The 137,715-nt window shown below is 42.5% G+C and overlaps 4 protein-coding genes across 8 annotated transcripts in view; all 4 read right to left on the bottom strand.

Annotated features, from left to right (window-relative positions):
* Positions 1–27,094: 27,094 nt before the first annotated feature.
* Positions 27,095–32,562, bottom strand: tnnc1b (troponin C type 1b (slow)). Its single transcript, XM_022222183.2, has 6 exons — positions 32,398–32,562; positions 31,038–31,068; positions 28,415–28,561; positions 28,147–28,261; positions 27,686–27,822; positions 27,095–27,147 (listed from the first exon to the last, which is right to left on the bottom strand). The coding sequence occupies exons 1-6, from the start codon at positions 32,419–32,421 to the stop codon at positions 27,116–27,118; spliced, it is 486 nt and encodes a 161-aa protein (XP_022077875.1). The 5' UTR covers positions 32,422–32,562; the 3' UTR covers positions 27,095–27,115.
* Positions 32,563–37,293: 4,731 nt separating this feature from the next.
* LOC110971782 (sodium-coupled neutral amino acid transporter 3-like) lies at positions 37,294–99,629 on the bottom strand. 2 transcript variants are annotated; one of them, XM_051949385.1, is made up of 17 exons: positions 99,448–99,629; positions 94,149–94,290; positions 93,954–94,023; positions 92,294–92,409; positions 52,651–52,724; positions 52,424–52,516; positions 50,503–50,584; positions 46,547–46,629; positions 46,267–46,325; positions 45,521–45,637; positions 45,222–45,301; positions 44,470–44,508; positions 43,718–43,818; positions 40,678–40,802; positions 40,138–40,282; positions 38,288–38,391; positions 37,294–38,135 (listed from the first exon to the last, which is right to left on the bottom strand). In XM_051949385.1, the coding sequence occupies exons 2-17, from the start codon at positions 94,208–94,210 to the stop codon at positions 38,031–38,033; spliced, it is 1,455 nt and encodes a 484-aa protein (XP_051805345.1). In that variant the 5' UTR covers positions 94,211–94,290; positions 99,448–99,629; the 3' UTR covers positions 37,294–38,030. The 2 variants fall into 2 exon arrangements, with proteins under 2 accessions (XP_051805345.1, XP_051805346.1); XM_051949386.1 differs by lacking the exon at positions 44,470–44,508 and having other exon boundaries at positions 99,448–99,628.
* On the bottom strand, positions 71,198–75,307 carry LOC127534372 (ADP-ribose glycohydrolase OARD1-like). The gene is given in 5 exon segments (XM_051949437.1): positions 71,198–71,408; positions 71,498–71,563; positions 71,565–71,608; positions 71,707–71,765; positions 71,852–75,307. Coding segments are annotated over 5 exon segments (480 nt in total). The 5' UTR covers positions 72,036–75,307; the 3' UTR covers positions 71,198–71,281.
* A 23,524-nt stretch (positions 99,630–123,153) lies between the features above and the next one.
* The window catches only part of LOC127534369 (uncharacterized), an 18,532-nt gene continuing 3,970 nt past the window's right edge, over positions 123,154–137,715 (bottom strand). Inside the window, exons 2-6 of one of the 4 annotated variants that reach the window (XM_051949398.1) lie at positions 135,092–135,194; positions 128,435–132,568; positions 126,799–127,083; positions 126,512–126,639; positions 123,154–126,122 (exon numbers count right to left, since the gene is read on the bottom strand). In XM_051949398.1, the coding sequence (XP_051805358.1) occupies positions 124,698–125,822 (1,125 nt within the window). In that variant the 5' untranslated portion in view covers positions 125,823–126,122; positions 126,512–126,639; positions 126,799–127,083; positions 128,435–132,568; positions 135,092–135,194 and the 3' untranslated portion in view covers positions 123,154–124,697. Of the gene's footprint in view, positions 126,123–126,511; positions 126,640–126,798; positions 127,084–128,434; positions 133,214–135,091; positions 135,195–137,715 lie in introns of those variants that run through there. The other 3 variants (XM_051949397.1, XM_051949399.1, XM_051949396.1) reach the window with 3 other exon arrangements.

Raw genomic sequence — 137,715 nt, 5'->3', positions numbered from 1 at the left:
AACATCGTGTTGTATATCCTGGCAAAATTTCAGGTCTCTAGTTAACCCCGAGGAGGAGTTCGCTCTCAAAAATTAAAAAAATAGAAAATTTATCCACTTAATTCAAATGGCGGGACTTCCTGTTGAGTTTTAGGGCATGGCTCCAAGAGGCTTTTTGTTGTGTTCCTGGTGTGCTCTATAAGCCTCCCAAATTTGTGGATGTAGGTGAACATGCTGCCGGGGCTGTTTATTAAACATTACTGTAGGGGCGCTATAGCACATGCCCTGCAGAGATGCATCACAGTGTTATTCCTTGAGGGGACAGTGATGTGTGTGTAAATTTTAGTGAGCTGTTGAGCATTCTAAGCCTGTCAAAAATACTTTGTTTGTCACAAAAACAACGCGTTGGCACGGCAACAGCATTTCATCAAATATCAAAATCTTCACACTGTGGTATTGTCTGGGGGTGAAGAATCAGTGACCAATTTTCAGAATGATATGAAAAAGTTTGGAGCAATGTGCACGCAAATGTAATTTCTAAACTGCTTGTTACCAATAGGTGGCGCTATGACTTTTTCTAAATTTTTCAGTGTGGATGTCCTCAAACTGGTTCTTGGTGTCCAGCACATGAAGTTTGGGGCAGATAGGATCCTTTGCAGCTGAGATATGAACACTTCAATTTTCATGGCGAAACATCAAACTTTGCCGTCCCGCCACAGACACGCCTTTTCATGACACGTCACCATTTTTCTGTGCTTCATCATCAATGTGTTCAGGCTTATGTCACCACATCTGAGGTGAATCTGAGCAACAGGCTAAGAATAGTACATGAAAGTGTAAAAAATGTCAAATTCTTGATACCACAAGGTGGCGCTGTGACTGTGAATGAATCTTGCTGTATGGATGTCATCGAGGCAGGTCTGTGATCATACATGTAAAGTTTCATTCAGATCGGAGCATGTTCAGGAGAGTTAGACAGCATTTCCTGTTTCATGGCGAAGGATCAAAATTTCGACAGGCCGCCACGACCACACCCTTTAACTATGGAGGAAGATTTTGATAACTTTTTCTCAGGAAGGTCTGCTGTATGTACTGGCAAAATTTCAGATCGCTCAGACTTTCCCCTAGGAGGAGTTCATCATAGATTTTGTACAGTTAACGCATGATGGCGCACTTCCTGTTGGGTGTAGAGCATGGCTGTGATTGACTTTTTTGTGTTTCCTGACGTGCTGCATATGCCTCCCAAATTTTTTAGCTCTCGGTCAAATTCCCTCCGAGTTGGCCAAATACCACTTTTTAAAATTTTGTAGGGGGCGCTATGGAGCCATTTTGCCACACACCTCCACATGCCCTAAAAAATATGAAATTTTTCGCCAGTTCTGATGTGTGTGCAAATTTTCATGACTTTTGAGCATGTTCAGGCCCTCAAAAATGCAGTTGTTTTGGCAGAATAATAATAATAATAATAATAAAAACCTAAGGTTCCAATAGGGTCCTTCGGCACCGTTGGTGCTCGGACCCTAATAAACCGTAGGGTTTCAATAGGGTCCTACGGCACCGTTGGTGCCTTGGACAGCCGGTGCCCTTGCACCGCCTGTCCTCGGCACCTCGGTGCTCGGACCCTAATAAACCGTAGGGTTTCAATAGGGTCCTACGGCACCGTTGGTGCCTTGGACAGCCGGTGCCCTTGCACCGCCTGTCCTCGGCACCTCGGTGCTCGGACCCTAATTAAAGCTGCGAGCAGCATTGAACGGGTCCTCGCATCCTTCCTGGTCGGCGACCCCAAGCATCTCCACCAGGCAAAGCTACGACTGAGAGTGTATTTAGGCCCATGAATGTCACAAAGGCTGGATTCTGAGCACACAGGTCAAATTTCAGGCAGATTGGAGCATGTACAGGCTATTTATGCAGCACTTTGTGTCCATCCACCAGGTGGTGCTATCTCTGTGACTGTATGTTGGTCTATGAAACTCATCAGGACTGGACTCTGATCAAACATGTAAAGTTTGAGGCGGATTGCAGCATGTACAGGGGATTTACATAAGACGTCCTGCTTCATGGCGTAACATTAAAGTTCAGTTGGCCGCCATGGCCACGCCCTTTGAGTTTTGTGAACAATTTTCACAAATATTCAACCTGAAGGCGTGTGTATATATTGTATCCCAATTCAGGTGTTTTGGAGCTATTGCCTGTGAGAAATCAATTTTGAAAATGACCAAAAACACCAAAAATCTGACATTTAATTCAAAATGGCCGACTTCCTGTTGGGTTTAGAGAATGACTCCAAGAGACTTTTTTGTTTGCACTGATGTGCTACATATGCATGCCAAATTTCATAGTCCTAGGTGAAAGTCTCTGTGGAGGCTATTTTTAAATGCTTTAGGGGGCGCTATGGCACATGCTGTGAATGTATTTTGGCCTATAAATGTGATCAGGACAGGACTGTGTTTAATCATGTGAGGTCTGAGGTAGATTGGAGCATGCAGAGGATAGTAAGATACCACTTGATGTTTCATGGCGAACCATCAAAATTCTGGAGGTCGCCATGTCCACACCCTTTGACTCTGGAAGAATCTTTTAATAACTTTTGATCATAACATCGTGTTGTATACCCTGGTAAAATTTGAGGTCTGTGGGAGTTAACCCCTAGGAGGAGTTCGCTCTCAAAAATTAAAAAAATAGAGAAAATTTATCCACATAATTCAAAATGGCGGACTTCCTGTTGAGTTTAGGGGATGGCTCCAAGAGGCTTTTTTGTGCATCGTGATGTGCTCTATCGGCCTCCCAAATTTTGTGGATGTAGGTGAAACATGCTGCCGGGGCTGTTTATTAAACATACTGTAGGGGGCGCTATAGCACATGCCCTGCAGAGATGCATACAGTGTTATTCCTTGAGGGGACAGTGATGTGTGTGTAAATTTTAGTGAGCTGTTGAGCATTCTAAGCCTGTCAAAAAGTACTTTTTGTCACAAAAACAACGCGTTGGCACGGCAACAGCATTTCATCAAATATCAAAATCTTCACACTGTGGTATTGTCTGGGGGTGAAGAATCAGCTGACCAATTTTCAGAATGATATGAAAAAGTTTGGAGCAATGGTGTGTGCAAATGTAATTTCTAAACTTCTTGTTACCAATAGGTGGCGCTATGACTTTTTCCAAAATTTTCACCGTGGATGACCTCACACTGGGAATGGTGTCCAGCACATGAAGTTTGGGGCAGATACGATTAGGATTTGCTGAGATATAAACATTTTAGTCGTCATGGCGAGACATCTAAATTCGCCGCGCCGCCACAGACACACCTTTTTATGACACGTCACCATTTTCACTGTGAATAATCATCAACATGTTAAGGTTTATTTCACCACATTTGAGGTGAATCTGAGCAAGAGACAAAGAATAATACATCAAAGTGTAAAAAATGACATTTTCTGTTGCCAGCAGGTGGCGCTCTGACTGTGAATGGATTTCATCATATGGATGTGATCAGGGCAGGAATCTGATCATACATATAAAGTTTCAGGCAGATTGGAGCATGTTCAGGGCATTTACACACAACTTGAAATTTCATGGCGAAGGATCAAAATTCCACAGACCGCCACGGACACGCCCTTTGACTTTTGAAAAAGATTTTAATAACTTTTGCTCATTAAGGCCTCCTGTATGTACTGGTTGAATTTGAGGCGAATTGGAGTTTCCCCCTGGGAGGAGTTCGCTCTGGAAAAAAATGAAAAATGGGCAAAATCTCACATTCAACTTAAAATAGCTCACTTCCTGTTGGGTTTGGAATATGGCTGTCACTGACTTTTTTGTTCAGTCTGATGTGCTGCATATGTGTACCAAATTTGGTAGCTGTAGGTGAAACATGATGGCCGTGGGAAAGTGTAGGGGGCGCTATGGAGCCATTTTGCCACACACCTCACAATTCCTTTAAAATATGAAATTTTTCACCAGTCCTGATGTGTGTACAAATTTTCATGAGTTTTTGAGCATGTTTAGGCCCTCAAAAATGCAATTGTTCTGAGAGACAAATAATAATAATAATTAAAGCTGCGAGCAGCGTTGAACGGGTCCTCGCATCCTTGCTGGTCGGCGACCCCAAGCATGTCCACCAGGCAATGCTGCGACAAAGTGTATTTAGGCTCATGGATGTAACGAGGACTGGATTCTGAGCACTCAGGTCAAATTTCAGACAGATTGGAGCATGTACAGACTATTTTGCAGCACTTTGTGTCCATCCACCAGGTGGCACTATGTCTGTGACTGTATAGTGGTCTATGAAACTCATCAGGACTGGACTCTGATCAAACATGTAAAGTTTGAGGTAGATTACAGCATGTACAGGGGATTTACACAAGACGTCCTGCTTCATGGCGTAACATTAAAGTTCAGTTGGCCGCCATGGCCATGCCCTTTGAGTTTTGTGAACAATTTTCGCAAATATGCAACCTGAAGGCGTTTCTTATATATTTTCCCAAATTCAGGTGTTTTGGAGTTATTGCCAGTGACAAATGAATTGTTGAAAATGACCAAAAACACCAAAAATCTGACATTTAATTCAAAATGGCCGACTTTCTGTTGGGTTTAGAGAATGACTCCAAGAGACTTTTTTGCTTGCACTGATGTGCTACATATGCATGCCAAATTTCATAGTCATAGGTGAAAGTCTGTGTGGAGGCTATTTTTTAAATTCTTTAGGGGGCGCTATGGTACATGCTGTGAATGTATTTTGGCCTATAAATGTGATCAGGACAGGACTGTGTTTAATCATGTGAGGTCTGAGGTAGATTGGAGCATGCAGAGGATAGTTAGGTAGCACTTGATGTTTCATGGCGAACCATCAAAATTCTGGAGGTCGCCATGTCCACACCCTTTGACTCTGGAAGAATCTTTTAATAACTTTTGATCATAACATCGTGTTGTATATCCTGGCAAAATTTCAGGTCTCTAGAGTTAACCCCGAGGAGGAGTTCGCTCTCAAAAATGAAAAAAATAGAGAAAATTTATCCACTTAATTCAAAATGGCGGACTTCCTGTGAGTTTTAGGGATGGCTCCAAGAGCTTTTTTTGTGCATCGTGATGTGCTCTATAGGCCTCCCAAATTTTGTGGATGTAGGTGAAACATGCTGCCGGGGCTGTTTATTAAACATACTGTAGGGGGCGCTATAGCACATGCCCTGCAGAGATGCATACAGTGTTATTCCTTGAGACGACAGTGATGTGTGTGTAAATTTTGGTGAGCTGTTGAGCATTCTAAGCCTGTCAAAAAGTACTTTGTTTGTCACAAAAACAACGCGTTGCCACGGCAACAGCATTTCATCAAATATCAAAATCTTCACACTGTGGTATTGTCTGGGGGTGAAGAATCAGCTGACCAATTTTCAGAATGATATGACAAAGTTTGGAGCAATGATGTGTGCAAATGTAATTTCTAAACTGCTTGTTACCAAGAGGTGGCGCTATGACTTTTTCTAAATTTTCAGTGTGGATGTCCTCAACTGGTCTGGTGTCCAGCACATGAAGTTTGGGGCAGATAGGATAGGATTTGCTGAGATATAAACATTTTAGTCGTCATGGCGAGACATCTAAATTCGCTGCGCCGCCACAGACACACCTTTTTGATGACACGTCACCATTTTCACTGTGAATAATCATCAACATGTCAGGTTTATTTCACCACATTTGAGGTGAATCTGAGCAAGAGACAAGAATAATACATCAAAGTGTAAAAAATGACATTTTCTGTTGCCAGCAAGGTGGCCGCTCTGACTGTGAATGGATTTCATCATATGGATGTGATCAGGGCAGGAATCTGATCATACATATAAAGTTTCAGGCAGATTGGAGCATGTCAGGGCATTTACACAGCACTTGAAATTTCATGGCGAAGGATCAAAATTCCACAGACCGCCACGGACACGCGCCTTTGACTTTGAAAAAAGATTTTAATAACTTTTGCTCATTAAGGCCTCCTGTATGTACTGGTCGAATTTTGAGGCGAATTGGAGTTTCCCCCTGGGAGGAGTTCATCATAGATTTTGTACAGTTAACGCATGATGGCGCACTTCCTGTTGGGTGTAGAGCATGGCTGTGATTGACTTTTTTGTGTTTCCTGACGTGCTGCATATGCCTCCCAAATTTTTTAGCTCTCGGTCAAATTCCCTCCGAGTTGGCCAAATACCACTTTTTAAAATTTTGTAGGGGGCGCTATGGAGCCATTTTGCCACACACCTCCACATGCCCTAAAAAATATGAAATTTTTCGCCAGTTCTGATGTGTGTGCAAATTTTCATGACTTTTCGAGCATGTTCAGGCCCTCAAAAATGCAGTTGTTTGGCAGAATAATAATAATAATAATAAAAAACCCTAAGGTTCCAATAGGGTCCTTCGGCACCGTTGGTGCTCGGACCCTAATAAACCGTAGGGTTTCAATAGGGTCCTACGGCACCGTTGGTGCCTTGGACAGCCGGTGCCCTTGCACCGCCTGTCCTCGGCACCTCGGTGCTCGGACCCTAATAAATTAAAGCCTGCGAGCTAGCGTTGACGGGTCCTCGCATCCTTGCTGGTCGGCGACCCAAGCATCTCCACCAGGCAAAGCTACGACTGAGAGTGTATTTAGGCCCATGAATGTCACAAAGGCTGGATTCTGAGCACTCAGGTCAAATTTCAGACAGATGGAGCATGTACAGACTATTTGCAGCACTTTGTGTCCATCCACCAGGTGGCACTATGTCTGTGACTGTATAGTGGTCTTTGAAACTCATCAGGCCTGGACTCTGAACAAACATGTAAAGTTTGAGGTAGATTACAGCATGTACACGGGATTTACACAAGACGTCCTGCTTCATGGCGTAACATTAAAGTTCAGTTGGCCGCCATGGCCATGCCCTTGAGTTTTGTGAACAATTTTCGCAAATATGCAACCTGAAGGCGTTTCTTATATATTTCCCAAATTCAGGTGTTTTGGAGTTATTGCCAGTGACAAATGAATTGTTGAAAATGACCAAAAAACACCAAAAATCTGACATTTAATTCAAAATGGCTGACTTTCTTTTGTGTTTAGAGAATGACTCCAAGAGACTTTTTGCTTGCACTGATGTGCTACATATGCATGCCAAATTTCATAGTCATAGGTGAAAGTCTGTGTGGAGGCTATTTTTTAAATTCTTTTAGGGGGCGCTATGGTAGATGCTGTGAATGTATTTTGGCCAATAAATGTGATCAGGACAGGACTGTGTTTAATCATGTGAGGTCTGAGGTAGATTGGAGCATGCAGAGGATAGTTAGGTAGCACTAGATGTTTCATGGCGAACCATCAAAATTCTGGAGGTCGCCATGTCCACACCCTTTGACTCTGGAAGAATCTTTGAATAACTTTTGATCATAACATCGTGTTGTCTTTCCTGGCAAAATTTCAGCTCTCAGACCTTAACCCCGAGGAGGAGTTCACTCTCAAAAATGAAAAAAATACAGAAATTTTACCACTTAATTCAAAATGGCGGACTTCCTGTTGAGTTTAGGGATGGCTCCAAGAGGCTTTTTGTGTGTCCTTGGTGTGCTCTATAGGCCTCCCAAATTTTGTGGATGTAGGTGAAACATGCTGCCGGGCTGTTTCTTAAACATACTGCAGGGGGCGCTATAGCACATGCCCTGCAGAGATGCATACAGTGTTATTCCTTGAGACGACTGTGATGTGTGTGTAAATTTTGGTGAGCTGTTGAACATTCTAAGCCTGTCAAAAAGTACTTTGTTTGTCACAAAAACAACGCGTTGCCACGGGCAACAGCATTTCATCAAATATCAAAATCTTCACACTGTGGTATGTCTGGGGGTGAAGAATTAGCTGACCAATTTTCAGAATGATATGACAAAGTTTGGAGCAATGATGTGTGCAAATGTAATTTCTAAACTGCTTGTTACCAATAGGTGGCGCTATGACTTTTTCTAAATTTTTCAGTGTGGATGTCCTCAAACTGGTTCTGGTGTCCAGCACATGAAGTTTGGGGCAGATAGGATCCTTTGCAGCTGAGATATGAACACTTCAATTTTCATGGCGAGACATCAAACTTGCCGTCCCGCCACAGACACGCCTTTTCATCACACGTCACCATTTTTTCTGTGCTTCATCATCAATGTGTTCAGGCTTATGTCACAACATCTGAGGTGAATCTGAGCAACAGGCTAAGAATAGTACATGAAAGTCTAAAAAATGTCAAATTCTTGATACCACAAGGTGGCGCTGTGACTGTGAATGAATCTTGCTGTATGGATGTCATCGAGGCAGGTCTGTGATCATACATGTAAAGTTTCATTCAGATCGGAGCATGTTCAGGAGAGTTAGACAGCATTTCCTGTTTCATGGCGAAGGATCAAATTTCGACAGGCCGCCACGACCACATCCTTTAACTATGGAGGAAGATTTTGATAACTTTTTCTCAGGAAGGTCTGCTGTATGTACTGGCAAAATTTCAGATCGCTCAGACTTTCCCCCTAGGAGGAGTTCATCATAGATTTTGTACAGTTAACGCATGATGGCGCACTTCCTGTTGGGTGTAGAGCATGGCTGTGATTGACTTTTTTGTGTTTCCTGACGTGCTGCATATGCCTCCCAAATTTTTTAGCTCTCGGTCAAATTCCCTCCGAGTTGGCCAAATACCACTTTTTAAAATTTTGTAGGGGGCGCTATGGAGCCATTTTGCCACACACCTCCACATGCCCTAAAAAATATGAAATTTTTCGCCAGTTCTGATGTGTGTGCAAATTTTCATGACTTTTCGAGCATGTTCAGGCCCTCAAAAATGCAGTTGTTTTGGCAGAATAATAATAATAATAATAATAAAAAACCCTAAGGTTCCAATAGGGTCCTTCGGCACCGTTGGTGCTCGGACCCTAATAAACCGTAGGGTTTCAATAGGGTCCTACGGCACCGTTGGTGCCTTGGACAGCCGGTGCCCTTGCACCGCCTGTCCTCGGCACCTCGGTGCTCGGACCCTAATAAACCGTAGGGTTTCAATAGGGTCCTACGGCACCGTTGGTGCCTTGGACAGCCGGTGCCCTTGCACCGCCTGTCCTCGGCACCTCGGTGCTCGGACCCTAATTAAAGCTGCGAGCAGCATTGAACGGGTCCTCGCATCCTTCCTGGTCGGCGACCCCAAGCATCTCCACCAGGCAAAGCTACGACTGAGAGTGTATTTAGGCCCATGAATGTCACAAAGGCTGGATTCTGAGCACACAGGTCAAATTTCAGGCAGATTGGAGCATGTACAGGCTATTTATGCAGCACTTTGTGTCCATCCACCAGGTGGTGCTATCTCTGTGACTGTATGTTGGTCTATGAAACTCATCAGGACTGGACTCTGATCAAACATGTAAAGTTTGAGGCGGATTGCAGCGTGTACAGGGGATTTACACAAGACGTCCTGCTTCATGGCGTAACATTAAACTTCAGCTGCCCGCCATGGCCACGCCCTTTGAGTTTTATGAACAATTTTCGCAAATATGCAACCTGAAGATGTGTCTTATATATTTTCCGAAATTCAGATGTTTTGGAGTTATTGCCTGTGAGAAATGAATTTTTGAAAATGACCAAAAACACCAAAAATCTGACATTTAATTCAAAATGGCCGACTTTCTGTTGGGTTTAGAGAATGACTCCAAGAGACTTTTTTGTTTGCACTGACATGCTACATTTGCATGCCAAATTTCATAGTCCTCGCTTAAAGTCTCTGTGGAGGCTATTTTTTAAATGCTGTAGGGGGCACGATGGTACATGCTGTGAATGTATTTTAGTCTATAAATGTGATCAGGACAGGACTGTGTTTAATCATGTGAGGTCTGAGGTAGATTGGAGCATGCAGAGGATAGTAAGATACCACTTGATGTTTCATGGCGAACCATCAAAATTCTGGAGGTCGCCATGTCCACACCCTTTGACTCTGGAAGAATCTTTTAATAACTTTTGATCATAACATCGTGTTGTATACCCTGGTAAAATTTGAGGTCTCTGGGAGTTAACCCCGAGGAGGAGTTCGCTCTCAAAAATTAAAAAAATAGAGAAAATTTATCCACATAATTCAAAATGGCGGACTTCCTGTTGAGTTTAGGGGATGGCTCCAAGAGGCTTTTTTGTGCATCGTGATGTGCTCTATCGGCCTCCCAAATTTTGTGGATGGAGGTGAAACATGCTGCCGGGGCTGTTTATTAAACATACTGCAGGGGGCGCTATAGCACATGCCCTGCAGAGATGCATACAGTGTTATTCCTTGAGACGACTGTGATGTGTGTGTAAATTTTGGTGAGCTGTTGAACATTCTAAGCCTGTCAAAAAGTACTTTGTTTGTCACAAAAACAACGCGTTGCCACGGCAACAGCATTTCATCAAATATCAAAATCTTCACACTGTGGTATTGTCTGGGGGTGAAGAATTAGCTGACCAATTTTCAGAATGATATGACAAAGTTTGGAGCAATGATGTGTGCAAATGTAATTTCTAAACTGCTTGTTACCAATAGGTGGCGCTATGACTTTTTCTAAATTTTTCAGTGTGGATGTCCTCAAACTGGTTCTGGTGTCCAGCACATGAAGTTTGGGGCAGATAGGATCCTTTGCAGCTGAGATATGAACACTTCAATTTTCATGGCGAAACATCAAACTTTGCCGTCCCGCCACAGACACGCCTTTTCATCACACGTCACCATTTTTTCTGTGCTTCATCATCAATGTGTTCAGGCTTATGTCACAACATCTGAGGTGAATCTGAGCAACAGGCTAAGAATAGTACATGAAAGTCTAAAAAATGTCAAATTCTTGATACCACAAGGTGGCGCTGTGACTGTGAATGAATCTTGCTGTATGGATGTCATCGAGGCAGGTCTGTGATCATACATGTAAAGTTTCATTCAGATCGGAGCATGTTCAGGAGAGTTACACAGCATTTCCTGTTTCATGGCGAAGGATCAAATTTCGACAGGCCGCCACGACCACACCCTTTAACTATGGAGGAAGATTTTGATAACTTTTTCTCAGGAAGGTCTGCTGTATGTACTGGCAAAATTTCAGATCGCTCAGACTTTTCCCCTAGGAGGAGTTCATCATAGATTTTGTACAGTTAACGCATGATGGCGCACTTCCTGTTGGGTGTATAGCATGGCTGTGATTGACTTTTTTGTGTTTCCTGATGTGCTGCATATGCCTCCCAAATTTTTTAGCTCTCAGCCAAATTCCCTCCGAGTTGGCCTAATACCACTTTTTAAAATTTTGTAGGGGGCGCTATGGAGCCATTTTGCCACACACCTCCACATGCCCTACAAAATATGAAATTTTTCGCCAGTTCTGATGTGTGTGCCATGGACAGCTGGTGCACTTGCACTGCCTGTCCTCGGCACCTCGGTGCTCGGACCCTAATAATAAAGAAAAAAATTAAAAACCCGAAGCTTCCAATAGGATCCTTCGGCACCGTTGGTGCCTTGGACAGTCTGCCCTTGCACCGTCTATCCTCGGCACCCTCGGTGCTCGGACCCTAAAAAACCCTAAAGTTTCAATAGGGTCCTAGGCCCCGCTGGTGCCTTGGACAGTTGGTGCCCTTGCACCGCCTGTCCTCGGCACCCTCGGTGCTCGGACCCTAATAAGATCTCGAAAGTATAGATGCTTAAGATAAACAGTCTCTCTGCCTTTATGGCTGTGGTCTGTGACAGAGAGAATATGGGTGTTTGTATGGGGAGTGCCAGTGTTTACACATAGTGACGTCACAAAGTCACGTGATTCCCGCGCCGGTTGGCAAGAGGAACCAGAGGAACAATGGCTGACAATAACAATGCAAACTATCCTTCCGTGAAATTGTCCGATTATGCTCAATCCTTATCACCTGAGGCCCGACAAAGATACATGAGTACGCTGAGATATCAGGGAAACAGTAAAACCCTGCCAGATCCCTACAATTTGAAGACTGGGTGGGTTGACGATCCTTCATTGTGGCCAGACATTTCCTTCACCGACATTTATTTTTACTTGATTGACACTCTTGGGCAGTTCACCCACTCAAAAGTATATAATTATGAATTCAAAATAATATAACTTCTGTTAATCTTCAACAAGATGTCAAAGAAATGTCAGGAAGTTGCTGTATTTTTTGTCTGCAGTATGGCTTCTGTCTAACAGTCATAGACCCACAGCATTGGTGATCGAAAATAGGATAATTCTAAAAACGATCGCTAGATGCATACAGAAACAAATATGGTTCCAAATATGAGGCTGCTGGCTTAAGGAGATGTTACTGAATATGCTTCATTTGACTTTAGTATACTTTCATCGCCTAAAAAGCGATCGGTAACACATGACAACACTGAACCAAACCAAAATTGTAGAGATCGCTTCACGCTAAGGATGCGACACTAAATCAATATCTTTTGGTAAATAAGCTCAAAGTTGGACATACTAAACATGCTAAACTGTTGAATAGTTTACCTGAAGTGGGAGCCACAAACATGATCTCTGCAGCTTACTGGGGTCCAATTTTTCCCGTTGATGGCCCTATGAATTCCCAATCTTCTGTGTTCCAATTGTTCCAATTTCCCTCCTGGCCCCCGGTCCTCCTCTTCCTGCTTGTGCCGAATGCTGCGGTCGCACGGCCAATCACGTCGCTTGCTTGTTCCGAATTCTTCTGTTGAGTTTTTGGCAACCAATGGGAGCGCCCTGATTGTTCTAATTAGGTCACATGACTCGGGATTTCCCTAACACCACCGCGGCAGTTCAAATCGGCCCACTGACACTACTTTACCCATTTAAACTCATTTATTTCTCTCTTTTAAAGGAAATAACCGTGCAGAATCAAAGTTTATGACAGACAACAGTCAGAATGACTTTCCTGCAGTGTGTTTTTAACCGGCTGTGGTGAATTAATGGAGTAAAGATGCAAAAATAGTGTTAAAAATTGCAGTGGAGTTCATAAATTAATATTAATTAGTTTTATTAATGTGCCAACGTACAATAATATACATAGATACTGTATTGTTTAAACCAGATGGATTAAAGCTGTTAAACACTTGAATTCAGCATCTGATTACATCTTAATGCACCACATGACATTAATATTATTATTATTATTAATACTTATATACTTTCTGATCAGGATCAGTTCATGTTTGTTGTTTGGTTCCTCTGTCTGACATGATCATGAATGAAAGAAAACTCTGCATCTTTAGCAACTCAGTAAAACACGTTAACACAGAGGTCAACCTGATCATCAGGATCTATCAGCTGGATCCTGAGGTCTGAAGGTCAGCGTAGAACATGTTGGACAGGTCCCAGTTCTGGTTCCAGCAGGAATAAATCAAAAACACAGCATGAAATAGAAGAAAGAAGAAATAGAACAATAGTAGAAAGAAATGAATGAAATCAGAATCAACTCCACAGGCCCAGTTTTACACAAAAATGACAAATGTGACTCTGGTGAGTCTCAGCTCTGAGTGCAGTAATCAGAGAAATAAACTAAGAACTGCAAGTAAAGGAGAAAAGAAAGAAAGTACAACAATATAAACACATAAACAGCAGCATTTACGGTGTCTGTGTAAAGTGGGTTACTGAGAGAGGAGTGGTACATTTAAAGTAGTATTAATAGTACTGGTAGCAGTAGTAGTGAAAGTTAAAAATAAATATTATAACTGAGGAGAAGGTGAGGACATCATAGCCTAGCTTAGCAAGACTTTGTATTCCCGTTATAAGGGATATACGGGAATATGGTCGAGCCCTCCTCCATTGACACATTTTGACAGGTTGTCAAGCTCCGAGCAGATCAGACCGAACTAATCAGAGCACCAGAGGCGGGAGTTAACGATGCGTCATCTTCAGGGCCGAGATTACCTATCTAACACCTGTGCACCTCCCGCATACAAACGAAATGGCGACCGCAACAGAGCGAGGTTTCTCTCGTGCGCTTTCCTCTGTTTTGCACGGGCTGAATTTGTCCTTAAAACTGGTCGCCATAACTGTTTGGACTACTTCTTCTTCTTCTTCTTCTTCTTTTAATTCCGGCAGGCTGTACGATGGAATGCGTAATGCTGCCCTCCACTGTTGAAAGGGAGAGCTTAGATTTTCCTCAGGACCCCTGTACGGCAAAGGAAGCTGTTAAAACTACAAAATATCATGGTGGAAAGGCAGTTGTTAGGTCGCTTAGTGATTGCGTCACACATGCGTTACGCTGATTGGCTCTCTCCAATTCAAGCTGTGATCGGTAGTCCCGCCTCTGGGCTAGATTTGGTTCAATGGAGCAGTTCCAGACTGACTTTATGTGTATTTGTAATACACAATATAAAGGCTGTCTGGTCCCCAGGCAAAGGACATCAGACTGTATAAATGTAAAAGTTAGATTCCTGACATGGAATAAGAGTTCTAGTAAAAGCTGATGTTCACTGAGAGGCAGATGGAGTCTAAAGGTTCTGGTTCTGCACAGTCTCCTGGAGGGAAACAGTCAGTTAATAGAGTAATAAATCAGAATACATGTACATTACTGCACACACAGAGAGTACATGCACATTGCTGCACACACACAGAATACATGCACATTGCTGCACACACAGATCACATGCACATTGCTACACACACACAGATCACATGCACATTGCTGTACACACACAGATCACATGCACATTGCTGTACACACACAGAGTACATGCACATTGCTGCACACACAGAGTACATGCACATTGCTGCACACACAGAGTACATGCACATTGCTGCACACACACAGATCACATGCACATTGCTACACACACACAGATCACATGCACATTGCTACACACAGATCACATGCACATTGCTACACACACACACAGATAACATGCACATTGCTACACACACACAGACCACATGCACATTGCTACACACACAGATCACATGCACATTGCTGCACACAAAAAGAATACATGTACATTGTTGCACACACAGAGTACATGCACATTGCCGCACACACACAGAGTACATGTACATTGCTGCACACACAGAGTACATGTACATTGCTGCACACACAGAGTACATGCACATTGCTGCACACACAGGGTACATGCACGTTGCTGCACACACACAGAGTACATGCACATTGCTGCACACACACAGAGTAGCACACACACAGAGTACATGCACATTGCTGCACACACAGAGTACATGCACATTGCTGCACACACAGCACATGTACATTGCTGCACACACAGCACATGTACATTGCTGCACACACAGAGCACATGTACATTGCTGCACAGTACATGTATATCAGTATATACAGAGTACATGTATGATTTTATGTATGATTTTAATTTAGTTTTAACAGTTTGTGCACAAAGCATAACATCATGTACAGTGTAACAGCAGAGTGTTTTGAACGCGGTGCCGCCGCACGCACGTAACCGTACTGTTGCGCGCGTGTGATGGTACCGTACGCGTCCCCGCTTCACTTCGTCGGTCCCAAACCGGCCGCGCGGAATTCGGCTGTCGCCTGGGATCGATCGGGCGACCGCCCGCTCCGCGTGCCGCTTTTCCCCCTTCCCCCCACCCAGTGGCGTATCCAGGACGTTTTTACCGGGGTGGCCTTGATGGGACACAAAGCTAGTGTGGGGTGGCTATGGCATAGCGGAGTTTAATGCCATGTACGTAGCCGACCACAGTTCAAACCCCAGTACTTTGCTGCATGTGACATCCCCTCTTTCTCCCATGATTTCCTGTCTCATAAGTGTTGAATAAAGGTGTCTATTCTGGTTTATTTTTAAATTCCATTTCCCATTATTACAGTCCTCAATTATATCTGGTTATTTTAACTACTCTAAAATCAGTAAAATATGTTCAGGATAGGGTACAAATTTTCTAAGAGCCATTTCCTTGGATTAAAGTCCTCATCTCTTCACAAATTAGATTAGATTAGCAAAATTTAACTGCTCTCAACTCATCCTGTAGAATAACATCAGTCATCAGCTCATCAACTGTGTCACCTGTATTGTTGCTTTACTAACTGAAGCGCCATCTTGTACCAATTACTGCAGTAAGTTGCTAGGAACGCTAGATTCATAACACCGAATTTTAAACAAAAAATTGTCTCAGATTAGTTATTTTACCGATAATCAGCTGTGTAATACACAGGATGATGCAGAGGGCTGTTAGATCATGGGTAGAAGCCAGACACGGAGCTGAGGGGTTCTATCCGTCTTCTCGGCGTTTATTTCACTCCAGCTATGACAACCTGCTAACAATTCCTTACATACATCTTACATGTGAAAAGTAATCCCACGAGCTCTTGTTTCCTTACAGCGCTCATTAGAGCATCCATAGGCTGAACAGAAGTCCGGCATCTAAGTGTTGCGTGGCAAAACCAGCATTGTAAAAAAATATCCGAGCACTTTGTATAGTAGCTACACGTGTGATGTTTCTAAAAATCAAACAGTTTGGCAATCGGTTCAAAATTCGGCGAATAATTCCACTTTTAGATTCAGCAGTACCTCTCTCCTCCATAGATGTCTATGCACCGCTGCCTCGGCTGGCCCCGAAGCAAGATGGCGGCGCTGCAGGCACATCGCTCGAGTGGGCAGCCGCAGTCAATGAGGCGTCTACGTATATGTCTATGGTTTCTGCTACATGTAGTCTACTTGATGGCGGCACCGACACGGCAAAATAAAAGCATCAATAAGGAAGCAGGATATTATAGCACGCACATTTAACACCACATGTCCATTTCTGTCACATGGACTGCACAGATTCAGATACTTTTTTAGCAGCAGTCAAAAGACTTGATTTTTCCACTGTTAAAAAACGTGTACAAATGCAATGAGCAACGAAGGACATTTATTTCCTCAATTTAAAAACAACAACACAAGGTAAAAACAATCTCTAAAAAAATAGACTAAAATCCTACTAAAAATCTATAAAAAAAACAGTCCCGTTGGGGCATCAGATCAATAAGACAGAGCACACTGGTCTTTTTGAGGCTATGCTTATCTTGGCCGGTGTAATAGTCCTTCAAAGGGAATATTCTCTGGGGAACAGGCGACGCAGGGCGATGAGTGACGAGCCGCACACTTCCTCCTTGGCCTCCGTACCTCCGAGTCCTCCTCACGGCTGGTCCGACGTGATGCAGCGCTGTGGAAGAGGGAGCGTCACTCAGTTTTCGGCACACCATAAAAACAACCAACCACACACACACTGCTGGGTAGGATGGTTCGCGTCCCTTCACTTATCTGGGAATCTGCGTTGTATCAATCCTCCTCGGCATCCGTCGCTCACTTCAGCCCTCCGTTCCTGCCTCCGTGCAGCCACGACCCGACTCAGTCGGCCTCCGTCCTCTCCCCTCGAACCAGCGCTGCTTACTGCATGTAGCGTGGAGTTTCTTTGGCTCGGTCCACTCTTGTGTCGCTCCACTTTGTTCCCCGTCTGTCCCCAGTTCTACTCACCGCTGCCCTGTTACTCCTCTGCTTGGTTTCCCCCTTGTGCGCTCTGTTAGTCCTTTCCTTGTTGCACATGTGTCCCTCTTTTCTTCATCAGCTCAGGTAGCTCTGTCCAATCAATCGCAGTCTCCGCTAAATCAGTGCCAGCTGTCTTCACTAATTACAACTCACAAAAAGAAAAAAAAGATCACTCCACCCAGTAAATATGCACACCCAAAATAAACCCATGCAACTACAAAATAGAAACATAACAAAATAACCACCACAAACAAAACCATGCAACTATAAAATAAAAACTAAACAATTAAAATAACCACTCCAAACCATGCAACTAAAATACAAACTCTAACAAAAATACAACTGGTACTGTGACAGATTCCCCCCCTCTTTAACAATAGTCGTCCCGACTATTCATTCATAACCATACCTAACTGGTGCAAGTCCAAAAGTGGCTCGTTGTGAGCGACGAGGCTCACCACTGGGGGCTGCTGGTGCTCTGAGAAGATCAGGTGGGTCGGCCTGAGCTAGCTCTGGAATAGGCACCATCTGCTCTTGTGGGGCATTAATAAACAGACCAGGAAGCCACCATGTGGGAGGGGGTAGCTCAGGGGGCTGGTCTCCTGATGGCTGCCTCGACTCCTGTTCTGGTTCCTGGTCATCCTGTAACATATCCAAGGGGCACGTCCTGAGATTATTACGGTGTACAGTTCGAACTGGCCCTTCTTTCCCCTCCGGTCGAACCACATAGACTGGGTGGTTTTCTCTCAGCTGTCTAACAACCACCAAAGGCTCTGGGGTCCATCTTGGGCCCAGCTTACCTTTTGCTCTCCTGCGGAAGTTGCGCACCAACACACGTTCACCTGGAAGCAGTGCCACTCGTCTTACTCTTCGGTTATATCGTGCTTGATCTCTGTTTTGCCTTTTCTGGGTGTGCTCTTTTGCTACTTGGTAAGCCTTATGTAGGGCCTGCTGATGTCTTTTTACCCAGTCTTGTAAACTGTGGGGCTCTATGGGAGGACTCAAGCCTGTCGCCCAATCCAGTGGGAGACGAGCATGTCTCCCAAAAACAACAAAGTGTGGAGTCAATCCGGTGGTACTATGGGTGGTGTTATTATAAGCCTGGAGAAGGGCTGGTAGCTGATCTGGCCAGTGAGCCTGGGCTTCTTCAGACAAAGAATTTAGCAACTTTAAAAGAGTCTGATTAAACCGCTCACAGGCTCCATTTCCCTGAGGATGGTATGCAGTGGTTCGGCTCTTTTGGCACCCATAGAGCTGACAGAGATTACTCACCAAAGCCGATTCAAAAGCAGCCCCCCTGTCTGAGAGAATCCGTTCAGGACAACCAAAAGTCTGGATCAGGCGGGAGTAGAGAGCTTTGGCAGTAGTATTGGCAGATTGATCCTTAGTTGGCACTGCAATGGCATACTTGGAGAATAGATCAATCATTACCAAGATGTAGGGGTACTGATCACCTGAGCGCCCCAGAGACAGGTAGTCCACCCCCACAACTTCAAATGGATATGAAGTAGTGATTGACAGTAATGGTGCCCTCACCTCTGGTCCAGCCTTTGCGCACACACACTGAGGGCATGTTTCAGTCCACTCCTTTACATCCCTTGTCATTCTCGGCCAATAACAGCGTTGCCTTAAGGCTGTTAGGGTCCGTTCACTGTTGGGGTGTCCCATCTCATTGTGGTAGTCTCTCCACACTCCTTTTGTTCCGTGTTGGGGAATAATCACCTGGAAAAGCTGGAGGTCAGAACCTCTTTCCATGTGAGACCGTTTCAGTACACCATCCTGTAGTACAATTTTACCCCATTCTTTCAGCAGCTGCTTCAAATACAGAGATGAAGAGTCACATACCTGGGGGTGAGGCACCTGCTGGTCCTTCCACTGCCGAATCTGGAGGAGGTCAGGGTCACTGGCCTGACGCTCACTCCAGGTGTGATCCGCACCAGCCAGAACCTGGTTTGTCCGTACCAGACTGGCTGGTTCACTCTGCTCCGGCAACCGGGATAGGGCGTCTGCATTTCTGTTTTGGGTACCTGGCCGATATTTGATGGTGTACCTGAAATTTGCCAGTTGAGCAGCCCAACGCTGTTCCACAGCCCCAAGCCGTGCAGTCTCCAAATGCACCAAGGGGTTGTTATCAGTGAAGACTGTGAATTCTACACCATACAAGAAATCTTTAAACTTCTCGGTGACAGCCCATTTAAGAGCTAACAGCTCCAGTTTAAAAGAGCTGTAGTTCTGGTCATTCCTCTCTGGGGGGTGGAGACTGCGGCTAGCATAGGCAATGACTCTCTCCTTTCCATCCTGCACCTGAGCAAGTACTGCCCCTAAACCCTCAAAACTAGCATCTGTATAAAGCCTGAAGGGGAGAGAGAAATCAGCATAGGCAAGGACAGGTGCATTTAACAAAGCCTCTTTCAACCTGTCAAAAGCTTGCTGGCACTCTGGAGACCAGATGACAGAAGCCGTCTTCTTTGCTGTCGAGGCAGTACCACGGGTCAGAGCATTTAAGGGCATAGCAATCTTGGAAAATGCAGGTATAAAACGTCTGTAATAGCCAGCAAAACCAAGAAAAGATTTTACCTGTCTGACGGTCTGAGGTGTTGGCCAGTCTCTCACAGCTGCAGTCTTTTCTGGATCAGTAGCTACTCCATGCTCACTGATCACATGGCCCAGGTAAGTCACTTTTCTTTGGAACAGGTGGCATTTTTTTTGGGTTGCAGTTTCAGCCCATGTTGGTGAAGCCTTTCAAACACTTCTTCGAGGTGCCTGATATGGCTGTCAAAATCAGGGGAAAACACCACTACATCATCCAAATAAATCAGTAAACAGTCATTTACCAGGTTACCCAGGCAACGCTGCATCAGTCTCTGAAAGGTTGCTGGGGCATTGCACAGGCCAAATGGCATCCTCTCAAACTCGTACAGGCCAAAGGGGGTGGTGAAAGCAGTCTTCTCCCGATCAGCCGTGTCCATTTCCACTTGCCAATATCCACTGGCCAAGTCCAGGGTGGAGTACCACTTGGCTGCTTTCAGTCCAGTCAGTGACTCCTCAATACGAGGTAGTGGGTAGGCATCTTTGTGGGTAACTGCGTTTAACCTCCTGTAGTCGACACAGAACCTCCAACTCCCATCTTTCTTTCTCACCAGCACAATAGGGGCTGCCCAGGGGCTCGAGCTCTCTCTCACTACACCAGTGTCCAACATATTCTGCAACAAGGCTCGTAGTTCAGTGTACAAACTTGGGGGGACAGGGCGGTATCTCTCACGGCTTGGGGGAGCTAAACCTGTTGGTATCTGGTGTTTGACCACACCGGTCCGGCCGAAATCTTCGTCATGGCTAGAAAACACCTTTGACCATTTCCTTAACAGGTTTATCATCACCCCCTGCTGCTCACAACTAAGTCCATCTCCCTGTAAAGACAAGACTGGATGAGGCTCCTGCGGGTCTGTACCGTTTTCCACTCCTACTCGCCTTACTGACACTTCTACCACATCTGGTGCCACTGTGTTAATAACTAGTTCGTGCTCCCTTGGATGTCTGTATCTGCAATCTCTGTTACCTGAGCCAATGGCTGGCGTTGGGGGACCTCAACTGGATACGGGTTGGGGTTACAAACTCTACAAGGCACTCTGCCGTCCTTCAGATCAGCCAGGGTGCGGCCCACACACCACTCTGTGTCACCATTAAGAAAAGGTTCCACCATAACAGGACATACTTTCTTAGGAGCACTTTCAGATAGCTGTAGCCACAAGACCATCTCTGACTGCGGTGGGATAATGACTGGCTGCTGTCGTGTTAGCTTGGCAACTCCTTGGTAGGGGGGAGGAGGGCACTCTGCGGCAGCTCGCTGACACTCCACAAAGGCACGAGACCAGAGGCATCCAACAGTCGGAGGCACGGTTCTTTTGAATGCTGAAAGCCCTGGGTGATTACCCTGGGTGAGAGCATGCCAGACAGGTTTAATAATGTTCATTCCAAGTATGCCCTTCTCTGAACCAAGGCATTTATCGTCAACAACAATCACACCCTTTTCAAAAACCTGAACACTTTCTACCACACAGTCCACCAAAGCATAGCCAATATAGGGGATTTCAAGGTTGTTTGCAGCACGAAGGGTCAGCCAAGGGGTGGCATCAACACTCGTCAAACAGGTGCCTTGGAGGTGCTTTTTATACAGACTTTGGCTCAACAATGTAACCTGCGATCCAGTATCAAGCACAAATGGTATCTCACAACCATTCATTCTCACAGTCACATCATGACACTCACCCACCAGGACGGACCTCGGCTGTGATCTGGGCGCCTTATCTGTGCTGACTGCCCCCACTGCTTGGCCCTCAGCTGCAGGGGGAACTAAAAATCCTGAGGCCTAGATGAACGTTGGGGGCAGTGACGCTGAACGTGTCCAGCCGTACCACAGCGCAGGCAGACAGGCCTGCCTTGTGCATCCCATTGGTAGGTAGGGGTTACTGGGCGCCTTCGTCTCATTTCCGGGACCTGGGAGGTAGCTGTGTGACTACTGGAAGGGAAAGTATTAGAGGTTAGAGGCACTTCTTTAGATGCTAGATGTGCTTTTACCTCTCCCATTAAGTTGGTTGAAAGGGCCTTGATCTGCTCCACCATCTCCTTCCTCATCTCTCCCAACAACTCCTGCTGTAATTCAGCTCGTATCTGTCCTTTTAATTGCTCTATGTTCATGGTGGCATTTCTAGGAACATCAACCCTCTGTGCCAAAACGGCCTCCTCCCCCTCTTGAGATTCCAGTTCGAGGGCCCGGGCTTCTTTGCACAAGTCATCAAAGGTCACACGTTGGTTCCGCCTCAACTGCCTGCTTAGCTCTTGTTTGATTGATCCAGGTTGGAGACCGACCATCAACTGGTCCAACAACAGATCATCACTTTCTTCTGTTCCTTCTTCATCTCGTTCCTGCCATCTGCTAAAAGACTCCCTCAGTCTGAGTATAAAAGCATTTACATTTTCAGTGGGTTGTTGTCTACAATTAAAAAACTAACCCGCAGCTGAGCTTTAGAGGCAGGTCTAGCATAAAGTCTCTGCAGCACATCTAGCACCTTCTGTCCAGTATTTTTGTCTCCAAGGCTAATGAGCTGCAGTTCTCGTTTAGCCTCTCCTTCTAAGGCACCTAGAATAAAATCAGCCTGCTGTTGCTGGTTCAGTCCTTGCGCCCTCAGCATGGCCTCCACCTGACTCTTCCATTCTATAAATTTTGCTTTGTCACCAGAAAATTTAGGAATCCAAGCAGCCCCCAGAAACCATGGCATCACAAACTGAGCAACCGTTGGAGAACCACTATTACTCTGAGCTGTGTCCATTTTTGTATATATATATATATTTTTTTTTTAACAGTGGAGCTGGTATCCTGCTGACAACGCCAGAAAAACCGTACTGTCACATGGACTGCACAGATTCAGATACTTTTTTAGCAGCAGTCAAAAGACTTGATTTTCCACTGTTAAAAAACGTGCACAAATGCAATGAGCAACGAAGGACATTTATTTCCTCAATTTAAAACCAACAACACAAGGTAAAAACAATCTCTAAAAAAATAGACTAAAATCCTACTAAAAATCTATAAAAAAAAAAAAAAAACAGTCCCGTTGGGGCATCAGATCAATAAGACAGAGCACACTGGTCTTTTTGAGGCTATGCTTATCTTGGCCGGTGTAATAGTCCTTCAAAGGGAATATTCTCTGGGGAACAGGCGACGCAGGGCGATGAGTGACGAGCCGCACACTTCCTCCTTGGCCTCCGTACCTCCGAGTCCTCCTCACGGCTGGTCCGACGTGATGCAGCGCTGTAGAAGAGGGAGCGTCACTCAGTTTTCGGCACACCATAAAAACAACCAACCACACACACACTGCTGGGTAGGATGGTTCGCGTCCCTTCACTTATCTGGGAATCTGCGTTGTATCAATCCTCCTCGGCATCCGTCGCTCACTTCAGCCCTCCGTTCCTGCCTCCGTGCAGCCACGACCCGACTCAGTCCGCCTCCGTCCTCTCCCCTCGAACCAGCGCTGCTTACTGCATGTAGCGTGGAGTTTCTTTGGCTCGGTCCACTCTTGTGTCGCTCCACTTTGTTCCCCGTCTGTCCCCAGTTCTACTCACCGCTGCCCTGTTACTCCTCTGCTTGGTTTCCCCCTTGTGCGCTCTGTTAGTCCTTTCCTTGTTGCACATGTGTCCCTCTTTTCTTCATCAGCTCAGGTAGCTCTGTCCAATCAATCGCAGTCTCCGCTAAATCAGTGCCAGCTGTCTTCACTAATTACAACTCACAAAAAGAAAAAAAAGATCACTCCACCCAGTAAATATGCACACTCAAAATAAACCCATGCAACTACAAAATAGAAACATAACAAAATAACCACCACAAACAAAACCATGCAACTATAAAATAAAAACTAAACAATTAAAATAACCACTCCAAACCATGCAACTAAAATACAAACTCTAACAAAAATACAACTGGTACTGTGACATTAACACCAGACTGTAACCTCTGATATAAATGTATGATGTCATTATGAAACCAAGCATCAGGCCTACGCATCCTACACTGGTGCTGAGCGAGAGCAGAAAGTAAAGCAAATGGTAGCTATCCGGCAGGGTCAGCATCAGTATTTTTTTCGTGCTCCAAAAGTCCAGGAAAAGACTGCAATAGCCAGCTACGATGTCGCCCAACTCATTGCAAGACATGGCAAGCCTTTTTCAGATGGAGACCTCATAAAACACTGCCTCGTTAAAGTCGCTGAAATAATTAGCTCGGAGAAAGTGCAGGACTTCAACAACGTCAGCATGTCCAGAAATACAGTTGCGCAACACATTGAAGACTTGTCAGCCAACATTAAACTGTCTGATGAAGCTTGTGCTTTTGATTTTTACTCCATCGCATGCGATGAGAGCACTGATGTCACAGACACCGCACAGCTGCTAATTTTTTTGCGGAGAGTGGACGAGAACTTTGGAGTTACACAGGAGCTGCTCGATCTTAAGAGTCTAAAAGGCACAACAACGGGTATGGATACAGTGCCTTGGGAAAGTATTTGGCCCCCTTGAACTTTTCAACCTTTCGCCACATTTCAGGCTTCAAACATAAAGATATAAAATTTTAATTTTTTGTCAAGAATCAACAACAATTGGGACACAATCGTGAAGTGGAATGAAATTTATTGGATATTTTATACTTTTTTAACAAATAAAAACCTGAAAAGTGGGGCGTGCAATATTATTCGGCCCCCTTGCATTAATACTTTGTAGCGCCACTTTTTGCTGCAATTACAACTGCAAGTCGCTTGGGGTATGTCTCTATCAGTTTTGCTCATTGAGAGACTGAAATTCTTGCCCATTCTTCCTTGCAAAACAGCTCGAGCTCAGTGAGGTTGGATGGAGAGCATTTGTGAATAGCAGTCTTTCAGCTCTGCCCACAGATTCTCAATTGGATTCACGTCTGGACTTTGACTTGGCCATTCTAACACCCGGATACGTTTATATGTGAACCATTCCATTGTAGATTTGGCTTTATGTTTTGGATCAATGTCCTGTTGGAAGATAAATCTCTGTCCCAGTCTCAAGTCTTTTGCAGACTCCAACAGGTTTTCTTCCAGAATGGTCCTGTATTTGTCTCCATTCATCTTCCCATCAATTTTAACCATCTTCCCTGTCCCTGCTGAAGAAAAGCAGGCCCAAACCATGAGGCTGCCACCACCATGTTTGACAGTGGGGATGGTGTGTTCAGGGTGATGAGCTGTGTTGCTTTTACACCAAACATATCGTTTTGCATTGTGGCCAAAAGGTTCGATTTTGGTTTCATCTGACCAGAGCACCTTCTTCCACATGTTTGGTGTGTCTCCCAGGTGGCTTGTGGCAAACTTTAAATGAGACTTTTTATGGATATCTTTGAGAAATGGCTTTCTTCTTGCCACTCTTCCATAAAGGCCAGATTTGTGCAGTGTACCACTGATTGTTGTCCTATGGACAGACTCTCCCACCTCAGCTGTAGATCTCTGCAGTTCATCTAGAGTGAAGTATAAAATATCCAATAAATTTCATTCCACTTCACGATTGTGTCCCAATTGTTGTTGATTCTTGACAAAAAATTTAAATTTTATATCTTTATGTTTGAAGCCTGAAATGTGGCGAAAGGTTGAAAAGTTCAAGGGGGCCAAATACTTTCGCAAGGCACTGTATTTTTGAAGCTGTGTCAGACTCAATTGACAAAATGGGACTTAAATGGGACAAGCTGTGTGGAGTTAAAACAGACGGAATAAGCATGCATGTGCAGGTACACATGCGACAAAGCATCAATTCTGTCACTACCCTGCTTTTACGCACCACTTTCTTATGTGCGTTTTTCTTGTTAACACACAGAGTACACACCGCTGTGCACAGCGCACACACTGCACACGCAAAGTCAGCTGATCTCATCTGATGCAGATTTGCTCCTTGATCAAGTGACATTTGTCCGGATTTTTTGGCACGAGTGGCGTCGGATCAGCACCGCAGCTGGATGGCCCGATTTACATACCCAGCGCAGCTGATACTCACAAGAATAATTTACTAAAATTATATACACTCCTGTTAAGTCCAGTTCAATCTGTTAATGTTGATAACCGTTTCAAACGAACGTTAATGGGTGTGTTGCTAAGCCTAGTAACTTAAATAAGCTTGAAATTTACCTGTCCTATTTTCCCCTTTATTATTTTTTCTCTGTACTGTAAATCTTCTGTCTAACAATAAATCTGATGCTGATGTTCTGAGAATGAGCCACTAAAGCTTTTTCTGAATAAATCAATTAAGATCCATTTATGGAAAGTTATGATGAAGGCAGTTTTGTCTTTAATTATATTCAACAATATAACATATTTGACCACTTTTAATTGATTTTTCTAACTTTTCTAACTTTTCTAACTCAGTTTGGACACGACTGCCATAAACCATGGTTTCAACTGGTATGGAAAAACTGTCCTTATATACCACCCATACGTGTGACCTTTAATTAATAGCAATTGCAAGATGGGTTTCACTGATATGCACACATGCTCTATGCAGAAATATATACCATCTCATTGAATACAGGAAGTGGCAGCATCATGCAACTGAAGGATGCATTAAAATTATTTTTTTCTTGCAGAGCCTGCTTTTTGAGTGTATGTCCTGAGTGGTCCTTAATTGTTGGTTAGCAATTAATAGATGGTCCCAAAACAGACAATCTTCAGTGGATAACAAGTGAACCATGACCAAAGGGAAACCATGATCACTTAAAATGCCACTAAAACAACAACACTGAGTTGGCTATGATAGCTTTCATGTTTCTACACTTTAAAAATTCCCTTTTTACAAATTTGATGAAGAAAAAGTTTTTTCCTGAAACTGTAAAACATGGTTTCATGAACACATTCTGTGACGTATCATGACAGACAAAATACACAATTTTGAATTTTTTTTTTGAAAATAGTCTCTTTATTTGACACTGATTTTTCATCTCTATCAGAAAAAACATATTTGTACTCAATGGCAAATCCTGGCAAACTTGTCAAGACCTTCAGTGGGATTTAAGAAAAATTGACAGTGTCTTGTACTGCTTGAATCAGACAAAAGGTGGAGACATAGCTTCAGGAATGGCCTTAGATGATAACATCAATGCCTAGTGAAGAAAAATGCTGTAATGTGGGGCTGCTAGCAGAATCCTTTATTCAACACCTTTCATGAACTCCAGGAATTCTGTCAGAGACAACAAACAAGTCAATATGTAAACATCAATAAAGCAAATGTGAAGCTGAACTAGCGTAAGGAAAATCAATGGGCCATGTTTAACTTTAAGACACTGAAGTTCTTTTATTCAGTAAAACCCAGATCATACTTCACATAGAACTACAAAAAAACTACAAGTTATTTTCTATATAGAAGTAATAAAATTAAGATATTTAGTACAATGAAACAACACATTTATGGTCTTGTATGTTGAACAACATATTCTGGTAAAGGACTTTGCAGTGTCCCATTGTTACAACTAGTTTTGGAATGAACCGTATAGTACTCCTATGCTTAAATTACTGTAGGAAAAGGAGCCACAGAGAATGAGTGATAAGCTATTCAGTCTGCTGATAAATATTATGCACTGATATACAAACCTGTAACATTAAGCTTTCGGCAAATTTAAGTTACAAATCCAAAATATTTGCATATGGAAATAGTTTGTGTGGCACAAAGTTGTTGTATCTTATTTCCTGTTTGGCTATAAACTGACTGGCTTACGTACCGTCATAATCAATTTTGCCATCGTTGTTTTTGTCTCCATCCTTCATCAACTCTTCAATGTCATCTTCAGTGATGGCCTCGCCAGTGGACTCCAGCATACTCTTGAGTTCTTCTAAGTCTATGTAACCATCTCCATTCCTCAATAGAAGATAATAATAATAATAAAAAAAAAATCAGTCTTTTACTCATGTGGGACACCTTTTGAGTTGAACTGTGCTAACACTAAGCTGATCTATATGTAGTCTGGTAGACCACAAAATCTGTGTCTAACATGGTATGCTGCATGGTTAAGTTGAATGACTTGATGGATGTCACAAGGAGAGTTCTATTTGACATTTCTGATATATCAAACATAATCTGTCAGTCTACAAGTGGGACAGCAGGACAGTAATTTCTTATATTAACATGGTGGTGTTTCCTTTGAAATATTTAGTAAGTGAGCAAAAACAAAGAAAAACCTACTTATCAAACATGCGGAAAAGTTCGGCCAACTCCTCCTCTGATTTTCCTTTGCTCTCCTCCTTCATACAGCGAACCATCATAACCAAGAACTCATCAAAGTCTACTGTGCCACTGCCTGTGAACATACAGCATGACAATATAAAGACATTTTACACCTTGATATTACATCTTCATCTTCTCTAATGATCTAATTTTTCCCTTTTATTATGCCATGAAACAAACATGCTTTTCATGGCTACAGAGAACAGTCTGAATGATGCTGACATACCATCCTCATCTACCTCATCAATCATCTCCTGTAACTCTTCAGGTGTGGGATTCTGCCCCAGCATTCTCATCACCTTCCCCAACTCTTTAGTGCTGATACAGCCATCCTCAGCATCCTGAATGAAGATGTCAAATGCAGCCTTGAACTCTGGAAGAGATACAGCAACTGTTAGTGAGATAGATGTTAAAGTCACAAAAACAAACATAACATACCACAGACATCATAATGCATTGGTAGTGCACTGTTATGGTAATTCCTCAGAAAGAAAGAACTGTAGTTTTATTCTAATCCCCCCCCCCCCCTCCCCAAAAAAAATAGAATTTAGTTGAAAGCACAGCCTAATTACATAATTAAAAAAAAAATCTTAATCTATTTTTGGATATTTTATTCTGCATTTAGCCCTTAGGATATGGCAAGTTATCCTCTCACAGGAGTCAAAGCCAGTGGTTATAGATAAAATACAATATTTATCAGTGTTGCACAATATGTGACTTGCTCAGTAACCTGCTCACTTCAGTAGAAATAGATTCTATAAATACCTATAAATAGACACAGTAGCATCTGCACTTGTTGAACGTTTTGTATAAAAGTAGAGAACAACCTATATTGTCTTGTGTTACATGTAATTGATAGTTATTGTATCAAGTTATAATGTTTGTAACCTGAAAAGCTGTGGTGCAGGAGATGGACAAGAGAGGTTGTTGAACAAAAAAGGGCAGTGAATGGCTAGAACAGTGATGCTTAAGGGCAAGGAGAAATATGAAGGCTAAGTCTGCTGAGATTTTACAATGTGAATAGGGCAGCTGTGGATCAGGTGGTAGAGCAGGTCGTCCAATGATCAGAGGGTCAGCGGTTCGATTCCCACTCTGACCTAGTCATGTGCTGTTGTGTCCCTTGGGCAAGACACTTCACCCACCTCTCACACATATGTATGAATATGAATGTAGGTGTGGATTGGCAGCCAGTCTTCCCCAGGGCAGCTGTGGCTACAAATGTAGCTTACCACTACCAGAGTGAGAATGTCTGAGTGAATGAATAATGGATCCATTGGGAAGTGCTTTTAGTGCCTTGAAAAGCGCTATATGAATCTCATCCATTATTATAGGTTTGCAAGTTTTAACATTGTACAATACAAAAGCACCATATTCAGAACTTTAAAAAAATCTATTCCCAAACATGATCCATTGTCAGGTCACACTGGCAGCAGACTAAGTACGGCATTCTACATGTCCCTCTCACACCAACATTTTCCAGTTTTTCCGGGCCTCTCCCAAGGCTTTCCCTGGCCAAATGAAACATGTAATCCCCTCAGCCAGTCCAGTTGGATATTTCTAGAAAACTTCTGAAGGCATCCAGAACAGATTTAAAACACCTTAGCCATTTCCTGAAGGAGCAGCAGTTGCTACTCATTTCAACCGCTTTTATCTGCACTCTTATTTTTTGGTCACTACCCAGAGCTCATCACCATAAGGGAAGGTAAATGGCGAGTCACACTCCATTTTACTGCCACTTGATAACAAGGTGCCAGGATACTTAAAATTCGTTGCTTGGAGAAGCAGCTCCATCCAAATACAGAGGGAGGAATCCACCGTATTCTGGCATACTACCACAACCTCAGACTTGAGGTGCTGACTCTCATCCCAGGTGTTTTATACTGGTCCACTGCCTTATAACAAAGACCGTGGTCCCCTCCTGCAGTACCCTCCAATTGGTTCTGTTTGAGACATAATCAGGGTCTTCTCCAAGTCAACAAAACACATATGGCCTGGATGGTTGAGGATTAAGTGGTATTAAGATAACTGATGGATGAATAGTACTTAATACTGCAGAGCAGAGACATTTTATGGCTTTCAGTTGAAACCAAGTATAGTTGTTGAGGGCTGCACAGTGAATTGGTGGTTAGCACTTTCGCTTTGCAGCCAGAAGATCCCCATTTTGTGTCCCTGCCTGCATGGAGATTGAATGTTCTCCCTGTGGACCATGGGTTTTCTCCGGGTACTCCAGCTTCCTCCCACAGTCCAAAAATATGCTGAAAGTAATTGGTAACTCTAAATTGTCCGTAGGTGTAAATGTGAGTGTGATTGTTTGTCACTATGTGTGGCCTGTGATAGATCCTCTCCCTTCACTCTAAGTCAGCTGGGATAGACTCCAGCCCCCCCGTGACCCTAATGAGGATTAAGCGGTGTATGGATAATAGATGGATGGATTGTTGTTGAGCTCCTATAAGATTCATGGAAAAGTTTCAGTTTTTTGGAAATGTTTCTGCATTCTTATGGCAAGGCAATAAAAATATTCAGTAGTATTGTCTCTCTTGGGGGGACTCCATGCCTTTAAAGGCCTTCATGGATTTAAAAGTCCCTCACTGATCTTACCTTTAAAAGCAACACTGTTTCCCTTCATTGCCTTCATCCATTTGGTCTATTTGTATGCAGTCAGTAATACATTATGGTGAGTTTATGTGCATATTTCATTTTATTATTTTTGTTTTTCAGAGCTTTAAAAAATCTGTAAAGCATATTTTTTTTGCTTTTACAGTATTATTCATACTTGTATATCAGTGTTAAGAGTTTTGTCAAGTACATAAATACAAAAGTGGCGGTATTACCAATAGCTGTTTCCTCACCATTTTTTTGCTCCTCTGTCAAGTTTTCAACCTGAAGGGAAACAAAAACAAAAAGCAATATGAATGCTACATATTGTGTCTGTCACAGTGGTTCACTTATTTTTTGCGACTCAAGCTCCAGTGCTCCAGTCTGTGCTACACTCAGTAGCAAATTTGGACTGCAATGTGACACTGCTTTTGTCACTTACTATTCTCGTTTGTTGGGGGTGGGGAACTGGCTGTCCTCTCTCTTCTTCCCCCTGAGCTGTCCAGCTGTTCTTTGTTCTATTGTCAGGCATATGACCTAATCAAAGCAGCCTCTTTGTGATCTGTCTCGGCTAAACATACCTATTTTTTTCAGTTAAATGCCTGTATTTATACTGTCAAATATGATTTTTTTAAAAAGATTTTTACAGAGAAATAAATTGGAATGATTTACAGATGCAGAACTCCTGACAGAAGCAGTATTTTAATTTTTGATATCTTATTAATTTAGTTAACGGTTTCAATGTATATTTTCATGCTGTTTCAAAGATGTCTTCACACTAATGAAATACAACTGTACTACAGAAATAATTAAAATGTCTCGGCATTTTAAAAGCAGTTTCCTTTGTTTTATTCTAAAAGTGGTAGAAATGTTCTATGAAACAGTCCATGAATATATTTATTTTTTTCAAAAAATGCCAATGACATGACCTCTTTGTCCTCAGTGGTAGTAATGACCCTGACAGCAAGCAAAAATTGAAATTATTTTCTGTTTTAGAAGTTGATTAAGTTTCTCTTAAAGTGTTGTATTTCAATACAATCTGAATCTGCTCAATACAATCATTATGACCGATACTACAAAATATACTGTATTTACATCATCTAAGTCCAAAGGTTAGTAACATCAAAATGTGACAAACTCTATTCTGCTTATGATATCTCTGGTTTTAGTTTATCATACATGAAATGATTGCTGTCTTGGCCAGTGGAACAAAATAGGAGAAAGTCCCAATTCCATCGTCGAAAGCAATGCAGCAAATTTTTAAAGAATCACCAAGTTGAATTAAAAAGTTTCTGAAATAGTCTCAACAATTTGTATTGTAGCTTCACAAAGATGATTGCTTTCAGGGTTGTTGTATTGGAATTTTACTGTAACTGTATTTAGTTGTTTTCTGTTCCAGTTGTTGAAACTGACTTTAGAATTAAAAGCGCAGAGTTCCTATTAACAGCTGTCACAGTGACCTCTAATTGTTATCACATACTGTACTTCTGCGTGAAACTGATTATGTTTGTTCTTTTATTTTCTAATATTTAAATGTTTTGGAAGGACACGCCTCAAAATGAATTTTCATAAGATGGAAAACAGCATATTATACTTGGTCTTATCAGTACTCACCGCTGCTTTATATACGTCATCCATGGCTGCTGCTCTGTTCCTGCCTCTGACACACCACTGCACTGAAATACAAGACGGCTTCTGTCTTTATTGTAGGATAAGTGTGGCACTGTAAAACTTCATGACCCATCCCACAAAATCCAAGGCTAATAGGGGGCGGAGTGACTGAAAGAGAGAGAGATTAAGAGAGACATCTATAAATAGGAAACAATAGAGGAACACTGAAAACAGCACCTGGGCAGAGATGCTGTCTCTGGACTTATAAACTGACTCTGTATTCTTAGATTTGACTTCATACTGATTGTAATGCTACCCCAGCTGTCATTTTTCTTTTTTTTCTTTTTTTTTTTTTATTCTTGTTTCAAAATTAGACCAGAATGTTATTTAATGACACTCTGTTTTATCTTGAAGGGCAGCACAGTAGTCCAGTGGCTAACACTGTCACTTCACTTCATCTTGTACCTTTCAGTGTGCCAAAGGGTTATTAACATTACCCTTACTGCACCTCGAAGCTCTGCCAGAACTGTCTTTTCTTCTTTCCTTGCTCTGAATATCTTCAGCTCTTTCCTGAGTTGAGTGACCTTGTCCTGCCGTTGGTTCAAGTGAGATCTGCTGGTACTCTCGGGAGACTGTTGATCCCTGATGCCAAACCACTCAAAAGTGATGCTCATTGCCAGAACTCTCTTGTCCAGAATAATGTTGCTTTAGGGGCTGCATCCCTCTGCTATTCAAACTGGTACCACACTGACTTTTTGTTGGCAGCAGGCCACGAAACCCAATAATGTTCATACCGTCTACTAGGAGCTGCAGCTTGTGATGCTTGAAGGTTCTGGCCACTGTGGAGTGTCTCTGGGTACTGTGCTCAGTAGCGATGCATCACATGCTCCTTCCTCAAGAAATGCATTGAGGTTCAGCAGTTAAAATTGACAAAATGAAAGTACTCGGTGGTTGTGATAGTGAGTTGTATGCCATATCTACATTTTTAGGTCTCATCAAAATATCAGTAACAGCAGGCTAAACATACTAGCGAAAATTTTCATAAGTCTTCTATCTTCTATATTTCCCTGAGTAGGGACTGGAGCCAGGTGTCTCCATGATAAAAGTTACACAGACGAGCTATTTTGAGTGTGTGTCCTTGACTAGAAATAGTAGTCCTCTATCAGTGCAGCGCTCGATTTAGACGGTCGCCAAGTCACCGCGAGTGCCGGGAATCATGGGAGGTTGATGACATCATACAAAGTCGGTCGCCTGGTCGCCATTTGCGACTAAAAACGTCGCAAATGACGACCTGGTGACCGTCGAAATTGAGCGCTCGATCGAGCTGAACCGCCTATCATGTTTTCTTCATGGAGGCAGCCACTTTGTATGATGTCATCAACCTCCCATGATTCCCTGCGCTCGCGGCGACCTGGCGACCATCTAAATCGAGCACTGTCAGTGGGGAGGGGGAGAGGGGCACTGTGGTGATACATTTCTGTTGTAAGGCTAGCACTATGCAGGATAAACTTGGCACTTGACTTAACTTGAATTAACAAAGATCCCCAAACTTACTCGTATTTCTTTTGTTTGTTTTTCAGTATATACAGTGTCATGGAAAAGTGTCTGCCCTCCTACAGAAATCTTTTTTTTTTTGCATGTTTGTCATACTTAAATATTCCACATCATCAAACCAAATGATGTGGAACAAATTTTGAAAAAAAAAAGGTTAATTATGGTTTATTGAATAATTAATCACCTTGCACTGCATCTCCCTGTACTTCTGTCACTCTCTTCAATCCTCTCAGTGTCCCACTTCTTCTTAGCTAACCTCTTTTTCTGTGTACAGTATATGTCTGCACTTCCTTATTCCACCATCAAGTCTCCTTATCGACTTTCCTTCCAGATGACACATTTATTGCTTCCCTACTTGTCTTCCTGATCACATTAACTGTAGTTATCCAGTCATCTGGATGAACCTTCTGACCACCTACAGACTGTCTCAACTCCTCCCTGAAAACCACACAACACTCTTCCTTTATCACCTTCTACCATTTCATCCTCTGCTCTGCCTTTGCCTCATCTTCCTCACCACCAGAGTCATCCTACAAGCCACCATATTATGCTATTTAGCTACACTCTCCTACTTTCCAGTCACCAATTTCCTTCAGGTTACACCGTCTAGACAAGATGTATTCTGCCTGTGTGCTCCTACCTCTCTCTTGTAAGCCACCTTATGTTCCTGCCTCTTCTGGAAGAAAGTATTCACTACAGCCATTTCCATCCTTTTTGCAAGGTCTACCACCATCTGTCCTTCTGCGTTCCTATCCTGGATACCAAATCTGCTCATCACTTCCTCGTCACATTTGTTGTATGCACCAACATGTCTGTTGAAATATGAACAAATCACCATGATCTCACTCCTGGGGATACTCTGCATTCCTACATCAAACTCCCTCCAGAATTTCTCTTTCTCTTCTTGCTCACATCCTACCTGTGGAACATTTCAGGTTATTTATGGCGGTGCTGGAAATGCTGTGCTTCTCTTTGATTTTATAACAATGACAATAAATAGGCTTTGTTAAACACAACTTAAATTTTGAGCTTCAGACTCATCACTCTAACACTCTTAATCTCCAGAACGTTTCTATCAAACTCTTCCTTCAAGATAACTCCTACTCCATTTCTCTTTCTACTCATGCCATGATAACACAGCTTGAACCCTGCTCCTAAACTTCTAGTCTTGCTACCTTTCCACCTGGTCTCCTGAACACAGTATATCTACCTTCCTCCTCTGCATCATGTCAACCAACACACTAGATTTTCCTGTCATATTCCCAACATTCAACGTCCCTACTCTCAGTCCCAGACTCTTAACTTTTCTCTTCTCTCTCTGCCTGCTTCTTCCTCCTTTCCTTCTTCGACCAGCAGTAACCCAATTTCCAGTGACACCCTGTGGGTCAACAGCGCCAATGGCGGCTGTTGTTTATCTGGTCCTTGACCGATCCAGTATGGAAGATGTAGGATTTTTGATTTGATCTTTATTTTTCTCAAACAAGCACATGCATAAAAACAAACATTATATGTAATGGAAAAAAAATGGCACACTATGAGGATTGATTTGCATATTTGATTTGACATAGATTTTTACATCAGATGCTCTTCCTGACACAACCCTCTGCATTTATCCAGGCTTGGGACCAGCACATGGAGGACACTGGCTTGTGCCTACTTGAGGTACAGGCAGCTTCTGCTAACTCTAAAATGTCTCTTAGCCATGAGCAAGCCTCACCAAATATTATGCTGTTGGCTGCAAGGGTAAACACAAGTATCTGAGGAACCCAGCCCCTTGACCTAGTTTTATTTTTGATGCTAATGTCACCACCACAGTAGGTAAATCCTTGGTGTATGGTTAATGTAGCTAATGTTACCAATAACTTTGATTATATGCCATTAGGTCAGAACTCTGACATTTAGAGAAGAGGGAAAATTTAGGATTCACCAAAAACCAATAAACAGGGACTGTGTGGGTTAATATGGTTTCATGTAATCCACTGTGTGTCAGTGTAACCTAAACTTGTACAATATTTACATCTATTTTAGTCTTTCCTGCTCTCTGTGTGCACATAAACAACATTTTAATACAATTATCAATAAAGCTGTTCTCATTTACATATTTTTCTGTTTTTGTCGTGAAAAAAATGGAGTACATATAAAATGGTGACTATTTCAGGCCCATTAAGCCTGCATGTTAACAAGCAGTTAAACCAAAACTTTTTGCCAACCCGTGGCTCTGCACTGTATCGAAAAAAAAATAGTACATGGTGTGGTTACATGTAATTTCTAGTCAGCAGGAAAAGTCTGGAGACACCCCGAGTGTCACTCTTTTATTTCATCACCGATTGTTATTTAGAACTCCCTTGCCTTTAGTTGTACCAGATCTGTTGACTCCATCACCTTCGTCATTGATTACTTTCTGACCTTGTGTTGTCCACCAGATCCCTTGATTCAATCACCCTTTGTTATATGTACCTGTCTGAAAAAGCCTTTGTTTTCTTACCCTCTGTGATTTATTTCCAGCCATATGTAAACCAACCCTGATTATCATTTGTATTTACATACTGTCCCATCCCAACTGCCTGACCAACTGTATAAAATGTTGTACTTTGTAAATGTTCTGGGTCAGATTGCATTTACAGACTCACACTCTTTGTTGGCAAGCCACCATACACAAGAATACTAATACACTCCACTACAGCAAACTATACATGAGGACTGTGGGTTCAACAACTGCTAAACTACCAATTTTATGACTGCAATATCGTCTGACAAATTCACCACACATATGTTAAAAACAATGGATATGTTGTCAATATGCCGATGTTTCTATGTCAAATGATTGATCAAAGCAAAAACTGGAAGCAATAGAAAGCCCAATTTTCCTGATGTCAGCAGTTCACAGTTCACTATTTTACTCCTTGCTCTCTATCCTGGAAAGAGCAGTGACAGTCATGACACCAGGGGTTATACAGTCATTTTAAAATGAATAATCTTTTCAGCATTTTGAGCTGGAAAATTGAAAGACACTCTGGGGGACTTGTGAAAATTAGATCATCATTATGTGTGGTTTACTTCAGATTGTTCAGATAGTTTTGATCTTAAAACTGCATTGAGCAGATTTTATGCACTAGGAAGCAATAAAAACAAAACAAACAAAAAAAATGTACTGCATCACAGTGCCAATATACACTTGGTTTAGCATCTTGTTAGGTAAACAGTAGCTCTCTATCCAGCAGTTACTGTTACTGTTTAAAGATTATGAAAAAATTATGATTTTATTGCATACTATGTCTATAATGAGTATTTAGTTGTTACAGCATTCATTACATCATACACGTTACTTAAGAAATACAACCTTCATGGTTTGTGAGTTTTTATTATACAATCAACACATGCTGTCCAGAATAAATTCACAAATGAATTACACCAAATTACTAGTTCACAGTTGTGTAAACTAAATTTTGGCTGACAAAAGCCAAGATTTCTTCCTTATTGCCATACCATGCAGTGTACAATACAATACAAAATGCATCAAATTACCTGAATTATCTGAAAGTCATTTTTCGGTTACCTCATTCTATATGACTCTCTGATAAGGACAAATAATTCTACTACAATGTCAACACCATGATGGGGTTTATTATAATGGTATTTTTTACAAGCACAGACTAAATACATTTTCTCCCTTAAACTTTACTCAAAATTAAACAACAATTTATGTATATATTTATTTATTTTGGAGGGGGCGTGGGCATATGCCCAATTTGCTTTGCTATTATTATCCACCACATACAGCCTCTGTAGGGTAAATAGCTTTAAGTGGTAGAGGGGCTTCCATGGTCAACATATTCATGAGATCATTCTAGCAGTACTGAGGAACACTACCTGTGATGGTTCCAGGTGGTATATGTTGACCTGGTTTCTTGACAGGACTAAACTGGCCTCCTCATCACTCTGGAGTAACAGATATCCTTATGATTATTGGAAAAAAGTCCCTCCAAGCCTTATCCTTTCAGCAGTAGGTTGAATCTTACTTTCCATCCAGGAATTTGGATTAGAAGCACAATAATGGGCTGCTCTTACTAGGGAAATGCACTTTAATGGCCGCCAAGATTCCGCTTTTCTCCACTCATCCAGTCAAGTCCAATGAATGTCAGGCTCATGGTCATGAACATGAAACCCAGTGCGGTGAAACATGCAGCCTAAAAATCCAACAAAAATATATCAGTTTAGCATCACAATCCTTTGCACTTAAAGCCATAATATTTATTGCCTTTATACTTTCTTTAACTTTGTTATCAATAACTGATTTCTCAGTGCCTTCCCCTTCAGTGAGGCAGAGAAATGAATCTACCTGGATCTTTGATCTGCAGTTCATGGGCTCCTGGTCCGTAGGGATGATGCGAATGTAGAACAGTCCAGGGAGGATGAAGATCAACGTGGGAGCTGTGGTTGCCCCTGTACACAAAGAAGAGGCACACAACTATTCTAACTGTGTCACAACATATTTTCTCAGAAGAAACTTTTAGGCGAAACAAAAAAGCAGAAACAAATTAAAGATCTGTACTTTGCTGAAATTGCAGTACTGCAAGCACATTTGTGCTTCATCCTGTACACTTAAGGTTTTTGCTGCAACACTCTGACTTACGTTGTCGAAGAGTTTGTTAAAGATGTACACACAGTAAAAGAAAATGCTGCTTCTTCAGGTTTATGCCACATATACACAGAATAATTTAGTCTTCTTTTTCACATTTGAGGGGACTTCAAATATTCTAAGCAGCCCAGCTGTTTACAAAAAATATTGTGACCTTGTGTGTCACTTGTTTTAACTTCTTCTCTTTGTCTCTGTTTCCCTTCTCTTTCGATTGTCCTCATTTTACCTGTTTCAGGATACATCTGTATCCTGTCTCCTCAACCAATTATGTATATAAATAATCTTGACTTTCCCTCTGTCTTGTCCGTTCATTGTTTTTCATCTACCTAATGTTTACCTGTCTGACTCTCTGTGCAATCTATAGTTTAGTTATGGTACAAATTTGAATTTCACTTAGCCTGTAGAGATAGTTTATTGACATATAAGAAAGCATTCCGTAGAACAACAATTGCTTATCTCAAATAGAGGAAAACAAGAACAACCCCCAGGTTTTTTTTCAGCACTGTGACAAAGAGTCACAGCTCTGTGGAGCCTTTTGTTCCTATGGAACTTAATAACAGTGATGACTTCATGACCTTCCTTCCATGTAAAGGTCTGACTACCATAAAAAAAATCAATATAATAACTTAAAGGGAAGCTTCGATTTTTTTCACACAGGAGTGATGAAGAAATGAATTTTCGACATAGCTCCAGTATTTAGCCAGGCAGGCAGCTTCGCAGCTCAGCTAGTGAAAAGTATGGGGCAACTTGCCCCCCCCCCCCGGCGTCAATGTCCGCCCTAACGTGCTTTTTTTCCCACACTGACCGGCTCAGATAGTCTCAACGAGTGTCCCACAACATACCAGAGATGAGAAGTGAACGAAAACCTCCACATTACTTGGCGATCGCTATTTGTTGTGGTCTGTATCAAAATCTCAGGACACTAGAAAGCAAATCTCATTCCGAAATCGCGCGACAGCTCACGCCAAAACACTGGTTTTGGCGCGAGCTATGTTGAAAATTCATTTCTCCATCACTCACATGTATGAAATGACATATGAAAACAGACCCCAGGTTGAAAAAAACGAAGTTCCCCTTTAAGGTGCAGTGGCTCTGGTGGTACCCATAGGGCCAGAGATATATTTGGACTTCTTCTCTCAGAGCTCACGTCATCAGTAAATTCTTCTAAATCAGCAACATATCTGTTAGATCCCATCACAACTAAACTGTTCAAGGTCATTTTTCCTTTAACATTTCAGTACTAGAAATCATCAGCATCTTTTTATTAAAAGGTTACATACCACGGGCTGTTAAAGTTGTCATCATCATCCACTACTTTGGGTCAAGTTGTTATAGCCAACTACAGACCCATATCCAACCTCCCTTTTATTTGTACAATTCATGAAAAAGCTGTTGTAAATCAATTAGGTGACCATCTGTACTGAAAGGGTTTGTTTGAAATCAGGATTTAGAATGCATCATAGTACAGAAAAGTTATCAATGATCATCTCATAGCTTCTATACTTTTCTATACTTGTTTGGTTCTCAATACTGCTTTTGCATCCTCTCACCCGTAATTCCAAAAATGTCTCGAATGTTAGGAACGAGGATGACCAGCAGGTTGACAGCAAACAGCAGACAAACAGCAATGGAGATGTGCCGGAGCCAGTGGAAGGGCTTTCCTGGGAACAGCAGCTGCAAGAGGGCACGACGGATCTGGCAGAAACACAGACACAGGGACACACAATGCTGCTCAGGTATCACACCAAATCAGTTTTTAAAAATCCCCCACCAAAATGCAGAAGACCTATGTATAAGCAATTACAGCAGAGGAACAGGGGGAATGTTTGGTATGTATAAATGGTTCATGTGTTCATGCACAACAGTGTAATCCAAAATAAGTAAGTTACTTCAGTTGTTGAGTTTCTAAGAGTTTCGAACTTCATCATACCCCAGAGTTTATTGATCTCAGACTGGAGGTTTCTGTCTGAAATCTAGGATTAAAGTTTTTCACCTTTTCTTTTACATAGGACTATAACACTTTTAAAGATTGCTTCATTTTTTGCATTTAAAATTCATTAGAAATAAAACTTTTTGCTGCACGTTCTTACAGGAAATAAGACCACAGGTACAGTCAGAGTAACGGCCACCAAGACAGCCAGCCGAACACAAAGGATCAGGGTGTCCAAGGGATCAACCTTATTGTAGGTGTGGAGGAGCTCAGCTTCAGTATTTTCTACACTCACACACACACACACACACACACACACACACACACACACACACACACACACACACACACACACACAGAGAGAGAGAGAGAGAGAGAGAGAGAGAAGTTCCATTGCTTTAGAAGATGTTACATCAACTTTTACAGAGCCAACGATGTTTTAGAAAATGGGATTTTGAAAGTGGGCTTCACAGTGATATAGTGGTTAGCACTTTCGCCTTGCAACAAGAAGATCCCTGGTTCAAATCCCGGGGTGGGCCTGGGATCTTTCTGCATGGAGTTTGCATGTTCTCCCTGTGCATGCGTGGGTTTTCTCCAGGCACTCCGGCTGCCTCGCACAGTCCAAAAATATGTTGAGGTTAATTGATAACTCTAAATTGCCTGTAGGTGTGAATGTGAGTGTGATTGTTTGTATGTTGTCAAGTGGGGCCTAGTTATTTGAGATCCCAGGAGCAACCACCACCTAAATAAAAGCTTTAAGATTCAGTGTAACTAAATGAGTTTTGAATTGAAGTAATCTGTGCTGTTCTGAGCTCTATGCAGGCAGGAAAGAGAAAAGCAGAAGTCTCTTCAGAAATGAGGAACTTGGAGTTTCCACAGGATGACAGGATGGGCTGAGGCCTACATTGTCATGACAACTGAAGTGTGTGTAACAAGTGGATATGTTAACAGCAGAGATTGATGGAAAGAATACAATGATGTATGTGTGATAGGAAGAAGGTTGTGTCTTAAACCTATGAGTTAATTAATTGGGCGTACCTACTAGTTAGAATTGTGTGTAAAATGTGTATGTGCTAAGCTGAAGTCGAGCTAGGGTATAAAACCCAGAGTCAGAGGCACTGAATTCGGAGTTCTCCCCCGGAGGGGGGAGATGCTGCTCGCCGGAGCTGCCGGAGAGCATTGCCAAAGTTCTGAAGAGTCGACACCGGACCTTTCGCCCAAGAGATGTGAAGACAACGCAGGACTTAGGCTGCAGAGTTCTTTGAGGACGTCGTTGGAAGCAAAGTTGTTCTAACTTTGTTCAAAAGAAGAGGACCACACTCTGCCAGACGGAGAGTCCTGAGAGGTCTGCAGTTGTCCTACAGAGACGAAGAGGGGCAAGCACCCACGGCATCCAGAGAGGCGCAGGAGGCAGCAGCAGAGGGCTGCTCCACTCCAGGGGCTGGAGGACCCAGTGACCCACCGCAGCCTGGTGAGACGGGGGCTTTCCACCACCACCACCCAACTGAGAAGACGGCTGAGACGCCTGCACTTGTGTTCCAGCTGCTGCTACAAAAGATAACTGCCAGACCAACGATTGGCTTTCGGGACCTCTCCACTCCCCCTGCCGAGGAAGAACACCCTCTGCCCACAAAGAAGACTTCGTACCGAGTCTGCTGGTCTATGGAGGAGTTCAACCAGATGCAGGTCAAGACTGGGTGAAACAGCGGTGGCCACGCTGTCCACTCTCTCTCCTAAATTTACTAATTAGAGAAGATTCTTAGGTACGCTCAGCTTAGTTTAGTTTAGTAAAAAATAATCAGAAATAATTAAATTGTTTAATCATGAATTAATGCTGTGTCCCTGCTAATAATTGCTTAATAAAACGCTATATTGCATTTAAAGAGAAGTCTAATGAACTTATTATGAACCACTGATTCTGCATAGTGGTAAAAAGTTAAGTTGATTGTGTGCATTAAATCTAATGGTTCTTAAAGGTTACTTTAATCCAACTAGTTATTTAAACATTACCCCTGAGGTTAGTTTTCCAAACCTCTAAAACGAACTTATGGATTATCAACAAGTGCCACAGTTTTAAGAGGAAAGCTGTCATTAACAAACATGATCAATAAATCAATTCTACTACTGAGGAGGGCTGCTTAGTAAGAGAGTATTTATTGAAGTAAGAGGGGTAAGACATTTGGAAGAAGACAGTCAGGACCTAGGCGAGTATTCCTCGACACCAGCTTAATTATTCTACTGAATCCTGCTAGGTAAATTCTAATAGGCAGATAGAATCTGACCCTTTAAACGGAGAGCTGGTCCTGAATTAACCTGAGGAAAGGGTTAAAGAAGGCTCCATTCAGCCTGTCCGGCTCCAGCCTGCCCAGCTCCGGCCTGTCCAGCCCCCGGGCCGTGCTCCGGAGCGGGCCATTCAGTCTGTCCGGCTCCGGCCTGTCCAGTTCTGGCCTGTCCAGCCCCGAGCCATCCTCCGGAGCGGTCCATTCAGCCTGTCAGGCTCCAGCCGGTCCAGCCTCGGCCTGTCCAGCCTTTGGGCCGTCCTCCGGAACGATTCCTCCTGTCAGTCCTGTCCTAGTCCAGTCCAGTCCTAGTCCAGTCCAGTTCTTATCCAGCCCAGTCCTAGTCCAGTCCAGTCCTAGTCCAGTCCAGTTCTAGTCCAGTCCAGCTATCGTCCAGTCCAGTCCCCAAATCCAGGTGTGAAAAACTTGTTGCGTCATTCCCAAGAAGACTCATGGCTGTACTAGCTGAAAAGGGTGCTTCTACTCAATACTGAGCTCAGGGTCTGAATACTTATGACCATGTGATATTTCAGTTTTTCTTTAATAAATTTGCAAAAAAGATTCTTCATTTCTGTTTTTTCTGTCAAGATAGGGTGCTGAGTGTAAATTCATGAGAAATAAAATTAACTTTTTTGATTTTGGCAAATGGCTGCAATGACACAGAGTGAAAAATTTCAAGAGGTCTGAATACTTTCTGTACCCACTGTAACTACTACTTTTCTATCCCCCAGACCCCTTACCTTAATCCTAAACCAATCTCTCCCTAATATGTGCATGTACAGAAAGAGGTATGTCCAACACCATAAATAACACAAACACACACAAATACACACATACAAATGTAGAACATGGGACACTTCACTGTAATTAAAAAAAACTTAGTTGAGTTTTGCAGCTGACTTAAAGAATTGTTGCTCTCACCGTAGAAGGTCAGATACCCAAATATGGCAGTGAAGAAGTACATGGTGAACATGCCCATGATGGATACGTTGCCAATATTCTGCATTCTTCTCCTGGTTGGGCTTTAGGAGAAGACCATAACAGATGTTTAAGCAGTGAAAAGTATGGCATATCTTTTAATATACACACTAACATTGCTATAATGCTAAATCTGAACATAGCTGCTTTAACAGTTTTATGTCTGGTAACATGGACAGCTTATAGACCAGGGGTCGGCAACCTAACACTCAAAGAGCCATTTCAACCCATTTCTCACAGAAAACACCGGGAGCTGCAAAACCCTTTTGGCATATAAAATGAAGACAACACTGTATATATTGCTTTTTACCTCTATGCCCTTGTTAATCAGTCGTGATTAATTAATTACAAAGTCTCTAATTAGATAGATTCATTCTTTTAATAGTGTCCTACCACTAATATTTATCTTATTTGGTTATTGTCATTTTTGCTCCTGGACCTCATATGTTACGTAATGTTAGCTGGAAATCAATATTTTGCGAATGTCTATTTAACTTGTAAAATCTATTTATCTTAAGCTAATAACTTTTCTCCGGTAAGTCGCTACCCTATTTTCCAAGACGACACTCCTCTGACTCTCTGACCTGCTGACTGGATGATGGACGTGACATCGAGATGTGCTCTCGTGTGTAACGTCGTATTAACCTGACATATCAAAGAGTAGATACTGAGCAAGACAATTATCCATAGTTTACCTTAGTACTCTCGAGTACCCGACACAATGCAGGACTCTGCTGTGAAGGCGGAGACGTGTGGCAGAGGCGTATTTGTGACGATTAAAAAAAAAAAAAAAAAAGAAATTTGAAGGAGCGATGGCTAGGATTTAGGAATGATGGCCCGCTGCTGCTGAATGAATGTAGAGCATACACTGGGATCCGAACATCAACAGGAGTCCAAATGAATACACACAGGCCGGCGAGTGTCGGAGATTGATGGCTGGGGTGCATATTTTGACAGACAAAAATTAAGACGTTTTATTTTGATGTTACAAGATCACCATAATCTTCAAATGTAGAATTAAATCTTAAAAATTAACAATTTAAAATAAAATAAAATTTAATTAAACAGCCTACTGATTATTTATTTTCCAAAGTTACAGGGAGCCGCAACAGAGAGATGAAAGAGCCGCATGCAGCTCCGGAGCCGCGGGTTGCCGACCTGTTATAGACTAACTTCCAATTCAGACATTTTAGATACTATGTACTTATGTCAGATGTCCAAATGAGCAGGCTTAGACAATCTTAATAGCGTGTTCATTTGTTTCGAACATGTCTGATTATTTGACAGCTTGTGTTTCTGGACCTGCCTGACTTCTTTTGCTTAACCAAAAACCCCAAAATTAAACCCAATATTTAATTACATATATAGCAAAATGTACTGTATATGTACTGTGGAAGTGGACACTGAATGTAAAGCGTGTAGCAACTTGATATTGTGTGCATCTTACTTGCTTAGTTCAGTGTAAATAGGAAGCACTTCAGGATGACATACAAATGCAAATGCCAGGATGGGAATGGTATATGCCGTCTGCAAATCAAGCAACGGAGTAATTTTACTGGGTGAGTTTCAGAAATAAACATTGACTGGAAATATGCTCAGTCATGTCTACTGTATAATATGATGCACCTATAAATACTTCCTGACCATAGATCTATTCAGAGTACACTTTGGTCATGAAGGAACCATCATGAAACATTCAAATAAAGTTTTTAAGTTTGCTTGAAATTCAGGAAATTCATCTCTGACCTCTTGGTTGATGGTGAAAAATTTGGCAATGCATGTGTCTTCTGGGATGTCTGCGTTCAGAGAGTAGTTGCCAAACACTTCCAGTGGGCAAGCAATGTTAAATCTCTTGTAGATAACCTGATGTCAAAGAGAAAGACAGTCTAAATGTAGATCCTACCCTTGCTGCCTTCGGTAACAAAATGATGTACCTTTGTGTAGTTTTTGGTACATTCACAAAACAAGTTTACTTGGTATCTTACCTGTCCTCTGTCATCTACATACACTTTTCCCAGGAAAGAAACAACACTCAACAGTGTACATGAGGGTAAATCATAAATGTCAATCCAGCCAACACTGGAAGGATTAAACCTGGAGACACTAAGAGCAAACTAAAAGTGACATCGAGACTAGACCATTTGTACAAATAAAAAACAATTCCATCAGAACAACTGAGACTTTAGTCAGGTAAGAATAAGGGCTTTATTTTCGCCTCATATTGGCCTAAGTTAACATATTGAAATGTTATCAGATCATGTTGTCATGTCATTATACATCAGTGACATATTAATATTATTTAGAGAGATGACAGTCAGCTCTATTTTCATTTCCACAACCACCTGAAAAGGTGCCTCTTTAGTCAGGAACGTCTTAACTATGAATACCAGTTAGTCTGCAGCTGTATCTGTGTTCTCATAATAAACAGTCATTCATTCCTGTTGCTCATGCAACACTAGATTGCCATGAATTTATGCATTTCACTAACTCACCGCAGAAAGGAAGAACACCATGCAGGAGAGAGAGAAGCCACTTGTATAACCAAGATACCCTGCAGGATGCAAGAACACAACCCTTGGACAAATCACTAAATACATACAGACATGACAGTAGACTCTAAGTGTTATTGTGTTGAAACAGATCTTGTGGAAATATACTTGGAGTTAGAAACATTGGGGATGAATTCTTAATTACAGGTCTTGTACAAAAATTGTGAAAACCATTACCCAGAGATGGTGCCGACTCATATGTAATTGAGGGGAAGGAACATACCCAGGTGTTTCATCATGGCCAGTGGGAGGATGATGCAGGCAGTGACAATGATAATGAGGTAATTTCCATTCATAAACCACTGTCTAGATATAGAACACAAAACATCACAGACACGTCACAAACATAAATTGAATAGAATTGTGGTTTTTTCAGCTCTATTCTGAAATGACAGTTTCTGGTATGTTCATTGGCCAGAAGTTTAAATACAGTCTTGTAACGCATTTTCTTTTTACCAAATTCTACAGTCATATATTACTCTGCCATGGAATGCAACAGAGTTATGTGACAATCAGCATTGGTTTGTCTGTCTGTCTGTCTGTTGGCAACATTGCTCAAAAACAGATTTGGTTGAAATTTTCAGGGAAAGTCAGAAATGACACAAGGACCAAGTGATTTAATTTTTTGCAGTGATGTACACACGTGGACAAAATTGTTGGTACCCCTCAGTTAAAGAAGGAAAAATCCACAATTCTCACTGAAATCACTTGAAACTCACAAAAGTAACAATAAATAAAAATGTATTGAAAATTAAATAATCAAAAACAGCCATTACTTTTGAATTGTTGATTAACATAATTATTTAAAAAAACAAACTAATGAAACAGGCCTGGACAAAAATGATGGTACCTCTATAAAAGATTGAAAACTATTTGACCAGAGTGACATGATTAACTCAGGTGTGTTATTTAATTGACATCACAGGTGTTTCCAAACTCATAATCAGTCAGTCTGCCTATTTAAAGGGAGACAAATAGTCACCCTGCTGTTTGGTGAAAAGGTGTGTACCACACTGAACATGGACAACAGAAAGCGAAGGAGAGAATTGTCCCAGGACATCCGAAAAAAAATTATAGACAAACATCTTAAAGGTAAAGGCTATAAGACCATCTCTAAACAGCTTGAAGTTCCTGTGACAACAGTGGCTCATATTATTCAGAAGTTCAAGACCCACGGGACAGTAGCCAACCTCCCTGGACGTGGCCGCAAGAGGAAAATTGATGACAAATTGACGAGACGGATCGTTGGAATTGTATCCAAAGAGCCCAGAGCAACCTCCAAAGAAATTAAAGGTGAACTCCAAGGCCAAGGTACACCAGTGTCAGATCGCACCATTCGTCGTTGTTTGAGCCAAAGTGGACTTCATGGGAGACGACCAAGGAGGACACCACTGCTGAAAAAAACTCATAAAAAAGCCAGACTGGAATTTGCAAAAATGCATGTTGACAAGCCACAAAGCTTCTGGGAGAATGTCCTTTGGACAGATGAGACCAAACTGGAGCTTTTTGGTAAGGCACATCAACTCTATGTTCATAGACTCAAAAACCGAGCATACGAAGAAAAGAACACTGTCCCTACGGTGAAACATGGAGGAGGCTCAGTAATGTTTTGGGGCTGCTTTGCTGCATCTGGCACAGGGTGTCTTGAAAGTGTGCAAGGTACGATGAAATCTGAAGACTATCAAGGCATTCTGGAGAGAAATGTGCTGCCTAGTGTCAGAAAGCTTGGTCTCAGTCGCAGGTCATGGGTCTTCCAACAGGACAACGATCCAAAACACACAGCCAAAAACACCCAAGAATGGCTGAGAGAAAAGCGTTGGACTATTCTAAAGTGGCCTTCTATGAGCCCAGATCTGAATCCCATTGAACATATGTGGAAGGAGCTGAAACATGCCATTTGGAGAAGACACCCATCAAACCTGAGACAACTGGAGCTGTTTGCTCATGAGGAGTGGGCCAAAATACCTGTTGACAGCTGCAGAACGCTCATTGACAAATACAGAAATCGTTTAATTGCAGTGATTGCCTCAAAAGGTTGTGCAACAAAATATTAAGTTACGGGTACCATCATTTTTGTCCAGCCCTATTTCATTAGTTTGTTTTTTTAAATAATTATGTTAATCAACAATTCGAAAGTGATGGCTGATTTTGATTATTTAATTTTCAATAAATTTTTATTTATTGTTACTTTTGTGAGTTTCAAGTGATTTCAGTGAGAATTGTGGGTTTTTCCTTCTTTAACTGAGGGGTACCAACAATTTTGTCCACGTGTGTATGTGGCTTATAGTCTGAATCCACGGATTTGTTAAAGATTTCTGAATCATTGTGAGATAATGGCACAGTGTCACTGTAACTACAACAAGTGAACACTACATCACATGATTGCAATCCTACTACAAATCATCCACTGCAGACTTATTGGGACTTATCCTTCCAAAATGATACAAGCAACAATTGATTAAATTGATTGTGGGGGTGTTTCTAAGTCCCATCAATTCCTCCGCCCCCTACATATTTAGGTCAGGTGATTCGGTTTCCATACATAATGTACATATGGGAGAATGAACAGCCTTGGCAGAGTACTGTGCTCTCTGAGTGCTTTTCTAGGTACATATTTGCTACTTTTGTTGCTGTGGTTTAGTAAGAATCTCTTGCAGGATTACCTCATATCATGATATACCACTGTTTATATGCTGAGTTATATGTTTTAGGTACAAAGCATTAATTTCTAAGAAGACACACAAACAACTCTCTTATGAAATGTAATCCATGCTGTTCACACAAAGAAGCCAGGAAAATACAAGTGTGTCCTAAACTTTAATAGTGTATGAGAGGGATGCTGCAATTTGTAGTCTGATCGTGTCCTTCTGCACATTACTGCAATAATTTTGGGCTGGCTGTGGCTCAGGCGGCAGAGCGGGTCGCCCAATGATTGAAGGGTTGGCGGTTCGATTCCTGCTCTGACCTAGTCATGTGCTGTTGTGTCCCTGGCCAAGACACATTACCCACCTGGCCTCCACTGCAGCTACTCACACTGCTGTATTAAAGTGTATGAATGTTGGCGGTGGTCGAAGGGGCCGTAGGCGCAGATTGGCAGCTAGACTTCTGTCAGTCTGCCCCAGGACAGCTGTGGCTACAAATGTAGTTTACCACCATCAGAGTGAGAATGTGTAAGTGAATGAATAATAGATCCATTGTATGCCTTAATAGAAAAGCACTATGTAAATCTAATTCATTATTGTTAATGAAAATTCATCAGTGTCTAAATACCAAGTGACAGTCTTTTTCTTTCCATTTCTGCAGAATCAGACCATTTTTGTAGTGAGTGTAAGGGGAAAATCAGACGTTACTGGGAAAAATGAAGGAAAATTTCTGACACCACAGTCAGTAAATATTGACTTTCATTGGATATATTATTAAGCTGGATACATCAACAAAATAACATTCATTTTGGAACAATGACATTTTGTTAAATATGCTAGTCTGCATTCCCCAGACTCAGATAAGAAGAATGCTTAGACCTGGGATCTTTCTGCATGGAGTTTGCATGTTCTCCCTGTGCAGCCTGAATTTTCACCATGGTCTCTGGCTCCTCCCACAGTCCGAAAACCAAAGACATGCTGAGATTAATTGGTGGTTCTAAATTGTCTGTCGGTGTAAATGTGAGTGTGTCTGTTTGTCTCTATGTGTAGCCCTGTGATAGGCTGGTGGCTTGTCCAGGGTGTCCCCCGCTTTCATCCTATGGGATAAGCTCCTCCCTTGCTAAAATAAATGAATAAATTGTCAAATCAAATTTAGCAAATGAAAACTTAACAATAATGTGATGTTCAACTAATGACTTGGAGTTTAGAGCCAAAGGCAAGAAATAAATGAAAGAGAGCATAAAGAGACACTGTTTTTGTCTTAACTCTTATCATTGACCTGTAGTGGAAAAGAAACATTATATTTAATTTTCATGATTTCAACAACTATAGACATACATTAAATTTATTTTTCATTCCCACAACTTTTATCCTCTGGAATCCACTTTGAGCAGGTGAAACCGCAAGGCTTCTCTCTATAGTACTATAAGGTCTTGACCCTGCTCTGTAAAATGCATTGAGATCACTTGTGTTGTGATTTGGCAGTATATAAATAAATAAAACTGAACTGAATTTCATAGTTGTTAGCAGTACTCACTCAGAACTGGATGTCTGGCCAAGAAAGGCTTGAATGACCAGCGGTAACTCATATTTTACTATGAACAGGTAGCTGGACATGGCTGCAGGAGAGGAAAACATAAACATCCTGAAGACACCGTGTTTATACATGTACAGTACATTGCTACGTGAACTGACGTGTTCAACAATGATGTTCGAATATTTGGTTCCCTTGCAGCATTACCAAATACTTATAGTGGTGGAAAAAAGTTTTTGGACACCCCATGTATTGTGAAATATTGCATTAAGAATCACTCTTAGGTCTTCAAATGCTATTTATTTTAGTACAAGCACAGCCAAAATAATCAAATCTAAGCAAATCCTAAAAAGCAATTAAAAACTTAAAATTGATTGGTTCCAAAAAATAAATTTTGCGTGTTGGGCCATTTCAGTAGTAGTGAACCACTAATGAAGATTGTGCTTTTTTTTAAAAATAGACATAATTTTTGTTGAAGTGCTTCATGTCTATCTAAAGCCAACACATTTGAAAATTCTTCACAGATAAAAATGGTGAAAACAAGAAACTTAATGCAGGAAACACGCCTGAAGATACAAATTCTCAGACAGGAAGAGTACAGCTGCAGCCAGATAGTCAGGAAGTGTAGATGCTGTCCTTCAGCTGTTGAATACATTCTGCAGAAATACAGATGAACCAACAGCTTGGAAGACAACCCAAGATTTGGGCATCCAAGGATTTCTTCAGTAAGGAATGACCGCATCCTGATTCGCATGAGCAGGGAAAACCACCAACAGTGACATCACAGGAGCTTCAGCAGCAGTGGTCAAACCAAACGGATGTCCACTGTTCCACCCGCTGAAGCTGTATGTGGTTGACTTTTAGATCATGGCTGAAGGTCCTACAAGGGTGTCTCTCAATGAGAGACAGAGGTTAGCTGGGCGTTGTTGGGCCCAAGCACACAACAACTGGAAAGTCAGAAATTGTCAGAAAATTCTGTGGTAGATGAGTCCAGTTTCCAGCATTTTCTTCCTCTTGTTAATGTGAGGCTATGCAGAAGGTCGGACGAGGCATTATCTCTAGCATGTACAGTACCTACTGTCAAGCATGATGGAGGTAGTATTATGGTTTGGGGATACATGAATGCTGCTGGTGTCGGTCATCTCATTGTCTGTGATGGCACATTGAACTCTGCCAAGTTTTGTGCCATTCTTCAAACCCACATGCTCCCTTCTGCACTTGCACTCTTCTGTCAAGGTCAAAACTGGATGTTTCAACAAGGTATTGCCCCGTGCCACACATCCAGGGACAGTAGAACTTGGCTGCAGGAGCACAATATCCAGGTCTTAGAATGGTCATCTCAATCCCCGGACATGAGCCCCATTGAAAATCTGTGGTGGATTATCAAAAGGTCTGTTTCAAAGTGTAAACCAAAGAATTTAGAACATATAAAAGCAGTAATTAAAGAACAATGAGACAAGATTACCTCTCAACAGTGTGAAAGGCTTGTGTGAATTATGCCAGCCAGGAATAGAGCTCCACTGCGTCCTAATGGCAGGAATACGAAATACTAATTTGATGATGTCATAGTTTATTTATTTTTTGTTCAGTTTTGAACACATTCTCTTTTATTTGTTGACTTTGATACCAACAATATTGAGAACTGACATGCTGAAACTGTCAAGAATTTAGTTTTTTTTGTAAGCAATAAACAAGGAAATATATTTTGTAATTGTTTGTGTTTATTTGTATTTGTTTCTGTCTAATGCAGCCACAACTTTTGAAACACAATTTTTTTCCACAAATATTTCTTATAATTTCTTATTAATTTCTTACAATGTTTAAAATTGTGGAAAATTTTAAAGGTGCCAGAAAACTGTTCCCACCGCTGTATATGACATAAAATTTTCAAATACCACACCTTCAATATACACCAGTGTCTTACCCCCAATGTTATGTAGTGTTATGATGACCGCTGCTAGAATCTTCCCTGGATGACCAAAAGCTCTGAAGCCAAGCTGCTCATAAGCACGGATACCTGAAAAGACAAGATCCAATTAGGACAGTGTCTGAATGTCACTGACTGTAGTGACAGAATTGGATCAGTTTTATTTGACGAAGCATAAAAATGAAAAGACAGAGAGATGGACTCTACATTTTACAAGGCCTTACCCACAACTCCAGCACTGCGTAGTAGCAGATGGACTGAATAACAAGACAGGCAGGCAATAAATGTCAGCAAGATCCTGTAGAACACAGGCACAAAATCATGTTTGTCATTTCTTACATGATGATTAATCTCTTTGTATATTGTGTACTACAGAGCAGGAGAAGCTCATTCAGAATTGCTGCCTCTATTTTTATTTCAGAAAGTAATTAGTGCAGCACAAACTAGATGGGTGTAATAAAGGTAAATTAAGTAAATACATGCATAAATACATAAATAAATAAAATAAAAGCCTTGCAGTTACATGACAGACATGCATTTGTTTTTCTCCCACACTCGTAATTACAGGTTGCATTTAGGGCTGCAACTAACGATTACTTTAATAATCGATTAATCGGTCGATTATTTTTTCGATTAATCGATGAATCGGATAAAAAAAACACCTTTAATTTCTGCCTCTTTATTTGAAATAACACTTGGACTGACAGAGCAAATAAGTGCACAAACAACAGGTTGCTGCTTGAATATTCTAATAAAATAATAAACAATAAAAAATCTAAATGATTGTCAAATAGCTTCAGTAAAACAATAAAAGTGCACAAAAATACATCCAAATGTATGCTACACACGTGCAAAATATGTAGGCTACTTTTTTTGTTAAGTGCAAAAACGAGGCATTTTTGTTGTTTAAGAGACCCGAACTGTTGGAGCAATGAATAAAGAAATCAGTAAACCCAGTAACAGGATTTTTTTCAACATGAACATTTGTGTATTACTATAACTGCGGAGAACAAGTAAACATGACCACTACACACACTCACTGATTCACTCACTCACTGATTCACTAACGCACTCACTCACTCACTTTCTTCAAGAACTTTGCATTGCAATGCAAAAATGTTAGCATGTCAACATGCTCCTGGCTAAGGCTGGCTCTCTTTTTGGAGGTTATATTTCCTGCTGCAGAGAACAGATGCTCAGACGGTGTTGAAGTACCAGGAATGCATAAGTACGACTTGGCTAGCCTGGCCAACATAGGATATCTGTCTCTGTTAGCCTTCCACCACTGCAATATGCATTTTCTTCTTTGGCAAGGTTCTTTTCTCCAAAGTATGTGAGGACTTCATTCCTCACTTGGGTCTGAACATCCTCCCCTTGACTTGCTCTGTCCTCGTCTTCACCATCAGAACCAAGAAGTGAATCTAGTAGGGTGGAAGGAGGTGTTGATTCGGCAGCTGGAGTATCGGTGGAGGTGCTGCTGCAACTGCCATGCTGCTGTACATCCATCTCCCTTTTCTCTGCAAGTGCCATTGTTTGCAATTTAGTTTGGACATGAAGGACTTCATCAGGTGAAAGAAACTTAAGTCTCCTAAACCTCGGGTCAAGGGCTGCTGCAAGAATCACAGTGCTAGGTGCTGTATCTGATAAAAAAAAGTCTCCCGTTTCCATCGCTCCTGTAGCTGCTCTGTAGCAGTGAGTTGGAAAGCCCGGAGTGGGGCTGACTCGAAGGCAGCACTCTGGGTGGACTTCAGTAGCCCCTTCACAAGTGGAGGTATGGTAGATACTGTTGTGTACTTCTGTCCACTCATGAACACAGTGGCACATTCAAAAGGCTTAAGAGCTGCTGAAAGCTCTTCTAGCAGGCTCCACTGTTCTGGTTTCAAATCCAGGTACCTTTTGCCTCTCTGTGTGACAGAGCTGTCAGACAACGTTGCTGTTACAGGCCACCTCTGCTCAAGCAGTCGGCTTATCATATAGAATGTACTGCTCCACCTGGTGCTAATGTCTTGAACAAGGCTGTGCTCAGGTGTGGCCATTTGTTGTTGTTTCTCTTTCAGCTTAGTGCAGGCGAACTCACTTTTCTTAAAATGTTCAACTAGACATCTTGCAGCCCTGATAGCTTTTTCAATGCTTGAATGCTTCAACGCAGCATTGATCACAAGTTGCAAGGTGTGGCCACTGCAGCGCACAGAGAACCACCCAGGATTCTCCACCAGGATGTTTGCCGCAGCCACAATATTGGCATCATTGTCATGCACTATGGCAATGATTTTACCAGGAGGAATTTCAAACCTAGTGACTACCTCCTCCAACCACTCTGCAATGTGAGATGCAGTATGTCTATCCTGCAGTGGCATGGTGGTGAGGCAGACTGACTGCATGTCCCAGTCCTCTGTGATGTAGTGGCAGGTGACACCAAGGTATGCCTCATTGGCAACACTTGTCCTTATATCAGCAGTGAGAGCAAGCTTACTGCTGTTTGTGTTAATTGCAGTCTTCACTTCCTTGAAAGTCTCCTCATATTTTTCCCCATGAGCTTTGTAAAATGTGTCCTTGAGGGAAGAGTGTAACCTGGATGAAAGGTGCGGATCATTGCAGTGAAGCCTTCGTCTTCGACCATTGACAGAGGCCTCATGTCTGTGATGATCATGCTGAGGATGCTCTGGGTCAAGACGGTTGCTTGCTTTGGTGTACATGTCTTTTTCATCACGAAGCTTGTCATTTTTTGCTGTTTTCTAATGAAATGAGAAAGATAGTATAGTAAGTATTATAGCACAATTTACAACAACTCAATAATTATCTTGTTTTATTTGCAGTATCAGGATAAGGCAAGTAAGCAGCCCAAAGAGCAAAACACACATGCACATATATAAAAAGTACATGCACCAAAAAAAAAAAAAAAACTTCACTGTATAAATTGAGTTCATCCCACCTCACCCCAACACAAACCAGTATCATCACTCAGACTTTGTCAGAAAATTAAAACTTGAGGCTTAATTACCACCATTGTGTGCAAGTTATGTTTATTTATAAAGCATATTTAAACCCTGCTTAAGCTGATTAAAGTGAAATATAAAGTATTATGCGCGCGCACACACATATGCATGCCGTATCATTGTCATTATTCAGCTAACAAGCGATCGCTAGCATGAGGAGAGCTACCAGAGAGACTAACATTACGTTTCCTCACTTTACAACGGAACAAACGTAGGATAATGTAGTGACTTACCCTGCTGTTGAGCTCCCTTCATCCTCATCGGTGACTCCAACGTGTTTCCGTTTCAGGTGCTCTAGCATCACCGTGGTGCTCCCGTGCCATCTCATGTCGCTTTTACAAAGCTTGCATTGTATGCATTTGTTTGTATTGTCAAGAGTGAAATGCTCCCACACTTTAGAATACTTTGGTCGAACTGTTTTGTCTGTGTGGGTCATGTTCTATTTTCTGAGTTTATTTTCCCTCCGAAAATACCGCCTCCACTCTGCCTCCACTTCGCTCTGTTCCACTCGCTCTGCAGATTTTTTTTTAATAAAGCCAACAACTTTATTTTAGATAGCCAGCACTGACAAAGCTCTGCAGGCGGAGTTTTTTAAAAAAAAAAAAACTTTATTTCAATCAGCCAGCATTGACAAAGTTCTGCAGGTGAAGCAGACGGCTCTGCGACATGGAGCGTCACGCATGAATCGTGCGACGCAACGAATCGATAATGAAATTCGTTGCCAACGCTTTTAATAATCGATTATTATCGATTTTATCGATTCGTTGTTGCAGCCCTAGTTGCATTATTTATAGTTATATTTCAAGAATGGAGGCAGCACTGTAGTCCAGTGGTAAGCCTCACAGCTCATAGGTCCTGAGATCAAATGTTGGCCAAAGGTCTTTCTGTGTGGATGTGTAGGTGTGAAAATGAGTATGCTTTGTTGTTTGTTTCTGTATAGCAATGCGTTAGACTGGTGATTTGTGAAGGGTGTCTCCTGCCTTCATCTTGAGTCAGCTGGGACAGACTCCAGCTCTCCTGCCCAATGTGTGAGTCCTCTTTCCTAGATTTTGGAGGACAGCTGTAATGTGTTCTTGTAACTGCGGACCATGTATGGAGGACCATACATCACCATTTAGATGTGGCCACTTATATGCACAGTATGTGATTTCTGCTTCAAGGGTCTCTCAGTCATAACCATTAACAAAAGATGCAGTTTGACAATGTTGCAAAGCAGTTTGGGATCATGATTTCAAACCATGAAAATGTATCTGACATGACTCAAGCAAAAATCATATTCACATTTGAGGTAATTAAGTTTTATTCATCTTATGTTGAGTTGTGCAGTTCCATTTGACGTAATTTTGTTCTAATGAAATAGCTGCAAATAACATCAGCTAATGTAACTGTTAATTGCTAATTCAGCGTGACATGACCTATCTACCCACACAGATATTGTAGCTAACATTATGTGGTCTAAAATGGTCAGATTTCTAAAATAAAAGCAAGGCCATATATCAATAAAATACTCAATGTCACTATGTCACTATCTAAACAGCATGGTTAGGGTTTTGGTTGATTGGTTTTGCAAGTAACAGTATATCAACACTGAAGGCCGCAGTGCCCAAGATAGGCAGATGCTGCTGTTCCAGTAAGAGGTGGAATTTGCAATAAATTTGATCATCTACATATTTCTATTATAATAAGCATGCCCAGTCGCTCTGTACATCAGTGAAAATGTCTTCAGTTTTAGGCAAAACTTTTTGGCCAGTCGAGGATCAGGGGTATCATGACAGTAGTAATCAACTTTCTTTGTTACTCAGATTCTCCGCTTTATACTCTGTGAGCGTTCATATAAATGGAAACATGTTGAATCTTCTTCCGCAAAAAATCGTGCTGCCCACTTCAGTCAACAGGTTGTTATAATGGAGAACTATGAGAATTAAAGCTGCAAGCAGTGATGGACGGGTCCTCGCATCCACGCTGGTTGGCGAATCCACGCACATCCACCAGGTGGCGCTGTGACTGAGAGTGTATGTCGGCCTCTGAATCGCATCTGGACTAGATTCTGATAACACATGTAAAGTTTCAGGCTGACTGGAAAATGTACAGGCTACTTATATTCCTGTCTATCCAACAGGTGGCGCCGTGACTGAGAGTGTATGTTGGCCTATAGATGTGATCAGGATTGGACTCTGATCACACATGTAAAGTTTGAGGCAGATTGGAGCATTCAGAGGATGGTTATACAGCAGCTGTTGTTTCATGGCGAAGCATCCAAAGTGTGATTGTCGCCATGGCCTCACCATTTGGCTTCTGGTTAAACTTTTGATAACTTTTCATCACCAAGTCCTGCTGTGTGGACTGACAAAATTTCAGGTCTCCTGGAATTATCCCCGAGGAGGTATTCATTCTCAAAAATGAGAAAAATCACCAAAAATCTCACAATTAATCCAAGATGGGCAACTTCCTGTTGGGTTTAGGGCATGGCTCCAAGAGGCTTTTTGGTGCATCCTGATATGCTCTATAAGCCTCCCAAATTTCATGGATGTAGGTGAAATGTGCTGGGGGGGCTGTTTGTTAAAAATACTGCAGGGGGCGATATAGCATTGCAGTGCCGAGATGCATACAGTGTTGTTCCTTGGGTCGATGGTGATGTGTGTGGTAATTTTTGTGAGCGCTAGAGTATTCCTAACCTGTCAGAAAGGACTTTGTTTTTCATGGCGATATTTGGTTGCTACGGCAACAGCATTACATGAAATGTCACAGCCTTCACAGTGTGGGATTATCAGAAGCTAAAGACTCGGCTGACCAATTTCCAGCATGATATCACCAAGTTTGGGGCCATAGTACCTAAAAATATAATGCCTTAAACTTACTGTTACCAACAGGTGGCGCTATGACTTTTTCAGAATTTATGAGTGTAGATGTGTTCAGACTGGACCTGGTGTCCAAGCATGTGAAGTTTGAGGCAGATAGGATCTTCTTCAGCTCTTCTTCGTTTGGAGAAAGATCTTGCAGCAGAAGATATAAACCGTTATATCTCTGGGCAGATGTTAGTTAGCCAACTGACTAAGGTCTCATCTGCACTAATCAGACCATAAACCCCATTTGGATGGCGGTATATGGGGCAAGATGTTATCACATGGTCTGCAGTCTGCTCCTCTGCACCACATTCACATGCCACAGAGGAGGCCATACCCCATTTATGCATAGTTGAGCGGAAAAGGCCAACACAAGTTCGAAGGCGGTTAAGCCTGACCCAAGCGGGTCTAGGAAAAGATATTCCAGGTGGTGATGTGCTGGCCTCTGCAATGAATCCAAAAAGTCTGGAAGAACTTTCTTTCCATTTCGTGTTCCATTTGCCATCCGCCCAGCTTGCTGCGTTACTGCCTGACTGATTTGCATCATTCAGCAGTTCCAGTGCAGCAGGGACAAATGGGTGTCTCGACTTGAGCTGCTGAAGTCCTCTAGGTGGAGGAGAATGGAGAGGCTCATGCAAAAGATGACCAGGTTCCAACACTCGGCAAGCCAATGGCGATTTTAGGGGGTGGCCTGGGGTGGCCGGGGCCACCCCTGAAATCTCATTGGCCACCCCTGCGGCCACCCCAGATCTGATAGGTAGTTGGTCACATGGGCGTGACGGACGCGGGGTACGCGTGGGACATGTCCCCCGCACTTTCCACATCTGTCCCCCGCACTTTTTTCAGCCGTTACAACAGCTTAAACCCGTTATTAGCATCTAGTAATGTGTATTCCCGAGCCGTCTTTGAATGCACCATGAGCGCATGCTAACGCAGGTGTTCCACAGGAGACGTGCTGCTGTGCTGAGCAGTGCTGAACGTGCGTCTGGAGTAATGTTTAGCAATCCAGCCAGAGCCAGCAAGAAGCAAAAAACTTTACAGTTTTTTCCAAACAAACCGTGTAAGTTGTGTGACCTTGTTGGATGCAAACAATGTTAGACTTGTTAGCTAAGTGATGACAAGGTAAAACGTGGCAATATATCAATATGTTAAGCTAGTTAACAATAATTCAAATGTTGTTGCCTCTGTTACATTACTGCTAATTAGTTTATTCTTGGAATAAACCCAGTCCTCTTTCATTTCTGGGCAGAAGATGTGCTCACAATTGCTCTCCATGTGTTTAAGTCTTTTGGTCCCAAAAGAGGAGAGTCAGGGAGGAGAAAAAAAGAATAGGCTATCTATGGTATAAAAGTGGTTAAATTTACAACTATTTTTACTGCTTCTCTTTCAAATTCTATCTCAGAATTTTGATTTTCAGATTTTTTAATGATTATTTCAATAACAAAGAGCAGAGTCAGACAGGAGATGGACCAGAGGCGGTGGCCAGCAGTAATGTTGACCATGCAGGGTCTGCAGAGGTGAAAAAAATATATATAAGTGGCTGAGAAAAAAATATGTATCTATGGGTTAAAGTAATTTTGAGGTTAAATTCTACTGCAATTTTTACTCTTCCTAATGCTATTTCAGAATTTTTCTTACCACATTTTTTATGTTTATTGCCATAACAGAAAGAGCAGAGTCAGGGAGGAGATGGATCAGAGGCCAGCAGCAGGGACAAGGATGTAGGATCTTTACAGGTAAGGAGAGATTATAACTTCCTGAGAATAAGATATCTATTGCAGGGAGAAACCAGGCAGTACTGATCATTTCATGTTCAGTGTTTGGCTCCTTTGGCTACTCGTCCAGTAGATGTTCAAGGGACATTGTTGTCAACTCAACTAGAGTCTGGCCACTAAACCTTTAGATTTTATAGTTTAAAGTTTTATACTTTATGGTGAAAGGAGCTTCACATGCTGGATAAGGAAACCGGTGAAATCTGTCGGAGGTATGGTAATGCAATGTTTGTTTATATCGTAGTTTCCTCTGAATGTGTAGAAAAACTTCATCTAGCACTAAGTATCAGCTAAAAGAGTAAGATGAACTACACTGCAGTGGCTGCACTAGCTAGAGTAAGTTTAGCTGCCTCAAACCAAGTTAAGAATTGAACGTTAGTTTTCTTTTTTTCCCCCTGATATTGCCAGTGTCTCCCCGCAGAGGAAATTATAAACAGAAATGGACATGTGGTGTTAAATGTGCGTGCTATAATATCCTGCTTCCTTATTGATGCTTTTATTTTGCCGTGTCGGTGCCGCCATCAAGTAGACTACATGTAGCAGAAACCATAGACATATACGTAGACGCCTCATTGACTGCGGCTGCCCACTCGAGCGATGTGCCTGCAGCGCCGCCATCTTGCTTCGGGGCCAGCCGAGGCAGCGGTGCATAGACATCTATGGAGGAGAGAGGTACTGCTGAATCTAAAAGTGGAATTATTCGCCGAATTTTGAACCGATTGCCAAACTGTTTGATTTTTAGAAACATCACACGTGTAGCTACTATACAAAGTGCTCGGATATTTTTTTACAATGCTGGTTTTGCCACGCAACACTTAGATGCCGGACTTCTGTTCAGCCTATGGATGCTCTAATGAGCGCTGTAAGGAAACAAGAGCTCGTGGGATTACTTTTCACATGTAAGATGTATGTAAGGAATTGTTAGCAGGTTGTCATAGCTGGAGTGAAATAAACGCCGAGAAGACGGATAGAACCCCTCAGCTCCGTGTCTGGCTTCTACCCATGATCTAACAGCCCTCTGCATCATCCTGTGTATTACACAGCTGATTACCGGTAAAATAACTAATCTGAGACAATTTTTTGTTTAAAATTCGGTGTTATGAATCTAGCGTTCCTAGCAACTTACTGCAGTAATTGGTACAAGATGGCGCTTCAGTTAGTAAAGCAACAATACAGGTGACACAGTTGATGAGCTGATGACTGACGTTATTCTACAGGATGAGTTGAGAGCAGTTAAATTTTGCTAATCTAATCTAATTTGTGAAGAGATGAGGACTTTAATCCAAGGAAATGGCTCTTAGAAAATTTGTACCCTATCCTGAACATATTTTACTGATTTAGAGTAGTTAAAATAACCAGATATAATTGAGGACTGTAATAATGGGAAATGGAATTTAAAAATAAACCAGAATAGACACCTTTATTCAACACTTATGAGACAGGAAATCATGGGAGAAAGAGGGGATGTCACATGCAGCAAAGTACTGGGGTTTGAACTGTGGTCGGCTACGTACATGGCATTAAACTCCGCTATGCCATAGCCACCCCACACTAGCTTTGTGTCCCATCAAGGTCACCCCGGTAAAAACGTCCTGGATACGCCACTGCGGCAAGCCAGAGACAATGTGGCTCTCTTGTGGCGAAGCTCAGATGGTCGGATGCCGGAAAGTATATGTAAGTCGACCGTTGGTGTGGGACGAAGACATCCAGTCACTAAATGCAAAGCATCATTGATCGGCTTATCTACGAGACGAGTGTGAGCACTGCGACACCAAGCTGGTGTACAGTACTCAGCGGCAGAATGGACCAGAGCTAGGGTGGCTGTGCGGAGTGTCTTACCGCCAGCACCCCAGCTTGAACCAGCCAATCGCCTCAAAAGCCTGACGCGTGTTGTAAGCTTTTTGCGCAGTGACTCTAAGTGTTGGCGGTACGTGAGTGCTCTGTCCAATTTAATGCCGAGATATATAGGCTCAGTAGAAAATGGCAAAGAGCGTCCATCAACAGTTACGTTAAGCGCTCGTTTTGCCTCCCTGTTGTACAGATGGAAGGCTGCCGTTACTGTTTTTGTTACACTGAGCTTCAACTTCCATTTCCGGAGGAAGTTCGATAATGTCGCCATGTCCAGTGTGAGTGCCCCCTCTAACGCCTGCCAATCCCCAGTTGAGTGCACAATTGCCAAGTCATCTGCGTAGGCAAATTTCTTAGCGGTAAGTGCTGGCAGGTCGTGGGTGTTGATGTTAAACAAGAGAGGGGCCAGGACTGATCCTTGCGGGACACCATTGCGAAGACGTCGCAACCTGCTGTTTGTGCCATTACTGGTAGTGAGGGTGAAACTGCGATTTCGGACAAGTTCCATGATCATAGAGACCATGTGCCTGTCGGGCAGTAGGCGCAAAAGCTTGCAGGTGAGGCCATGGTGCCATACGGTATCGTAGGCTGCTGTGAGATCAACAAACACAGCACCTGCTTTTTTCCCTTGCCGAGAAGCTGTCCTCAATTTCTTGAGTCAAAAGAGTGACTTGATCTACGGTTGATCTACCGTGTAGAAATCCAGCTTGTTCCTGAGGGAGAAGTGGGTCGATAGTGGGTTCGATGCGGGCATAGATAAGTCTTTCCATGATCTTAAAGGGGATACACAGAAGAGAGATTGGTCTATAACTCTTTGGATCCCCTAGAGGCTTTGTCGGCTTTGGAATGGCGACTACTAACGCTTTCCTGCAGATTTTGGGAATTTTGAGTGTGTGCAGGCAGGAAGACAGAAACTTGTTCAACCAGGACTTTAGAGCAGCTATGGCATGGATAATGAGCTCTGGGCAGATGGAGTCAGGCCCGGGGCTTTTCCAGACTTCAGTAGCTGGAGAGCATTAATAAACTCCTCCGGAGTGAAGTCTTCGGAGATAGTTTCACCAGGGGGCGTAGGAATTTTCCACATTGCGATTGTCTGGATCTGCCCTTTAGGTTATTAATGATATTCCATCCCAGCCGGCTAGAGTGCGTAAAGTCGATGGAGTTGACAGCTTCTGACCAGCGTTCTTTCCGCTTTTCGTCCAGACGAGCATGCAGAGCAGAGGCAGCATTGCTTGATTCCTCACCCTGTGGTGCCCGTAGAAAAGCCTGGTAGAGGTCTTCGCACTCTGCATCCCAGCGTGGTCTGTAGTTGTTTCTTGAATACCAGTCATAGCCATCAACCAAAATGAAATATATTTCATTTCAGCCCGATCTCACGAGGATTCGTGAAACTGTTACGTAAATTTTTGTTTCGGTTTCGTGCGCACCAACACGATTTCGTCATGTTTTTCGTGCCGCTCACCACGAAATGCGCACCAATGTATTTTAAACGGCGGACTTTTCGTGCCACCCAGAACGTATTTCAAACGAATGTGTGTATTATATTTTTAATGTAAAACCATGGCGAATCCAACGCTATATTTTGCATGACATCGTCCCTAACCATAACCCTAACCATAACCCTAACCATAACCTAACCATAACCTAACCATAACCCGGTGGTACACTTACCAATTAGCATAGGAATTTCAAGAATGTCCGGCGGCCGGCGGCCGCAAACGCGATCACACAAGCAGTATACGCCGATGGACAGCTTAGATCGTCATGAATCCGCTGGTATAAACCACTTTCAGCTGTGATTACCACAGCGGGTTTCGTTGTGAGCAACACGAAAAACATTTCGTGGTGAGCGGCACGAAAAACATGACGAAATCGTGTTGGTGCGCACGAAAAAGAAACAAAAAATTTACGTAACAGTTTCACGAATCCCCGTGAGACCGTGTTGTTCATTTTGGTTGATGGCCATGACTGGTATTTATATTGTAAGTGACAATTTTGTGGTATTTTCTAAGATTCACAAGCGTCATGGTACTTGTGTCCAAACTTATGGCCATGGCTGTAGATGACTTTAACTATCATATCTCTTCAGCTGAGATATGAATAGTTAAATTTTCATGGCAAAACATCAAAATTCGCCGCACCGCCACAGACACACCCTTTGATGACAAGTCACCATTTTCACTGTGCTTCACCATCAACATGTTCAGCCTGTTGTCACCACATTTGAGGTGAATATGATCAACCAGGTAAGAATAGGGCATGAAAGTGTAAACAATGTATATTTCATTTCATTTCATTTATTATTTTATTTGAATGGGACAGTGTATATTAATGAACATACAACAATGTAAATATGCCAGATTTAGCTCAAGGCTAATTTCCATCTGTTGTCCCATGGGGTAAAAGACATACCACCAAAACAAGAACATACAGGACATTAAGCAAAAAAACAAGACAGGACAAAGATACAATATAAAAACTAAACTAAACATTCAACCACAACCTACACTTTCCCTCTCACTCATACACACATCATCCTATCATTTTAAAACTGACATGCTCTTGTAACTTTCTGAATGACTCTCTAATGGTCACAAGAGTGTTGCTGTAAAAGCCATTCTTTAAGTTGCCTCTTAAAAGAGACATAGGTGGTACTTTCTCTAACTGTCATCGGTAGATCGTTCCAACTGGAGCAGCCCTTAATGGATAGTACATTTTTTGAGAATTCACAACCATGATATTGCACTTCACAGTCCCCCCTTACTGTGGAGCGAGTGTTCTTTAAGCTGGACTTTTGTTTAATAAATCCATTAAGTGGTGGCGGGGCTAAGCCGTTCAGAACTCTATATATGAGACAATTATTTTTAAAGATTTTAAAACTTTCAAATGTTAAAAATTTGTATTTCTCTATTAGAACACATATATGAAATGACTGGGGTTTTTGATCAAGTATCTTAATAGCTTTTTTAAAAAGCTGCTCTGTTGGTTTAAGTGCAATAACACCAGCAAAGGACCAGACTGTGAAACAGTATTCAATGTGAGAAAATATCATACAGTGAAGGTAAGACTTAGCTGCCTCTGTAGTGATGAATGGTCTGATTTGTTTAAAGTTTTGTAAATTAAATCTGATGGTATTTGCAACCTTTTTCATATGTTTTTTGAATGTGAGGTTGGAATCTAATATGACCCCAAGATATTTAAAATGGGTTACTAATTCCAACTTCTCTCCATTCAGAAATACATTAGATCGGTCTTGTTTTACTTTTTTGTTTACTGAATATCATACAGATGATTATCTTTTTGGAATTCAGCAAATACAATTTTGCCTAAGCCAGAGATGTACTCTGTTAAGACCTTCTGTAAGATTTGCAGTGATGGTCTGGATATTTATACCATAAGTGAACAACACAGCATCATCAGCATACATCAACATATCAAGCTCAGGGCAAACATCTGGTAAATCATTGATGTATAACGAAAAAAGTAAAGGACCTATTACGGAACCTTGAGGGACACCAACATCACTGCTGAGGCACTGGGACTGTACTCCCTTTATATGAACACACGGTTTCCTGTTAGCTAGATAGGATTGAAACCAAGCAAGTGAATCTGCGGAAAAGTTAAAGTGTGTTAATTTGCTTAATAGAATACGATGGTTAACTGTGTCAAACGCTTTTTTTAGATCTAAGAATACAGCACCGACATATGTATTTTTTTTCTTAACATAAACTTTATTTTCTCTATAAAAAATAGTTTGCTGTCTCTGTGGAATGGTTTTTTCGAAAACCAAACTGCATTCTGTGAAGTGAAGTAGGTCCTTGGTCGAGATGTTCAATTAACTGATTTACTATCCACTTTTCAGTGACTTTAGAGATTGCTGGCAATATGCTAATTGGTCGATAATTTGAGATTTGCATTTTACTCCCTGATTTAAATACAGGGGTTTCCACGCAGACGGAACTGTTTTTTGATTGATAGATTGATTAACTAAAAGAGTAATAGGTTGTAGCAGTGCCTCAGCATGAGTTCTTAAAAAGTTAATGTCAATACCATTTACGTCCCTGGCTTTAGACTTTTTCAGGGTAGAGATGATTTTTGCTACCTCAGTCTCTGTTATATTCTGCAGCTCGAAGATGGGGTTCACAATATTTAATGATTGAGGTAAGTAGCTAGATATTGGAAACAACTTTGTTATTTCAGAAATGCTATCAACAAAATAATTATTGAAAGCATTGGTTAAAACTAAGGGATCACAGATCAATTTATTATTTATCTCTATTTCAAGAGGAGCAGTCTCTGATTCAACATTTTTTCCCAGAAGTTTATTTAAGATTTGCCACGTTTTCTTTTCATTTCCTTTTGTACTTTCTATGATATTTATAAAGAATTTTGCTTTTGCCTTTCTTAAGGCTTGTGTAACTTTATTGCGAGCTTGTGTAAATCTTTGTCGATCAGTAGACAGTCTTGATTTTAAATATTTTTTAAGTAATAGGTCTCTTGTTTTTAGTAGACTTCTGCAATTTTGATCTTGTGATATCTGATCTGTTACATGTATTACTTAATAAGTTAGTAGACTGGAATCTGTTTTGTTTGTTCTAGTATTTGAAAGGAGATGCAGTGTTTGCTCTGGTGCCTCTGACCACAGATGGAACCTGCATTATATCCTACCCATGCCATGGGAAAGTGTTCTCCTGTTTACAGAGCCCTGCTGGAGGTGTTTTTATGAGGGTTCTTCTGTCCAAAATACTGATTTAGGGATTCTTCAGCTGTTGTAGACATGGGGGGTTTGTTTGGGGATGCTCTCTGCTTTCCCCATATGGTAGGCAATAAAGAACCATTTGTTTTAACCCCTCCTATATGTTGAAAACCTATAAAACCTGATTGCTGGTCATTGTCAAGCAAGGAGGATTCAACTGGCCGGCTCCTTCCAGGCAGGTTCTGTCTGTACTGATGCTGCTCTTTCTTTTAATAAAATACTTTTAAAGAAAGTCAGTGTCACGGACATTTTCTCCTTCACCTGCACATCATGGACACCAGAGAGAGGAACAACGACAATCTAACCATGGTAAATTTCCTTTCTGTGGTTTACGACTCCCCTTCCATGAGAAGGATGACATCACTTCTTTTAATTTACTTACAAAAGATTTGCTACTGCTTTCAATATCAGATGATAATGCTTCCTTCCATGAAATCAATTTTAGGGCATCATTGACATTTTGAAACACATTTCTAGGTATGTATTCTGTTAAAGAGGAGTCACCATGTGATTTTATGTATCTCTGTTTAGAAAGTTTACGATTAAATAGAATTATATTATGATCCGAAATCCCTGTCAGAAAATTAAAAGTTTTCGTTATTCTATCACATTTATTTGAAATAAGGTCTATTCTGGTCTGGGTGGTTGATGTTATCCTGGTCGGCTTTTCAACCAATTGTTCTAAATTGAAGTAATCTGCAATTTTTTTTAGATTTTGACTGTCCTTTTTATCGTCCCAGTTGACATTAAAATCACCAATGATGATGATTTCTTTGTTTTGATCAAGTGTTTTTAACAATTTTTTCAGCTGTGGGTAGCACTCTACTTTAACCTTAGGGTGTCTACAGCCATGGCCATAAGTTTGGACACAAGTACTGTCACTTACAATACTGGTATTTATATTGTAAGTGACAATTTTGTGGTATTTTCTAAGATTCACAAGCATCATGGTACTTGTGTCCAAACTTATGGCCATGGCTGTATGTCCGCACAACAGTCCCGTCAGCTTGCAACTGGCATCCCACACCATTCTGGACTGGTTAAGTGTTTGAAATAGTTTGATTCTATTGTGTTTTTTTAGAATTGGGTTTCTGTGTTTTACCTTAAAAGTGTTCAAATCTTGAACAATTTCCTGATCCAGAGAATGTTTCTATTTTAGTAATGTAGAGTTGCTCAAAGTTGAAGCGATCTCCTTAGCAGTAGACTCAGCGTGAGCTGCTAACTGGCCACCGCCGTGTTGAGGCTCAAGCTCGGGGGTAGTCCTCCACAACGCCGCCCGGTCCTGGGGCACACCTCCACAGGAACCGCTGGCAAATACGAGCAGCTGGGATGGGCACTGGGCTGAGACAGCCTCTCCACTGCTGGAAGTAAGGCAACATGCCCGACTCCGTGTGGCTCCGATGGTAAAACCCTCGGTGGTATTAGTCCCCCGAAGACTGGCGCTCCTCCACCTTGCGCCGCTGTTAGCCATGGTAGTCCACGGACACCTGCCTCATTCCCAGGCGGGTCCAGGGATGTTGTTCGCCGCTCTGGTGATGCTGGCCCCGGGTTTAGCTCAACGTCGCCGGCCAGCAATAGCACCACAGCACAGCTTAACAGCCCCGTGAGAGAGTAATATGGGACACCTTTCGTCAAATTTTGACAGGTCCCAATCAGAAGCTGCCACGTCATAAGGGGGCGGGGCTAAGGCGGGACTTAGCGGGTCCCATCCAATCAGAAGCTGCCACGTCATAAGGCGGGCTATGATATGGGATCCAATGAGAGACGGCCACATCATAGAGACCCTCCCCCATCAGCCATTTTTGTAGTTTTTATTTTTTAATAAAAGGAAATGACAAATTTAAAAATGCTGGAAAGGATAGTTTCAAAAATGATTTATAGCAGGCATAATAATAATAAAGGGTCATCCAATGAGGTGTGAGGGGAAGGGCGAATGAGAACCAATGAGAAGAGAAGGTGGGGTCTTCTTTATATATAAATGGCAGTAGGCCTTTCTGTAGGCCGCAAAGTGGAATAGAACTCACCATGGCTCAGAAAATGTTGGACGTCTGGGGGTACGCGGTTCCCCGGCCCGGCGGCAGCAAATCTCGGGCCCTGCCGCGTCCGGAGCCGGCGGTCATCAGCGAGACGCCCATCACCATCTTCCGCGAGACGCCCTCGATACTGCGGGCCCCTAGGAGATCCATGATGTACCTCCACCGGACCCAGCTGCCTCCGGCCGAGTCTCTGGAGGAGGAACGGCCTCTCAAGGCCTACGGAATGCCGGGCTCCTGGGGCTGGGTTTTCAAGTACAAGACCGGAGAGCTCTGCTTCTACCCGCTGGAGGAGGGAGAAATGTGGAGGCCTCTATCCGTCTCTGCCACGTTGACCTCCCATCGACTGGAGCGTGCTGAAGATGGTCATGCAGCAGCATCTCCGAGAGACTTCTCAGGAAAATACAGCCGAGCCTGTACCCTCTAAACGGGCAAAGTTGGAAAACCTCCCCGCTAGTACAGAGGTGCTCCTGAAACGAACGGTCTTCAGTGCGGTATGGCAATCCAAAGTTGTGGGGTCTGGCAGATGGTACTTCAGAACCACCCTCCGATCAATGGGGAAGAAGAAGGCCGCAGAGTTCTTTGTTTTGGAGAGTTACAACGCTGACTGTGGGGTATTTCATACTGTCCTGGTCTTACCGCTGGCTGCATGGATTGAGTGGATGGAGAAGGCCGCAGAAAAGATCACCACTGTCTTTTCTAATTGCCGGAGTTGGAGGGGATACTTTATCCGTCAAAAAAACTTTAACATTCTAAGATCACGCCCTCTACTTCACAGCCACGCCTCTTTTTCCGTCATCGCTTCATCACCGCCCACCCCTATGCTTTATAAAGATGGTCGGTTGAACCGACGATCACAGAGCCTCTCAACCTGCCTACTGATCAACATGAGCCAGGTCAACCAGCAGCCCAAAAAATGCTTGACAACCACCGCTGCTCCGCCAGAGTGGTATCCGTGTCGCAGAAAGCTCTTTGGTTCTGCTGACTCGTCGCAGGAGGATTTGATGCAGTTTGACTGCTCTCCGGAACTCAGCATGCCGACCCTCTTTGCGGACTGTTCTGAGCCGACTCCTCCCGGATTCCCGGCAGCAGAAGGCTCAGCAGAAGCCCCAGCAGCAGAAGTCCCAGCACCACCACCGCCATCGCCAGCCTCTCCAGAAGCGGTACCCCCAGAGGCAGCGGCGGAAGCTGCACCACCTTCACCAACACCAGAGGATGAGGTGGATGGTTGGGTGTCATCGATGCTCATCAGCAGCATCAAAACGGTTGTGTTTCATCTGCTGAACATCATCCTCTGCAGTTACCGGCGCGAGCAGTGCTACGGCTGTCAGGTCGACCATCCCAGTCAGAGACAGCACGAGTGTCTGGAGAAGTTGGACAATGATTACTTTCAGCTCCACTTTCACAGGCTGATGGGGAGGCTTTTCACCCCTCGTTTCATCCCGACCATTCTACACCTTCTGAACATCCGCAGAATCTCAGCCGATGATGCCCGAGTTCAAGCTGTGGCGGAGACTCTGCTGTATGAGCTGAAAGCAACGAAAGAGTTCAGACTTCCCATCAGTGAGATGTACGACGACCTGATTGGGGAGGATGTGGTGAAAATTGGGCAACTGCGGATGGTGACTGCATTCTGGTGGGGTAGCAGCTGTTGATCATGGGAAATGTGTGGACAACACCCGAGACGGCCGACTTGTGCTGGATAAATCTTTTGGATCAAGCAATTAAAAACAGACTTTCAACATGTACAGACACTATAACCGGTACCAGAAGTGTGGAAGTTAAAAGACTAGAAAACATTTTCAACATGGTGCGGGCACACTCTGCGCATACACCCTGGGAAATAATTGTACAAACCACTGCAAGAATTAATGGACCTGTGTCAGAAACTTTTAGAAAAATAATTCAAGATTGGACTATGGACTCTTTTCAAGTGAAATCTTCTCATTTATTCTCTTTGTACGCTTTGTTTATTGATGTGATATGTTACCGTTTGCAAGACAACTTACCCTTGAATATCTTGTTGGAACTGAACACATTACAATGTGACATGGAACGTGCTTTTGATGCGTCTCTGTTAGATCAAGCTTTACAGATGATACGAGCCTGATCAGTTTGAAGTGTTTTCTACTCTGTTGATGTATCCTTAAATATTTTCTGCTGTGTTGATGTATCCTGATAATTTGTTTTTTATTGTTTGTCAATAAAAAGAAAGAGAAATAATGAATCTTTATTTTAAATGTGTGCATTTCCTGGTTCTTTTCCAAAAACTTGAGAGAAACCCGCGAGCAATGTGTCTGGCAGACGCATCATGAAAAAGCTTTACAATCCACCCTCACACATGAACAAATGAAAGGTGTGAGAACATATGCCGGCTCTGCCTCCAATAATATATGTATCATACACATATCACTAATGTGGGACAAATAAAGAATATCGCTGTCAAAACAAGCAGACTCACCGAGCGGGTTCCGTGGGGAATGGCTAACACTTGTTGACCCAGAACACAATAAAGACAGTTCATACAGTACATCTCTTTATTGTAGATAGGTAGCCAATATTAGTTTCCTAGCATTGGCAAGCAACATCTGGACAATCCATTGGTAGCTAGTTCACAGATGCTGCTGTCCAAGGAAGGCTGTATATTGTGATGGTAATGCCAGTGCCCATAAAGACCCGTTCCAATATCTTGGCTACCTCGGTCCACTCCAGTTGATCCAAGCCGCAGCCAATACTGTGAGAACACGCAGCAAGAGAGGACAGACAATCAGCCATTATCACCGTTGATACTATCATACCAGGGATACCACATCGTTCACATACCGAGGCATCGACAGCTTGTGTACTTCATTCCGTATACAATGTGACCTCAAATCCTCAAGGCTGTAGTAGACTGGTATATGTGGGTTTATGAAAGGCTCTTTGTTTTGTAACCTGGAACAAGAGACGTGTATGTAGAGGTTTTGCTCGCACAATTCAACATAGCCACATAACAAGCACGACGGATTAAGGTGGGTGCAGTTGGCGCATACTAGATAGTAGATGAAACGGCCTTCTCTCAGTAGCACAGCACATTGACCAGGCGCCTTCCCTGTACGAGACACACATGGAGAGCTTCAACAACCCAAACTCTTGGAGGGGCAGGGGAGGTGAATTCTGCTTACCCTTCTTACTCACTCTGTTTCAGTAGCTCGGAAACACCTTGAAACTTCTGTTTAAACAGCACCGCTATGCCCGCTCCCATGCGACAGTCCGCACTAATACAGTGCGCCAGCGCCTCATCGTTGGGACAGTCGAAGAGATTGCCGGTGACTTGTTTTAGCAGCTCAGGCTTCACTTGATGACTACGTCTGTCAGCCATAAATGCAACTAAATTATTCCAGCTTACAAGTGGTTCACAGGCTTTCCTCCGAGAGTACCAAGCTCCTCAACTGAAGTGTAAATGAAGTCTTCAAAAAATCACCAAGAGAAGTCAGCATTCGAAGGGCAGCAGGATTTATTTGTCAACCAAAAAAACAATAAATCCAGGAGTAATTCTTAGCAGTGATAACACAAGAAGAACTGAAGATACTGAGCTGTGCACCATTTTTTATGCTGTGAGTGTCGGTCATTTTTCCACGCCTATAGGGCGTGTGATAGGAGTGGCAGTTTTGACACGGTTAAACTTTTCTCAATCTGTTGGTCAGATCATAACATCAGGTTATCATATTTCACCCCGGAACAGTTTACAGAAGACATGCGCATTAAGTGATCATCAGGCCATCTTTTACAGAGAACATGTCCACACATGTTCAAACTTTTTGCTCCACATCTTACCCTCTTTATTTTGTGATAGATTTCATACATATTATACCATTATGTATTTTATACGTATGTTTCACATCTGGTTTTACTGTTATTAGACTGAAGAATCTAATAGCATTTACCATAATAATAATATCATCTTTTACTTATAGCACATCGTGTCCAAAAATAATACACTACAATACTCCGAGAGGCTCTGTATGGTGGCAGGACATGCGCCGTGAGGTTGTGGTACGCTGTAAAAATTGGCCCGAGACATTTAACAGCTAGGTAGAAGGTGTTGAAAAACTTATTTTAAAAAAAAAACAGACTCCAAACTATTCCCTATCTGGAACCAGCAACATGCTGTTTCTCTCAGTTTCACCAAATGCCTCTCTACCTGTCTGTTTCATACATTTTTACTGAGTGCTTTTAAACATTTGTTCTTTCTTTTTGCTTAGCACAGTTTAAGGTGTGTTTCAAGAATGGTAACTACATGAATGTGTTGTTGCCCGATTGCAAGTTGGACTCTCAAGTCAAACTTGACATTTTCCTCCTCTGTTGTTTCAACTTAATCTATTTGATGGTGAGACGCAGTAGGCAAACGTGTAGATGTTATGTTGGTAAACACGCCATCTACACAGGCCTAAACACAGGAGGTAAAGCAAAAAAAAAACAAAAAAAACCCCTCTATTACCTGTTTTTGGTCAGCACCTAATCCTTCGAGAGTTAATTTGTATCTCTGTGACAATTTGGCATGCATTGTTGAGCTTTTCTTTTCAGTTCTTGTTTGAAAGTGCATTTTATGTTACGACTGATTATCTTAGGAGTCCTCTCCTCACAAGTTCTTCCCTATGCCATCTCCTGTGCTGTCACCTTCAGTGTTCAGTGTGTGTTGTGTAGTGTGACTCTGATGAGTTGTAGCCCTCCCCATGTCTAAACTGACCTGCTGAATCCTGCTCTGCCCTTTACTCCCAAAGTCCCTGCTGCGCACTTAGCACAAGTTCTGTTCAGTGGTGGCGAGCCCATCTTTTTTTGCCTTTTCTCACCAGAAATTAGAATTTCTTTTTATTCAAGTGAAATTGTTAAAGGGCACAATGGTGTTTACTCAGACATAATGTCATGAGTGCACAAGTCCAGATTGTAAAGGCAAGTTGTACATGGGATGAATGCTCAAGCGTCTTTCCAAATTCCATGTTCTGTCTTCATCTAGAACAAAAAAGATGAGGGATGGTGGTTCAAACTTGCTGTTCAGATGTTTAAAAGAAGGCAAAAACACATGTACATGTAGGTTTGGGAACATGTCTCGAGGTTCGGTCAGGGTAGCCCCCTGCCTGTCCTCTGTGAGCTCTCACCATCCTGACTTCCCTCTTTTAGTATGCAAGCCTCGCTGAGTGTGCAGTGTAGCACCGGGTGCACTCGACTTCTCAGTGGGCTGTGTGATTATGTAAAATGATCAGTCGTGGCATTTTCTGAAAGAACACTGGGAGATATTTGATACTTTTCGTCCTGCTCATGTTTATGTGCATTACCAGTTTGTCGGACACTGAATGTTGTACAATACATGCAGCTTCATGTTTAAAGCAATCCTTAAAGGAAAATCTTTTGCATTTTTGATTTCAAAACATGTCAATTTTTAAATGTACAGAAAGTAAAGTGAAGTAAAGATTGAACTTTACATCAGATGGAGTGTTTTATTTTATTTTTTACAAATATCCGTACATTTAGTTTACCTCTGTGTCACTGAACCATTAAACTTAGCATGTAGAGAATACGGCTTGCTTTGCGGGAAAAGTCCTGAATTTAATTTTAATCAAGACATTTTTTTTTGCTAAAAGTTAAGCCATTTTACTTGGAAGAATTGCTATTTGTGCCAAAGATGTATTTAGAATGTTTTAAGACATCTTTGTTATCTGTCAGGCTGTATGCTATTGCAAAGTTTAAGACAGTTATATCAAATTTCTGAAACAAAGTTTTAAAGTTAAAAACATCTTGCATGCTTGTTTGTTTTTATTCTTCTTTTCTGTCCGACATGATGCTGAAGATGTGGGACTAATCAGAGAACAGAAGAATGGCACGGTGAAATTACACTGAAATGCTAGGAGTGTACGAGGAATAGATTCACCTTAGTGATTGTAATAGTATTGAAAGCAGACGTACAAATGCAGTATTTATTCTCTCTGTGAGAGTTGGAGACGTGTAATGTCCATTCATTGTATTTTGTAATTTGCCTAATAACAGTAATTGTCACAATAGCCCTTTCCAGATGTTTGTGAAAGAGTAGCCTGTTATTTTTTTGTCCTATAGCCCACAGTTGATAACAGTTACATTTTATAAAATGAGATTTTATGTTGGATCGATTGCATTTGATGGTTCTCTGTAGGCTTTTAAAGGAAGAAAACATAAGCTTTAGAAACTTTATATGTAAACCACCCCTGAATGTATAACTTAGTGTTTTCTCCATTTACCCTTCAAAGAATGAAGGAGCAGCAAATGTATTAATATGTAGAAAACTGCTAAACATAATATGCCACAATATATTTACCCATATTTAAGACAAAGTTGTGTTGGCCCATACTTTAGAGGCAACTGCTGAATGATAACTGACTGTAAGCCTCCGGTTAAACAAGCCAGATTCAGACTTCTCACCTGTTTTAGGTACACACGTGGACAAAATTGTTGGTACCCCTCAGTTAAAGAAGGAAAAACCCACAATTCTCACTGAAATCACTTGAAACTCACAAAAGTAACAATAAATAAAAATTTATTGAAAATTAAATAATCAAAATCAGCCATCACTTTTGAATTGTTGATGAACATAATTATTTAAAAAAACAAACTAATGAAATAGGGCTGGACAAAAATGATGGTACCCATAACTTAATATTTTGTTGCACAACCTTTTGAGGCAATCACTGCAATCAACAGGTATTTTGGCCCACTCCTCATGAGCAAACAGCTCCAGTTGTCTCAGGGGCCGTTTATAGGAGGACCATCCTAACAGAAAACGCAAAAGTGGCGTCTTGTCATTTCACGTTTAGACGAGCGGTTTTGAAGGAAATCTGCGTATATACGGTGACTCTATAGTGTGTGGAATTCGATTGGATATGCATGCCAGGCAGCTGGGTGGCGCTGTGATAAAACTCTGCCATGTCTACGCGCATGCTTACTATCTCCCTTTTCGGATCTCCGCCGCGGTAAATGTTCATGAATGGAATCTGTACAGATTCTGTACGTTTGTTGGTACGACTCCTGTAGTGTACATAGAGCTGCCAGAGTTGCTTGAAGGTACAAAGGATGGAAATAATCACACATCTTTGTTTACGTCCTTGTACCGGCCGGCAAACCAAAGCACGTATGTGACGTAATCGCGTACGCGACGTGGTCAGATCTCGGCAAAGTTTTGCGTTTTGCTGTTTAGACGGAAACGTAAAGGGGGAGCGTTTTCTACTTTTCCACTCTGGAGGCCGGTTTCAAATTTTTGCGTTTTCAAGCCCCCAAAACGCCGTCCTCGTATAAACGGTAGGGTGTTTTGTTGAAATATTTTGCCGTTTTCACCTGCAAGCGTCCTCGTGTAAACGGCCCCTCAGGTTTGATGGGTGTCTTCTCCAAATGGCATGTTTCAGCTCCTTCCACATATGTTCAATGAGATTCAGATCTGGGCTCATAGAAGGCCACTTTAGAATAGTCCAACGCTTTTCTCTCAGCCATTCTTGGGTGTTTTTGGCTGTGTGTTTTGGATCGTTGTCCTGTTGGAAGACCCATGACCTGCGACTGAGACCAAGCTTTCTGACACTAGGCAGCACATTTCTCTCCAGAATGCCTTGATAGTCTTCAGATTTCATCGTACCTTGCACACTTTCAAGACACCCTGTGCCAGATGCAGCAAAGCAGCCCCAAAACATTACTGAGCCTCCTCCATGTTTCACCGTAGGGACAGTGTTCTTTTCTTCGTATGCTTGGTTTTTGAGTCTATGAACATAGAGTTGATGTGCCTTACCAAAAAGCTCCAGTTTGGTCTCATCTGTCCAAAGGACATTCTCCCAGAAGCTTTGTGGCTTGTCAACATGCATTTTTGCAAATTCCAGTCTCGCTTTTTTATGAGTTTTTTTCAGCAGTGGTGTCCTCCTTGGTCGTCTCCCATGAAGTCCACTTTGGCTCAAACAACGACGAATGGTGCGATCTGACACTGATGTACCTTGGCCTTGGAGTTCACCTTTAATTTCTTTGGAGGTTGCTCTGGGCTCTTTGGATACAATTCCAACGATCCGTCTCGTCAATTTGTCGTCAATTTTCCTCTTGCGGCCACGTCCAGGGAGGTTGGCTACTGTCCCGTGGGTCTTGAACTTCTGAATAATATCAGCCACTGTTGTCACAGGAACTTCAAGCTGTTTAGAGATGGTCTTATAGCCTTTACCTTTAAGATGTTTGTCTATAATTTTTTTTTCGGATGTCCTGGGACAATTCTCTCCTTCGCTTTCTGTTGTCCATGTTCAGTGTGGTACACACCTTTTCACCAAACAGCAGGGTGACTACTTGTCTCCCTTTAAATAGGCAGACTGACTGATTATGAGTTTGGAAACACCTGTGATGTCAATTAAATGACACACCTGAGTTAATCATGTCACTCTGGTCAAATAGTTTTCAATCTTTTATAGAGGTACCATCATTTTTGTCCAGCCCTATTTCATTAGTTTGTTTTTTTTAAATAATTATGTTAATCAACAATTCAAAAGTAATGGCTGTTTTTGATTATTTAATTTTCAATAAATTTTTATTTATTGTTACTTTTGTGAGTTTCAAGTGATTTCAGTGAGAATTGTGGGTTTTTCCTTCTTTAACTGAGGGGTACCAACAATTTTGTCCGCGTGTGTATGGAGTCCTGTGCGAGAGACTTGGAGGCCTTGATGCCAACACGTGGTCAGACGCTTTTGAATCTGTTAAGAAAATTTTTTACTTCTAACAGACTCAGAGAAAGCCAGTACAGGATGTTACACAGGCTACAATGTACCCCTCACCTTCTAAACAAAATAAACCCCCAGATCTCCCCCCTGTGTGGAAAGTGTAAAAACGAAGTAGGGACATACTACCACTGTGTTTGGCAGTGATGTTTTTCCAGATATTGGAAAAACATCACTAGGGAGCTCAGCTCAATCTTCCAAAAACAGTTAAGCGGGAGCCTGTCTTGTTTCTTCTGGGGTACTTGGGGGGCAGCCCTCGCTATCTGCTACACAGTTTGTATTGATGGGCAAACTTTTACTTCTGGCAAGGAGATGTGTTTTGTTTCAATGGATTAAAGATAAACCTCCATCTGTAACACAGTGGTACAGGGACATATTTAAGGTCTTTCCTATGGAACACCTCAGTGCTACACTAAAGGGCAATGACAACTTGTTTTATAATGCCTGGCATCCCTTCCTGAATTATCTTCCCGACGATACCACTAACTTGTTGAAGAAAGGGCGGCCGTATTTTGTCTTCACTAATAAGTTATAGAATATTTTTATTCTCTTTATCTCCTCCTCTGTATTAGCCCCACTGTAAATTTATATTAGCTATATGTGCAGTTTATGTATGTGAATCGTTGCTTTCTTTTGTGATTTGGCTGTATCTGTGCTGGGTTGTTCATTGTTTTTTGTTGTTGAAATCAATAAAATATATTGCAAAAAAAAAAGAGAAAGGTATGTTGCTGCTTAATATTTTTGAAATTTGGTTGTCGTAGAAATTGTATTCCAAATAAGCACATCTTTTGGTGTGTTCAATGTTCTGTCAATTTTATATGTTATAATTTATGGTTCAGCCTTGAGTATAAGCTGATGAGCTTTGGATATTCATGTTAAGAACCGTTCATGTTTAAGTCCATCCATCCATTCTCTATACATCGCTTTATCCTCACTAGGGTCACAGGGGGTGCTGGAGTCTATCCCAGCTGATTCGGGTGAAGGCAGGGGACACCCTGGACAGGTCGCCAGTCTGTCACAGGGCTACATATACAGACAAACAATCACACTCACATTCACACCTACGGACAATTTAGAGTAATCAATTAACCACAGCATATTTTTGGACAGTGGGAGGAAGCCGGAGTACCCGGAGAAAACCCACGCATGCTCAGGGAGAACATACAAACTCCATGCAGAAAGATCCCAGGCCGGGATTTGAACCGGGGATCTTCTTGTTGCAAGGCGAAATTGGTAACCACTAGCCCACTGTGCAGCCCTAATGTTAAAATATTATTCACAGTTTGTTAAAATGGGGGGATGGGAGTCAGAATATCAAGGTATAGTCTGTGGTGTGCCTCAAGGATTTATATTGGGTCCTAAATTGTTCAATCTCTATATAAATGATGTCTTTAATGTGTCTAAAGTGTTAAGAATGATACTATTTGCTGATGATACCAATATTTTTTATGCAAATGATAATTACACTGATCTTGTTAATATAGCAAATCAGGAATTGGCCAAAATCATGTCATGGATGGATATCAATAAGCTTTCAATTAATCTAAATAAAACTAAAGTAATGATGTTTGGTAATTTTAGATGTCGAGAGTGTTCAATCAAGATAAACGGTATTGAAATAGAAAAGGTGTCGGAAAACAAATTCTTGGGGATAATTATTGATGATAAGCTAAACTGGAAACCGCACATCAGGCATATTCAAAATAAAATCTCCAAAAACATTGCAGTGATAAATCGAACCAAGTATGTGCTGGAAAACAAAGCTCTTCCCTTGTTGTACTGTTGTCTGGTCATGTCATATCTGACATATGAGATTGAAATCTGGGGTAACAATTACAAAAGTTCTTTACATTCTCTGTTCATGCTCCAAAAACTAACAATTAGAGTAATCAACAAGGCTGGATATTACGATCACTCGAATAAATTATTTATGCAATCAAATCTATTAAAACTTTCTGATTTAGTTGATTTGTATTTGGTACAACTATTATACAAAGTGAGTAGATCATTGTTACCATCTAAATTACAAAAACTATTTACATTAAGGGAAACAGCATATAATCTGCGAGGATATCTTGAATTTAAAGTTCCGTTGGTGTGTTCAACTAGAAAATGTATGTGTGTGTCGGTGAAAGGGGTCTGGCTCTGGAATGGTTTGAAGAAAGATTATAGGCAATGCCCTACTCTGCATAGTTTTTTTTTTTAAAGTATAAAGAGAGAATTTTACTGCAATATAGTGTTGAGGAGGGGCATTAAATGTTGTTTAGTTATATAATAACGGATCTGGTTGTTGCTAATTGTCATTGTTAATTTTAGCTTAAACTGCATTGTATTGCATTTCTTTTTTTTCTTCTTGTTTCTTCTGTTTTTCATGTATGACTGTACTTTCAAGGTACTTTATAAAGCATCCTACACTGTATATGGGAAAAGGTGGATTAATGTATGTACACTAATCAAGGTTAAGTTATTGACTGATGTTGCACGCCATTTTCGCCATTTGTAGGTGTTGCTATTGATACTGATTGATGACTTCACCTCTGGACTTCTTTTCTTTTTCAAAAACTGGACTGGGAGGTGCTACGGGCAGTGGTTGGTTGTATGGGGGGTAGGCGTAAATAAGCTTCAGCTTCAGCCTACTCCTTTTTTTTTTAGCCTGATATGTATTTAAACTGGCTAATGTAAATTGCTCAAATGAAATAAATACATCTAATCTAATCTAATCTAAATCTTATTGTTATTAATTGTGATGCGAACGCTAAATTATTAAAAACAAAGACACAATAAATCTCAAATCTTGCACATTAACAGAGTTCAACTTGAACAGTAAATTTATGAATACACTGATCTATCTATCCATCTATCATTTGCTGCTTATTTTAAATAATTTCTGTTGTGCTGTTTTGCATGGTCTGGATTCGGTGTGGTGCACAGGAGGCAAGGCAGACCATAGTGAACAATCTTGGTGTGAATTCATAGGTTTTATTCTCAGGTTAAACAAAGGGAGGCATGTGTTGGAGTGACTTCATTCTCATATTTCATCACTGCCGTCAAGAAAGAACTGCTCCAAAAGGGCTTGTCATTCACTGGGGCAGCAAAGACCTCGGACGTGTAAAAAGTGTCCTGTTAATTACAGCTATGAAGAGAAATCTGTGAGACCTCCATATACATTATCCTCACATGAAAATAATACTTTCCTCAATTAACCAGAGGTGCCACTGAAGACATGAATCTCCAGTGAACGTGGACAAAGTGTGGAAGTTTGTAAACAGTGTGATGGCAGTTGTGTGGTAATTCTGGTTTGTGTGTTAAAGGGAGCATTATTTATCATACTGAAATAGTGTTCAACAAGTCTGAACTATTTTTGAGGGATAAAGTTCATTTAATGTTCTCGCCTGGACAGATAATCATTGGTTACCTTAAGTCAAAAAGCTTTGTTGGCAACCACGCTGGTTCAACTCCCCTAAAAAGTATCTGTAAAAAACAGCAGCTGTAAATTCACAACAATCTGTCTAACACCTCAGTAAAATGCCAGGTTCCAGCTTTGTGTTCAGCTATGGTTAGAGTTTTAGGGTTAGAATTGTAAAACAGAAATGGCACAATCGCAACTTTATATTTTCAGACTAAACTGGCTTTCATTATTTATTTTGCATAGAGCTTCATTTTGCTCATGAATTTTTGGAAGCATTAATTCTGGAGTGTGTGTGTCGCTCCATGCTATCCAAGAGGGAACCTGTGTCATCATGTGACAGCGAGTAGACAGACATCTTTCATGCATCAATTAAATAATAAAACTGAGTATTTCAAACAGCATATGCATATTTAAATAATCATATAATTAATATCTTACCTAAATGTGAATGTCAGCAGTTTAGAATATGTTTATTGTTTTTATACTTTTTTCTTCTCTTTTTTTATTTCTTAATGTCTTACGTTTGTGCAGTACACATTAGGGGTTGAGTGCAAACCAAGTACAGTATTCAGCAACAGTAAGCTGCATGTTCTTATGTGACAGGAAAACAATATGTGACCAGAAGAAAGTGAAAAATAAAAATATAGGCAAAACGTAGTACATTGGTGGGCCAATTTAATTTTTAGTTTTTTTACTTTGATTGGTTTTAATTTAATGTAAGAATACAAATAATTCTGCTCCCTCAACAAATGTAGCTTCAAACAAAAATGCTGGACTATCAGGACTGCATACAGTACCAAGCTGCTGTTGAATTCTCAAAATTAAAATCATAACAACATTCTTTCTTCCTCCAGAAATTATGCATGCGTACCATTCACGATGGTCCAAGTAATACTTTGTGTTAAAGTCACCACAGCAGTGCATCGGAGGAATGTTTTTATTGTCAGCAGCTGGATCTGGTCAAACGGATCTAGTCTCTCAGAGAGTGGGCAATGTTAGTCAAAAATAGATCATTTCCCTGAGGGCTTAAACAGTTTTATTTTGTTTAAAATTTCTTTAATTGAGGTTTTTCTTGAAATTAAAAAATGGATCTCGGCATACCGTGTCCGTCCATCACGTACCCAGTTTTACAGAATAATGAGTCAATAGGTATTTGGATGGCTGAGTGACCGCTTGTTTATACCCCTGAACGGGGGTGGCGCTACTGTTTGTGACAGTTGATTTATTGCATGGCAGGGAGGTGGTGGTCCTGGGGTTTTTTTTTTCTCCCCTGGAGGATCAATAGGGTTTCTGATTAGTTTATTCTGGATAGATATTTTAATAGTCTCTCTACACTCTGTACTCAGTCAACTATATGATTTCTTATCAACCTAACGAGAGCTTTCAAATGAGACCAAACAACACATTATTGTCTCTTTCGGTTATTGAGATATATGTCAGGGAGTGAAACTTGACTTCGTAGTCAGTGAAGTGGGTTAAATCGGATTTAAGAAAAGCAGTGAACTTGAATTTAGGCCTCACCTAGGAATAATAAAGTTACATTAAAAATAAGTGGCTTACTTGAAGGCCTGTAAAGCACCTCAGAGTTTCATCTCCACAGAATGACCTATTATTATTATTATTATGAGTAGATTAAAGGAAAACCGGTACATGATCAGGTTCTCTAACGAGGCTCAAATTGCTCATTTTTAATCTTTGGTTTTTTCAGAAAAGCTTTAATAATCTCATAAGACAGCGTAGTACATGTTTTGCTGTGACCAGAGTTTGACCCTGCTCTGTCCTCAGAGTTTGACTGCCCCGGTTGGTTGTTCTCACATCTGTGTTCATCATTATCCCAAAACGTCTTCAGAGTTTGGACACCTTAACGTGTGAACAAGCAATAAACAGCGGTTCTCACATCTGTTCATCATCTTTGTCCTGCGACCTTTGACATCACATCCCCTCCCTAACTCAGAAGTAAAGCAGAAAGGTAGGGAAGGATACTGCCATTCTGTCTTCAGCTCTTAAGAGGAGCACATGTACTCAGCCATTTCAGGTCTCACTGACCGCTGCTGCCGGCCCGGGGAACCGCGTACCCCCGGATATCCAACATTTTCTGAGCCATGGTGAGTTCTATTCCACTTTGCGGCCTACAGAGAGGCCTCGTGCCATTTATATATAAAGAAGACCCCACCTCCTCTTCTCATTGGTTCTCATTCGCCCTTCCCCTCACACCTTATTGGATGACCCTTTATTATTATTATGCCTACTATAAATCATTTTTGAAACTATCCTTTCCGGCATTTTTAAATTCGTCATTTCCTTTTATTAAAAAATAAAAACTACAAAAATGGCGGCCAGGGGGGTGGACTCTATGACATGGCCGTCTCTCATTGGATCCCATATCATAGCCCGCCTTATGACGTGGCAGCTTCTGATTGGATGGGACCCGCTAAGTCCCGCCTTAGCCCCGCCCTAGCCCCGCCCCTTATGACGTGGCAGCTTCTGATTGGGACCTGTCAAAATTTGACGAAAGGTGTCCCATATTACTCTCTCCCGTGCAAGAGTTCACCGATGTATGCCGCCTATCGCCTTTCATTGCTTTGGCATAGCCACCATCCAAAAACAGGACAGCAAAAGATGTTGACTTCTTGGAGCTGGAATCACCACACCGTGCTCAGCTCCAGGTATCCAGTGGTATCGGTACAAGCAGATACAAACACACAAAATAAAGGCGATAGAGCTGTACACCCTTTGGTGGGCAACGACAGAGCCTTCCTTAAGATTTCTTTTTAATGTATAAGGACCAATTGATGTAGAAATCTTAAATTCAGTTCATAAATGTTCTGTCACTGAGTGAGGCCGCACCACCGTGGCCGCCATCTTAGAATCCCATCTTAGAATTATGCAGACAAACAAACGTTGGTGACGCTATGACTGTGAATGAATATCCCTATGTGGATGACATCAGGACAGGACAGTCATCATACATGTAAAGTTTCAGGCAGATTGGAGTATGTTGAGAAGAATTAGACACCACTTCCTGTTTCTGTCAGAGCTCCCTTCTCATCCCCTGTCTTTCCCATCTGGCATCCTAAATACCTTTTCCCCATCTCTCTCCCACTCATGCTCCCCTCTCACTCTGTCCCTCAGTTTCTGTCCTGTCTCTCCCTCTGTCTCCCATCCGCTCCTCTGCCCTGTCTCTCCCTCTGTCTCCCATCCGCTCCTCTGCCCTGTCTCTCCCTCTGCAGCTCGGCGCCTGAGTGGAGTCTAGCTTCTCAGCTGACTCCACTCATGCAATCAACCACCTCTTCGGCTCCCGGACAGCTGACGAACATCATTCTGATTACACACCTCTGCAATAAGAACCGGTTCATCCTTCCACTCCCTGCCAGATCGTTGAACAAAGACCTCACAGTCAGTTCACTCTCTAGCCTCCTGTTTGATCTGTTTGAGTTTGCCACTTTCTTATGTTGTTTTCTCCTGCCTTTACCCAGACTCAGCTGTCCGGGATCCAGCCGCCCAGAACACTCGTCTGCTCTCCCCAGCCAGTCATCACCGGTTTTCCCCTCCTGGACCCTCCTGCTCATGCCTGGACCCTCCATTCCTGCCTGGACCCCCCCCCCATTCCTGCCTGGACCCCCCCCATTCCTGCCTGGACCCCTTCTGTCCCTGCCTGGACCCCACCGTTCCTGGCCAAAACCCTCCACTACACCAGCCGCTCCTGCACTCTGGTTTCCCCATCCCGGCCATTATTCATCCCCGGCAATAAACCATTCTAAATTCCCACTGGTCTTGGTAGTGTGGCTCTCTGCTTTGGTCCAGCCCTCCCTAGTTCGTGACAGTTTCATGGCGAAGGATCAGTTTTTTGAGGCTCCGCCATGGCCACACCTTTTGGCTTTTGGCCAACATTTTGATAACTTTTCATCAGGAAGGTCTGGTGCATATACTGGCCAAATTTCAGGTCTCTCAACCGTACCCCCTAGGAGCTATTAATTTTCAAATATTTACAGCAAATTCAACATGGCCGACTTCCTGTTGGGTTTAGGGCGTGGCTGTGATTGACTTTTTCGTGCGTCTTGATGTGCTGCATATGCCCACCAAATATTGTAGCTGTAAATGAAACACTGTGGCAGTTGGCCTAATGACTAGTTTTTCAATTTTGCAGGGGGCGCTATAGAGCCACATGTGCAGCTCCCATAAAATATCAAATTTTTCGCCAGTCCTGATGTGCATGACAAATTTCACACGTTTTGAAATGTGATAAGGTTGCCAAAAAGGCAATTCATTTGCCGGGAGAAAAAAAAAATTAAAGCTGCAAACAGTGATGGACAGGTACTCGCATCCATGCTGGTCGGCGAATCCACGCACGTCCACCAGGTGGCGCTGTGACTGAGAGTGTGTGTCGGCCTCTGAATCGCATCTGAACCAGAGTCTGCTCACACATGTAAAATTTCAGCCGGATTGGAGCATGTTCAGACCAGTTATAGAGCATTTCCTGTCCATCCACCAGGTGGCGCTGTGACTGAGAGTGTATTTCAAACAGTGGATGTGATGAGGGTTGGACTCTGATCAGTCAGGTAAAGTTTCAGGCTGATTGGAACATGTACAGCCATGGCCATAAGTTTGGACACAAGTACCATGACGCTTGTGAATCTTAGAAAATACCACAAAATTGTCACTTACAATATAAATACCAGTCATAGCCATCAACCAAAATGAAATATATTTCATTTTGGTTGATGGCCATGACTGGTATTTATATTGTAAGTGACAATTTTGTGGTATTTTCTAAGATTCACAAGTGTCATGGTACTTGTGTCCAAACTTATGGCCATGGCTGTACAGGCTACTTACAAAGCATTTCCTGTCCATCCAACAGGTGGCGCCGTGACTGAGAGTGTATGTTGGCCTATAGATGTGATCAGGATTGAACTCTGATCACACATGTACAGTTTGAGGCAGATTGGAGCATTCAGAGGATGGTTATACAGCAGCTGTTGTTTCATGGCCAAGCATCAAAACTCTGATGGTCGCCATGGCCACACCATTTGGCTTCTGGTTAAACTTTTGATAACTTTTCATCACAAAGTCCTGCTGTGTGGACTGACAAAATTTCAGGTCTCCTGGAATTATCCCCTAGGAGGTATTCATTCTCAAAAATGAGATAAATCTCACAATTAATCCAAGATGGGCAACTTCCTGTTGGGTTTAGGGCATGGCTCCAAGAGGCTTTTTTGTGCATCCTGATATGCTCTATAAGCCTCCCAAATTTCATGGATGAAGGTGAAATGTGCTGGGGGGCTGTTTGTTAAAAATACTGCAGGGGGCGCTATAGCATGTGCAGTGCCGAGATGCATACAGTGTTGTTCCTTGGGTCGATGGTGATGTGTGTGGTAATTTTTGTGAGCGTTGGAGTATTCCTAACCTGTCAGAAAGGACTTTGTTTTTCATGGCGATATTTGGTTGCTACGGCAACAGCATTACATGAAATGTCACAGCCTTCACAGTGTGGGATTGTCAAAAGGTAAAGACTCGGCTGACCAATTTCCAGCATGATATCATCAAGTTTGGGGCCATTGTACCAAAAAATATAACGCCTTAAACTTACTGTTACCAACAGGTGGCGCTATGACTTTTTCAGAATTTATGAGTGTGGATGTGTTCAGACTGGACCTGGTGTCCAGCATGTGAAGTTTGAGGCAGATAGGATCTTCTTCAGCTGAGATATGAATAGTTTAATTTTCATGGCGAAACATCAAAATTCGCCACCATTTTCACTGTGCTTCATCATCAACATGTTCAGCCTGTTGTCACCACATTTGAGGTGAATATGATCAACTGGGTAAGAATAGGGCATGAAAGTGTAAACAATGTCTATTTCCTGAAACCACAAGGTGGCGCTATTACTGTCAATGAATGTCCCTATGTGGATGACATCAGGACAGGGCTGTCATCATACATGTAAAGTTTCAGGCAGCTTGGAGCATGTTGAGAAGAATTAGACACCCCTTCCTGTTTCATGGCGAGGGATCAGTTTTTTGAGGCTCCACCATGGCCAAACCTTTTGGCTTCTGGCCAACATTTTGATAACTTTTCATCAGGAAGGTCTGGTGCATATACTGGCCAAATTTCAGGTCTCTCAGACTTACCTCCTAGGAGCTATTAATTTTCAAATAATTACAACAAATTCAACATGGCCGACTTCATGTTGGGTTTAGGGCATGGCTGTGATCGACTTTTTGGTGTGTCCTGATGTGGTGCATATGCGCACCAAATATTGTAGCTGTAAATGAAACATTGCAGCAGTTGGCCTAATGACCCCTTTTTGAATTTTGTAGGGGGTGCTATAGAGCCATTTTGCCACATACATGCGCAACTCCCATAAAATATCAAATTTTTCGCCAGTCCTGATGTGCATGCCAAATTTCACGCGTTTTGGGATGTGATCATGCCGCCAAAAAGGCAATTCATTTGCCGGGAGAAAAAAATAAAACATAAAAATAATGAAAGCTGCAAGCAGCGATGGACGGGTCCTAGCATCCACGCTGGTCGGTGAATCCACGCACCTCCACCAGGTGGCGCTGTGACTGAGAGTGTATGTCGGCCTCTGAATCGCATCTGGACCAGAGTCTGATCATACATGTAAAATTTCAGCCGGACTGGAGCATGTTCAGAACAGTTATAAAGCATTTCCTGTCTATCCACCAGGTGGCGCTGCGACTGAGAGTGTATTTCAAACAGTGGATGTGATGAGGGTTGGACTCTAATCAGTCATGTAAAGTTTAAGGCTGACTGGAACATTTTACTTATAAAGCACCCCCTAGGAGCTATTAATTTTGAAAAATTTACAGCAAATCCAAGATGGCCGACTTCATGTTGGATTTATGGTGTGGCTGTGATTGACTTTTTGGTGTGTCATGATGTGGTGCATATGCGCACCAAATATTGTAGCTGTAAATGAAACATTGCGGCAGTTGGCCTAATGACACCTTTTTGAATTTTGTAGGGGGCACTATAGAGCCATTTTACCATGCACATGCGCAACTCCCATAAAATATCAAATTTTTCGCCAGTCCTGATGAACATGGAAAATATCACGCGTTTTGGGATATGACAAGGCCGCCAAAAAAGCACTTTGTCTTGCATGGTGATATTTGATTGCTACGGCAACAACATTGTATGAAATGTCACACCCTTCACAGTGTGGGATTGCCAAGAGGTGAAGACTCGACTGACCAATTTTCAGCATGATTTCACCAAGTTTGGGGCCATTGTACCTGAAAATATAAGGCCTTAAATTTACTATTACCAACAGGTGGCGCTATGACTTTTTCAGAATTTATGAGTGTGGATGTGTTCAGACTGGACCTGGTGTCCATCATGTGAAGTTTGGGGCAGATAGGATCTTGTTCAGCTGAAATATGAATTGTTAAATTTTCATGGCGAAACATCGAAATTCTTTTGGCCGCCACAGACACGGCCTTTGATGACAAGTCATCACTTTAACTGGGATGCCTCATCAATCTGTTCAGCCTGTTGTCACCGCATTTGAAGTGAATATGATCCACTGGGTAAGAATAGGGCATGAAAGTGTAAACGATGTCTATTTCCTGAAACCACAAGGTGGCGCTATGGCTGTCAATGAATGTCCCTATGTGGATGACATCAGGACAGGACTGTCATCACATATGTAAAGTTTCAGGCAGATTGGAGCATGTTGAGAAGAATTAGACACCACTTCCTTTTTCATGGCAAAGGTTCAGTATTTTGAGGCTCCGCCATGGCCACACCTTTTGGCATCTGGCCGAGTTTTTGATAACTTTTCATCAGGAAGGTCTGGTGCCAAACTGGCCAAATTTCAGTTCTCTCAGACTTACCCCCTAGGAGCTATTCATTTTGACAATTTTACAGCAAATTCAAGATGGCCGACTTCCTGTTGGGTTTAGGGCGTGGCTGTGATTGACTTTTTGGTGTGTCATGATGTGGTGCATATGCCCACCAAATATTGCAGCTGTAAATGAAACATTGTGGCAATTGGCCTAATGACCACTTTTTCAATTTTGCAGGTGGCGCTATAGAGCCATTTTGCCACACACATGCGCAACTCCCATAAAATATCAAATTTTTCGCCAGTCCTGATGTGCACGCCAAATTTCACGCGTTTTGGGATATGATAAGGCCGCCAAAAAGGCAATTCATTTGATGGGAAAAAAAAATTAAAGCTGCAAGCAGCATTGGGCAGGACCTCGCCCTGCCCCCCCATTTGGTTGATGGCCATGACTGGTATTTATATTGTAAGTGACAATTTTGTGGTATTTTCTAAGATTCACAAGCGTCATGGTACTTGTGTCCTAACTTATGGCCATGGCTGTATCTATATATATATAGCTATATATATACATCATTGGAACTACCGCATCCTCTGATTTCCGGTGCTCTAGGAGCCTATTCGTTGCGCTGATTGATTGTATACTTACCCAATTGCTGCAGAGTGATTTGATAGACAACCTTTTAGCCCGCCTCCCTCCCTGTCGAGCGTGCCTAGACCCTTGCGTCTTCAGAGCATGGGTCTAGCGCGGCAAGGCTAGTTTTTTATGTGTCTTATGTGCAATATTGTTTTTTTTATGTGTTTTATGCGCAATACTGGTAGCACAGCTCTGTGTCCAAGATAAATTTCCCCAAGTGGGACAATAAAGTATATATTGAATTGAATTGACAATGTCCCTTTTCTTTCTTGCTAGTGGTGGGACTTCTATTTAATAGAGCCGGTTCTTATAGCTCAGCTCACTAAAAAAGAGCTGGCTCTTTTGCCTATTGAGTGGCTCCTCAGATTTTCTGTTGCTTAAATTAATTCATTGCCAAAAATAATGTGAAATTATGTGTAAAATGAATTACTAATGTACAAAACACATTTTTGAGATATCAAATGTTTATTTGTTTATATGGCTTATTATACTCAATATGGGACAGAGAGCTACAAAAGAATTTTTTTAAAGAGTGACCTTGGCTTGTCCCCTCGTCCTGTTTTGGCTGTAGACAATGCAAATCCTGATGTGCTGCAAATTAATTAAAAGTGTAGTTCTGAAGATCTGATGGAAAAATTCAAATGTAGAAAGGACCATTGCTAATAACAAAACAAACAAACAAACAGTCAGATTTAATCCTACTGTCACTCTTTTTGTCCCAGAAAAAGTGCCAAATCAATATTCTGAGTAAATCTCACCCAGATTGTAGTTGCCAGGCATGAGAAAATACCAGAAACACAAGCAGCTGACACCAGTAATAAGTAATATGCCAACACAAATAACACAAGTTAACAAAGTTCAAGTAATACAGCATAAATCCTAAATCCAATTTGAACCTGCAATGCAGAGATAATACTTACAACAGTGCTGTAATGACATCATTGCATTGCTGGTTCAGCAAAGTTTAGTATAAGTTTTGTCAATGAGAATAATAGAGAGAATAATAATTCTAATCATTTCTTAGAGCTTTTAAAAATTGTGTAGAAAGAACAAACAGCAACTGGAGCAATTGCTTGCATTTCTTGGAGAGATACACCAGGGGTCAGTCTATCTTAGAGACAGTTGCCAATTTATACAGCAAGCTACACCATAAAAACAATATTCTGAGTACATACATATATACACTCATATATACACTCAGACACACACACACACACACACACACACACATACACATGTACACTGCTCAAAAAAATTAAAGGAACACTTTTTAATCTAAGTATTGCATCAAATCAGTCAAACATGTGGGATACTGATCTGGTCAAGTAAGTAAAAGAGGGGGTTTTTAGTCAGCTTCAGCTGCTTTGGTGTTTATGAAATTAACAGCAGGTGCACTAGAGGGGTAACAATGAGACACCCCTCAAAACAGGATTGGTTTTACACATGAAGGCCACTGACATTTTATTCCCTTCTTGTGTTTTCTGACTGTTTTTCAATAGTTTTGCATTTGGCTAGGGTCACTGTCACTACTGGTAGCATGAGGCGATACCTGGACCCTACAGAGGTTGAAGAGGCAGTCCAACTCCTCCACAAAGGCACATCAATATGTGCCATTACCAGAAGGTTTGCTGTGTTGCCCAGCACAGTCTCAAGACCATGGAAGAGGTTCCAGGAGACAGGCAGTTACTCGAGGAGAGCTGGACAGGGCTCCAGAAGGTCCTCAACCCATCAGCAGGACAGTTATCTGCTCCTTTGTGCATGGAGGACCAGGATGAGCACTGCCAGAGCCCTACAAAATGGCCTCTAGCAGGCCACTGGTGTGAATATCTCTGACCAAACAATCAGAAAGAGATGTAATGAGAGTGGTCTGAGGGCCTGACATCCTCTAGTGGGTCCTGTGCTCACTGCCTGACACCGTGGAGCTTGATTAGCATTTGCCATAGAACACAGGAATTGGCAGGTCTGCCAATGGTGCCCTTTGCTTTTCACACATAAGAGCAGGCTCATCGTGAGCACACATGACAGACATGGAAAGGTCTGGAGAAGCCATGGAGAATGTTATGCTGCCTGTAACATGGTTGAGCATGACTGGTTTGGTGGTGGGTCAGTGATAGTCCGAGGAGGCATATCCATGGAGGGACGCACAGACCTCTACAGGCTAGACAACGGCACTCTGACTGCCATTAGGTATCAGGATTAAATCCTTGGATCCATTGTCAGACCCTACACTGGTGCAATGGTCCTGGGTTCCTTGTGGTTCATGACAATGCCTGGCCTCATGTGGCAAGAGGATGCAGGCACTTCCTGGAGGATGAAGGAATTGACCGTATTGACTGGCCCCAATACTCACCTGACCTAAATCCAATAGAACGCCTTTGGAACATTATGTTTTGTTCTGTCCAACACCACCAGGTTGCTCCTCAGACTGTCCAGGAGCTCAGTGATGCCCTGGTTCAGATCTGGGAGGAGATACCCCAGGACACCATCCATCGTCTCATTTGGAGCTTGTCCCGATATTGTCAGGCTGCATACAAGCATATGGAGGTCATGCAAACTACTGAGTACCGTTTTGAGTTGCTGCCAACGAATTTCAGAAAATGGACCAGTGTGCCACATCAGTTTTTCACTTTGATTTTGGAATGTCTTGAATTTAGTCCTCCTGGGGGTTGATAATTTTCATTTCCATCAAACAATGTGGCATCTTTTCATTCCTAACAAATTAACCAGTCCATATCAATGTAAATACCCAGTTAGTTTTTCCCCCGCATTGAAATATGATGTGTTTTCAAAGTGTTCCTTTAATTTTTTTTGAGCAGTGTATATACACACTACATTTGGCATATGTAGTAGCCAACTGTTGTGCAATATTTAACTTGTCTCTTCTGTGTCTGTGTGCTTACTGTCTGTTGGATGTCTGTTGTTCAGGTAACCACTGAGGGAAAGAACGTGTGTGTGTGTGTGTCACGTGCGTGCATTGGATTTAATTCAATTCAAACTTTGTGTATATTTTTGTACTCACAGGAAAAGAACAATGCCAGTGTTTGACATGGCATACGACAGTCCCAGGATGCCACTGCCCATGATGGCATTGCTCAGGTTGAAAACTGACATCCCAAAAGAGGTTTTACCCTCAAACTGTAAAAGATAAGATTGAAATGTTATTTTTACTTTTGCATCTAGTACATTGCAATAATTTTCATTATCCCATATGACCATATCTCTTAAAAATTTATTTACTTATTGAAAATGCTTAGGGTACTAGCTTTGAGACTACTATTATAGCCTTGTGTGCATGAAACTAAATTATAATTTCATGCATACAAGACACACAAGACAGCATTTTTCAGTTTCATTATCACTACCCTGTGTGTATGTGTGATCTTTGAAAGTTAAAGTGGTTCACAAATACTGCATTATTTGATTTGTATTCTTGACATGGCTGATACCAATGATAAGTGAAACTCAATATAATTGAGTTAAACTAATATATAATTTAGTAATTATCAAAAAATAATAACAATAATAAGTTATTGTTATCAAAAGACAATTGTCATCTAGTGCAGCAGAAGTTTTCCTACATGGTTCCCATCCTGTCTCAGGGCTGTTTTTACCCATTCTGGTGAACTGAGGATGTGTCAGAGTTACAACCTGGACTTTTGGTGTTATATTTATCAAAAAAGGATGGCCTCTGACACATACTAGCTGTGTATGAATGTTAACTGGTTCTTTTATAGTACATCTTCCGTCTGAATGATGTGTGTTCTGTCCTTTCATAGTTTAGGATGACAATAATGTTGACTTGACACTTGAAATTTGTAGGACATTGGACACTATTCTTAGAGATGTTGCTTTTGGTGATGAACAACAACAACAGCAAAAAAAAGCAGAATGGTAGCATATCTATGACTGCTGGTAGACTTGAGCATCAACTATATAATAATGTAAAAGATAAACAACATTTCATGTAGTTAGTTCAGACAGAGATCTGTTTGTATACAAGTCTGCATGCCCAACTGAACTACATATTAAAAAGACTAGAAAAATATGCTAAAGATATTTACTTTTTAATTGCCTCTACAAATTAGGCTTTTTTTTTTCTCTGCGCATCAACCCTGGAAAGATAGTTCACCAAACTGAATGTAACTTCCAACAATTTGTTGACTACTTGCTCCAATGCATACCATTTCTGAGCCACACTGTATTTATTTTTGTGGTTAACTATGATTTATATTGCTCTCAGTCGCTCTCATTTGTTTGCACATTTTCTCTCTACTCTGTTTCAGCAAAGCCTGCAGTTCAGCTGAACAGTCCCTTAGATTTTGTCACGTGACTGCTACAGCTAAAACAGTTATAGCTTCTCAACTGTGCTAAGGAGCACGTTCTTTTGTTTGTTTTTTACAGGATCTGGTGTGAAAGTAAAATTTTGATGAATCATCTTGAATAAAAATAATTTTAGATTTGGTTAATTTTCCCAGCAGAACTGCACACATTCAGAATTAGCTTCCAGAAATGTTGTGGTTTTGGTGATTTTTTAAAAAAAAGATCATTGGCTTTTAAAAACCACTAGTGGACTTGAGGGTTAATTTATGAAAAACAGCAACAACAACAACAACAAAACACATATTTAAATTCTGAAATATTTACTGTCACAGACCAGCAGCCCTCTTTCTCTCACTCACATCTGTGAACTGTGGTCTTTTTAAACCTTTGTCCTTGTGCTGCAGGAACCTTTCTTCCTCTGATGGGGCCCTGCAGTGTCACAAACATTTAAAAAAAAGCCTAGCGCTACTCATTTTCCACTTTGAATATAAGAACATACTTCAGTTACTATGAATTTGTATTTTGTCAACAAACAGGACACACAGGAAACATACCCTTCCTCCACGGGCACTCCAATGTCATGGTGATTACCATTTGATAGCTTCTGCAGTTCCATACTTATGACAGGTTCAGTATCCTGACTTCTTCATATGGATGGAAACTGGCAAATGACTGAAAACGTATCGCAAAGTAAATCTGAAAAAGAAAAAACATCAACACAATGCTGTGTCAGCTGGTTAATACTTACTCAGCTGTCAAAGAAACAGATGCTTTTTCTCAGGAGTTGCTAAAGACCAAAAACCTAGCAAAAAGACAATGGAATTCAAACCTAGTTTCATATTGATAACACACACACACACACACACACACACACACACACACACACACACACACACACATACATACATACATACACACACACACACACACACACACACACACACAACGTACTTGTCACGCTACCAGAGGTGTGAACCTAAGCAGCAGACACAGACAGATGGGTGAATTAATAATGATTTAATTAAATTAAAAATATATAAACAGAAAACTCTTAATAAAGGAAGCAGGAGGGGAATAACGGAGAGGAGAACTAAACTGAACTAAACAAAGGGCGGACCCGAAGGCCGAGGTAAAACAGAACATAAAACTAAACTAAATCAATGGGGAAAGGTGGCTTACTGAAAGTCCAGGATTTGGCAGGTGGAAGAGGGACTGAGCTGACAGAGCAGGAGGGCAGCAGAATAATGTGTGTGTGTGTGTGTGTGTGTGTGTGTGTGTGTGTGTGTGTGTGTGTGTGTGTGTGTGTGTGTGTGTGTGTGTGTGTGTGTGTGTGTGTGTGTGGGGTCAGGTGCTGGCTATACTTGTGGGGACCAAATGTCCCCACAACTGTAGGAAAACCGAAAACAATGTCACTTGTGGGAACCTCAAGTTTTGGTCCCCACAAGTTTAAACAGTGTTTTCTTGGCCATGTTGTTGTTACTGAAAAAGAAAAGTAAAAGTGCAAAAACGTTTCTTTAGGATTAGGCATTGTTTTGGTCTGGTTTAAGGTTAGGGTTAGGGTAAGGGTTAGGGGTTAGATATGAATGGGAGTCAATGGTATGTCCCCACAATGATAGAAAAACACAGTATGTGTGTGTGTGTGTGTGTGTGTGTGTGTGTGTGTGTGTGTGTGTGTGTGTGTGTGTGAGTGAGAGAGAGAGAGAGAGAGCGAGAGAGAGAGAGAGAAAGAGAGATTTTTGTGGTCTCTGTGGTGTGTGAGAGAACTTTGGCCAAAATGAGAGGTTTAATGATAATAAATAAACAGATAATGCATAAATAGATGACGCATACATAATATAGGGGGATATTCCTGACTGAGTCGACTTTAACATTGAGGATTAAGGGTTGGTGGTTTTTTCTGTTAAACATCCTGTCTGTCGGGTTCTCTGTGTGTGCTGAGTGGTGCTACTGCTGTGGCTAGCAGGCTGTAGTGTGTGAGATGTCTTATTAAATATGCATATAGCCTGTGATTGGTTATAGGAGATTTAATAATATATAAGGAGATTTTTGGCTCCTTAGTCTTAAATACCTATGATCCCTTCTGCAGAGGGATGTTTATGAATTTGCTAAGACCTTTTGAGCCTTGTGAAGGGACTATTGTGAACTGATTATTTGAGCCTTATAGTGGATGCTTATACATCTGATGAATGTATCTGAGCTTTTGCTGAGTCTGAGGAGTGGAAAGACCAGTGAGAACATTCTGTGTGTATAAGCATGAATAAACATTTAGGACAATAAACAGTGACAGAGGAAGAAAAGTTCCTGATAGAGTGTGTTAGAACTGGGAAAATGGATTCTGATTTTACATAGGGGATTAGCAGGTTGATTGGTTGATTGGTTGGTGTGCAGTTTCTCTCTGTCTTTCTGTTTTTATTTCTGCATGTGTGTGTGACAGCATTAGATGGGACTTTGAATGAATAGCATGAAGTCTCATTTAAAGTGAAGGAGAAGAAGGGTTTAGCTGTCAGAGGACAAATTTTACATTCTGTACTTTAACTATTACTCTGGCGTCTATGTGTGATTTTTGACTTTGTGCTTTTTGCATGGGGTTGATTTGACTCTTAGAGGTAGCTGAGGTTAGATGTTCTCTCTGTGAAGTCCAGCACAAACTGGAAGTGGTAGCTAAGTTTAAAAGGAGCCGTGTCGATAAACTTTTCTGTGTGTGAGAGGAGTAGTGAGGAAGCTCCCCTCCCTTTTCTTCTCTCTTTCTCCTTGAGAGAGAAAACAGTAGGAAGTTATTCAACTAACAATAGATTAACATACATACTCCTTTGATTCTTAAAATTCACAATGTATTCAGTGAAAAAATTGAGTGGTTAATTTAGAATCCACGAGGAATAAGAAATCTGTTCAGTAGTTGTCTTTACAGAGACTCTTAAGGGAAGACATTGTTGGGAAAAATTGAGATGCCCTAAAAGTTGGTAGATCATATGTGCAAATCTCAGTGCATTCTCATTGCATTGTCTATGAGGATTTAAGGTGAATATATAACATTAAACCTTTGTTTGTTTTCAGCTTTTTCTGTTCATCTATGATGTGTGAGAATTGCGGAGGAGACTGAGACGATGGAATGCGACTGAATTTCGATCCTCCAAAGAACCGATGAGAGGACAGCTGACTGCGTTCTACACAAACTGAGGCTTGTGGATGACAGCATGTGTGGCTCCTGTGTCCAACATCATCAAGGCGAGTGTGATTTTATCTGCAAACTGTGTGGACACATCCATGTATTTCTGGTACTGGTGACACATATTTAGCCTGTTTTCACATATAGGCTCATGGTGTTTTCTTTTACAACCTGATTCAGAGAATTTTTTAGTTTGAGGTCACTAAAGCACATCTGTGTACATATACATGGGGATGTTTCAATTTTTGGGGAGGAAGCTTGACAACAGACTTACCATCTGAGGCATTTAATTAATTAATGGATGAATATTGATTTGATCATTTGTGGAGAGGTAAATTTGGTTTAATACTGTTGACAGTTATGGCTTAAATGCTGTTGAGTGTACAATGTCGAAGATGGACCGTAAAATTAGAAGAGTGATTACGCCTGTTGATGTAGTCCCAAGAAACAATCCTTTTGTTAAGGGTATTGCAGAAATGCCAGAGAAATGGAGCAAGCGTTGGCCTGATATCTGCACTTCATGGACATCAGAGATACTACGACAACTAAAAGTGTTATTTAGAGTAGTTTATATTCCTGTATATTCCTTGTTGCAAAATAAAAATGAAACAATTGACTTGCTGAGCTGAAACTCGGCAGAACAGTGATATATCAGAATCTATTGGTTTTGTATTGGCAGGCCAAAATATTTCCTGGAACCCGGTGAAAGGCAACGTGGCTCAGATGTGAAGCTGGAGCGAAGCCAAGTCTACACTGCTTTAGTTCTGGTTATCTCTTCCCTGTAGGCCACAGTAATGACATAAAGCGATAACAGATGAAAATGACCTCTCTGCTCAAACATGACTGAGCTGGTTCCTCAGACATTGACATTTTGTACAGTAGTAGTCACGTGGATTCTATTTGTAAATACATTCCATACAAAGAGATACAATTTCATGTTGTTTAGAAACACTCATTGGTGCTGTTGAAGCTATATATGTTGTCCACATTTTTCAAGGTAGGTTAATACATTTATTATGGCATCATACATTTAAGATTGTTGTAATTAGTACTCATATACCTTTCTATACTCTGGTTATTTGATTTTTATGTGACAGAAAGTTAGTTATACACTTCTAAATTTAATTCTGTTCTTTTATGTGAATATGTTTAACTACATAGCCATAATCCTGTATTGTAAATGTCCATTGTGAATACTAGGAAAACTATCAGTAAAGGGAGAGGAATAAAAGTCAAACAGTTTCCTTTGACTGTTGCACCTGACACTATTGGTCTTCTTGTGATGCAGAGACACCCACCCATCCCATGCACCAATTAGAGTCAAGAGTTTCTTGCCAATGCTTTTTGGTCAAAAAGGTCTTTACAAGTGTAAACAGAAACATGTGTATCGGGCCAACCGTGTTGTAGTGTCCTTTCAACGAGCTGCTGATCTAATATCTAAGTACCATTTATGTTACAAAATCCAGGACAAACCATATATTACGTTTATTTAAACTTGCAATAAATAGTATTTGTAGTAAATGTCCAGTTCAACCAGCTTGGAAACCAGTTAGTCAGGGTTCCCACAGTCCTTGAAAATTCTGGAAAGTCCTGGAAAAAAGTGATCCTGGAAAGTCATGGAAAAGTCCTGAAATACTGCCACAAATCAGGTGGTCCTGGAATTAGGATTATCAGCTAAAAAAGTCATTGAAAGTCCTTGAATTCAGTTTTGTATGGATGTTGATTGTGCTCAATATTCTACAGTGTGTCATGTCTGCACTTATCACATGGCTATTGGCAGCCTTCCAGTTTCTAATCTTTGTATTACATTATGCAGTGGACTCTCCTATGCAGTGCACTTCTTTCCATACTTGTACATGTAACCTTGTTTGGGTCTTTGGTTTAGTGTAGTAACTGTATGTAGTTTAGAAAAGCTGGAATGCTGAAAGGGTTTGGCGTCCCTTGCCTCCAGAGCTAATTTTCACACATCTATAGGCTTGTCATCCCACTGTACTGTCTGTGGTGGTGGTGGTGGTGGTGGTGGTACATATAGCAGGCGAGGCATCATTGATTTTTAGCTTGCCTGAACTTCTCATGCTTTTCTGAGCTGAGCGATTTAAACAAAAAGAAAAGAAGCAAAAGGGACATTATTGGCAAAGTTTTCATCCTGAAGTTAGAATTAGAAATACAGCCATGGCCATAAGTTTGGACACAAGTACCATGACGCTTGTGAATCTTAGAAAATGAAATATATTTCATTTTGGTTGATGGCTATGACTGGTATTTATATTGTAAGTGACAATTTTGTGGTATTTTCTAAGATTCACAAGCGTCATGGTACTTGTGTCCAAACTTATGGCCATGGCTGTAAATTGTTTAATAAATAAGAAAATAGACTGATTTTATATTCTAATCTAAAAAAGAATCATGTTTAACTTCCTTTCTAATAAAGAAAATTACTTTCAAAATGTTTATGGAAAAAACGCCACCAAAAACTGTCAAGAACTGTCAAAACTAATTAATATCTAGAACATAACTGCACAACTTGTGCATAGAACAACTTTAATAGGTCTGATACACCTTTCAAATCCTCAGAGCTATGAGTCTCTTCTATGCTCCTCCACTCTTCCTGAGCACACCTTCCTAAGCAGCCAAACCACGTGGCAGCAGAGTAGTTTCAACTCAACCAGAAGAAAGGAAAGACTTACCTCTAGAAGAAGGCCTAGCTGACTGAAGCAGAGGGGAACTTGTGAACTGAACTCCTGAGATCAGAGGTGTAGTTTGGGCTTGGAAGATGATAATGCTGGCCTGTTTTTGGAGCCCAGCAGAGAAGTACACAGTGTCTCAGGGAGAGGTTGGGGAGAGGGTAGCAAATGTGGGAACAGGCAGTGAGGAGGGAGGGCTGCTGAAAATGAGGGTTTCAGGTTTCAGGCTTCCTATGATGTCACATGTAGACGCACTCCCCTTCCCTTCAAAAAAAAAATGAATGAAAATAATAATAATAAATCACTGTGACTGTCTTTGGGCTCCATTGATGGATTGCTCTGTGGGGAATTTCACGACCAGCTCATACACACAGACCCTGTTGAATTTGTTTCCATGTTTGAACCATCTTCCCACACTGAGTAGTGTTAACAGTGAAAATATGTTGAAGTGATCAGCACAAGATTGCGTAAGAGCCTGACTGCTGGTGGGCAGTTCAACACTACAAGCAAACTGGAAAAAGCTAGCTCTATTAGATCAACGTAGAAATGTTCCACAGAAAGGTAAATATATAATCCAGCACTGCTGAGGAGTGTCTTAGGTGAGCTGCTGAGTTCTGCAGCTGATTGGAGCTGTTTGAAACAACAGATGTTCAGGATGCACACATTCCCATAGCTGTTTTGGTGGGTTGTTTCCAGACAAGAACAAAGTTTCATCTAAATGAATGTTTGCTGATTTGCTCAAAGTGAAGTCTGTGTAAGGAGGTTTGCTGCTCTAACAATGTCACCCATGCTGTTGTATCTACTATTGTGATTGCACATGTAAAATCTTTTACAAATCTCTGGTGTGGTTGTGTACGTCTGTATGTAAAGTGTAACAGTGCAAAAAGGGAGCCTGAAAGTGGAGTGAATAAAACCCTGGAGAAACAATACGTACAAGTATATATAATTTATAAGTGTATATATATATATATATATATATATATATATATATATTCAAAAGGTAGTAATAGTAGCAAATGACAGAACTGTCAAATAACTTGGAACTATTTCTTAAACAAATCATTATACTTGCAGGATGTTTAATAATCAGAAGTCCAGTTACAAACGTCCCATCTGGGCTATCTGGTTGATACTGACAGTAGCATATGCTTGTCTCAAAGATTAAGCCATGCAAGTCTAAGTACACATGGCCAGTACAGTGAAACTGCGAATGGCTCATTAAATAAGTTATTCAGAGGTGCTTATATACTTGTATTTCAGTAAAAGAAAAAAAATGTTCTTGAGCACTTGAAGTTTACCATGGTCAAATGTAGATATGAACTAAAACTTCAATTCAGCATGTAACAAACCTATAATGAAAGAACAGTAAAGGGGTACTTCAGTGATTTAGAATGTTACTTCCACACTGCAATGGTGAGGACTTAGAAGACACAGAGAAAGAAAAGAATAATCCAAGACAAAAAAAAATCAGATCCTGAGATAGCCAAATTTTAGGATTTGTCACTCTCAAACAACACAGTAGCCTTTCTCAACAACCACATCTGAAGTATTTGCCAGTATGTGGAATATTTTTAGTAAAAGATCATCAGCATGTGGAAACCTTCCCTTATTCATTCTTTTTTCAACCACTTTACTGTACACTTCAGCAATTCAAAATATGACAAAATATAAGCTTTAGGGTAAAAAAGAAACAGCACACATTTCATGATCAAGAAGGACTGGGGAGAAGAAGAAATAGTAACACACATACAGTCAAGGTCCAAAGTTTACATACGCTTGTAAAGAAAATAATGTCATGGCTCTTGAGTTTCCAGTTATTTCTACAACTCTGATTTTTATCTGATAGCGTGATTGCAACAGATACTTCTTTGTCACAAAAAACATTCATGAAGTTTGGTTCTTTTATGACTTTATTATGGGTTAACAGAAAAAGTGACCAAATCTGCTGAGTCAAAAATATACATACAGCAATGCTAATATTTGGTTACACGTCCCTTGACCATTTTCACTTTAATTACACACGTGGACAAAATTGTTGGTACCCCTCAGTTAAAGAAGGAAAAACCCACAATTCTCACTGAAATCACTTGAAACTCACAAAAGTAACAATAAATAAAAATTTATTGAAAATTAAATAATCAAAAACAGCCATTACTTTTGAATTGTTGATTAACATAATTATTTAAAAAAACAAACTAATGAAATAGGGCTGGACAAAAATGATGGTACCTCTATAAAAGATTGAAAACTATTTGACCAGAGTGACATGATTAACTCAGGTGTGTCATTTAATTGACATCACAGGTGTTTCCAAACTCATAATCAGTCAGTCTGCCTATTTAAAGGGAGACAAGTAGTCACCCTGCTGTTTGGTGAAAAGGTGTGTACCACACTGAACATGGACAACAGAAAGCGAAGGAGAGAATTGTCCCAGGACATCCGAAAAAAATTATAGACAAACATCTTAAAGGTAAAGGCTATAAGACCATCTCTAAACAGCTTGAAGTTCCTGTGACAACAGTGGCTCATATTATTCAGAAGTTCAAGACCCACGGGACAGTAGCCAACCTCCCTGGACGTGGCCGCAAGAGGAAAATTGATGACAAATTGAAGAGACGGATCCTTCGAATTGTATCCAAAGAGCCCAGAGCAACCTCCAAAGAAATTAAAGGTGAACTCCAAGGCCAAGGTACGTCAGTGTCAGATCGCACCATTCGTCGTTGTTTGAGCCAAAGTGGACTTCATGGGAGACGACCAAGGAGGACACCACTGCTGAAAAAAACTCATAAAAAAGCCAGACTGGAATTTGCAAAAATGCATGTTGACAAGCCACAAAGCTTCTGGGAGAATGTCCTTTGGACAGATGAGACCAAACTGGAGCTTTTTGGTAAGGCACATCAACTCTATGTTCATAGACTCAAAAACCAAGCATACGAAGAAAAGAACACTGTCCCTACGGTGAAACATGGAGGAGGCTCAGTAATGTTTTGGGGCTGCTTTGCTGCATCTGGCACAGGGTGTCTTGAAAGTGTGCAAGGTACGATGAAATCTGAAGACTATCAAGGCATTCTGGAGAGAAATGGACTGCCTAGTGTCAGAAAGCTTGGTCTCAGTCGCAGGTCATGGGTCTTCCAACAGGACAACCATCCAAAACACACAGCCAAAAACACCCAAGAATGGCTGAGAGAAAAGCGTTGGACTATTCTAAAGTGGCCTTCTATGAGCCCAGATCTGAATCCCATTGAACATATGTGGAAGGAGCTGAAACATGCCATTTGGAGAAGACACCCATCAAACCTGAGACAACTGGAGCTGTTTGCTCATGAGGAGTGGGCCAAAATACCTGTTGACAGCTGCAGAACGCTCATTGACAAATACAGAAATCGTTTAATTGCAGTGATTGCCTCAAAAGGTTGTGCAACAAAATATTAAGTTGTGGGTACCATCATTTTTGTCCAGCCCTATTTCATAAGTTTGTTTTTTTTAAATAATTATGTTAATCAACATTTCAAAAGTGATGGCTGATTTTGATTATTTAATTTTCAATAAATTTTTATTTATTGTTACTTTTGTGAGTTTCAAGTGATTTCAGTGAGAATTGTGGGTTTTTCCTTCTTTAACTGAGGGGTACCAACAATTTTGTCCACGTGTGTAGATGCTTTTAGTAGCCATCCACAAGCTTCTGGCAAGCTTCTGGTTGAATCTTTGACCGCTCCTCTTGACAGAATCGGTGCAGTTTAGTTAAATTTGTTGGCTTTCTCAGATGGACTTGTTTCTTCAGCATTGTCCACATGTTTTCAATGGGGTTTAAGTCAGGACTTTGGTAAGGCCATTCTAAAACCTTAATTCAAGCCTGATTTAGCCATTCCATTATCACTTTTGATGTGTGTTTGGGGTCATTGTCTTGTTGAAACACCCAACTGTGGCCAAGACCCAACCTTTGGGCTTATCATTTTAGGTTATCTTGAAGAATTTGAAAGTAATCCTCCTTCTTCATTATCCCATTTACTCTCTATAAAGCACCAGTTCCATGGGCAGCAAAACAACTCCACAGCATAATACTACCACCACCGTGCTTGACTGTAGGCATGGTGTTCTTGGGGTCAAAGGCCTCACCTTTTCTCCTCCAAACGTATTGCTCGGCATTGTGGCCAAACAGCTCGATTTTTGTTTCGTCTGACCGCAGAACTTTCCTCCAGAAGGTCTCATCTTTGTCCATGTGATCAGCAGCAAACTTCAGTTGAGCCTTAAGGTGTCGCTTTTGGAGCAAGGACTTCCTTCTTGCATGGCAGCCTCTCAGTCCATGGCAATGCAAAACACACTTGACCATGGACACTGACACCTGTGTTCCAGCAGCTTCTAATTCTTGGCAGATCTGCTTTTTGGTGGTTCTCGGTTGACTCTTAACCCTCCTGACCAATTTTCTCTCAGCAGCAGGTTTTCTTCCTGATCGTGGCAGTGACAAAACAGTGCCATGCACTTTATACTTACAATTGTTTGCACTATTACTCTTGGGACCTGCAGCTGCTTTGAAATGGCTCCAAGTGACTTTCCTGACTTGTTCAAGTCAGTGATTCGCTGTGTCAGATCAATGCTGAGCTCCTTTTACTTTCCCGTTGTAGCATTTGTGGGCATTTGTTATCCACTGAGCCCTATTTAAATGGCCTCAGAGAAGTAACCAGCTGTAGTCACTTATAATCACTCACAAGAAGTTAAGAGGTGAAGCTATGAAGCTCATTTCATTGATACAACTTTCTAAGTCACCAAAATTGCTAATTCATGTTGCTGTATGTATATTTTTGACTCAGCAGATTTGGTCACTTTTTCTATTAACCCATAATAAAGTCAAAAAAGAATCAAACTTCATGAATGTTTTTTGTGACAAAGAAGTATCTGTTCCAATCACTCTATCAGAGAAAAATCAGAGTTGTAGAAATAACTGGAAACTCAAGAGAGCCATTACATTATGTTCTTTACAAGTGTATGTAAACTTTTGACCTTTACTGTATGGTCTGCTTTGAACAACTCTGTGTGCCAAAATGAACACATTAAAACACATACAAGTGACAAAGAGCTAAACATACATGCCTCTCATCGGGCTATTATTGTCCACTTATTTGTTCTGTATATATTGTTCGCCAGTCTAGCCTTTTTTAACCCTTGCCTCGGGTTAAAGTTGGTCCAGCTCTCCGTTTAAAGGGTTAGATTCTATCTGCCTATTAGTATTTCACCTAACAGGTTTCAGCAGAATAAATTAAGCTGGAATCGAGAGACACTCGCCCAGGTTCTAACTGCCTTGCATCCGAATGTCTCACCCCTCTTATCTGATAAATGCTATCCCACCAAGCAGCCTTTCTAAGTAGTAGAATTGATCTATCATTCACATTCGTTATCGGTCAGCTTCTCTCTAAGGACTTGCATGCACTTGGTGCTATTCCTGGGTTCGTTTTAGAGATTTGGAAAGAACTAACCTCAGGGGTAAGGTTTAAACACTCTCACTTTGGACTAAGTAACCTTTAAGAACCATTGGATTGAATGCACACAATCAACTTAACTTTTTACCACTATGCAGATTTTCAGTGGTTTATAATAATTTCATTAGGCTTCTCTTTAAATGCAATAGAGCGTTTTATTAAGCAAGTTTAGCAAGAGCACAGCATCAATTCATGATTAAACAATTAATTATTTCTGATTAAAAATGATACTAAAGTAATTAAATTGAGCGTACCTGACAATCTTCTCTAATTATTGAATTTAGGAGAGAGAGCGAACAGCGTGGCCACTACCGTATCACTCGGTCTTGTCTTGCGTCTGGGAAAATCACTCAGTTGTCCAGAGGACTCGGTACGATGTCTTCTTTGTGAACAGAAGGATCTTATCCCTCGGCAGGGGGGAGCGGAGGAGTCCTGTAAGCCAATCGTGGTCTGGCAGTTATCTCTTGAATCGGCTGGAACGTTAGTGCCAGCTGTCGATCACTCGCAACTCTGATAAGTCAGGTAATGCCGGTCGTTGGACGCCCTGCACCACTGCTACTGCAGGCGTCACTGGTCGTTGGATACCCTGCACAGCAGCCAATTTGGGCATCGTGAGTTGCTCGATGGCGCGCTCGATTTCCACTAGCGCGTCTGGGACCGTCATAGTAGGCTGCGTGTCTTGGCACCCCAATATTTCAGGTGTAGATTGTACCTCTGATATCTCAGGTGGCTCGTCCGTTAGAGGTGTCGGAGGCTGTGAAGGTATGGGTGACAGCACCGGAGGTAGTTGACATTCTGCTTCCATCACTGGGAGTGGCATCTCCAGTATTTCACTGAGTTCCTGGCTGTAGTTCCACTGGACCTCCGTTTCTTGTGGTGGAGGCTCAGTCTGCGTGCCTTGGGACCGTCCAACCGTCTTCTTTGGCGGAGTAGGGGGCCTCTCAACTACTGGCATTGCTGATTCGATCGAAGTTATAGGTAACTCGGGTAATCTCCATGGTTTCCCTATGGCGACACATCTTCCGTCTGCAACATGGGTTGTGGAGACGCCTTCTCCAGTTGGAAGTTTCCAGAATCTAACATAGACTGGGAGGTAATACCCAGTCGGACTTTCTTGACACCATTCTTCAGGCTTAGCTTGATATGCGACCATCGAGCTGCCCATCGGCGTGGCCGTGGTTTGTATGCTTATGTGGTGTCCCAGGACAACACCAGGGAGGTACGCCTCAGGTTTCTTACAATAAATGCCTTGTGCTGTGGTAACAGGGAAGGCTTCCTTGTAACAGATCTCACACCAAAAGGTAGGTGAGACATCCCAGAGGCATTTCTTTTCTTCAATTGTACCCCCACATTTAACGCAGGCTGCACTCATCTGGAATTTAAGCAGACATAGAAACTCTTGATTTCATTTAATATATGTATAAATATTCATAGCGTAGCAAGCTAGCGAGCAAAACAGGGCATGGCGTTGCTTCTTATTCGGCCCTGTCATCTCTTTGGGCGCGCCTTTGTGCCATTCTGCTTCTCCAAGGGGATTGCAGGACCACTGGTGGTGTGCGTCCTGGACTTTTTGCTTCTCCTTCTTTCCGAGGAAAGAGGGCTCCATACAACATGAACCAAACTACTCCGACTACCCCTCTATCTATCAGCAGCCAATACTACATAACTGCCATAATGCCCCAGCCTACACCCCAAAGAGTAATGGCGCCTAGCTTGAGCAGCCAACGCCCTCTTCCTCTTTCCTGCAGCGCCATTGCTAGTGTGACTAGATATGCTAACAGCAGCACCACTAGCAACCCTTCATAGGCGACGCTGATCCATCTCAGGGGGCTGTAGAACAGGGCGGCGAAATCCAATATCGCCCAGGAGATTACTCCTGCTCCCTTAAGCAGGCCAACTCGGGTGGTGTCAATCCTGGCACGTCCCTGGATGTAGGTCATAAACAGGGATAGGGTGTTTAGGCCACACCGTCGGTAGACGTTGACTAGGGCTTCTTTGGCGAGCCCCAGGATCAGGGTGATGATTCTCAGCGGCTGGTCCAGGGCCCATGCCCCGGTGCAGCAGTGGATGATCCAAGTGACTTCAATAGCCCAAAACTCCATGCATTCTCTGAAGCTGGCTTTGTCGCAAAGCAAAGTGAAGTCACTTACATTGAATCGAGTGCTGTTGTTAGTCATGGTTCCTCTTTTCTGTTGTAGGGTGCGGTCACTTCTCAATCTGTCCTTGGTTTAGCTGTGGCTGGTTCGAGCTCAGCAAGTAAAATGGCTGAGGCGCATCCGTGTTCCTCCTCTTATACTGTAGTCCACGCCTCCTTCCGGAGGAGGGACTGCTTAGCCTCCTCCTTCGCGCCTGCGTGGTTGTTCTTTTGGCAGGAAATGAAGGTGGCTCCAATTCCTCCCTTGATGACTGCGTAGATTATGACCATTATGATGATTATTACCAAAATCATCAGCAAATATGACCATAACCAGGTGAACAAACTCTTGATCCACCCTCCTACCACCGAAGCTCCTTCTTCGATGGTCTCAACCACAGTTTCTAAGGCTGTCTCGAACGTTCCTTGCACCGTCAGGGTGGCTCTCTCCCACCAGGTACATTCATGCTCCTTTTTTCCCTGACCACAATGCATCCAGTGTTCTTCTGGTGAATGGCAGGTCCCGTTGTTGTAGATTCTGTTGGGGCCCAACCACTCGAACCCTTTGGTTTCTTTACCTTCACAAAGGCTCTTTCTAAAGGCGTGTCCTTCCGCTATGGCGACAGTTGGATCCGCTACGTGTGGAATGATCTTTCCGTTCACCTCTTTTCTGTTCATCATCTGATGACCCAGAATAGCTTTAGCACATCCCACTCCCTCAGGAATGTCTCTTCTCCATTTCCCACTCTTCTTAACCCATTTCACCTCCAACCCATAGGTCACGTAGTCTTCTCCATAGTGGCTTTGGCAGTGATCTTCCCATCCTGGAACCCCCTGGCAATGTTGTCTGGCTAGGCCGATGGTGCACGTCGTGTTGGCTCTGTCACACACCATGCTCCATGGCCTTGGACTCACGTAGCCAAATATTGGTACTTTACCCAGTAGTTGTTGGTCTCTCCCAGGCATGGAACCACCCAGTCTAGGACCTCTTGCTTCTGCAGGCCCCACCAGGTAGAGGATTCACTCCTGGTGTGTCCTTCACTCCAGGCTTGTAGAATACCTTTAACTGTCCCGTTGGCCGTCAGTCCGCTGCAGTTGTAGGTCCACGTACCGTAGTATCTGTTCCATTCTTGCCATAATGGGCATCTTGGCGAGGCACCGTTACTCACATACTCCTCTCCATCTAGTGCGTCTGCTACTTTCTTCACTACACATTGATCAATCTTCTGGAAATCCCCTCTTGGGACCCCCATCAACTCTAGTGGCGTAGGAAGCTTCTGCACGTACATGTCAGTTTCTGTTGGTCCTGCCAGGCCCCGGCCAGTTCTTGCATAACCCCTCGGGAACGCTCCTCTAAAATGTTTTACTGGAACTATCCACAACCAGGGCAAGGTGTTATTGAGCCAATCCTCATGATGGGCCCGTGGTTCAGCTCCATACATGCCTTTTGTTACGTAGAACATCAGGTGTGTAGCAGGAGTTATTACCAGATAATTCTGAGTTTTACAGTCTGCGAGCATGTTCCAGTAACACGGGTTCAAGGCTAAGAACTTATTCGTTACACAGGCCTTAATTATGTCCCATTGGTATCCGCGACGGTGGCTACTTCTTGGTCTGAAGTTTGGATCTACTAACTGTATAGTAGCTTTCTGGGTAGTTGTACTCACCCCAGGTGCTGGTGTAAGGGTGGCGGAAACTGAACCTGTTTCAGCTACGATGGTGGTTGGAGCTTGGGTTACATTTCTTGAGGCTTCAGTCACCATTGGTGGCTGTGTTGTTGGAGGTTGTAGAGTATCACATGTGAAGTTGTAGTATCCCCAAAACATCTCGTCTGACGGGAGAATTCTGGTGCACGTCTCATTCTTGTGGTGTGCCGCATACACAACTTCAGATTTCCAGTAGCCTTTGGTCGTTTGTCCCGGCCATAGGACACATGCCTTCGTGCAGTACCATCTTGGGGTTTCTGAGTTTGGATGAACCCAGTTACACTGACCTGTCTTGATCCTGGTTCCATTCCTGATCCAGTACCGAATGCCTATTTCTTCAGAGTAGGTCTGCCAGTCTTCCACCATTGTGGTCGCATTGGTCAGGTTTTCTGCCTCAAGGATCTCTCTCCAGGTCTGCAAAGTGGTCTGGTTGTCGGTGGCGTTCGTTCCAATTTCTCCAACCCAGGCTAAGATGTCTGTGGTAAGGTTCTTGCTGTCATCTTTGCCTTGTACCGGGCCCAGCAGCTTCATCACTTCTGGTAGGGCCGTCTGGTTTGTATCATTCCCCCATGCTTGTAGCTTTGGTAGGAATAGGTTTCTTGGCTGCGCTTCTCCGCAGGTCTGATTAAACCTCTTCGTTGAGGTGTAACTAATCTCTGTATAGGCTTCTGCCCATGGTTCTTCTCCAAGAACATACAGTATAGTTAGGACTGATGCACATCCCACTATAACTGCTAAAACTCTAATCGCTAGACATATCCAAGTCCATTTACCGTTCCGTGGTCGTTGTCGTGGTTGTGAATGCCGTTCATCCATGTCGAATTCTTCATCTAGGCCCATAAACTTTTTGCTTTTTGGGGACATTTTGCGTTCCCGTGTCTTCCTTTGGTGCGTCTGTAGATTCTTCTTCTGGTGGTTTGGGGAAGATAGCCTTCAGTTCTTCATAGCGTTCCCTCTCTTCATCTCCACAAACTCTTCCTTCGAGTAACCTTGTGTAGATGGGAAGACGGTACTTATCAAGTCGTGGGTCCAGCCCTCGCCACACCCATCTCCATGACGTAATGATCAGCCGATCTGGCTTCGGTAGGGGCCCTTGAGCAATTCTTGTGTATTGATCAAAAGGTCTCACCTTTAACCCTCTCCGGGCCACTTCGTAGGGGGAATCTGATGAATAGTGGTACCGATGTTCATCCCAAGCTCTAGCGTTGCGTGGTCCTGATTCTCGACTTTGCAGCAACTCGGCGTACAGCGGGTGGCCTTCTGGAGTCACTAGTTCCACCAACTTCGCCTTTCTTTCATGGAAGTACCATTCTCCTTTCCCCTCATGTACTAAAGGCCTTTCCACTGTCCTGGGAAACATTCTTCTCCCATCCAGATTCGTAAGAACTTTTTTCTCTTGGACCATCATTCGCAGTGGAAGGTTCCAGTTCTCTAGAACATACCTATTAGGGTCGTCCATGCGTTTTCTCAGCTTCTTGTACATGTAGGGATTGGAAGCCCAGACCACTAATTCCCCCACACTGATCTCAACATATTCTCTCTGCCATGGGTCGGCATAGTTGGGTCCCCAAGTAAGCTTGATGCTCGTCGTTCCCCAGGGAAAATAGGCTACATTCAGGATCCAGGGGCCTGCGACCGGACAGGTTGGCACTGGCTGGTTCTTCCATTTACCCCTCGATTCTTCGTACCTTTTTTGCCTTTCCTGGAGGTCTTTTCCTTTCACTATGCACTGAGTACATACTTTAATTGACCTGGTTCGGTCAATGTCTGGATCTCTAGAATACTCGTAGTTGGTACAAAAATAATTTAGTGTGCCACACTCGTTGTTGGTGTATTCAAAATCTCTGTCAGGGCGATCCAAATATATTTTTCCATTTAGCTCTTGTATGCATGGTCGCCCCGTATACCTATCATTACACAGATATGGTCGACGTGGCATTATTTACAAGGAGAGGTTTATCTTACTGTCGGCTAGGATCGGAATCCCTTCTCTTTTTGTTGTTCCTTTGTCCTGAGTCTTCTCCCGATCCGCCTGCGGGCCGCTTCTTGGTGCCAGGTTTCAGGATCTGGACTGTTTTATCCTCAGGTTCTATCTCCGGTGAGACAGTGAAGAGGGGCTTCAGTGCTCGTGCCAGCTCCGCTTCTTCATCTCGAGTGACCCTTCCTCTGAGTAACTCCGTGTAGGTGGGAGCTGGGTACTTGTCAATCACTGGATCCAGCCCTCTCCACACCCATTTCCATGACGTCACGATCAACCGATCTGGCCTTGGCAATGGTCCTTCAGCAATTTGTGCGAACAATCCTGCATTCATTTGCACTCCTCTTCGGGCCTCCTCAGAAGGGGTGTCTTCTGGGTAGTCTTCTGCCTTTCCGTCATCCCTTTTGGCATTTCTTCTGCCCGATTCTCGGATCTGCAATAGCTCAGCATATAGTGGCCGGTCTCCTGGTGCCACCAGCTCCATCACCTTTGCTTTTCGGTCATGGTAGAACCAGTTTCCTCACCCAGGGTATATGAGAGGATTTTCCACTGTTCTTGGAAGCAGGTATCCTCCATTCCGCCTTGGGTGGATTTCTATTTCTTGGGTGATTGTTCGCAGAGGAAGACTTCGGTTTTCAAGGAGATAACAGCTAGGATTCACCATCCGATATCTCATCCTCCTATACATGTAAGGGCTGGAGGTCCAGATTACCCTCCTTCCTATACTGATCTCGCAGTACTCACCCTGCCATGGGTCAGCGTAGTTAGGCCCCCATGTCAGTTTGATTTCTATCGACCCCCATGAGAAGCAGGTCGCATTTAGGATCCAAGGAGACGACTTTGGGCAGGGGGACACCGCTTTCCATACCCAGTGCCTTCTTTGATGCGCATCGTCGAACCTTCTCTGTCTCATTTGAAGATCGGTCCCCCTCACTATACGTGGCACACGTATAGGAAATGGTCCAGATTTCCGCGTATCCGGGTCTCTGGTGTACTCAAAATTAGTGCAAAAATAGTTCACTGTCCCACATTCTCTATTAGTGTATTTAAAATCCCTTTCTGGGGAGTCTAAGTATATTTTACCATTACATTCCTGTATATATGGCCTTCCAGTATGCAATTCTACATCCATGTATGGTGCATACACTAGTTGATACGGCATTTTCACAACGACAGGTTGACCTTACTGTTGGCTGGATTCAGGATTCTTCTTTCCTCTCCCAACTCTCTTGGTGAGGCCTTTGATTCTTGACCAAACACTCTCCTTCTCTTTCTCCCCCTTCTTGGCAGAATCTTCTTCAGGCTTCACTTCTCTCTGTACCTCGGACACGTCTGCCCCCAGCGAGTACACACCCACGAATGGCACAATGACCATGCGCACTCGCACTTTCACCGTCATCGTCTGATGCGGTCTTGTAGGCGTGGCTGCCCTTGACACCCAGGAGTTCACCAATTGGACACTTCCTTCTCGGCGCCAGTCTTCTGGTGTCACGGTGTACTCTGCAGACTTCTCTTTGGCTCTCATGCCCGAGTGGCCCCATGCATCGAGGCTTGTGACGCTGTAGTAGAGGTTCGTGCCTCTGGCACCTTCTTCTCTTGGCACTGGTCCAGCGTCTACTAGGGGGATGGTTGAATCAGCATACACTTCTTCTACTAACCTATCCCAGGTAGTTAGCTCCCATGGTCCTTCCCAACCATGCGCTTGTGCCATCTCTCTGTGAGGGCCTGGAATCATTTCCATACCTGATGTATACTTGGGCCCATCTGGGTCACGGTAGACCCTAAACACCAGAGGGACTTGTGTTGTCGCTAGTGGCGGAGACATCATTTCTGCTGAAGCCGTGCTGTAAGGCCAGGCCCTCTGGATGGTCTTCTTCCAGAGCGGTTGCTCCCGGGCCTCACCCTTGGTGGCTCCCTTTTCTTCATCCTGTATTGGTGGATACAGTGGCGGTGCTGATGGCTCTCTCTCACCCTCGGGGGTCCAGGCTGAGGTCGATGCTTCTCTTTCGTCACCTTCAATCTCCCCTGGTTCCAACGCTTGGAGAGGATCAACCATCTTCCTCACCTGCCATCCTTCGGCTTCATCAGTCTGCACCAGCTGCCCACATTTTCTCTGGAGGCTGCAGCTGCTGCAGTAGTTGAGCATGTCTCCATCCCACTGACAAGCACACTCCGTAGTCTCTGGCCTTACCCCGCGTAGATCCCATTGGGTGATGAAGATCAGCCTGGGTAACTTATCTATTCTGCATATCCCACAAACATAGGCATCAGTTACCTTTACTGGTTTATAGTGCAGACTTTTCATCTCTCTTCGTTTTGGCTTAACCTTCGTAGGTTTTTCTTGCCCTGGTCCTTCCCATTGGACCGTCAGGGTGGTTGGCTTCCAGCAAACCACACAGTTGTTGTTCATCTTCTTCCATTCTAACATTTCTTTTTCTTCTGACAGGAATCCCTTTTTAGCGTAGTCCAATTTCTTCAGGGCTCTGCCTGCCCAGAGTCCCGTAGTACTTCTCCGCATAGTAACCACCCCTTTAACGTTGGCTACTCCGATGAAGGGTGGTAAGCCTTGTGTGCTCGTAGCCATGGTTTTTGATTCCTGGTTTTCTCTAGTCTGGAACTGGCTTAAGCTGCTCCACTCCTTGGATTTCTCCTTTCTTTAGCAAAACTGTGTTGCTATCCAAAACTTCTTTTATTATGTCAGGCTTCTCGTATTTGGCTTTCACCGCTGTGCCTGTGGGTGCGTCTCTGGCCTTCACCCACACTCGCTGTCCAACCTGGAATGGCACTTTAGGGCTCGGTGCTGCCATCTTATCTTCAGAGCCCCGCCCTATTTCTTCTGACACAAAGGGGCGTTGATTCAGCTCCTCGGAAGGGGAAGGCCTATCAGCTCGATGTCTGTCGTTCAGGGCCTTTCCTATTTCTAGGGTTTTGGTACTCCATTCTTTGGAATTTGCATTCTTGCCTATCCAGTTCTTTACCAGCCCAATGGCTCGTTCGACCACTCCGTTTGCTTGTGGCGTGTATGGGGGTGAATAAATCCTCATCACCCCATACTGTTGGCACCACGCATCCACTTTTGCATTCTTGAAGTGTGTCCCATTGTCTGTTCTCAATTCTTTTGGCACCCCTAGTATGCCACACATCTGTTCCAACATGCTAACTACACTGTTACCGTTAGCTTTCTTCACTGGTTTAGTAACCACATAGCCTGACATTGAATCAACCAGCACTAAAAGGTATTTCTCACCTCTTTTCCCTGTAACCCCCATTGGGCCTGCTACGTCCATGCAGATAGAACCCCAGGGAATAGTGCTCTTGATGGTGAGCCCGTCTACTCTTTGCCCTCGGCGTCCTGCGTTGTATCGACCACATACTTCACAGGCCCTCAGTACTTGTCGCACACGGCGCTCTGGAATCCAGAGTTGCAGCTTTTCCAGCTCCCTACGGGTAGGAAGTGTGCTCACATGGCCTAGCGCCTCATGTACGGCCCGCACCACTTCTTCCACGTACTTCTCTGGGACGATTTTTCCTTTAGGGGTTTGGTCCCATTCCTCGATCCCGACAAAGACGAATTTTCTCATCTGGACGAAATGATCCACTTCGTCGTTTCCCTTCCAGTGGGCCCCCTCTCTCGTATGGGCCCGTTGGTGCCTCACTTCGAGGTCCATGTTCGTTCTTAACTCGGCAATTTTTTGCCACAAATCACGGTGTGCTACCGTTTTGCCTTTAGCAGTTTCAAAACCATTTTCTTCCCAAATGGCTAAGTCTTCATTCAGAGCTTGTGCACAGTAAGAACTATCTGTTATTACTCTAGCTCTCTTAATCTTTCTTTTCTCTAGCTCCAGCAGGCCTTCTAGGACTGCTGTAACTTCTCCTGTCTATGCACTGCCTTCTGCTTTACCTTTCTGTCGGTAACGCTCTCTTTCACCTTGCTTAAGGATGAAGCCCCAATAGGCAGTGCTGTCTGGACCCTTTCTCGATCCGTCGGTGTACAGAGTCCATTCATATGGATCCTCTGTTTGTTCTTCAGGCTTCGGTGCTTTCTTACTTGCAGGCTGAGTTGGCCCAATCTCGAGGTCTGGGTCCAGCAAGATGTCTTCCCATCTTCCCCATCTCGCATTGGTCGCCTTGGTACTCTCTACAGTGGCCTTTCTCAGGAATCGGTGTACTTGGCTCTGGGTGTTGACTTTGATGCCCTGACCCTGTGCCAGGTCCTTCAGGGCACTCCAGTATCTTGCCAGGACTGCCAATTCCTTTTCTTCTGGTGGGTACTTCTTCTCCACGGATGTCAGTGTGTAGCTCCATAGAGCCACAATTCCTGCTCCTTCGTTACTGACTTTTACCACGGCGTCGTCGTCATCACAGCTCGTCTCAGCTACCAATCTGGTTGTCAGGCTCCTGGGTTCCAACCGTAGGGCTCCCTGGATCGGCTTCTTCAGTTCTTCCAGATGGTGCTGGTCTGTCGCTGTCCATGTCCAAGTCTTGTCATGGTCCTCCTCAGGCTGGTCTTCAGCTTTCTTCAATCTTGCATACAGTGATCTGGCGTACTTCTGGTACCCAGGGACATGGTCTCTCACGTAGTTGCACAAACCTAGGATCTGTTGCAGTTCTCTCAGTGACCCTGGAGGTCTAATTTGCTCCAGTTTCTCTCGGTATCCTTCAGAGATCCCTAGGTCGGTTGAGACCTGGAATCCTAAGTAGTTTACCTCAAACTGGCCAAATTGACACTTTTTCAGGTTCAGCTTTAGGCCTGCTTCTGTCAACTTCTCAACAATCTTTTGCAGCTTTGCCAGATGTTCTTCCTCAGAGTCGTCTGCGATGAACACGTCGTCTATGTAGATTGTCGCTCCAAGTCCTTGTAGAATATCCATTACAGCGGCTTGGAACACATTTGGCGAGTTCTTGAAGCCTTGGGGCAGTCGGGTCCACACATAAGCTTTCCCCTTATGCGTGAATGCTGTCTTGCCTTGTGAAGCTTTGGCTAGGCGCAGGGAGAAGAATCCGTTCGCCAGGTCAATGCAGGACTTGTACTTCTTGACCTGTAGGGTCTTCAGGGTGCCCTGGGGATTGATCAAACTTGCCTTGTTCGCGGTCGTCCGTTGGTTAAGGGCTTTAAAGTTGATCACTGGCCTCCATCCTCCACCTGCCGACTCAGGTTTCTTCACTGCCTGGATTGGGCTGTTGGTTATTGGATTCGGTTCCTCTCGGATTATCCCCAGTGCGCTCAGCTCTTTGACGATCAGGTCCATTTCTTCTACTGCACCTGGATTGAGGGGACATTGGCGGACCGCTGGATGCACTCCTCCAATGATAGTATGGGTGTACTTCTCCCCAAGATCCCCACAATCATTCTTGAATCGTGCCACCTTGGCTTTGGAGATGATTTCCTTCAGCCGCTCTTTTCCTGCAACTGACAGATCACTCTCTTCAACCTTCTGTGCTGCGACTTCTTCTACATCGACTGGCTTGTACCACTGCTTGAGCTGGGACTCTTCTTGTTGAGGTGTGAAGCGGATCATGCGTGCATGCAACTTCTTTAGTCTTTCGACTGGCATGTTCTTCTTGGGTTGATGTAGCCGCTTCAGGTCTTTTGTTGTTACCAGATTAAAAGGCCCAAGAACCCATACAATTCCTTTCCAAATTGCATATGGGAACTCTCTAACTGCTCCATCAGCTAGTTGGGCCTGTAGGTGTCCTGCTATATCGAGGCTCTTGCGGGTCATCGACACCTCTGCCCTGGAGTCTACTTGGTAAGGGACTCCATCCACATCAGTGTAGATTTCATCCCCCTTCCAGTAGGCATGTTCCAGGGTGACCCGCGCCTCTTGGGCCATCATTTCTCAGGCCCCTGTGTGCCTGCTGCTTGGCAAGCAGCACGGAGGGCGTCTCTCTGCTCCGGGGTCAGCTTTCTGTATTCTTCTGGGGGCAGGTAATCACTCTTCCTTTCACCAGCCGGCTTCTGGGTCTGTCAAGGCTGGAATGGTTGCTTGTTCTGGGCTGGTCTGGTCTGGTCTCTGGGGGCTGGTCGGTTAGGCCAGGACCGAGAACGCTGTGGTTGGTTTGGTTCTCTTGTTCGTTGAGGGGTCTCTTGTGGTGGCTTAGTCTTTGGTGGTTGCTGTTGTGACTCCTTTTCTTTTCTCGTCTGGTAGAACCTCCTCTTCAGGTCCCACCCCTTTACGGCTGCATTGAGCTGGGATACTGTAGTTTCATATGGCATGGCGGCGAAGTCCACCTCGTCCCTCTGGCCTTTAGTCAGGATCCTCAGGGCTCTTATATACCTTGTTGGTGGGACTTTGTCCTTGATCTCATGCCAAATGAGGGTGAGGGTCTGTCCCTTCTCCAGCCTTGCTTTGGCTCTGAGTAACCAGCTCTCTTCGTCATCTGAGTCTTCAAGCACCAACCGGTCATAATGGCTCTGAGAGGTTTCTCCCTCTTTCACTGTGTTACCTGTTGCATAGGTCAGCCACAGCTTTCTGGCTTCTTCGCACGTAGTAGTGTTCTTCACCAGTGACCAGTTGTCTCTCAGGTAATTTACCATGCTTTGCCCAGACTCTTTGTCCTTCACCAGCATTTTGACCTTTTTGAATTCTGTGAAGCCTTGGGCTGGTGTCAGCAGGCTCATTGCATTACCTGCTGCTCCAGCCGCAGATGCTGCTGGGGCCTCCTGTGGCTGTGGCTGTTGTTGGGGTCTCTCTCCGGTTTCTTCATCCTCGGAAAAGTCTTCCAACATTGCCCTTTCCACTTCTTTGGAGTAGCTATATGCTGCCCTCTTCATTCTCCGAAGCATCACATCATGGGTTATGGCGATGAAGGCCGTTCTGAAACCAGCTGTCAGCTGCGTACATGCTGCTAGAGTTCCATAACTAGGCATCATCAATATGTTAGCCCATTCCCCAAAAGTAGCACTCACTGGCAGGATTTTCCTCTCATCTGGTTTTTCAGCCCAGCTGACTGGCACATCATAGCTGGTCTGGCCGATCTCTGGCATGTATGCTTGCCTTCCATCTCTGGTTTTTATGGGGCCGAAGCTTAGATCTCTTGCCAACCTTTCTGAGGTTCTTCTTACTGACACCATTTCTACTGGTTTCTTCTCACCTTTTCTGGTGCCCACTCTGAGGTCTTTTGGAGGGTTAGGTGTCTGATGGGGGACTGATTCTAGTGACTGGTCATCTTCTTGTCCTTCTTCTTCATCAGATGATTCACTGCTGCTCACCACGATATCTGGTTCTGGTGCTGGATTGACGGTAACACGTCCTGGCTCCAAACTGGTGCGTCGTCTAGGGACAGGAGGCGTTGGTCCTGGAGTGATGGGTGAAACTGCTGGGCCTGTAGGTACAGGGGTTCTTGGGGTTCTCTGCTCCCTTGGGTCCTGCCCTGTGGTTTGCAGGTTGGTATAATCACCTTCGGGGTTTACTTCTCCCATGGCCCCTTCTTGGTCCCGTAGGTACAGCCTCTGTACCACAGCTCCCGGAGGAGTCTCTTGCTTCCATATTACCATGGACTTGGGTTGAGGCTGGCTCTGGACGTAGCTGTGTTCACCTCCAGGGTACGCTCCGGGCAGGGCTGCCTCTCCAGGTGTGGACGATTTTCTCTCCTGTTCAGGGCTGAACACTTCAGGCAGCTTTGCTCCGTCTTCTGCTGGTCGATCGGTTTTCCCTTTTGCTTTAAGGCCTCTCGCCTTCTCTGCATCTTTGCAGGGCTTCAGTATGCGATCCCTCCGTTCTTTGTTCTGAGCTTGAGAGGTCATGACCACCAGTTGCTTTAACTCATTACAGACCTCATGCGCCATCAGCTGCCATTTTGCCGCTCTCGTGGCTGCCTCCTCTGCCACCTCCCAGGGCAGCGTGTTGGACCTCAGTCCATCAGCACAAATGACCACTCTCCTGTACTTCAGGTCATTTGCTTTCGCCAGTCCTTTGATCAGGGCACCATACAGCCTTCTTCTGTACGACTCAATGTCATCCCCATCACGATACTCATCTTCTATCACATGGATTATTGAGTAGTACGTTGAATGTCCTCCGCTGGTTACCACCACAGATCTACATCCGTCTGGACGATTTCTATTCTCCTTACTGGCTTCTTCTCTTTCCTTTTTGTACTCTTCGCCACCTCTGCTTGTGAGCGCCTTTCTGAAAGTTGTATTTCTGACTTTCAGGATGGAGGAGGATATCACCAGCAGGGCATCTGCGTGGTACTGCCAAGGGTCTCCCTCGATGTAGTAAGCTGTAGCCCCCGTCTGGTTGCTGAACTTCTTACCATCTGTGGGCAACGGTGGTAAGGTGGGGAGAGTCCTCTCAGATCTGTCGCTCATCGACTCGTCCTCAATGAGGTCCTCATCAGCTGGGCACTTCGCGGCTTTGTGGGTGGCAGTATACTGCTTCAGGGACTGGAGGACCTTCTTTCTGGATGCGATGAGCTCATCAGTAGCATAAATGTCCCTTTGAGTTGTGGGGGACAGTGCTGAGTAGTCCCTTGCGAGGCTTGGTCGGGGCGTCAGGTGCGGACGACTCGGTCCACCAAACTCTGCCTGCAGAGTCTCCCAGTTGGCAAACCCTGTTGGCTCCGGCGGCCCGGCATATTCAGGTCCCTCTGCATCCGGGTCTTCTTCTTCTGAGTCATTCACCGACCCTGAGTGCGTCTGCTCGCTTCGCCGGTCTTCTTCAACCGTCATCTCACTTCTTGATGCTGCATATTCATGTATAGGCTTCAGCACATCTCGCTGGTCCTTTTGCACTGCTGTTGCCCTCACTTTGTTGGAGATCAGAACTGGAACCACTCCCGTCTCTTTGGCAAGCATCTTTACCACAGCGTCATATGCTGCAGTAGGACTCAATATCATGGCAACTTTTGACATCGGCAGACTTCTCGTTGACTCTGTCAGGTAGTTACCCCACCAGGTTATCCAATCCCCCACTTCTTGCTTCGTTTTGGGTGGCTTGGATTTTCCCTCCAGTACTGTTAGCCAGTATTTTCCATTCTTTTCGTGGGAAACGTAACACCCGTCCTGGTCGAGGCCCTTCTGAATTTGTTCCTTCAGTTGCTCTCTTGTCAGCTTCTGGTTAAAGTTGTGCACATGCTTCTTTATTTCTTCTTCCCAGGTGTCCCACCCTTTACCTGCCAGGACAATCTGGTACGGGAAGGCTGGAGTGGAGTCTGGGTGAGTCTTCTTTGAAGTGGAGTCCTTCACCACTTCGTTGATCGTTGTCTCTCCCGGCACTGGGGCTTCGGAGGATGGATCTTCTTCTCTTCGCTCACCGGACCCTCCGGCTTTTGCGTCGTCTTGTGAGGCTGTCGCTTCTTCTTCTTTATCAATGACGAGTACATCTTTGTCTTGTTGGCTCTCAGCCATCGTCTTTGTCGTCTTGAGTCGTCTGCTCTCTCAAAACCTCTCGTAGGACCGTTGAGCAGGGATGAGTGCAGACTTCGTCTGGCTGCTCCGCGGTGCCTTTTTTCCGGGATGCGCTGGCCCAAGGTCACTGCGGCTTCTTCTAGCCTGCGGTTCTCACTGTACCTCCCGTCAGGCGTGATGATCCCGAGTCTCTCTATCGGCCGATCACCCGTGCTGTGGATCCTCGGTCAGAAGGTCTCGTCTTCTCCTTCCCCGATCTCCACAGCGTGGACCCTCGGTCAGAAGAGATTAGCCCTCTCTTCCCCAGTTTCCACTGAAAGGTTCTGGCGGTTGATTCTAGGTGTCGGTGCCGGACCCTCAGAATCTTCTTTTGGACACTTTTTTCTTCACTCGTGCCCACCCAGGGACGCCATGTTCGCCAGTCTAGCCTTTTTTAACCCTTGCCTCAGGTTAAAGTTGGTCCAGCTCTCCGTTTAAAGGGTTAGATTCTATCTGCCTATTAGTATTTCACCTAACTGGTTTCAGCAGAATAAATTAAGCTGGAATCGAGAGACACTCGCCCAGGTTCTAACTGCCTTGCATCCGAATGTCTCACCCCTCTTATCTGATAAATGCTATCCCACCAAGCAGCCTTTCTAAGTAGTAGAATTGATCTATCATTCACATTCGTTATCGGACAGCTTCTCTCTAAGGACTTGCATGCACTTGGTGCTATTCCTGGGTTCGTTTTAGAGGTTTGGAAAGAACTAACCTCAGGGGTAAGGTTTAAACACTCTCACTTTGGACTAAGTAACCTTTAAGAACCATTGGATTGAATGCACACAATCAACTTAACTTTTTACCACTATGCAGATTTTCAGTGGTTTATAATAATTTCATTAGGCTTCTCTTTAAATGCAATAGAGCGTTTTATTAAGCAAGTTTAGCAAGAGCACAGCATCAATTCATGATTAAACAATTAATTATTTCTGATTAAAAATGATACTAAAGTAATTAAATTGAGCGTACCTGACAATCTTCTCTAATTATTGAATTTAGGAGAGAGAGCGAACAGCGTGGCCACTACCGTATCACTCGGTCTTGTCTTGCGTCTGGGAAAAGCACTCAGTTGTCCAGAGGACTCGGTACGATGTCTTCTTTGTGAACAAAATGATCTTATCCCTCGGCAGGGGGGAGCGGAGGAGTCCTGTAAGCCAATCGTGGTCTGGCAGTTATCTCTGGAATCGGCTGGAGCGTTAGTGCTTACGCCCCAGCTGTCTTCTCTGTGGTATGGTGGTGATGGAAAACCCTCGTCTGTTCAGGCTGTAGTGGGTCACTGGTCTCCCAGCCCCGGGGAGGGGAACAGCCCAGTGCTGTTGCCTCCTTTGCCTCTTCGGGTGTAGTCGGATCTTCCCTCTATCGGTTTCTTCTGGATAACTGCAGAACCTCTTAGGACTCTCCGTTTGGCAGAGTGTGGTCTTCGCTTGTTGAACAAAGTCAGAAAAAGACTTTGCTTCCAACGATGTCCTCAGCGATCTCTGGAGCCTAAGTCCCGCGTCGTCTTCCCGTCTCTCGGGCAAAAGAGGAAGGTGAAGATTCTTCAGAACTCCGGCCAAGTTCCCTTTGCAGCTCTTCTAGCAGCTCCGGCGAACAACTCCCCAATAATGTCTCTGCTCTCCCATTCTTATACTCTCTCCAGACACACAAAACTGGCTAGGTACGCCCTCTGACACCGTCTAACTTATGCAATCAACTTGTCATCACATACAGCAGTAATACAGAAGTCATGTTGTTACAGCAAATACACAGTGTCCACATTCTGTTTAACACACACACATTTCAGCCCACCCTTTGGGTTTTTCCCAAACTTCCCTTTTTTCTGAGGAGGCTGCAATGTCATTGTGGCTGCCGAGTCATGGTGACTGTTGTTTACTGCACTTCTGCTTTCTTAAGGCCTGGACACACAAGCCTATGAGGCCTGTACACACACACAGAGCCTAAACAAGGATTACTTCACACAGAATCACTTCTTAAATCATTCCTCTCAATCTGAACATAATAAATCATCTGAATCATTACTTCAATCAAATCAACACTTCAAAAAATATATATGTATTTAGCAAGCATAATCATATGGTTAACTTATAATGTTTCTTCTTAAAATCTTTATTTGTCTGCTTCAAAACCTTTGTTACCTTAGGGCCGTAATGAGCCTGAGTCCTCTCTGAGACCTCAACATCTGCATCTTACTTGACAGATTGGAGTTTCTACTGGTAGAGATTACAATCACAAACTCTACTGGTAGAAATTCCAACTCTACCAAATCGCAGTCTCTACCCTGACATATGTTGCAGAAATACACAGCAAAAATCACAGTGTATATTGCACTCTATAGGTTTACATTTAACATGCATATATAGGTCCAAGATTTCAGCGTTCACTGAACACCGTCAAAAGAGGAAAATATATACTCCAAACATAGAGTTACATTTGAACACTTAAGGATTACATATGTACTCTGAAACTAATACCTTCTGACTCTGTTTCGATGTTTTCCAACACCTTGCAGTGTAAACCTAGAGCCCTTACCGAGTAAAAAATGTACAACCAAGCCTGTGTCTCAGGAACACTTTGCAGAGCTGATTATTCAAAAGTACTAATTATGGAAAATATATTCCATAATTAGTACTTTTTGACACTGTTTCAGTGCTTTTAAAGAGGTAATTATTTAACACTTGGGAAGTGAAAATGTATTCTTTGAAAGCAACGAAACAGTGTCACAAATTCTTAGACGAACACTTGCCATGTAACACAACAGTCACATTGTCCAGTCTTTTACACTTCAGGAATGAACAGTCTACACATTATGTTGTTGAAAACAATATATGTTTCATTTACATGTGTGATGTTAACAGAAATAGTATAACCTGTTTCTTATCAAAATGCTGACGTAATGAACCAACTCATTCCTACTTTCTGCTGTTCGGTAGGTTAACAAGGCAGATAACAGACGTTTGGAGCAACTGGCAGGTCAGTCATGAAGAATTCAGATCATCACAGGATATAAAGTGCCTTTGTTTCATAAATGGTTTTAACTTGGACAATAATCCTTTTTTTTTTTAATTAAAAAATGATCTCACATTGGACATTTAAGCAAAAAAACATTTCATAAGTCAACAGTCCAAAAATCCTGTTACAACAAAAAGACAATGTGGATTACCATACAGAAGAACCACCAGAGTAGTGAAGCTTCTGGGCAAAGAAAACAATAAAAAAATAACAATCACCACACAAGATGATCAAAATCAAAATGGCTACCTGTTAAGAAAGTTGAGTTTTTCAACCAAACATGTACAGGAACAACATATTTGTCATGTCTGTCAAAACCAGAAGTTATCTGCAAATCAAATGGCTTAAAGAAGCGCAACTCATCAACTTTCAGCAGGGAAGCATTTTCGTCATTTCCCTGTACCACATGAAAGGAATGAAAATGTTCTGCAAAACTAAGCGTCTCAAAGTCCTCTGTCAGAAGAAAGTACCCTCCTTCAAATACAGCAATGTCTTATTTAACCAAAGACTCCTCTCCTATGTTTGAGCAAACCAGAAGGCCTGGGCGACACTCTGTCCCATAGCAAATGATCCAAGAAGTCACATGAACTTCACAGTCCAAGCCAACCTGCAGTTCTCCTGCAATCAACTCACCATTTGGCAAATCACTGAGCAGAACATTTTTTACTGGTCCACAGTTAACACTTTCAAATGGCATTGATTCCCAGTGGTATGCTACTGCCTGCTGATGTTTTGGGGCTAATGACTTTGTGATATTTTTGAAACTTTTGATTGTGTTCTTGAAAAACCTGTTTGGCTTCAAATCTCATTGTCCAGACATGAAGAATTGGGCCTATTTTTCGAATGGATCTGGGGTAATGAGTCATAAAGTGATGTTTCGGGATCATTTTGCGATGCGAGTAAAGCTCTTTGAAAAGTTTATGATGATCGACAATGAGATGCTTAAGATAGACCGTCATGCCATCAGTAATGACTGGTGAAAATATGATGTTCAGAATTTGCAACAGAAGCAGAAAGTCTCCAGTGTGCATCTCCTTCATGCACAGTATCTCCAAATATTAAAGGCATATTCCGGACTAAGTAAAATGTCTGAATGGCACTGAGACCAATTCCATTTCCAGACTGCTCCAAGTTGATTCTGGTTGGTCGATTTTTTTCGCTCAACAAAGCCGTAATTGTATGAGTATATTCGGTTACAAACATCTTTCTTGGATATGATGTTGGTGTCTGAGAGGTAACCAAAAAGAAACTTCAGCTCAAATTGCCCCACTCCTAATATGTCATGCATAATGTCGACCGCAAAGTTGTCACAAACGTGAAAGTACTGCAGATCATTGAGTAAACATGTTCTCTTAACGCCAAATGTTGACTGCAGTGTAGGATCTGCTATGAGGTCATTGCAGTGCTGAGCACGCAGTACTTTACTGCGCAGTGTTATTCATGGATCATCACTGAAAACTGTCTGTGACGTCTTTGTCAACTAGACAAAAGTGGCAAAAATGGTTTGCACTGAAGGACTCAACATACCCAAGTAGTGTGTGCAACCCCAAATTGTCCCCAGTCACTTGTGCAATTGTTCCATGAATGGTTCATCAGAAAAAGGAACTTCAATTCCAGTACATTCAAGGATTTTCAGATCATGTACAAAGGGCTCTAAGATTGCATTAAATCCATACTTCTTTACATCCTCAGTATGAAAAAGTGCCAAAAGATGAATATTCATGAGAGCTGAGTGTATCTTGGGCGACAGGTTTCGTAAAACAAAGTATACACTTCCAACTTTATGGATACCATGCTTGGATCCCAGTGGATTTCCTGTTTCAAAATCATCATAGAATATCTGTATTTGGAGAGAATTTGGTTTTACAGAGAACAGAGGGTGATTTCTAAAATAGTTCCCGTCACAGAAATCTTTGTAAATCCCAGTTTCCTCACAAGGCTGCACAAAATGATTACAGATCTCTTGGTTGGTGAATATGAACTTCAAAGTTTCCAATAGAGGAATGTAAAATAAATCGTCTGTTATAGGAACTTGATTGTACATGCCAGTGGTTCCATTCCTTCTGACGTCATACCTCACACCGAGGGCAATCTCAACAGGTTCTACAGTACCCCATTTCTCACAGAAAATTTTTTTCCATTTTGTCTCACTCTTCAGCTCACTAAATGGATCGTCAAGGCTCTCAAAATAACTGTCAAAATTTCTTCTCATGTCTTCATCATTTGGGAGTAATTTTACAACATCCTCTTTGACGTTAGAATGCAGTTCCTCGACAAGTTCCTCCATATTTTCAACAACAGTTTTTATAACAGTAGTAGCCACACCACAGCCTTGGAGTTTTGCAGTCAGGGATGCACACATTTCCTGGGTATGTTGCCTGGTCTCAATACAACTTTGAGAGTTCTCTGGCTGATCTGGAATGAAATTTGAAGCCATTTGCTGATCAGACACATCAACTAAATGAGTGACTGGTCTAATATCAACTTGATATAGATTTTCAGTGGTGTGTTTACTATGAAGATGTTTTCTGAAGCCTGAAAAAGTAGAACATCTCTGGCAGCATCCATTCTGGTCACACATTAACTGAATTGTTTTGCCAGGATAAAAGGAATGAGAAAGCTTGAGATGATGGATCAACTTTTGAATGGAGACAAAAGTGGATTTGCAAACAAAGCATTTATACATCGTAGCTCTTCAGTTGAGGAGCTTAGCTCTAAGGTCCTTGACTCTAGGAGGTTTGTGAGAATGACCTACATTAATGTTGTACATGCTGCTTAAGGCCTGGTCATAAGAGATGCCAAACACATAATGTGTTTTGAAAAGTTCATCAAAGGCTGACAGGGAGGACTTGGCCTTGCAGGGAAGGAGCTCACCATCCAATGTGATGTAGTGCTCATGGATGCTTCTTCTTGTCGTCCCAACTGCTAGGATGTAGGGCTGCCTCCGCTGCTCTGTACCAGAGCGCTCCTGAAGGCTGCGACATGACTGTACGATAACAATAAAGAAAATGATAACTACACTATACGTAACATTTTGCTAGATAAGTCAGACTTTTACAGAAACACAACCTTTGATGGCCTTTTTCCATGCCAGACCTGCTCAGCATTTCATAATGCAATCATTTTCTTTTCTAGCATGGTCACACAAAGAAAATATGACATCAGACAGGTCATCAGTGTTGTCTACCTATGCAGACCTTACGTAATTTCAGGTATTTCCTTGCCGAAACGTACTCCGTTTAGTATTTCTGTGGCTGCCTACCTCAAAGGTAATCTGAGATGTTTGGAGTGGAATGACCAAAATTATTGTTTTTGAAGTATGAGGTACACTACTGCCTACAGGATGGGTAAAAATGGAAAAAAGAACACACTGACCTTTTGAAACCTGATTACATGGTCCACAGCTTCCTGGATACTGATCTTCACAGCTCCCTTCTTTCCACTTGGCGGTGGTGGCAGGAGGAAGGCCAGCAGTAGCAGCGAAGCCATGTCACTATCCCAACCTTAGAAGGGGATAGGGACATAAATACTGATACATAAATATTGAAATCTGAAAAGCTAAAAAACACTATTTGTCTAAACAACCATTTCTGGTGGTTGATAGATTAATCAACTTTCCAGAAGGTGGTCAGAGATACACCAGGTTAATATAAATAATTTACCTGGGACCTCACCATCCTCATCAGGGTTCTCCTCCGCAGACTGGATGAAGTAGTCAAGCAGGGGTGGCTTTTGGTTTGCTGTATGACTTTGGGCTTGAGTGTTCCCCATTTCTCAAGGAGTTTTGATGCAGTCTCAGCTCCAAATAACATGTCAAAGTCTTGCAACACCTAAAAGATGATGTTTTGTAGTTTTAACAGCTTCCTTCGCCGTACAGGGGTCCTGAGGAAAATCTAAGCTCTCCCTTTCAACAGTGGAGGGCAGCATTACGCATTCTATCGTACAGCCTGCCGGAATTAAAAGAAGAAGAAGAAGAAGAAGAAGTAGTCCAAACAGTTATGGCTTGTGCAAAACAGAGGAAAGCGCACGAGAGAAACCTCGCTCTGTTGCGGTCGCATCGTTAACTCCCACCTCTGGTGCTCTGATTGGTTCGGTCTGATCTGCTCGGAGCTTGAAAACCTGTCAAAATGTGTCAATGGAGGAGGGCTAGACCGTATTCCTGTATATCCCTTATAACGGGAATACAGTCTAGCTAAGCTAGGCTAGCACTGTGCTGCTTTGCTCAGGATCGTGGATCAACTTTTGTCTGTGATGGAAGGTTTCTCTCATTTTTATGAAGATCTGTTCTTCATCTGTGCTGTGTTTCAGGAGAGATATGGCCTCACAACACTGGTCTCCCTCCAACTGTTGCTCCTTAGTCACTTCTCTCTCCAACTCTGGCCCACTTCTGTCTGAGGTGTGACAGCTCCTTCTCCTACCTCCACAGTTACTGCCACTTCTGAGTTCTTGTGTGTTTTTAAGCTTCCAGGCAATGTAGCCCTCATTGCTCTTTGCATCAAAAAAGTGTTTCTAAACATAATTGACAGAGTTGGAAATGCTTAACCCGTTGCACTTCAGTTGTGCTTCAGTGTCCCGCCCGCGGTACACTTTGAGATCTGCATAAGCAATTTGCTAAATGTCTGAAACTGCAAACGCGCTTATACGAACACTATACGCCGATGGAAAGCTTAGATTCTCATGAATCCGCCGGTATAAACCACTTTCAGATGTGATTACCACAGCGGGTGAGAAAAACACATTTGTCCGACAAAAACGAATATCCATCCATCCGTTCTCTGTACACGGCTTCAACGTACACAGCGCGACTCACATTTCCGGGTTCATTATTATACACAGATGAAAATATTCCCCAAAAAACGGCCATAATCCAACCTTGGACATCCAGACGACACAAGCCAGTAAAACATTTTGTCCAAAACATGTCCTGAAGTCGGTTTATAATCCACGAATCGGTCGTTTTCAAGGAAATGCACCTCGCGATGCGCGTCCAATATATTTGTATTTCTCGTCATATTTTTATTTACAAATGTTAGCGATTTTTTGTACTGAAAATGGCTGAAATTGACTGCAGCTTAAAGGGTTAGAGAACAATCTTCACAAACAAAATATTGCTAACTTTGATTGCAATCTTGCATTAGCTATTACTATCAATGGTGTTAATTCTCCCCAAGCTACTTGCACACTTAACAATACTGATAAAATGAAGCCTGTGTGTATTACTTTTGAGAAACAACAAAAGCTGTGATCACAACCATAAGTGCTGGGAAACAAAAACCTTATTTTGATATCTATACTCACATAGCCTTTTTTGGAGTAGGGATCTTTTAGAGAGGAGAACAATGTTACTATCCCCACTGAGCACTGTGTTCTTTTGTCCATAGGTGGAGCACGCCTGTGGGGGTTAATGACACCATGTACAAAAAACCAATGCATCAGAAAATGTATTAGAAATATTACCAATATGATCTGTTTAGTTTGGCATCCATTAGTATTATTGTATCGTGATTTCTTGAAATCTTGACAGCAATCCTTTCTTTCTGTTAAGAATTAGCTTTCTCCTTTCAGTGAAGACACCCACCCCCTATAACAGTCTTTCAGCAAGATTAGATCTAAGTACCATCAAAAGTGGCACACTATTTGGAGGTCCACGTTGTTTGGAGGCGCCATATGAATAGGCTAAAGTATAACTATAACTAAACAATAGCAGTGTCCTGGTGTTTACATCATTATCTCAATAAAACCAGCTCACTCCAAGGTGATTCCAGACGACTGCTCATTGGCCTTTGCCATTTACTGTTCATCACTTGCTGTGTCTATTGTGACAATGATGTCTGACATTAAATACTATGAACGCACTCTTCACTAAATCATGAACCATGATGCATTTCACTTACCCGTACTTTTCCACCAGATCAGCAACAACAATGTTGACGAGTTCACGACGTGTTCGGTCCTTCATCTCTCCTCTCATTGCAAATTCTTTAAGTATCTTCTCACTTCCAGGCTTTTGTTCCAGAACTCTTTTGATAAACTTGGTGAGAGGAAGAAGAAAAGTAACCTGGCAATATCCAGATTAATAATTGTGTAGTACTTGATAGTACTCCACAATATCAATCTGGGACCGCTCCATGTAAATCCGTTCGGAGGAAAGAGGCACGGATTGGACAATGCAACAGTATGTCCCGCCTCTGACAGGTTTGTTTTTAGCCAATCGCGGGATCTTCACAACGAGCGGAGCCAATTGGTAGATTAAACTCTGACCAAAACCCGTAGGTAAAAAAGCACAAACATCTTTACCATCCAGAAATGCGCAAAGAGCCTCTCGTTGTTCTTCCTTCAAAGAAGCGACACGAGATTCAGCTAAAACTGACTTAATAGCAGCATCTATACGATCGTTGTCCTCCGTTGCCGTGTTTGTTTTGATCTACTGGCGCTTGGTGTCGTCTTCACACCCGGATATCCCGCCCCACACACGAATACTGCTGCGTGATTGGCCCGTGCCAACTTGGCTCTGTACAAACAGTGAATGCGGGAGCGGAGCAAGATGGTTTCTTGAGAGATTTGTGAACTCACAAATATCGCGAGAAATCAACTTTCTGGCAAGGTTAGAAGAAAAGAGTAAGACCAACAAACAAAATGCCAAAAATACCAATATTTATGACATAAGGAGAAATGTTTCACCTCTTTGGCTTGTGATGAACTATCTGTTAAGAAACCGGTGGGTGAACCCAAGCAGCAGGCAACAGACAGGCAGTTAAATTAATAAAGGAGTTTTAATAAGAACATAAAATCACTCCTCAGGGGAGGCACAGAGACAAAAAACAGAAAGAGGGGCAAAACTAAACTAACTGAGGGCAGACCAGACGGCCGTGGAAAGGGCTAAAATAAAACTATACTAACAGGGAGGGTGGCTCGCGTTATGTCCGGGGGATGGGAGACGAGGTGAGGGGCTGAGCTGAGGGAGCCGGTGGTGGGTATGTGATGAGAGCTGAGGAGTAGATGGACCAGAAGCAGATGGAGGAGAGGTGTGGAGTGGAGAACGGGTGATGAGCAGACGAGGTAATCCAGAGAGTGGCTCGTTGTGGCAGCGTGCAGCGTGTAACGGCCCAGCGTCAGAGCTGAGGCAGAGCCAGGCTTTTATCAGCCGATGATTGCCAATTACGAGCAGCTGGGCTCGTCCACAGCTGCTAGAAATCAGCAGAGCCACCGCACCGGAGAGGAAGAGGGCGTGACACTATCATCGATATGCTGACTTTTTGGGAACATAAGAAGGGTGTCATCAAGGCGCTGTCTTTTTGGCGACATCAGAGAAGCATCACTGTCTGATGAGCGAGATGACAGTGACAAGGTGTCTGTGCACGAGGACAGGACGGACAAATCTGAAAAAGGGGGACCACATAATTTTCTAAAAAAACTTTCTCCTTGCCGTTTCATTCAACAGTCCACAAGCTCAAGAGATGAGATAGTATCGGGAGACTGGTTCCTGGAAACTCTGTCTGCTTTTCCTTGCCAGTTATTGACTACATATCAGTTTTGGTGGCTGATGTGTGCCATGTTTTAAGCAGCATAGGCCATGATAGGTAACTGTCAGAAAGCGGATTCTTTGGTACTGTTAATGAGGAAAAAACACTCGGAGACAAGGATGACTCAGAGTCAAAATATTCATTTAAGAATATTTAGTAAAAACACATTGGATAGTACAGAAAATACATGCATGCAGACTCCATGTTGATCTAGCTGGCATCAGACTGACTTAAACTAAGACAGTATTCCTCTGCATGCAGCTGTTCACAACAAAGAGCGAATTCTAAACTATTACATGAGTTTTTAACTAAGAAGGTGTTGTCTTCTGATTGGTTCACACTGCCGGATGTCTTCAGTCTTCGTCCAACCACAGCCGTCTTCACCCTGTAATCAGAGTACTTTGCATGTGTGTGTATGTGCCTTCCTGAGGTGTGACTTCCTGTGAGTTTTACACAGACTACAACTCAGCTTTCTGCAGACAACAGGTCTGAGCTTCTTGCTGAATTTATGCTGAGCTTTGAGTTTTATTAATTCAGCTTATTAAATTTATATTTCATAATAGTACAACAATATCAATAATTTAATTATTTGTATAAGGCAGATTAATCTGATCTTATCCCTATTTTACTCTAGGATCCTCATAGGTTAATATAGGATTTCTATGCCTGTCCCCAATTTACTGTTAATTTAAGACATTGTTGATTACATTTTCTTTTAAGTATTTTTCTTATGAACATTATATTTTAATCTTAATTCCCCAATATTGTTTTATGGTTTAATACTTTAACTTTTATTCTTGTTTAAACATCTAGCTGTTGTTTGAACTTTTCACCCTTTCTCTGTCTTTCTGTGAGTACGTGACAAGTTGCTCATCTCTGTAACCGCAGACCCCCCTTTTTTCTTTCAGTTTTTCACAACTTTTAACGGATGTTCTTTACTTTAATTAAGAAGTTGTCACCTGACCACGCTACTGCCATCCTAGATGCTATTCTTGTTCCAGTTTGTCAGTTTTGAAGCGAGGGGGAAAGTTCTTCCCCCAACTCTTGAAAGATCAGATGTAACCGCAAACCTTTAGTCAAGCGGAGCATGAAGCATTTATCTTAAACTTACTTTCCTTAGGTCTGATGTTGAAACCTGCACCCTGCTTAGATCAACACTTTTCACCCTGTTCAGAGCTAGAATTCAAACATGCATTCTTAAGCACTTTATTACATTTGATTATAGGGTTAATACAAGTTGCAGACACACATAATATGATCAACGAAGGTTAATGATGAATGTAAGTAATAAGTAAAAGAGTAATTAAATGATGATTGTAAGTAATGAATAAAAGTAATAACATGATGATCATGAGTAATAAGCAAAAGTGATTAATATGATGATTGTAAGTAAAAGTGATAAAATGATGATCATAAGCAATAAGTAAAAAGTGATAAAATGATGATTATAAGTGATAAGTTAAAAGTAATAAAATGATGACTGTAACTGATAAGCAAAAGAGTAATTAAAATGATTATAAGTAATAAGCAGAAAGCAATAAAAACATGATAGTTTAATAGATATGTAAAATGAATATTCCCCACATAACCTACTAGATGGAAAGACTGTTTTTGTAAGTATTTGTGTCAGCACTGTTATCAGTCAGTCCACTTAGTTTTTACTCAGATGGGCTCTGAAAGATTGGTAATCCAACTCGTGAAAACCTAATATTTTGTGTGACAGAAAACTGTAACTGAACATAGGAACTGTCCAGTTATTTACCCACTACAGAGTCAACATCAGAAATAGGCCACAGGATGTCAGATTTTTCCTCCAAGATATCACTGAAGACCTCTTTGTCAACTTCTGTTCCAGTGTCATCCACCACATATATGTCTGTCTCAGTGGGTATGCTGAACTTCTCTGTAGCTTTGAATACAAAAAAACCGAAATGAAACGTGGAATATGCTGTAATGTTAAACTTGCCGTCACAGATACAGAGGTTGTTATGCTTAAAATGTCACAAAGCAGGAAAACAATCAGCTTTAAGCATAATTTCATAATAATAATAAGCATAATTTTAAGCATAATAATTACCTAAGGTACAGGCTACGAGTAATTTTTGAAACTTAGTTTATGAGAAGATAATGGCCTGTCTCTGAAAGTAGTCTACCTCCATAAGGCTTAATGCTCTGCTGTGCTGAAGTAATCAAGAGCCTGACCATTATCATACAGCTTCTACATTCCTGTTGGTGTTCAGTAACTACTGTAAAACAGTTACTGTATCTGTAGATTAAATTACTTTAAAATCAGTGGCAACAGTGTCATTCATAAAGGTAGGTGTCATTCTAGACCCTTTCAGTTTGCTAGCCTGCTGTCACTTCACAGTGACTATTCAGTGAAGTTCATTTGGATATGCATAAACATGTCTGGGATGACCTGATATAGATTCATAGTCCACTGCTGCTACATATTCATTTCACATCAATGCTCAACAGAAACTCTTGACAAAGAAAACTAATGCTGCTGACACTACTTTTTTAAAGATATATATATATACACACACACACACACACACACACACACACACACACACATATATATATATATATGTGTGTGTGTGTGTGTGTGTGTGTGTGTATACATATATGTACATACACTGCTCAAAAAAAATGAAGGAACACTTTTTAATCTAAGTATAGCATCAAATCAGTGAAACATGTGGGATACTGATCTGGTCAGTAAGTAACTGAGGGGCTTTTTAGTGAGTTTCAGCTGCTTTGGTGTTCATGAAATTAACAACAGATGCACTAGAGGGGTAACAATGAGACACCCCCCAAAACAGGAATGAGTTTACAGGTGAAGGACACTGACATTTTTTTCTTCCTAATGTTTTCTGACTGTTTTTCACTAGTTTTGCATTTGGCTAGGGTCAGAGTCACTTCTGGTAGCATGAGGTGATACCTGGACCCTACAGAGGTTCCACAGACAGTCCAACTCCTCCAGGATGAAACATCAATGCGTGCCATTACCAGAAGGTTTGCTGTGTCTCCCAGCACATTCTCAAGAGCATGGAGGAGATTCCAGGAGACAGACAGTTAGTCTGGGAGAGCTGGACAGGGCTGTAGAAGGTCCTCAACCCATCAGCAGGACAGGTATCTGCTCCTTTGTGCAAGGAGGAACAGGATGAGCACTGCAATAGCTCTACAGAATGAGCTCCAGCAGACCACTGGTGTGAATGTCTCTGATCAAACAATCAGAAAGAGATGTAATGAGAGTGGTCTGAGGGCCCAGCATCCTCTAGTCCCCGCTGTGCTCGCTGACTGGCACCGTGGAGCTCGGCTGGCATTTGCCATAGAACACAGGAATCTGCAGGTCCACCACTGGTGCCCTGTGCTTTTCACAGATGAGAGCAGGTTCACCCTGAGCTCATGTGACAGACATGAAAGGGTCTGGAGAAGCCGTGGAGAACGTTATGCTGCCTGTAACATTGTTCAGGATGACTGGTTTGGTGGTGGGCCAGTGATGGTGTGGGGAGGCATATCCATGGAGGGACACACAGACCTCTACAGGCTGGACAATGGCATTCTGACTGCCTTTAGGTATCAGGATGAAATCCTTTGACCCATTGTCAGACCCTACATTGGTGCAGTGGTCCTGGATTCCTTCTGGTGCACGACAATGCCCAGTCTTATGTGGTAAGAGAACTCATGCAGTTCCTGGAGGATGAAGGAACTGATAGCATTAGCTGGCCCCCACGCTCACCTGACCTGAATCCAATAGAACACCTTTGGAACATTATGTTTTGTTCCATCAGACACCATCAGGTTGCTCCTCAGACTGTCCAGGAGCTCAGCGATGCCCTGGTCCAGTTCTGGGAGGAGATACCCCAGAACACCATCCATCGTCTCATTCAGAGCTTGTCCTGACATCGTCAGTCATGCATACAAGCACATGGAGGCCATACAAACTACTGAATACCATTTTGAGTTGCTGCCAAGGAATTTCAGAAAGATGGACCAGCCTGCCACATCAGTTTTTCACTTTGGTTTTGGGGTGTCTTGAATTTAGTCCTCCTGGGGGTTGATCATTTTCATTCCATCAAATAATGTGGCACTTTTCATTCCTAACACATTATCCAGTCCATATCAATGCTAAGATCCAGTTTGTTTTTTTCCCTATATTGAAATATGATGTGTTTTCAAAGTGTTCCTTTAGTTTTTTTGAGCAGTGTATATTACTATGCAAACTAATATTAGGAAACATAGACTTGAAGTTGTTCCTTAAGTCCCACCTGCACATTACCCCAATTTTTGTACCAACAGGATTAACGCTACTATGATAATGTCAAGCGAACACAAGTAAGAATGGTTCTAAGAGAAAAATAAAAATCATGTGACAGAGTAGTTATATGGTGCCTGTGGGTACACGACGCAGAAATATTAACATTACCCTCCTGAAGAAAAGCTGAATGTGAGACTCCATTTAGCTTGATATATTTCTTCTTTCCACAGTACTGCACTTTGAAAAGCATCGCTGTAGTTTTCCAACATTACTGCAACACAAACATGCAGTTAGTACACACGCAGGACCAAACACGCTTCTACCGACTGACCGCGAATATCATGATTTCAGGAGGGAGTCGGGAGTTATGAGCGTAACGTAAACTGTTTATAGCATTAAGCTAACGTTGACCTCAAATTAGAATAGTATGCAGAGCGACAGCTACCTATGGATAGCTCAGACACGAATGCTGTATTTTTCAGCCTACAATATACAACCCGGTCTCACAAGGATTCATGAAACTGTCACGTAAATTAATCTATGGTTTCGTGCACACCGACACGATTTTGTCATGTTTTTCGTGCTGCATACAATGAAATTCAAATCAATGTATTTCAAGCGGAGGATATTTTGTGCCACTGAGAACGTATTTCAAACGGATGTGCTACAACCGGAAAAACTACTGCAACGACGGGTTTGATTTTATTTTCATATCTGAATCTTAATCACACCCAGTGGTGTAGTCTACGTGACACGCAGGTATACGCCGTATACCCATGATAAATGTTCCAACTTTCCGTATACCCACTTAAAAATGCACAAAGATACGCATACCCAGGGGTGTAAACACGCAGGCATACGCCTTATACCCACTAGAAAAGGTCCTGAATTTCCATATAACCACTTAAAAATGTGCAAACATACAGTGCCTTGTGAAAGTATTCAGCCCCCTTGAACTTTTCAACCTTTCGCCACATTTCAGGCTTCAAACATGAAGATATAAAATTTTAATTTTTTGTCAAGAATCAACAACAATTGGGACACAATCGTGAAGTGGAACAAAATTTATTGGATATTTTAAACTTTTTTAACAAATAAAAACCTGAAAAGTGGGGCGTGCAATATTATTGGGCCCCCTTGCATTAATACTTTGTAGCGCCACCTTTTGCTGCAATTACAGCTGCAAGTCGCTTGGGGTATGTCTATCAGTTTTGCACATCCACAGACTGAAATTCTTGCCCATTCTTCCTGCAAAACAGCTGGAGCTCAGTGAGGTTGGATGGAGAGCGTTTGTGAACAGCAGTCTTCAGCTCTGCCCACAGATTCTGGATTGGATTCAGGTCTGGACTTTGACTTGGCCATTCTAACACCTGGATACGTTTATTTGTGAACCATTCCATTGTAGATTTGGCTTTATGTTTTGGATCATTGTCCTGTTGGAAGATAAATCTCCGTCCCAGTCTCAGGTCTTTTGCAGACTCCAACAGGTTTTCTTCCAGAATGCTCCTGTATTTGGCTCCATTCATCTTCCCATCAGTTTGAACCATCTTCCCTGTCCCTGCTGAAGAAAAGCAGGCCCAAACCATGAGGCTGCCACCACCATGTTTGACAGTGGGGATGGTGTGTTCAGGGGATGAGCTGTGTTGCTTTTACGCCAAACATATCGTTTTGCATTGTGGCCAAAAAGTTGGATTTTGGTTTCATCTGACCAGAGCACCTTCTTCCACATGTTTGGTGTGTCTCCCAGGTGGCTTGTGGCAAACTTCAAACCAGACTTTTTATGGATATCTTTGAGAAATGGCTTTCTTCTTGCCACTCTTCCATAAAGGCCAGATTTGTGCAGTGTACGACTGATTGTTGTCCTATGGACAGACTCTCCCACCTCAGCTGTAGATCTCTGCAGTTCATCCAGAGTGATCATGGGCCTCTTGGCTGCATCTCTGATCAGTCTTCTCCTTGTTCCAGGTGAAAGTTTAGAGGGACGGCCGGGTCTTGGTAGATCTGCAGTGGTCTGATACTCCTTCCATTTCAATATGATTGCTTGCACAGTGCTCCTTGAGATGTTTAAAGCTTGGGAAATCTTTTTGTATCCAAATCCAGCTTTAAACTTCTCCACAACAGTATCTGGGACCTGCCTGGTGTGTTCCTTGGTCTTCATGATGCTCTCTGCACTTTAAACAGAACCCTGAGACTATCACAGAGCAGGTGCATTTATACGGAGACTTGATTACACACAGGTGGATTCTATTTATCATCATCAGTCATTTAGGACAACATTGGATCATTCAGAGATCCTCACTGAACTTCTGGAGTGAGTTTGCTGCACTGAAAGTAAAGGGGCCCAATAATATTGCACACCCCACTTTTCAGGTTTTTATTTGTTAAAAAAGTATAAAATATCCAATAAATTTCGTTCCACTTCACGATTGTGTCCCACTTGTTGATTCTTGACAAAAAATTAAAATTTTATATCTTTATGTTTGAAGCCTGAAATGTAGCGAAAGGTTGAAAAGTTCAAGGGGGCCGAATACTTTCACAAGGCACTGTATGGATCAGTATGTTTTTTGACATAACGTTCACTTTCCCGTTCATAAATTCGTCTTCTCTGTGTCAGAAAGCGGTGAAGCTGGATGGGGCGTTTTCCTGGAGGGTCTATATAACCTTTGGCTATCGCCACAGTCCCTGTGAATGATTTTGATTGATTCTTTTTTCTGATTTAATTTGATAAAACCTGTGGAGGCTAAAGAGCAGCTGCCCACAAACACAACTCTCAGAGGAAACGGCTCACACAA

The sequence above is a fragment of the Acanthochromis polyacanthus genome, chromosome 6 (genome assembly GCF_021347895.1).
Source record: "Acanthochromis polyacanthus isolate Apoly-LR-REF ecotype Palm Island chromosome 6, KAUST_Apoly_ChrSc, whole genome shotgun sequence".
NCBI lineage: Eukaryota > Metazoa > Chordata > Actinopteri > Pomacentridae > Acanthochromis > Acanthochromis polyacanthus.
Note: the sequence above shows the minus strand (reverse complement) of the source record. Positions and strands in the feature narration are given on the sequence as shown.

What these genes read in the sequence shown, in the direction of transcription:
- tnnc1b (XM_022222183.2), bottom strand. Translation starts at nt 32,421, where the DNA reads ATGGATGACGTATATAAAGCAGCG. An exon ending in ATGACGTATATAAAGCAGCG is followed by an intron (nt 31,069 to 32,397) that starts GTGAGTACTGAT and finishes GTTTCCCTTCAG; the next exon opens with GTTGAAAACTTGACAGAGGA. An exon ending in GACAGAGGAGCAAAAAAATG is followed by an intron (nt 28,562 to 31,037) that starts GTGAGGAAACAG and finishes TATCTCTTCCAG; the next exon opens with AGTTCAAGGCTGCATTTGAC.
- LOC110971782 (XM_051949385.1), bottom strand. Translation starts at nt 94,210, where the DNA reads ATGGAACTGCAGAAGCTATCAAATGGTAATCACCATGACATTGGAGTG. An exon ending in GGGTACTCGAGAGTACTAAG is followed by an intron (nt 43,819 to 44,469) that starts GTAAACTATGGA and finishes CTTCTCCTAAAG; the next exon opens with CCCAACCAGGAGAAGAATGC. An exon ending in TACCTGTGGTCTTATTTCCT is followed by an intron (nt 40,283 to 40,677) that starts GTAAGAACGTGC and finishes TGTTTCTGCCAG; the next exon opens with ATCCGTCGTGCCCTCTTGCA.